At 41.8% G+C, this 144,179-nt stretch overlaps 3 protein-coding genes across 10 annotated transcripts; 2 read left to right on the top strand and 1 right to left on the bottom strand.

Annotated features, from left to right (window-relative positions):
• Positions 1–1,247: 1,247 nt before the first annotated feature.
• Positions 1,248–23,940, top strand: LOC139422966 (rho guanine nucleotide exchange factor 9-like). Of its 5 annotated transcripts, none has more exons than XM_071174489.1 (11): positions 1,248–1,517; positions 6,733–6,912; positions 7,319–7,408; positions 14,070–14,294; positions 18,107–18,286; positions 18,577–18,809; positions 19,141–19,270; positions 19,989–20,120; positions 21,520–21,763; positions 21,843–21,911; positions 22,015–23,940. In XM_071174489.1, the coding sequence occupies exons 1-11, from the start codon at positions 1,248–1,250 to the stop codon at positions 22,182–22,184; spliced, it is 1,923 nt and encodes a 640-aa protein (XP_071030590.1). In that variant the 3' UTR covers positions 22,185–23,940. The 5 variants fall into 5 exon arrangements, with proteins under 5 accessions (XP_071030590.1, XP_071030591.1, XP_071030594.1 ...); XM_071174490.1 differs by having other exon boundaries at positions 1,299–1,500; XM_071174491.1 differs by lacking the exon at positions 1,248–1,517 and adding an exon at positions 1,829–1,923.
• Positions 23,941–27,061: 3,121 nt separating this feature from the next.
• LOC139422967 (GRB2-associated-binding protein 3-like) lies at positions 27,062–61,703 on the bottom strand. Of its 4 annotated transcripts, none has more exons than XM_071174497.1 (10): positions 61,351–61,703; positions 50,232–50,541; positions 43,248–43,449; positions 41,563–42,050; positions 39,599–39,654; positions 39,139–39,388; positions 38,685–38,775; positions 38,512–38,569; positions 38,006–38,125; positions 27,062–28,885 (listed from the first exon to the last, which is right to left on the bottom strand). In XM_071174497.1, the coding sequence occupies exons 1-10, from the start codon at positions 61,420–61,422 to the stop codon at positions 28,769–28,771; spliced, it is 1,764 nt and encodes a 587-aa protein (XP_071030598.1). In that variant the 5' UTR covers positions 61,423–61,703; the 3' UTR covers positions 27,062–28,768. The 4 variants fall into 4 exon arrangements, with proteins under 4 accessions (XP_071030598.1, XP_071030599.1, XP_071030596.1 ...); XM_071174498.1 differs by lacking the exon at positions 61,351–61,703 and adding an exon at positions 60,246–60,558; XM_071174495.1 differs by lacking the exon at positions 27,062–28,885 and adding an exon at positions 31,136–31,581.
• A 1,146-nt stretch (positions 61,704–62,849) lies between these two features.
• On the top strand, positions 62,850–78,487 carry LOC139422965 (SWI/SNF-related matrix-associated actin-dependent regulator of chromatin subfamily A member 5). The gene is made up of 24 exons (XM_071174488.1): positions 62,850–63,026; positions 63,856–63,924; positions 64,278–64,444; positions 64,646–64,746; positions 65,233–65,333; positions 66,022–66,201; positions 66,328–66,483; positions 66,617–66,748; positions 67,297–67,365; positions 69,534–69,643; positions 69,778–70,004; positions 70,500–70,621; positions 71,075–71,227; positions 71,436–71,568; positions 71,984–72,129; positions 72,216–72,344; positions 72,642–72,752; positions 73,015–73,128; positions 73,715–73,837; positions 74,011–74,143; positions 74,312–74,430; positions 74,939–75,151; positions 77,477–77,587; positions 77,843–78,487. The coding sequence occupies exons 1-24, from the start codon at positions 62,970–62,972 to the stop codon at positions 77,909–77,911; spliced, it is 3,045 nt and encodes a 1,014-aa protein (XP_071030589.1). The 5' UTR covers positions 62,850–62,969; the 3' UTR covers positions 77,912–78,487.
• Positions 78,488–144,179: the final 65,692 nt, after the last annotated feature.

The following is a 144,179-nucleotide window of genomic DNA, read 5'->3' on the forward strand; positions in this document are numbered from 1 at the left end:
GAGCCTCAGTGAAGTGAATGTATCAGTTTCCAGATAATGAGATTCTCTCGTTTGAAAGGTACAGGCACATTGTCATCTGAGGGCAGCGGAGACTCCTCTGATTCTAATATGAAACGTTTCCTATCCTCAGATGAGCCGCAAAGATAGACAGCAGCCTAGCATTGAGGTCAAAACAACATGATGCTTTTCCCCTTGCTTTCAAGTAGCTGCCAACAAAAAGCTGTTGACTGCCAGTGTCAGAGAGGTCTTGTCTGTGGACTTAACTTTGTTTGTGTGGACTAAATACTTGTATATCTGAGCTTTTCTTAAAGCCAGCCCATGTCAACCTTTTCCTCATCTCTCCACACAAGCTCCCAGTTATTGTTGGCTTCAGATTCAAAGCCATTGTGCTTGCCTTTGAGGCAGTGAGGGTAACCACTCCTCTCTACCTGCTGGCAATGATAAGACCACACAACCGGCCAGGCCAGTGCTTTGTTACCTCTGGTCTCCCGGAATCTCCCCCATGAGGACTCAGTGTATGGTCCACCTGGTTTTGTTATGACCCCTCAAAATCATCTGTATGGGTGCTGGAACAGCAGAGGTGCTACTTATCCTCATCCACTTGTGCTATTAGCCCAAAGCATGTTTTCTCCTCATCCTGTGTTGTGTTGCTTTCATATGTTTTATTTGAATTATTGTTCAATTCTATTCTTCTTTATCCTTATGAGTTCTGTGAGTTTTTCCCCCTGAAGTTTGTGTTGGTGGAAGTCTGAGACCCAAGGCTGATAGTGCAACTATGCACTTCTCTCATCATGCTTGTGAGAGAGCTACAGGAGTGACAGCGATGGGGCCAGTGAACAATCGAGCTCAGAGTGCATGGGGATTTGGAGTGACAGGTGCACAGGAGCCAAGAGGAGAGATTAATCTCTACTGAGATAAATTACAAAGTAGTTATCCTACTGTTAAGACCTCTGTTACTTTTTGATTTGTGTAGAATGGTCCACGTGGGTGGATGTATTTCTCTTTACAAAAACCTGCCTGTTTTTATTACTATTATCAATGATTACAGTTGCCTAGGCATATAATGAAATTACGACATTTGTATTGCCAACTGGCACAGGCCAATATAACCCCCATACAGTGTCTATGTTCCTCTTATTATGATTTAATATTTCTGGTCCGTGATTTTAACTATATTTTGATGAGCAAGCATCACGAGGTTAGGACTCCCAGTTTGAAGCATAGATAGGAACCATAATGAGCCCCCAATGAGTGCCTGTGGTTTGTTCCTCTATGCACGAAGCACCGCCCAGGTTTTTGCTCCCCGCTACGCAGAGAGAGTTGCAGCAGTAGCGTTCTACAGTGCCTACGTTACCATCACAATTTTAGTGCATGCAAAGACCCCTACTCCTAATGAAAAACGGCATTCAAGTCGGCAAATCAGGAAACTAGCGTACTACGGGTGTCAGAGTGGAAGGGGAACTAACGGTGCAGACTCTGATGATGATGAGGATGATGATGGTGAGGATGATGATTCTGTAAGAGAGTTATACGTATGAATACAATATTATGTGAAAGAGGAGGTAGCTAGAGATTATACCAGAAATACTTCCTTGCGTTTGGATAGAATTATGAACAGTCACAAAATGTTGGTGTACAGCAATATGCACCTTAACCGATTAAATGTTGCAGAGCTCATGCTCTACATTATGACCTTGGATACGAAAATGATAATTTGCATGGTCGTAATTATCGTATGCGATGCTTTTGTTTGTGTGGTTGGTGGTTGCTCATACTGTGCCTCAGTGCGCGTATGGATAATCACAGCCCGCACTAAAGTACGCACGGCGTGCAGTGGAGGCGAGGAAGTGGGAGTGAATGCGTGTTCTTATGGAAGTACACACAGGGCTTCAACATGGCCTCATCACGATATGAATGGCGCTGGTATATTCTATATTACCATATCTTGTTTGTGGTTTACATTTTATTTAGCATGTCGGCCATCAGTGGCATATGGCAGTCGCGGGCGCCAGATCGGTGTTATAAGATTGTTAGGAATTGTTCCTTTTCTCGGCGTTCTCTCGTTGTAAATGTATTTTATTGGCATGTTGTAAAACACATCTATGCATGCGATGTGGGAGAGGCAATGTTTTTCAGTAAAATCCTGTTCTGTTGATTACTTGGCGTTGGCAATATGGTGCTCGTTTGAAATAAATATAGTCTTATCACATAATCTTCTTGATCTGGTAGGATTGAAAAGATGCGACTCACATGCGCTAAAATAATATAATTAAATAGAATAACTGTATTCTCCAGGCTGTAGATTGCGTTTTGTAAACTACTGACCATGCCATTTGGGTCTCAGAGCTACTGGGCACAATGCAAAAACAGCATCACCTAGCCTACTGTAAACGAGCTATCCAGTAGCCTAATAATATAATGTATTATCGAATGTAGTGTTTAGTGTTTAAATATTGACCCGTTTTGTAATGGTTTTACATTGATATTAAAGTGTTTTTTATGTATATACTTCCATGCTTCTACTGTAGGCCTACCTCACAGTAGGCCCCATGGTGCCTCATAATGTTGTATTTTATGACGTAGCCTATAGGATATCTCGAAACATTGCTTTTAGTTTATGCGAATTGGTAGGACTAAATAGTATGACGAATGGTTATGTGGATATTCTTTTTTTTATGTAGAACTAATATAATACAGTTTGCGTTTTCATAGTGACAATTCTACAGATGCTATGAATGTAACAGCATGTTTTTGTTGTGTGTGTGTATGTGTGTTTGTTTGCAACTTAATGCAAAGACCTCCCTGTTGTATTGACTGCTTACAGTGCTGTTCATATCACAGGATCCTAGTTAAATAAATGGTGATGCATCGAGTCTCACAGAAGATTAAAAAAGCTGTATTGCAAAAGGGGAATGCTCTGCTCTAGTGTAATAACAGTATTACTGTCAGTACGCCTATGCAGACATTATTTTAAAAAGACAGGGTTATTCATTAATTGTATTATGAGGAAGCCAAATACAAGTTGTCATATCAAAACGGGTGTGCATATTTAATGCAGGCAGGGGTGCATTCACATGGAGATGCATGTGGAGCTAAAAATACCCCTTTCTGTTCTTGAGCATGTGAGTTATAGTGGAGAGCGAGCTCTCTTGACACTTATCAGGGGACATGTTGACTTGTTAATTAGTATATAACTGTGAGGGATTAATGTCTGTTTTCAAACTGTTGTATCTCTCATAGTTTGAGATATCACCTTTTTTTCATTCACTCATGTTATTAGGATTGCAGGTGGAGCTCAGGCAGGGCACCTGTGGTCTATTCCATAAATCTTTGTTTAAAGAAATGTTAATTATGTTCATACATAAAGTCATTTGGCCTGGAATAGATAATGACATTAAAGTGTGAATGGAGGGTAGGTCAATTAGAGTTTTTCTCTACATAATATATTAGAGAAACGCTGTTGAGTAAAAGATAAATTATGCCAAAGTTTGTTTTGGATTATGAGAAAAACAGTCCAAACAGAGCGGATATGATTTAGGGATTTATCGGCCAGCCGATCGTGCAGCTCAGCTGTGTAATCTGTGTCACGGCACCAATGTAGCATCTACCAATCTGCACCCTGTTTCAGTATGGTGCTCCTGATCCCTATAGCCTCCACCACACTCCAGCCAACTACATACACAAAGCTCTTTAGAGCAATAGGTTAGCAATAGTTTATGTTCATATTCAGGTTTTTACACTTTAATGTAAAATGTTAAATGTTGAGTCAAGAAAATATTTGGAAGAAGATGGTATATTACTCCTTTTGGCCTTATTTAACTGCTTTTTGTAGTAGTGTGACTGAACAAAGTGCTACTGATCATCTTATGTAACATTGACTTTTACACAGAGGAAAAGTGTTTTATGTACAGTAAATCTGTTTTAGACATAATAAGGCCAATTACAGATTTTGCCCACAAATCTAGGGCCATTTCGTGAGAGGGAGGACTTGACAAAAAGTGGCAAAAGTGTAATATTTAAATCCCTGTGGGTGATGCAATTAATAGGGTTGTCAAACTGTGAATTTATTTTGTTTGACCTGGCTTTTACAATGTTAATACAGATGGGAAAATATAAATGCAATCATTCCTCTTCATGAGACTTCATTTATTTTTTTGGACAGTTTTAGTTTTCCCTACTTTAATGTCTAAACCCCAGATTGAGATTAAGAGGTAGAAGGAGGTATTCTCTGAGGGTGAGCAGACAGACTAGCATCACTACTCTGGACGGTTCTGACTTAGAGTATTGGGACAACTACAAATACCTAGGTGTCTGGCTAGACTGTAAACTCTCCTTCCAGACTCATATTAAGCATCTCCAATCCCTAATTTATTCTAGAATCGGCATCCTATTTCGTAACAAAGCCTCCTTCACTCACGCTGGTAAACATACCCTTGTAAAACTGACTATCCTACCGATCCTCAACTTCGGCGATGTCATTTACAAAACAGCCTCCAACACTCTACTCAGCAAACTGGATGACGGCCTAGGAACAGTGGGTTAACTGCCAGAACGACAGATTTGTACCTAGCTCAGGGGTTTGAACTTGCAACCTTCCAGTTACTAGTCCAACTCTCTAACCACTAGGCTATCCTGCCGCCCCACAGTGCCACCCGTCTATCACAGTGCCATCCGTTTTGTCACCAAAGCCCCATATACCACCCACCACTGCGACCTGTATGCTATCGTCGGCTGGCCCTCGCTACATATTAGTCTCCAGACCCACTGGCTCCAGGTCATCTGTAAGTCTTTGCTAGGTAAAGCTCTGCCTTATCTCAGCTCACTGGTCACCATAACAACACCCACCCGTAGCACGCGCTCCAGTAGGTATATCTCACTGGTCATCCCCAAAGCCAACACCCACTTTGGCCAGCTTTCTTCCCAGTTCTCTGCTGCCAATGACTGGAACGAATTTCAAAAATCGCTGAAGTTGGAGACTTATATCTCCCTCACTAACTTTAAGCATCATCAATCTGAGCAGTTTACCGATTGCTGCAGCTGTACATAACCCATCTGTAAATAGCCCACCCAACTACCTACCTCATCTCCATAGAGTATTTCTACTTGCACATCATCATCTGCACATCTATCACTTCAGTGTTCATTTGCTAAATTGTAATTACTTCACTACTATGGCCTATTTATTGCCTTACCTCCTTACTCCATTTGCACAAACTATATAGATTTTTCTATTGTGTTGTACTTTTGTTTATACTATGTGTAACTCTGTGTTGTTTTTTGTCGCAGTGTTTTGCTTTATCTTGGCCAGGTCGCAGTTGTAAATGAGAACTTGTTCTCAACTGGCCTACCTGGTTAAATAAAGGGGAAATAAAAAATAAATAAAAAATAGGCATGTGTCTGTTAGGGTATCATCCTTGAGTCATCTCTACCCACTACTGGATGTTATACTTAATCATATTTTAGAGACCAGTGTCCATTTATGGTATGAGGTCTTTGAGGGATCGAAACTGGGGTGTCTACATGGGATGGCAGGTAGCCTAGTGGTTAGAGCATTGGGCCAGTTACCTAAAAGGTTGCTGGATTGAATCCCTGAGCTGATGTAGTAAAAATCTGTCGGTCTACCCCTGAGCAAGGCAGTTGTCATCCAAATGTATTTATATAGCCCTTCGTACATCAGCTGATATCTCAAAGTGCTGTACAGAAACCCAGCCTAAAACCCCAAACAGCAAGCAATGCAGGTGTAGAAGCACGGTGGCTAGGAAAAACTCCCTAGAAAGGCCAGAACCTAGGAAGAAACCTAGAGAGGAACCAGGCTATGTGGGGTGGCCAGTCCTCTTCTTGCTGTGCCGGGTGGAGATTATAACAGAACATGGCCAAGGTGTTCATAAATGACCTGCATGGTCAAATAATAATAATCACATCCAGAACAGTTGAAACTGGAGCAGCAGCACGGCCAGGTGGACTGGGGACAGCAAGGAGTCATCATTCCAGGTAGTCCTGAGGCATGGTCCTAGGGCTCAGGTCCTCCGAGAGAGAGAGAAAGAAAGAGAGAAAAAGAGAATTAGAGAGAGCATACTTAAATTCACACAGGACACCGGATAAGACAGGAGAAGTACTCCAGATATAACAAACTGACCTTAGCCCCCCGACACATAAACTACTGCAGCATAAATACTGGAGGCTGAGACAGGAGGGGTCAGGAGACACTGTGGCCCCATTTGATGATACCCCCGGACAGGGCCAAACAGGAAGGATATAACCCCACCCACTTTGCCAAAGCACAGCCCCCACACCACCATTGCTTATCACTTTGGCATTGATTATAACACCTCATGTGTTAGAGTCATTTCACTGAATCGAAGATGTGTAACTCTTTATAATACTTGTCATTTGTATAAAATATATATATATATATATATATATTTAAAAAAATGTATAATAATAATACTTAAAAGAAAGGAATAAGTAGATAAATTGGTTTGAAACTCAGATATTGTCACCAAGACTTGACAGTGCCCTCCTGCCCTTGTAAAAGTACTAATGAGCCCTTACCGTCCTCTCTTCTTTCCCTCACCACTACTCCTCTCACTCCCTTCCTTCACCTTTTCCCTCTACCCACTCTCACCCCTCACCCCAATCCCCCATTTCCCCTCTTCTCTTCTCTTCTCTCTCACTTCCCTTCTCTCCTCTCCCCTACCTCAACCCCTCTCTCCCCTCACCCCTCACCCACAGTTGATCAGTGGAGGATCCATCGTCAGCGCTGAGGCAGTATGGGATCATGTCACCATGGCCGACAGGGAGTTGGCATTTAAGGCAGGGGATGTCATCAAGGTCCTCGATGCATCAAATAAGGACTGGTGGTGGGGACAGATTGATGATGAAGAAGGATGGTTCCCAGCCAGCTTTGTGAGGGTGAGTGGAGCCATCAAAGATTTTCTCATTCTCTGCTGCACCGTGTCTTGCCCCTCAACAAGTACACTAGGGTTTACCACCTATTCTCAATGCTCCGATGGATTATCCTTTGCCATTGCCTTATCATTGATAATTATCGTTGATTCACTGCCCTGTTTTGAGGGCAGATATTTTAGGCTTGGGTGATGATGATGATATTTTGATATAGATCAAAATATGATTATGCCATGCTAATCCCACAGGAACTAAAAATATTTACTAGTCTCCAATTGAAATACTGTGAAAACAAGAAGACTTCAGAAAAGTGAGGAGTTATTACATTGCGGGGTTATCACTACTAGCCTTCTCCATCTGCCAACTGTAAAAATGAGTCTGAACGAGGTATGTCATGTTTTTCTCTCCAAAGGTTGAACCCCACCCACCACAACCTCAAACAAAACAGGTTTTCTATATCAACCCTATAGCAGCTCCAAGGTTCCAAAACACAACTACCAAGGTGCGTTTAATAGTTTCAGCAAGTATTTCAAAGCATCTGTTTTAACTAGCATCTCACTGCACATTGGACCACCCCATATCTAACATCCTGTCGCTTTATACTACTGCTTCCATTTGCAGACATCACCATGCTTCAAGTGTCAAGCTTGTAATAGCATTACGGTCAAACTATAGTATCTCAAACAACACTCTCTTTCTCACTCTCACTTACTCTCTTTTTCTCACTCTCTGCACTCTCACTCAACTGAAAAGCGAGCAATGAGGCACTGATTCATCTCAGATCTGAATGATGAAACATGTATGACCAACCTTTTAGCAGAGGACAGGGCATATCAAACAGGTGGATAAAACGAACAAGGCTTGATGAGTGACTCAAATAAAAGCTATTTAATGGTTATTTTATGTTACCGGATTTGTTGTCATGTTGGAAGTTATTTTCAGGAACATACATTTTCTAAAATCTTAAGAGCATTTCTGGATTATTGTGCCCATCCTATGAATTGACCATGCAGCTTTTGTCCACTGGTCCAAGGAAACAGAGAGAGTGGGCTCTAAATAGACACCTGTGGACAATGTACTCAGGCTGAGATATACTGTGTACACAGAACCATCAAGCACTGAGACCTGATGTCTGGAAAAGATTACTTACAGCACAGGCCATATGTGAATTCTGTATGGCCACATGCATATTTAAAATCAATCTCAGAAGGGTCCCATGACTCTATGTATGTTATGGTTAGGTCTAGTGTTTGTAATATAGATATAGGTTTAATGACCACAACTACCTCATATTTGCAAACAAACAGTCAGATACAGTAGGGTCCAAAATGATTGACACCCTTGATCAAGATAAGCAATAATGACTGTATGAAATAAATAATTCAAATATTGAGCTATACTAATACAATTATTCAGATAAATATATTTTGTTTAACAAGTATTGTTTTTTCTCAAAAAGGTAGGGGTAAGAATTATTGACACCCCTAAAGATTCTTATAAATAATGTAGTCAAACGTTTAGTATTTGGTCCCATATTCCTAGCACACAATGATTACATCAAGCTTGTGACTCTACAACTTATTAGATGCATTTGCAGTTTGTTTTGGTTGTGTTTCAGATTATTTTGTGTCCAATCAAAATTAATGATTAATAATGTAATGTGTCATTTTGGAGTCAGTTTTACTGTAAATAATAATATAATATTACATGACCAAAAGTATGTGGACACCTGCTCATCAAACATCTCGTTCCAAAATCATGGGCATTAATATGGAGTTGGTCCCCCCTTTACTGCTATAACAGCCTCCACCCTTAACAGCTTTCCACTAGATGTTGGAACATTGCTGCAGGGACTTGCTTCCATTCAGCTACAAGAGCATTACTGAGGTCGAGCACTGATGTTGGGCAATTAGGCTTGGCTCGCAGTCGGTGTTCCACTTCGTCCCAAAGGTGTTTGATGGGGTTCAGGTCAGGGCTCTGTGGAGGTCAGTCAAGTTCTTCCACACCGATCTCAACAAACCATTTCTGTATGGAAAAAGCTTTGTGTACCGGGGCATTGTCATGCTGAAGCAGGAAAGGGCATTCCCCAAACTGTTGCCACAAAGTTGGAAGCATAGAATTGTCTAGAATGTCATTGTATGCTGTAGCATTACGATTTCCCTTCACAAGATTTCCCTTCATTCCTCCTCCACCAAACTTGACAGTTGGCACTATGTATTGGGGCAGGTAGTGTTCTCTTGGCATCCACCGTACCCAGATTCCTCTGTCGGACTGCCAGATGGTGAAGTGTGATTAATCACTCCAGAGAGAGTGTTTCCAATGGCGGTGAGCTTTACACCACTCCAGCTGATGCTTGGCATTGCGCATGGTGATCTTAGGCTTGTATGCGGTTGCTTTGCCATGGAAACCCATTTTGTTAAGCTCCAGACGAACAGTTCTTGTGCTGACGTTGCTTCCAGAGGCAGTTGGGAACTCTGTAGTGAGTGTTGCAATTGAGGACAGACAATTTTCACACACTACTCAGCACTTGGTGGTCCCGTTCTGTGAGCTTGTGTGGCCTACCACTTCGCAGCTAAGCCGTTGTTGATCCTAGACGTTTCCACTTCACAATAACAGCACCTACAGTTGACTGGGGCAGCTCTAGCAGTGCAGACATTTGACGAACTGACTTGTTGGAAAGGTGGCATCCTATGACAGTGCCACTTTGAAAGTCACTGAGCTCTTCAGTAAGGTCATTCTAATGCCTATTATTGTCTATGGAGATTGTATGGCTGTGTGCTCGATTTTATAATCCTGTTAGCAACAGGTGTGCCTGAAATAGCCGAATCCACTCATTTAAAGGGGTGTCCACATACTTTTGTATATGTAGTTTTCCTCCAAGACATGGTAACCTCTCACAATTACCAATAACTCGGGTTTTTACCATGTCTTGGGGGTATGATCTTTCTCTGAGCAATTGTATTTGTATAAAATAATATCATTTCCCAATTCTATTAACATACAATATTTGAATTATTTATTTTATACAGTCATGATTGCTCATCTTTATCAAGGGTGTCAATAATTTCGGACCCCACTATCTGTCATTACGATTGAGCTAAACTCTAAGTAAATGAGTAAATGCTTCAACCTCATCTTTTTTTTATTTGACTGAATCTACTAACTGATCTCATCTTACTCAGTGATTGCTAGAGTTTGTGTTTGATTTTATTTATGTGACAAGAAATTATAAGCTAATTCTATGGGAAAATAGTACCTTCATATCCTAGAGGGAAATGTGCCCATTAACAATACAGTTGCATCATGGCTGGCTTTGTAATGTGTATTTTTCCTGAAAAACATCATGATTGTGTAGATGTTTATTAGGAGTCAGCTACCTACCCCGTGTCCTCTGGCAAGGTTGCTAAAATTAGTTCCCTTTGAGGATTACACAAAGTGACAGTTCATTCCTTGAGATGCCTTCAAGCAACCAATGCACTAATGCGCTCACAACTCCTCCAACTCCCTCAACTAGGAGGTATCAGATTTTAATCAAACAATGAATACTGCGTAGAAGGACATCATGTTCATTGTTTCATGGTTTTATCCCTTTTGTAATACAATGTTATTTCTTGACCGTTTGTATATTATAATGTGGGGAGGTCAAAACAATGAAAAACGATCTACCAAATCTATTAATTTTAAAATGTTGATTACTTCTCCTTGCCATTATCATTCACCTGATAAGACAAAATATGTGAACAAAAATCGTATGATGGGGGTCCCAGGGTCACCTGTTCTAGTGGCTCCTGATATTGGGGTTCGATGTGAATATAAGCAAACTGTTCATGTACAGAACTATATGGTATATATTTATCGGGTTCATACTTGCGAACATTAGAAAAAGTAGAAGTTCTCAAAATGCCCATCAACCAATTGAAATTGTTGACGTAGTTGCATGGGATACAACGCTACATGTTAGCTTTTCCCATAGGATAACCTGCCAGACATACATGCTAACCACACCACCTGTTGCAAAATAAATGTGCACATACATGTTATTCAATCATTGCACCCATACTGCTTGAGCGCGCGTCAACGAGAGTATGCGTAGCCAGGCGCTAACATGCTGACCAGACTGAGATGGGAGAGGCAGGACTTGCAGTGCATCAAGCGTCACAAATAGAACCCGTGTGGATGCAATGATTGAATAATATGTACCGTACCAGTCAAGAGTTTAGACACACCTACTCATTCCGGGGTTTATTTTTACTATTTTTTAAAACTATTTTCTACATTGTAGATGAATAATAGTGAAGACATTAAAACTAAAAAATAACACAATAACACTCATGTAGTAACCAAAAAAGTGTTACAAAAATGAAAATATATTTTTTATTTGACATTCATCAAAATTGCCACCCTTTGCCTTGATGACAGCTTTGCACACTCTTGGCATTCTCTCAACCAGCTTCATGAGGTTTTCACCTGGAATGCATTTCAATTAACAGGTGTGCCTTGTTAAAAGTTAAGTTGTGGAATTTATTTCCTTCTTAATGCGTTTGTGCCAATCAGTTGTCTTGTGACAAGGTTGGGGTGGTATACAGAAGAAAACCCTATTTGGTAAAATACCAAGTCCATATTATGACAAGAAGAGCTCAAGTAAGCAAAGAGAAACAACAGTCCATCATTACTTTAAGGCATGAAAGTCAAAATTCAAGAACTTTGAATGTTTATTCAAGTGCAGTCGCAAAAACCATCAAGCGCTATGATGAACCTGGCTCTCATGAGGACCGCCACAGGAAAGGAAGACCCAGAGTTAGGAAAGGTGGATACCTAGTCAGTTGTACAACTGAATGCCTTCAACTGAAATGTGTCTTCCGCGTTTAACCCAACCCCTCTGAATCAGAGAGGTGCGGAGGCTGCCTTAATCAACATCTTCAGGGAATAGTGGGCTAACTGCTTTGTTCAGGGGCAGAACAACAGATTTCCGCCTTGTCAGCTCAGGGATTCGATCCAGCAACGTTTCAGGTTACTGGCCCAACACTCTAACCACTAGGATAGTTACTTCTGCTGCAGAGGATAAGTTCATTAGAGTTAACTGCACCTTAGGTTGCAGCCCAAAAAAACGATTCACAGAGTTCAAGTAACAGACACATCTCAACATCAACTGTTCAGAGGATACTGGATGAATCAGGCCTTCATGGTCAAATTGCTGTAAAGGACACCAATAAGAATAAGAGACTTTCTTTTGCCAAGAAACACGAGCAACGGACATTAGACCAGTGGAAATCTGGTCTGATGAGTCCACATTTGAGATTTTTTGTTCCAACCGCTGCGTCTTTGTGAGACACAAGGGGGCCTCAAACCCACTGTTACCGTATCCTGCAGATTCACAGTTCACTGGTATATGCTACCTGGCAGCAATAATAATAGAGGTACATGACAGCTATTTGACAAGACCACAAGGCTCTTCAAATGTAAAAAAAAGTTGTATGTTAAACGTAAATGTTGTATAGACCTCCTTTATCTTTTTCCCGTAAAAGCACATGGATGTGCGTGAAAAACATGACATTTTGTCATATAGCGGAAAATCAGCACCATGCAATATTGGCACACTACAAATGTGACATACTAAGTGGAACATAAGTAAACCTTGAATTTGGAGGTTTAAAATATCCCCCTGGTGGCCAAGTTGACCTATTTTAAGAAATGCCATTGGTTGGTGGATATAAAGTATAATATCTTTGATAGGCTGATGCAGAATTTGTTACAGGAAATAATCACTGGCCTGCTGGTCAGGTTAGCATCGTGCTAAATGTGGCAGGTTATGTTATGGGAACAGCTATACATTTAGCATTGTATCAAGTGCAAACACGTAGATTATTTTAATTGGCTACTGCTCATTTTGAGACTGAGAAGTTTAAACTTGTGTGGACCCATATTGTTCATTATATTAAGTTATAGCATGTTAAGGTTTTATCCCTATCAATTTGCAGTGTTGGGGAAGCTACTCTGAAAATATAGTTTACCAAGCTACCAATAAACACAAAAACTCTGTTTCAAGTGAGAATTAGGCAGGTCTGATGCTGAAAAAGAAAGGAAATTATTGTCTACTTCACCCTTATTTTTTTGGTTAGAAAAAAAATGTTGTGTTGTTCCAGTAGTTTTCTACACCGTTACATGACAAAAAAGTAATTAACTACTGAAAACACTACCGAGATTTGTATTGAGTTCAACTGCCACCAAGATACTGCAAAATGTAGGTAAATTACTAATTGAACTACATGTAATTCACTACTCCCCAACACTGTCAATTTGAACATTGCTGGAAACAGAGCCACAGTTGAAACACAGGGATTGTGCAGTGCAGTCTATCAACTGTCCCATTTATTAGTAGCAAAGCTCTGTTTTAAATTCCCTGTGTCACTGCCTTACATCTTGTGAGCGCTCATGCTTAAAGCTCTATTGTGCAGTCACAGTGATGTACTCAGCCTAATCTGCAATTTCATGCTTGTTTATTTTTCTAGTTTTGATGCATACTGTTGCTTTAGCTCAACCTATTCCATCGATACAGTTACATATCGCAATATTATTTTTTACAATATATCATATCGTTTTGACAATATTGCAATATTACTTTTGCGCTAGTTGGCTGTACCTGCATCAAACTCCAGTATTTTTCCTTCATAGCTTGTTCTCCATCTTCTTTTTAAATAGGGAGCTAATTTGTCTTCAGCACTTTTATTGCCATAATTAAAACTCGTTATCGTGGCTCTCTCTTGTCCCTCTACAGCAGACCTATAGTGAGGTCCCTGGCAATTCCCAACCCAACTCTTCAATGTAAAGGCATCGTTAGAATTCAAGATAAATTACAATGTTTTTTGAACAGGTACCTATTTTACGGGTGCATCAGAGGAATGAAGGCCTGATATGGATATTTCTATACTTTTTTAACGCGTTTTTGACAAATCTAATTATGATACACATTGTTCAATTTAAACTGAAGAAGTGGCATTGGAAATGAATTTGAATAGGGAGAAAAGGCCCCATGGCTTTGGAATTAAAATGGTGTTGTTGTTTTGTATTTTTAAAATATTTTAGATCACTTACAACCTGAACCCTGATTGTTGATGCTACTGTTTATTTTTCCAGGCTGACATGTTGTGTTCTGCTGTCCTCAGCTGTGGGTGAACCAGGAGGAGAGCACGACGGTAGAGACAGTTGAGGGGGCTAGCCCCAGCCCCAGTGAGGTCCAGAACGGGCATGCGGAGGCCAGCCCCAGCAGCAGCGACTGTCTTTGCCTGGGCCAAACCGTCCAGAACAGAGACCAGATGAGGGCCAATGTAATCAACGAGATCATGAGCACAGAGCGTCACTACATCAAACACCTGAAGGACATATGTGAGGTAGGCTTGGCTGGCTAGAGATCTTCCAAAGACAGAAGGGCATATGTGAAGCAGAAGTTATAGACTATGGATGGGCGTGGGTTGGGGGCCACAAAAAATCTGAAAATGTCATGAGGGGCCACAGTGGGTCACGGGTCTACGTATCCATATAACCTAGTGTTGGGCTAGTAAATGAAAGGGCGCTCGCTGATTCGAATACCCGAGCCAACAAGGTGAAAAATCTGTTGATGTTCCTTTGATTAAGGCACGTAACCCTAATTTGCTCCAGGGGTGCCGTACTACTATGGCTCACCCTGTAAAACAACACACTTCACTGCACTTCTCCGGTGTATGTAACAATAAAACATCTTACACGCAATCAGTGCCAGCCCTAGTCTTTTGGGGCCCCTAAGTGACATTTTGTTGGGGGCAAAATATTTTAGACATTTTTGTTTGTTTTGGTCTTCGGCAAGGGTTTTACGCCCCTTCAACAGTTTTCTTGAGTTATCTTAGATTAATTCCGGATATTTTGAGGTGTGTATACTGGCTATGGCATCTCAAGAGGGACAAACAGTCCTATTGCCATTTTTTTCTTTTCAAGCGTTCTTTTATGGGAATATGCGAGGCACAGACGTTCACTTCACCTAGTTGAGTTCTGCTAGGAGCAAACTGAACTTAGTATGCAGACACCTTTATGCACTATGCTTTTCCGCACGCTTACTATACAACAGATCAATATAGTCTACCAGTCAACTGTCTATCCTGCCCTCTATCGATAGTGACAATAGTGGTTGTTGGATCGTTTGTCCAGATCTGCAATAGGTTAACTATCAATCAGACCACACATAAAATTATTTAAATCTATCTGCACCAATTTTCCATATCAATCAACAAGATGGAGGAATAGCTGATAGGCAGTGGGGAGGCCAGGTGCGTCACTAGGCATTAAAGAACAGTGAAGACAAGCAGCTTTAAAAAAAAACAATTGATCTTGTTTAGGGGCAATAAAATCTAGTCTAGCCTACAACATCACAATCCAATGTACTCACTTGTTTTCAAGTTTTCAAAATAGAATGCCCCACCCCACATCACACCCTGGCCTAACCAAATAGAGAAATAAAATGGCTCTCTAAGGTCAGGGCGTGTCAGGGGCACTATAAAATCAGAGATTTTTTTCCCCCGAATGCTGTTTTATATTTTCCAAAATTCTGTTTTCTCAGTTTTATTGTTCCTGGTTTTAGATATTCTTTTTTTTTACTCTTAAAACTACAATTGTTCATAGATAAACAATGAAATTGGATGTTCTGAGTCCATATCAATGCTTACATCACATCAGAAGACCATTTATTTTAGGTCTGTAAGGAAATTAACAAGTAGATTTTTGAGTGTAATTCCCCTTTAATTGTGCATCTGGCCCTTTAATTGTGCATATGGTGAGCGCGGAATGTGCTCATGGCAAACTTTGCAAATAACAAATAATATATACAAATGATTTACTTCCTCATGATACACTTCTGCCAGGTAAGCCTACTTTGCAGTTAACATTTAATTTAGAAGGTTTTGGGGGAAGTATTTCTGTTAAACCACAAGACAGTTATCATATCAACTGGCTACACACGGAGTGATACACATAAACACACACAACACAGACAGGGCATTATTGCTGGAAATTAATTGGCAAATATTGTGTTAGGTTTGTCTTTTTAAGCTATTAGTAGCTAACCAATGGTGGGATAATGTTGCACTGATTAGATAGTAGCAAGGAGCTTGCAGTGTCTGATACTTGGGAGGTGTTGACAACGCAAACCATGATGATAAGCGTTCCAAGTCGGTATGCGGTTATGCGTTGCTTATTGGTTGTGTGTGGTGCATTGGCACAGAAACCTGTTGGTGGAAAATTCGTTGCATCTATTTTATATAATTTATAAATATCATAAAATGTTAAACGAATTTCCCCCTAGCTGATCATTGTCTGCAGCCAATTCTGATCGTAGTGTAACGAGAGTCATTTTTGTTGTTGTCTATTTTTCGGTCGTTGTCTGCGAACCCTTAACCTTCTGGAGCGTTGCCTTGACAATAAACTGACTGTGCTACAAAACCATGCGAAAGTGGTAAAGTCGATAACTTCATGTATAAATACAACGGTTGCTACAGTTATGGTTATTTATGGTGGTAATCATAATTGTTGAGTACATTTTGAGGGGGGAGGATGTGCAACATTTTTTACAGTACAAAGGCAGGGTCATGTGAAGAAAAATAATGTGTTGGGGAGGGGAGTGCAGTTTTTTTAATGACGTCTCGAGTTGTCTATCTCTGTTTTAGACAATTACCTTGTTTTAGGCCATTACCCAACCACTATTCATAGCAAGATAAGACAGATTATTAGTGATTATCCAATATGAAATATTAAATGGGCATGAAAAAAAGTGTATTTATCTAAGTACCCAATAAACTGTATATCCAATATTTCCACAGTGCTATAACAGCTCTTGTGCAGATTTAGATTATGCAGTACAGTGCTTTCCATGGACTAGGAACAAAATGTGTCTAAAGGCAAACTTCAGTCAATTCTGTTCTAAAGAGTAGTGACATGCTACAGTGTTTTAGTGAGAGATTAGAAGCGATGGCTGACCCGTAAGTGCTGGTTGTGGGCTCAGAAATAGCATCCCTCCCATCCCACACCACTCTTCCCCAGCATATATAGAAACAAGCACTCCATCTCTTCACGCACCACCTGTCTCCGTCAAACAACACACCCAGGAGAGGACATGAAAAAGTACTCAAAAAGCTGTTACCCAATCAGACGTTTTTCATCAGTTTTCCCTCTGTTCCCACATAAATATTACATAATCACAATGTGCTTCGAAACCCCCAAAATGACGCAGAGAAAACATAAATTGTGTAAGCAACATCACATGGCAAATCGTAATGTCTAGGTGACTGGGAATGCCTATTGAAGCGTGATGGGTCCCTTAAGTGTGAAACTATATGATTTTTCATGAATGACTTGAAATGTTATTGGAGAAATGAGCTCCCACAGAGGGGATGAGTTACATAACTGAGACTCTTGCTTATAGAGCTGTAGCCATCTTCCCTGCCTTTTATTTCCCTCTAGATCTAATCTGGGAAAAATGTGGTTAGAAAAATAAATTCGATGGGAAATTAAACAGGGACTAAACAATGATTATGATTCAGTCATTGGCACTGATGCCTTTTTTAAACTCAGACAAAACGGTTTGAATGCCCTGTGTCATGTACAAATATTCCCAGTGTGAAATAGTTCCCAGTTCAATAATTGCACGTGCAGATCTTTATGTGGATGGCTGAGCTCGTGCAGATGTTTCTCTCACCCTGTCTTGACCTCGAAAAACTGTTCTGTGAGAATGCGCATTTGCTTCACACATCTGCCATTCAATGGTGGCCAGGAGTATTGACACTGACCAATCAGAAGCTTGTTGAGGCGTGAGGTCGGCATATATACACCCAGACTCACGCGTCTAAGTGCTGAATGTTGATGTGAGGAGAGATATGTTGCCAGTGTAAAGACTTGGGCGCTACGGCGGGGGGCGAAAGAAATATCCGCCTAGCTCCTGCCATCCACATAAAGAGACGCACGTGCAATAATTGAACTGTGAATATTTTCACGTTGGGAGAAATTTTACATGACGTTACAATCACAACAATTGGGAACTATTTCATGCTGGGAAGATTTTTACATGACACCCTGCAGTAAAGAAAAAATCATATGAGATGCCATGCAACATCAATGAAATACTATCATTTGAAATGCATAATATTGGATCAAAACCATTTGTTTTTCTTTGTTGCCTCAGGGTTACTTCCGGCAATGTAAAAAAAGAAGAGACATGTTCAATGATGACCAGTTGAGGGTCATATTTGGGAACATTGAAGATATCTACAGGTTTCAAATGGGCTTTGTCAGAGACCTGGAGAAGCAGTACAATACAGAAGAACCTCATCTCAGTGAAATAGGTCCCTGCTTCCTAGAACATGTAAGCATTTTTGTATCTCTCAGGATTTCAAGTGTTTTTTAAATGTAATCCCTCAATAGGTTTGAGTAAACCTTGTGTATCATATCTACATGGCCATTGGATTCTCATCATTTTTCATACTTCTGAGAACCTTGATGATGGGGCATTTCAGAGTTCCCTTTGGTTATTAATTTCAATGGTAACTTAAGGCAGTAGTGCACCCTCACTATTTTGTTAACTCCAAAAAAGAAAAGAAAATTCAGCTCGTTTCAGCATTTCAAACATACTGTGTACACGTTTATCTGTTGCAGCAAGATGGCTTTTGGATCTACTCAGAGTACTGCAACAACCACGTGGATGCCTGCATGGAGCTCTCTCGGCTGATGAAGGATGGCCGCTATCAGCATTTCTTTGAGGCATGTCGCCTGGTGCAGCAGATGATTGACATCGCCATTGATGGCTTCCTGCTCACGCCTGTCCAGAAGATCTGCAAGTACCCTCTGCAGCTGGCAGAGCTTCTCAAGTACACTGTCCAGGAGCACAGGTACCTGTCCCTTAGTCTCAATGTCACATCAAATATTTACATTCACCTCTGTGTCATGATGAAGCATTGTTTCTACTGATAAAGATCCTGCTGGAATGATTGGTATTTTTTGCTCTCAGGTTAATTGGCCAGTATGAGACTTGAGGATCTTTCATTAATATGTGAGGATCCTAGACGTGGATGCTAAACTTAAAGTATTGTTGTTTTGTGCAGTGAAGCTGTGATAGAGATGTGGCACGGTATGCATGCCTGACTATACAGTTCTTTTGTTGACCTATTCCTCCTACTTGGTCACCCCCACTATAACATTGTGTCTCCTCCCCTCTCGTAGTGACTACCGTTACGTCGCTGCAGCGCTGGCTGTCATGCGGAACGTCACTCAGCAGATTAACGAGAGGAAGCGTCGCCTGGAAAACATTGACAAGATAGCACAGTGGCAGGCGTCTGTGCTGGACTGGGAGGTAGGACTGAGACAGGGTGACATGGCTGAGGAACTAACAAGTACTGTGGGACACACATACAACAAGCCGTTTTTAGTTAATGATTTGGCTCTGTCAACTCACTCCTTTGCTACTAGCTTGTTTTGGTCAGAGTTTGAAACACAATGTATTTTACAATGCAAATATTTTGATAAGCTGTCACGTAGACCTTCTATGAAGGTTTAGAGGCAAGAAGTTGTTTCTTCCAAAGGAAAATATATCAATTGCTCCTTTTGGAGTATGTACTCTTTTGATAAAATAAGAAAACAAGACTGTCAGATGCGGTGCATTTTGAAGCACTCCGTTTCATCGGGATGAAGTTAATCAGGAGTGAGAAAAGGAAGTGTAAGGATCTGTGTTGCTAGACTCGAGCCTGTATTCGATGTGAGAGAGCTAGCATTAGCAGGCCACTGACCTAGTTGAAGAGTTTTTCCAGAGTTGCACAATCACTGAGGTACTGTAATTATGTCAAGTAAAAGAAAAAATCAAACCCACCAGAGTTCTACTTTGTCACCATCTATGTATTTGAGGAAGCGGAAGCCTGTCTTAAACAGAGGAAGCCTGTCTTACTAGTCAGTATCTTATCAGTCACTTTTCTAATGTCATAAGCATAAAAGGATTCAGTTTTCTTGACTATGTATCACAGACTGTGTTATTGATCCTGTTTAAAGATCTGACAATCTTGTATTTCTCTGTGCAGGGGGATGATATTCTAGACAGGAGTACAGAGCTGGTCTACACTGGGGAGATGTCATGGATCTACCAGCCATATGGGCGGAGTCAGACCAGGGTCTTCTTCCTGTTCGACCATCAGATGGTTCTGTGTAAAAAGGTAAGGTGGCCACATCTGGGTCACAAATGCTATTTAATTGATCGGAACCAATCTTGACACTCCCAGGTGTACATATTGCCTATGTAACCCCTCTCTTTTGCAGACAGAGTTGGCATGAATTTGTTTAGAATGTGATCAACCGGTCAGTTTGTTTGTGAATAAAACATGGCAACAAAATCAGTACGTGTGTTTGTACCCTTAGTTACACTCCCAGGTTCAAGGCAAATGAAGGTCACTGCTTGAAAGAGTCAAGTCACCAGATTAATGTACCTAAGGAGTAATGATTTATTGTGTGAAACAGAAAGTCACAGGCTTGTATGAGAAAATGCTTAGCCTCACCACTGTGGTGACAAAGACACAGCTTAGGACATTATAACTGCCGTTTTTATGGCCGAACAGGCTTGTTTGATAGTAGTTTTTATGACAGCAATTCCTCTTTACTCCCCAATTCTGACAAAACTTGAGTCATATACACAAAACTTAAACTGTTAAAAAAAATATGCATCTCAAGAAAAAAATAGAAATTTACGAAGTTCTGAAATGCATCCAATAGCTCAACATGTGTTGAGAGATTCTCAAAGGTCATGCTAAGAAACTCTCAAATCATGAAGTGTTTAGCTCTTAAACCCACAATCAATCCCATGAATTAGGCCGATTAGTATGAGTCATTCAAATGTGGTGGGTAGCTCACAAACATCACAGTGAGGGAAATGCTGTGTGATATATTGTCACCGTGCAATTTGTAGTTTGAAATTAAAATGGTCAGGAACACATCTTTAATTCAGCTCCTGAAAATGGACCCTGTGGTACTTGTTGTAACAGAACTGGATGGAGATTCGTTCCTGCTTGTCTGTGAGGTCTTACCTTTTATCTCCATCCCCTCAGCACTGTGATTGATTCCTGCTCCTGAGGTGGATGACAACAGTGTTGTAACATAAGGCCGTCATGTCCAAAGGGGAGCTAGAGGAAGCTGACAGGCTTACAGTACAGTACACAGGGCTGTTGTGTCTCTGAGTTTACTGCTACCGCTGGGACATGTGTGACACAAGCTCTCTGAGGGGACAGGAATATATAGTACGCAGCAGAAACATCACTAATGGGGATGGGACACCTGGAATCAGGAGCAGCTGTTTACAGCAAAGTGCATTATTCATCAGGGTGATTGCATGGAACCCTGTCTATCACAGGGAAATTGATAGGCTGCAATTAGTAAAAATGTACTTATTTCTTCCTGGCTGCCAGGAATTCAATCCTTTTCATTTCCTATCTGTCTGTCACCTGGGTTTCGCAGTGCCTCACTATTGTTCAAAGCACTGGTGTAGATAATTCAAAGTAAATTAGAATCCACTCTCTACTATATTTTTCCCTTCCACTCCTCACTCCCTTACTTTTCCCTCAGGACTTAATACGACGAGACATCCTGTACTACAAGGGCCGCATGGATATGGACAGGTACAATTTAGTTGATGCTGTGGATGGGCGAGATGATGACTTCAATGTGAGTGTGAAGAATGCGTTCAAGCTGAGTAATAAGGACTCCGACGAGATCCACATCTTCCTGGCCAAGAAGCTGGAGGAGAAACTTCGCTGGCTAAAAGCTTTTCACGAGGAACGCAAGATGGTGCAAGAGGATGAAAAAATAGGTGTGTATGTGAAAGAAATGTTCATTTGTACAACAAATTAAAATGGTGAATGAATATAACAATTATTTATATTTTTCAGGGTTTGAGATATCAGAGTATCAGAAGCGACAAGCAGCGATGACAGTGCGAAGAATGACCAAACAAAAAGGTAAATGCACACTTTTCCAAATTGGTTAACTAACAGTTTTTGTTTTTAGTCCATGTATAGTGCATCTCTCTCCTCCTTAATATATCTCTCCTCCCATGTGTAGGCCATAGATCTGTGCCCCCTGGATACCCCCCTCCTATGGACCCCATGAATCCAGGACAGTACTTGGTAGGAGACGGCATGGAACAATCAGAATTTGAATTCCCTGAACCTGAAAGGTGCAAGTCTCCCTTCTGGCAGAGCTTCAGCAGGTTAACTCCCTTTAGGAAATAGAGAAGAGATATATTTTAGAAAGACCACCTTATTTTTTTGAGAAGCACCATTGTATTTCAATTGTGACTCTTAAGGGAAAGCTGAACACGAGTATTTGGATTGTCAAACATTTAGCTTGTGAGCATCTCATTGATGACTGTACTGTTGTAATCACTTTACCTGTATGACTGCAATGACAACTACCAACACAACTACCACAGCGAATGACCACACCTTTGGAACCTGAGAGAAACCAAAACACCTTCCTATCTCTTGATCTGTGAGAATATTTTTGTGACCTCTACTAATCCTTGGACAATGGAAAAGGGAACCGTGAGTTTCAAGGAAAAACTAACAGAACATTTGTGTCCACATTTAAAACTGAGGAAGCACTAGTCATACATTGATCTTTATGCCAAATCTGGTTGTGTCCTACAGTTCACTGTGACCTTAATGGGCATTTTATGAGTTTTTTTTTTTTTTTTCAAGTAAAATGCTGGCCAGATTCATCAGTCTTGTATTGTTTTCGAGTATTTATTTCCATTTTATTTTTGCTAATTTAAAATGCATGATGAAGTCCATTGTAGGTATTTATTGTGCAATTATATTCTTACGGGTCAAAGGGAAAAGAGAATCCGCATCATCAACTTCAGTGTGACTCATTCCAATACATCTTATATTGTTGACAGGGTATATATGTTGTATATATTTTTATTACATGTAGGTACTTAAGTCTGATAGGAATATCATCTCGTGGTGTTCTCTTAAATAGTCATTCACACTGATTTTCCATAACCAGGATGGTAGTTTGAGACATGATATTACAGTAGGCTATATTCAGCTATCATTGCATAGTGCTTTCTTTACCACCGGGCACCTCAGTCATTGTAGAATAATATGTGGTTATAGTTGCACTTACCTAAGATCCATCTGTGATTTCATCAGGTAGAAGAGTCTGCACGAATGCCTTTCAACCACCCAAGTCATTTAACGAAGATTGTGATCGCATAAGTTTCAGAAATAAAAAGGCCTACCATAAAATTATTTGACGATAGTTCCATAAATGACCATGGTTAAACCCCTATTCATTGGCTTTATTTTCATGTGATATTCATTCTTGATAGTGAAAGAATACCACTTTAAGGTAGCCAAACTACAGTTAAAACATCTTGGTAGTCTTTTTCCTGTGGTGGCTTTCATAGTGCCAGCACAATGTTATGACATGACTGATTTTACGCCTGTCATTGCAGGTTAAATCCTTTGCTTGCTCTGCCACCAGGCTTAGATGAAGCAGAAGATGGGGAACATTTCAGGGGGATTCCAGTGTGGTTTTTTTAGGCATTATGATGGCTACTTCAACAACAAAGTTATACCAGAATTTCACGTGAAAAATGCAAAGGAAATGCTGGTGGTCAAGCTTGTTATCTATATTTGTATTCAAAGGGTGAAAACAATTTTTAAAAGGATATTTATTTATATGCCTAAAAAATCAACTAGGATTTAATACATTGCATTAGATACAGTATAAAAGCGCAATATGAAAGTGTGCAGTAATATTGAAGGAAAAAAACACTTTAAATATTAAGGCATTTTCTCTTGATGAACTGATATGGAACATTCATACATTTATTTTAAAAAGTGCATTTTCTAATGAAAACAAATGCTTAAATATCTGAATTGATAAGTTGTTTAATTTCATTTTTGGTTTTATTGATAATTATGGATGATTTATCATTAATTTTGTGACTATGGCTTGGAATAAATCAAAATGCGTTAACATGATTGTTTCCTTCTTAATAATTTAAGTTGTGCAGTACCCTGTTAGGTGTTAATAGATGTGCATTAACAAATTCTAATGAGATGGATAACCACCAAGATTATCTAAATTCATTTCTCTCTGCCAGGTGTTTGTTTACTTTTTCCTCAAATAATCACCATATCTCCTTATCTTTCCTTCTTAATGTACCAAAAGACAGTCTAATGAAGCACACCAACCTGTAAGAGAAGTCATGTATAAGATCTACTATTAAAGAATTACCATTAATGTGTAAAGAAATCAATTTATTGTCTATTGCAGATACAGTGCCTTCGGAAAGTATTCAGACCCCTTGACTTTTTCCACATTTTGTTACGTTACAGCCTTATTCTAAATGTATTAAATTTAATAAAAATCCTCTACAGTCTACACACAATACCCCATAATGACAAAGCGAAGATTTTAGAAATGTTTACAAATGTATTTATTAAAAACAAAACGGAAAATACCTTATTTACATACAGTGGGGCAAAAAAAGTATTTAGTCAGCCACCAATTGTGCAAGTTCTCCCACTTAAAAAGATGAGAGAGGCCTTAATTTATCATAGGTACACTTCAACTATGACAGACAAAATGAGAAAAAAAAATCCAGAAAATCACATTGTAGGATTTTTAATGAATTTATTTGCAAATTATGGTGGAAAATAAGTATTTGGTCAATAACAAAAGTTTATCTCAATACTTTGTTATATACTCTTCACAAGGTTTTCACACACTGTTGCTGGTATTTTGGCCCATTCCTCCATGCAGATCTCCTCTAGAGCAGTGATGTTTTGGGGCTGTTGCTGGGCAACACGGACTTTCAACTCCCTCCAAAGATTTTCTATGGGGTTGAGATCTGGAGACTGGCTAGGCCACTCCAGGACCTTGAAATGCTTCTTACGAAGCCACTCCTTCGTTGCCCGGGCGTTGTGTTTGGGATCATTGTCATGCTTAAAGACCCAGCCGCATTTCATCTTCAATACCCTTGCTGATGGAAGGAGGTTTTCACTCAAAATCTCACGATAAATGGCCCCATTCATTCTTTCCTTTACACGGATCAGTCGCCCTGGTCCCTTTGCAGAAAAACAGCCCCAAAGCATGATGTTTCCACCCCCATGCTTCACAGTAGGTATGGTGTTCTTTGGATGCAACTCAGCATTCTTTGTCCTCCAAACACGACGAGTTGAGTTTTTACCAAAAAGTTTTATATTTTGGTTTCATCTGACCATATGACATTCTCCCAATCTTCTTCTGGATCATCCAAATGCTCTCTAGCAAACTTCAGACGGGCCTGGACATGTACTGGCTTAAGCAGGGGGACATGTCTGGCACTGCAGGATTTGAGTCCCTAGCGGCGTAGTGTGTTACTGATGGTAGGCTTTGTTACTTTGGTCCCAGCTCTCTGCAGGTCATTCACTAGGTCCCCCCGTGTGGTTCTGGGATTTTTGCTCACCGTTCTTGGGATCATTTTGACCCCACGCGGTGAGGTCTTGCGTGGAGCCCCAGATCGAGGGAGATTATCAGTGGTCTTGTATGTCTTCCATTTCCTAATAATTGCTCCCACAGTTGATTTCTTCAAACCAAGCTGCTTACCTATTGCAGATTCAGTCTTCCCAGCCTGGTGCAGGTCTACAATTTTGTTTCTGGTGTCCTTTGACAGCTCTTTGGTCTTGGCCATAGTGGAGTTTGGAGTGTGACTGTTTGAGGTTGTGGACAGGTGTCTTTTATACTGATAACAAGTTCAAACAGGTGCCATTAATACAGGTAACGAGTGGAGGACAGAGGAGCCTATTAAAGAAGAAGTTACAGGTCTGAGAGCCAGAAATCTTGCTTGTTTGTAGGTGACCAAATACTTATTTTCCACCATAATTTGCATATAAATTAATTAAAAATCCTACAATGTAATTTTCTGGATTTTTTTCCCTCATTTTGTCTGTCATAGTTGAAGTGTGCCTATGATAAATTAAGGCCTCTCTCATCTTTTTAAGTGGGAGAACATGCACAATTGGTGGCTGACTAAATACTTTTTTGCCCCACTGTAAGTATTCAGACCTTTTGCTATGAGACTCGAAACTGAGCTCAGGTGCATCCTGTTTCCATTGATCATCCTTGAGATGTTTCTACAACTTGGGAGTCCACCTGTGGTAAATTCAATTGATTGGACATGATTTGGAAAGGCACACATCTGTCTATATAAGGTACTGCAGTTGAAAGTGTATGTCAGAGCAAAAACCAAGCTATGAGGTCAAAGGAATTGTCTGTAGAGCGCCGAGATAGGATTATGTGGAGGCACAGGTCTGGGGAAGGGTACCAAAAAATGTCTATCATTGAAGGTCCCCAAGAACACCGTGGTCTCCATCATTCTTAAACTGAAGAAGTTTGGAAACACCAAGACTCTTCCTAGAGTTGGCCACTCTGCCAAACTGAGCTCACGGGGGAGAAGGGCCTTGGTCAGGGAGGTGACCAAGAACCCAATAGTCACTCTGACAGTGCTCTAGAGTTCTAGAAGGACAACCATCTCTGCAGCACTCCACCAATAAGGTATTTATGATAAGAGTGGCAAGACTAAAGCCACTCCTCAGTAAAAGTCACATAACAGCCTGCTTGGAGTTTGCCAAAAGGCGCCTAAAGACTCTTAGACATGAGAAACAAGATCCTCTGCTCTGATGAAACGAAGATTGAACTCTTTTGCCTGAAGCCAAGCATCACGTCTGGAGGAAACCTGGCACCATCCCTATGCTGAAGCATGGTGGTGGCAGAATCATGCTGTGGGGATGTTTTTCAGCGGCAGGGACTGGGAGACTAATGAAGGATGAGGGAAAGATGAACGGAGCAAAGTATAGAGAGATCCTTGATGAAAACCTGCTCCAGAGCGCTCAGGACCTCAGACTGGAGCAAAGGTTCACCTTCCAACAGGACAATGACCCTAAGCACACAGCCAACACAACGCAGGAGTGGCATTGGAACAAGTGTGTGTATGTCCTTGAGTGGCCCAGCCAGAGTCCGGACATGATGTGCACCCTATCGAACTTCTCTGGAGAGACCTGAAAATAGTTGTGCAGCGACGCTCCCCAACTACTTAATAAAGAAAACAAATGTATTTCAGGTAAAAGTGATTTATTAAAGCATGAAAACATTATTAGATGTGCATCTTTGCATACATTACATGGACACGTTAAAGCATACATTATAACAAAACACAACCTGAAGCTGGTACCGCTTATGCTAAAATAATGTAGAAATAATCTGTAGAAACATCTAGTTAAGACTGCGGCTTTCCCAACATTTGTGTGCCGACCGTTCATTGTAAGGTAGTTAGTTATTCACCCTCACCAAGTTTAGGATAGGCACACTGAGTGATTTGTGCTTTCTGCTGTAGATTGACCTATCAAGATGGTGTGGATATTGTGGTTTGAGTCATCGGTACCATCTGGCTTTATTTATACCTGGCGCTAACATACGTCCTTTTTCCTGATCTTGTCCACATTCTTATTGTGCCCACATGTTCGGAAATATGTCTACACATGGTATTAAAATGTGTCTCATATCCATTCACTGTGTCCACATTGTGACCAGATTTCCTGGTCCCTCCCTGTATGCAAATTATTTGACAGCCATTCTTTCACAATAAGATTTATTTGAAGACATATTGATCCTGGCAGCATACCACCCTGCATCCCACTGCTGGCTTACCTCTGAAGCTAAGCAGGGTTGGTCCCTGGATGGGAGACCATATGGTGTTGGAGGGCCAGTAGGAGGCACAATTTCCTCTGGTCTTAAAAATATATCCTAGGGCAGTGATTGGGGACTTTGCCCTGTGTAGAGTGCTGTCTTTTGGATGGGATGTTCAAAAGGTGTCCTGAGACTCCGGTCAATAAAGAGCCTGTGGACTTATTGTACGAGTAGGAGTGTTAACCCTGGTTTCCTGGCTGAATTCCCAATCTGGAAATCATACCATCATGGCCACCCAATCATCCCAAGCTTCCAATTGTCTCATTCTTCTTCTGAAAATGTGGGCACAATAAGAATGTGGACAAGGTCGGGACAAAGGATGTATGTTACACGCATGCATAAATCTGCCTTCTGCTAAACAGTAACAACACAGTACTGTTTTCATCCTGTTGATACTGTATGAGTTATTTGAATGATAGATACTACTCCATTCACTCCCTATGTGCATGACTACAGATTGCATGGCTCTATTCCTGCTGGCTGCCAATCGAAGGCATATCAGAACTTAAAAAACAACAACAAATGCAATATGCTGGGCAGAAGCATTAATGCATGTTTGTCTTTAGGATTCCATGGCTAACACTTAGACACGTGTTCATTTGGTTTAAGATGATCTCAAACTCAGACCATTGTTCATATAAAAACATAATCCCTGAATTCCTGTGTATTAAGAATCCATACAATCTGTTACAGCAAAATAATGAGCAATGAGCAATGTCCTTTTCATTGCATAACATTTGATACAAAAACAGCATTGTGACACAGTGCATGGTAAGGTAACATTCACAGTGTAACTTTGATGTGATATTTGTACAGTGAATGTTGATGCCCCAAACTACAAACCAGTAATTTAAACCTTTTTTGACAACACCGTCTACTTTCTTCTCTCATAGATGTTTATATCTGATCAATTTCAAAGTGCTTTTATTTTGTACATGAAAGAAGAATTGCTCTCTTTGAGATAAGCTACCATCTGTTATGACATATATTTAATGTGATGTTGCATTTGCTCCACTTGTTATGTGAAATGGAAAGTATTTGTGTTTTATCCCATCTTACTTTTTCTCCGTCTGATTTACACTTTAGACTGCCGGACATCCTTCCATTCCATCTTAGTGTTCTGCAGGGCCTGAGTCTTTTTCTCATCCACCTGCACATAGTCCACCCTGTGTTCATCAGTAAGTAAGGGCTTCTGGAAGACATCACATCAGAGTTGGTGTACAGTAAACTACGGTAAGGACATTATTCAATCCAAACCTGTATCCAGAATAGAACTATCAGTCGTATATACTCATGACACTTCCCACCTTTCCATAACGTGAAAAACAATTTTAAATTGATGCTGTTTTGTCAGTTATTCAGTGGTTATAATGCAGTCTTATTGTTCATGACATATGTCCTCTATGGTCCAGCCTGTATTCCAGCCATTAGTATTCCTTTCACTATGTCTTTTTGCTGTGAATCACCAAAACAATGAGTCAAATTCATTACCATGGAAATAGGCACAACTACACCTTGCAAGTGCTATTTGAGCCAATTCCACAATGTACTGTATTGTTTACTTCTGGGCTATTGAAATCAGATGGAAGTTGGACCAATAAAACCAAACAAATTAGATGATACATGCAATATATGTATGTTGTTCACTGTTTTAAGGTATGACCAGTACGTATGGTTTCAAGTACTATTGAAATTAAAACCTATTCTGCACCCCTGCTCAGATGGTGAAACAGACCAATAATTTGACTCGATTTCTAACATATGAGTCAATGCAAAAGTGAGACTTAAAGAAAATGTCACATACAGAACACAATACTTTGTACTTATTTGTCCTATTTTACATGTATATTAATATTCATGTGTGAATTGGAAATGTGTTTTTTGCATGTCCCACACTCCCAGAGAGTGGGGTCACGACCAGCTATTATCAACGATGACCTTGGATTAACTAGGGTTGAGTGCCTTGCTCAAAGGCACATCGGATGATTTTTCACCTTGCTCGATCGGGATTCGAACTAGTGATCTTTCCGTTACTGGCTCAACGCTCTAACCGCTAGTTTACCTGCCGCCCTATGCTTTCTACATTACCCATCAAAAGTTTGGACACACCTACTCATTCAAGGGTTTTTCTTTTTTTATTATTACTATATTGTAGAATAATAGTGAAGACATCAAAGCTATGAAATGACACATATGGAATCATGTAGTAACCAAAAAAAGTGTTAAACAAATCAACATTTATTTGCAATACTTCAATGTAGCCACCCTTTGCCTTGATGACAGCTTTGCATTCTCTCAACCAACTTCATGAGGTAGTCACCTGGAATGCATTTCAATTAACAGGTGTGCCTTGTTAAAAGTTTAATTTGCTGAATTTCTTTCCTTCTTAATGAGTTTAAGCCAATCAATTTTGTTGTGACAAGGTAGGGGTGGTATACAGAAGATAGACATATTTGGTAAAATACCAAGTTCATATGTTAAGAACAGCTCAAATAAGCAAAGAGAAATGACAGTCCATCATTACTTTAAGACATGAAGGTCAGTCAATCCGGAAAATTTCAAGAACTTTGAAAGTTTCTTCAATTGCAGTTGCAAAAACCATCAAACGCTATGATGAACTGGCTCTCATGAGGACCGCCACAGGTCCTCTGCTGCAGAGGATAAGTTCATTAGAGTTAACTGCTCCTCAGATTGCAACCCAAATAAATTCTTCACAGAGTTCAAGTAAAGGACACATCAATATCAACTGTTCAGAGGAAACTGCGTGAATCAGGCCTTCATGGTTGAATTGCTGCAAAGAAACCACTACTAAGGGACACCAATAATAAGAAGAGACTTGTTTGGGCTAAGGAACACGAGCAATGGACATTCGACCAGTGGAAATCTGTCCTTTGGTCTGATGTGTCCACATTTGAGATTTTTTGTTGCAACCGCTGAGTCTTTGAGACGCAGAGTAGGTGAACAGATTATTTCCACATGTGTAGTTCCCACCGTGAAGTATGGAGGAGGAGGTGGGATGGTGCTTTGCATGTGACACTGTCAGTGATTTATTTAGAATTCAAGGCACACTTAACTAGCCGGGTTAACTACCACAGCATTCTGTAGTGATACGCCATCCTATCTGGTTTGCGCTTACTGGGACGATCATTTGTTTTTCAACAGGACAATGACCCAACACACCTTCAGGCTGTGTAAGGGATATTTGACCAAGAAGGAGAGTGATGGAGTGCTGCATCAGGTGACCTGGCCTCCATAATCACCCAACCTATCAAGGCACAAGGCGAGACCCAGATGCAGACACAGGAGGCAGATGGTTGGAGTCTTACAATGTTTATTAATCCAAAGGTGTAGGCAAGAGAATGGTCGTGGACAGGCAAAAAGCTCAAAACCAGATCAGAGTTCAATAGGTACCGAAAGGCAGGCGGGAAAGTAGTCCAGAGTCAGGCAGGGGTCAGAACTGGGAGGACTATAAAAAGAGGATAGAAAAGGAGTACGGGAAAAACACACTGGTTGACTTGACTAAACATACAAGGTGAAGAGAGACAGGAAACACAGGGATAAATACACTGGGGAACATAAGTGACACCTGGAGGGGGTGGAGACAATCGATGGGACAGGTGAAACAGATCAGGGCGTGACAGTACCCGCAGGGACGCCACCTGGAGTCCTACCTGGGCGCATACCTGGCTGACCGGGGTGTTGGCGGTGGAAATCGGCGATGAGGGCCGGGTCCAAGATGTCTTTAGCAGGGACCCAGCACCTCTCCTCCGGGCCATAACCCTCCCAGTCAACCAGGTACTGGAAACCCCTGCCCTGTGGTCGAACCTTCAGGAGGCGTCTCACCGTATACGCTGGCTGGCCATCAATAACCCAGGGGGAGGAATGGGCCTGGAGACAGAAGACAAAGGACAGTGAGACACAGGCTTAATTATGGACACATGGAAAGTAGGGTGAATACGGAGAGTACGGGGTAACACAAGACAGACAGCAGTGGAACTAAGGACTCTAGAAATGGGAAAAGGACCAATGAAGTGGGGAGACAACTCTACCCAAAGGGGCAGGTCGCGAGTGGAAAGCCATCCCCTCTGCCCAATGCGATAGCGGGGAGCTGGAGTTCGGCAACGGTCTGCCTGCCGACAATACCTGGAGTTGGACTTGAGAATGGCTATCCGAGCTCTTCTCCAGGTACTTTGAACGCGGCGGACAAACATCTTGGCCGAGGGTACGCTGACCTCTTGCTCCGAGAAGAGTGGAGGTTGATATGGAGAGAGTCCCGTGGCTGAACAGGGAAGGGTATTCCGGGCATACTCTACCCAGACCAGTTGTTGGCTCCAGGTAGTGGGATTGGTTGAGACCAGGCATCTCAGTGTTGTTTCCAGGTCTTGGTTGGCTCGCTCTGACTGACCATTGGTTTGGGGATGGAATCTGGATGACAGGCTGGCTGACGACCCAATAAGGGTGCAGAATGCCTTCCAGAACTGAGACAAGAACTGAGGACCCCGATCAGAGACCATGTCTACTGGGAGTCCATGGATCTGGAAGACATGTTGCACCATAAGTTGGCCGTCTCCTTGGCAGAATTTAGTTTGAGGAGAGGGATGAAATGGGCGGCCTTGGAGAACCGGTTGACTACCGTCAGAATGATAGTCTTGCCATCAGACGGAGGAAGCCTAGGGACAAAGTCCAGAGATATGAGACCAGGGACGATGAGGGACTGCAGGAGGCCAGAAGGAGGTTGCCATGGAGTCTTGTTTTGAGCACACACTGGGCATGCGGTGACAAAGGCAGAGACGTCAGGAACCATTGTGGGCCACCAGAAGCGTTGTCGAAGGAAGGCTAGTGTACGACGGGACCCTGGAAACAGGCTGGAGGAATGAGCTCATTCCAGGACCCGGGACCGGACTGGATTAGGGAAAACAGCCAGTTAGCAGGGCCCTCTTCAGGTCCAGGCTGGGAGCATTGTGCCTCGCGGACTAGGTTCTCAATACCCCAATCCACAGTGGCAGCAAGGCATGAGGTAGGGAGAATGGTTTCAGAGGTCGAGGGTGTGGCAGAGGAATTGTGTAGGCGGGAGAGGGCGTCAGGCTTCACATTCTTTGACCCTGGGCAGTAGGAAATGGTGAAGTTAAATCTGGTGAACAGGAGGGCCCACCGGTCCTGCCTGGACTTGAGGCGCTTGGCTGTACAGAGATATTCCAGGTTTTTATGGTCGGCCCAGACCAGGAATGGCTGTTCTGCTTCTTCCAGCCAATGCCTCCACTCTTCCAATGCCATCTTCACCGCCAGGAGTTCTCGGTTGCCAACATCGTAGTTCCTTTCAGCAGGATTGAGACAATGGGACAGGAAAGTACAGGGATGAAGCCTCTGGTCCTGGGCAGATTGCTGGGACAGGATGGCCCCCACTCCAACATCCGAAGCATCCACTTCCACCACAAGTTGACACGAGGGATCCGGATTGATGAGAATGAATGCTGTTGTGAACCTGTTGTGAACCTTGGGGGAGGTGAGTGTCGAGAGGGGGGCTGCCAGGGTGCTGTGGTCCCTAATGAAACGGCGATAGAAACCAAGAAACCATTGTAACTGCACCCTGGACTTTGGTTGAGGCCAATCCACCACTGCTTTCACCTTTCCAGGACCCATCTGAACATTTCCCTCAGCAATGACATATCCCAGAAAGGTGACTGTAGAGCGAGGAAACTCACACTTCGGCTTTCACGAACAGTTGGTTCTCCAGGAGGCACTGAAGGGCCTGTCTGACATGAAGAACATGTTCTTGTGCAGATCGGGGAAAAAACAGGATGTTGTCAAGTGGTCCAATCAATCATCGGATTGTGCTTTTGAAGCCAGGAATATCCCAAAACAACCGGAACATGGGGAGATGCAATGAGGAGGAACTGTATTGTCTCACTGTGATTCCCATCAACCCGTAATTGAACGGGCACAGTACTATGGGTGACTTCCCCTATAGAGTGGCCGTCCAGTGCCCTAGCATCCATGGGCACAGAGAGAGGCTGAGTGGGAATACCAAGCTCCGAAGCCATTGTGGCATCTGTATGATATTCATCAGCCCCAGTGTCAATGAGCACTCGGACAGACTTAGATTGGTCTCCCCACAGCACAAGCACAAAAAGGGGTGTGCGGGTGATGGGAATTAGGGAACTCCCAGTCTGACTCACAATAGTACTGGTACCCACTAGAGACAAGGGCTTCCTAATAGGGCAGGTAGCTATAAAATGTCCTGCCCCTCCAAAGTACAGACAACAGTTATTACTCATCCTTTGTGAGCGTTCTCCAACTGATAACCTAGTTCTTCCCAACTGCATAGGCTCAAGAGGATCCAACTCACCTGTCGTAGATTCCCGATAGGGCTCGGGTGTCTTCGAATCCTCTTGGAAGAGCTGTCTTCAGAAACTTCTGGATTCTCTTGGAGGTGAATGCGCCATAGCGGGTGCACGAGTGTGCCGAGACCAGGCTTCCTCTCACGTTCCCTTAGGCATCCATCAATTTTAATGGTTAGGGCGATAAAGGAGTCGAGATCCATCAGCAATTCCCGAGCAGCTAGCTCATCCTTTACCTCCTCAGAAAATTAGTGCAAAATAGTATCGAAAAGAGACTCCGGATTCCAGGCACTCTCGGCAGCCAACATGTGAAAATCAACCGCGTAGTCTGTCACACTATAGGAATTTTGACTAAGTCAAGCAGTTTACGGGACGACTTTCTCCCGGAAACCGGAGACTCAAATACCTTTCTCACTTCTGCCATGAATTCCGCCAGATGACCACAAATGGCAGATTGTTGCTCCCAAACTTCCGTAGCCCAGGATTGCACCCTTCCCGACATTAGCGTAATAATATAAGCTATCTTTGATCGGTCTGAAGGAAACGAAAGATGGCTGTAGTTCAAAAATAAGCGAGCACTGAGAAAGAAAACCCTGGCAGGTACCAAGATTTCCCGAATATTGCTCCGGAGGTGGTTCTCGGGGAACCGGGGTAGGATGTACAAACTCACCACAGAAAGCGGGACAATTACTGGGTGATTGGGGTTTTTCAGAGGTGGCAGACAACCTCTGAGCTAACTCCCTGACTTGTTCCATAATAGCCTTTAACCCATGCTCGTGGTGTTCCATCAAGGAACTAAACCCTTCCAAAAGGCTCTGTAACAACTCCTCATGTCTCCCAATGGTGGCTCCCTGCAGGGAGACAGCGTGGTGGTGCAGGTCCAAGTCTGCTGGGTCTGTCATGGCCAGTTTGTACTATCAAGGCACAAGGCGAGACCCAGATGCAGACACAGGAGGCAGATGGTTGCAGTCTTACAATGTTTATTAATCCAAAGGGGTAGGCAAGAGAATGGTCATGGACAGGCAAAAAGGTCAAAACCAGATCAGAGTTCAATAGGTACAGAAGGGCAGGCAGATTTAAGGTCAGGGCAGGAAGGATGATCAGGCAGGCAGGAAAGTAGTCCAGAGTCAGGCAGGGGTCAGAACCGGGGTGACTATAAAAAGATAATTGAAAAGGAGTACGGGAAAACCACGCTAGTTGACTTGACTAAACATACAAGACGAACTGGCACAGAGAGACAGGAAACATAGGGATAAATACACTGGGTATAAAATAAGCGACACCTGGAGAGGGTGGCGACAATCACAGGAACAGATGAAACAGATCAGGCCGTGACACAACCTCAACCCAATTGAGATGGTTTTTGATGAGTTGGACCGTAGAGTGAAGGAAAAGCAGCCAACAAGTGCTCAGCATATGTGGGAACACCTTCAAGACTGTTGGAAAAGCATTCCAGGTGAAGCTGGTTGAGAGAATGCCAAGAGTGTGCAAAGCTGTCATCAAGGCAAAGCGTGGCTACTTTGAAGAATATAAAATCTAAAATATATTTTGATTTGTTTAACACTTTTAGCGACTCCATATATACAGTACCAGTCAAAAGTTTGGACACACCTATTCGTTCAACGGTTTTTCTTTATTTTTACTATTTTCTAGGTTGTAGAATAATACTGAAGACATCAAAACTACGAAATAACACACATGGAATCATGTAGTTACCAAAAAATATGTTTCCTCGATATAGGCGCATTGAACATTCAATTGCAGATTAAACAATAAGAGTGAGCATAGTGCCAATAATGAAAATGTGACACCAATCTGTTAACTGTCATGTGTATCAATTAAGCATGCAGAGACAAAGTGATATTACTATAGATGAATAAGTTCTTGATATGCCCACACACAATAGAATGAACATAGGGAATTGCAGTGGATGATGACGGTAATTTGAGGTCCTTTAAAACTGCCAGTGGCAGTTCAAAGTAAAAGACAGGCACTTTTAACACTGTTAAATGGTTGAATTGATTCAATGAGAGGACCAGAATGAGAGGACCACAATGGAAACAAGTTTTTTGACTTTTTTGTGTATCTTTTCCTAGGTAATTCTGGTACAGTTGAAGTCGGAAGTTTACATACACGTTAGCCAAATACATTTAAACTCAGTTTGTCACAATTCCTGACATTTAATCCTAGTAAAAAATCCCTGTTTTAGGTCAGTTAGGATCACCACTTTATTTCAAGAATGTGAAATGTTTGAATAATAGTAGAGAGAATGATTTATGTCAGCTTTTCTTTCTTTCATCACATTCCCAGTGGGCCAGAAGTTTACATACACTCCATTAGTATTTGGTAGCATTGCATTTAAATTGTTTAACTTGGGTCAAACGCTTCGGGTAGCCTTCCACAAGCTTCCCACAATAAGTTGGGTGAATTTTGGCCTATTCCTCCTGACAGAGCTGGTGTAACTGAGTCAGGATTGTAGGCCTCCTTGCTCGCACACGCTTTTTCAGTTCTGCCCACAAATGTTCTGTAGGATTGAGGTCAGGGCTTTGTGATGGCCATTCCAATACCTTGACTTTGTTGTCCTGAAGCAATTTTGCCACAACTTTGGAAGTATGCTTGGAAGTATGCTTTGGAAGTATACAATGACCCATTGTCCATTTGGAAGACCCATTTGCAACCAAGCTTTAACTTCCTGACTGATGTCTTGAGATGTTGCTTCAATATATCCACATCATTTTCCCTCCTCATGTTGTCATCTATTTTGTGAAGTGCACCAGTGCCTCCTGCAGCAAAGCACCCCCACAACATGATGCTGCCACCCCCGTGCTTCACGGTTGGGATGGTGTTCTTTGGCTCGCAAGCCTCCCCCTTTTTCCTCCAAACACAACGATGGTCATTATGGCCAAACAGTTGGTTATCAGACCAGAGGACATTTCTCCAAAAAGTACAATCTTTGTCCCCATGTCCAGTTGCAAACCGTAGTCTGGCATTTTTATGGCGGTTTTGGAGCAATGGCTTCTTCCTTGCTGAGCGCCCTTTCAGGTTATGTCGATATAAGACTTGTTTTACTGTGGATATGGATACATTTGTACCTGTTTCCTCCAGCATCTTCACAAGGTCATTTGCTGTTGTTCTGGAATGTATTCACACTTTTTGCACCAAAGTACGTTCATCTCTAAGCGGTATGATGGCTGCGTGGTCCCATGGTGTTTATACTTGCGTACTATTGTTTGTACAGATGAATGTGGTACCTTCAGGCGTTTGGAAATTGCTCCCAAGGATAAACCAGACTTGTGGAGGTCTCCAATTCTTTTTTCTGAGGTCTTGGCTGATTTATTTAGATTTTCCGATGATGTCAAGGAAAGAGTCACTGAGTTTGAAGGTAGGCCTTGAAATACATCCACAGGTACACCTCCAATGGACTCCAATTATGTCAATTAGCCTATCAGAAGTTTCTAAAGCCATGACATAATTTTCTGGAATTTTCCAAGCTGTTTAAAGGCACACTCATCTTAGTGTATGTAAACTTCTGACCCACTGGAATTGTGATACAATGAATTATAAGTGAAATAATCTGTCTGTAAACAATTGTTGGAAAAATGACTTGTGTCATGCACAAAGTCGATGTCCTGACCGACTTGCCAAAACTATAGTTTGTTAACAAGACATTTGTGGAGTGGTTGAAAAACAAGTTTTAATGACTCCAACCTAAGTGTATGTAAACTTCTGACTTCAACTGTATGTCTCTAGGAGACAGAATGTGTCTCCTTCTTGAGCGGTATGACGGCTGCATGGTCCCATGGTGTTTATACTTGCGTACTATTGTTTGGACAGATGAATGTGGTACCTTCAGGCGTGTAAAATTGGTGGTGTAAAGTTTTTATGTTTTTAAAATGGTCAAATCAAATCAATGTCTTGCTTTGGAAACAAACCCGTTCCTACCATTTGACCTCTGTCTATTCAATCAAGTTTACCTTTTGCACAGGAGAGGGGGATGCGGAATTGAAATCCAGTGAAAGGTAGTCAAGGTTTGATCTCCTAAGCCACGGCTGGGAGGCGCCCTCGTTTGTAGTGGAGAACTGTTGCCTTGACTCCTGAAATGAAAAGAATCCCAGTTACAATGAGTCTCACCTCACATTCATACATATTTTGATCTCGGAATATGTTATGTCATATGGTTCACTAATACAGAACATTTTTCATTTTGTATCGCTAGTTTCAGGTGAATATCAATTGTAATATTTTAAGCCTTTCTTAGTACCCCAAACATAAATAAATATTCATGATGCTCAAAGCTTTATTCCCCTGCTTTAGGCAGTTTGGAACTCAGAGTTTAGACACAACAGCTGAATTATTCATGGTAGGGGAGGGAAGTAGTCTGTCTATGAACTGACTTGGGTACTTTTCTTCTCGCTGATGATTGCGGAAACAGAAGTGTATGTATAACTATTTATAATGTCAATATAGAAGGTAACTTTACTACTGGAATGCTGGCTTCTTGGTCTCCTTTAATTCCCAGTTTTCCTTGCAGTGAACTTCTGGGAACAACATAAACAAACACACACAAATAAATCCAGCTTTTTTTTCATTTTAGAATTTGGACAGAAAGAGAGCTGAGAGTTCAGGATGAAGAGAGTAAAATTTCGGACTCACCCTGGCTCTGTCATGGTTCTGATCAAAGGCATATGAGTCGGACATTCTCTGATAGTGGACAGACCCCTCAGGTCCAGTGGTGGAGGCCGTGCTGCAAACCAGAGAAACAATATGGTGAGGTGAGGCAAGCAACCCTCAAATTCTCCATCGGACAATAATGATCAGCTGTACTTTTCCCCCAACAAAGGACATTTGCGTTGAAACAGCAATTTTTCAAATAGAGCCATGCTGCAAATGTTGACTCAGGAAATACTGTCCTGAAAGGAGACTATCACAGGGAGTCACAAGATTCAATAGAATGTGAAAACCTTTTTCATTTTGCTTTTCCTCAAAATACATGCTTATGAAAGCATGTTTTATGCTTCCTCTACTTAGTACCCACTGCTGGAATGAGGATTAAATACATTATGAAGCCCTTTTATACATGTTTTTTAACTTCCTTTTTGTTCATTACCTCTCCTGCGTGGTTTGAGATCCCTGTTGATTGGAGGTGGTTCTAGATCCCCAGGTAGATCTGCAATGGGAAGGGGGGTGGGAGCGAGAGGGGCCTCTGTTTTGCCATTAGCCTTGAGGAAGCTGATTGGAGTGGGGCTCATAGGGATGTAGCCGTCCGATACATCTTCACCAACGCAGACACCCGGAGAGGCCATGGACACGTAAGAGTCCTCATGGCAGTTTGGACATTGAGTGGCAATGAAATGTGGCTACAAGACAACAAGACTAGACCGACTTAGGAATTTGTACTACAGCATGGCCTAGAATGATGTAATAAGTCACTTACAAATCCTATATTGTTGTTTGAGATTCAAAAAGGAAACAATGACAGTTAAGAATTATTCCCTGCTGTGAACTATCTGACAAAATTATGTGCAAAACATTCAGTTCTCATCCGTTGTAGGTACATGTTTTCTCACCAAATTGAGACTAAGCCTTTTGTTCCTGCTCCTCAATGCACTCCCCTCAATGTCTCCTAGATAAGACAGAAATATCACTAATGAAGGTGGTTATCATGTTATATAACAGAAACAATGACACCAGGCATACTATGTGGTTGGAAACATGTTAGGTCAGAATAAATACACGTGCTGACTATATTGATTACATATACCACATTGATGAGCATACAGTATGTGGCGGCAGGTATAAAGGGCCTAGACCAGAAATCATCAACTACATTCAGCTGCGGGCCGATTTTTTCTTGAGTGAATGGTTGTGGGGCCAAAACAGTATGTGGACACCCCTTCAAATGATTGGATTCGGCTATTTCAGCCACACCGTTCCTGACATGTGTATAAAATCGAGCAAACATCCATGCAATTTCCATAGACAAACATTGGTAGTAGAATGGCCCGTACTGAAGAGCTCAGTGACTTTCAACGTGGCACCGTTATAGGATGCCACCTTTCCAAGAAGTTAGTTTGTCACATTTCTGCTCTGCTAGAGCTGCCCCGGTCAATTGTAAGTGCTGTTATTGTGAAGTGGAAACTTCTAGGAGAAACAACGGCTCAGCCGCAAAGTGGTACGTCACACAATCTCACAGAACGGGACCGTCGAGTGTTAAAATGCGCAGCGCGTAAAAATCGTCTGTCCTCGGTGGCAAAACTCACTACCGAGTTCCAAACTGCTTCTGGAAGCAACGTCAGCACAAGAACTGTTTGTCGGAAACGTCATGAAATGGGTTTCCATGGCCGAGCAAGCCTAAGATCACCATGCGCAATGACAAGCGTTGGCTGGAGTGGTGTAAAGCGTGCCGCCATTGCACTCTGGAGCAGTGGAAATGCGTTCTCTGGAGTGATGAATCATGCTTCATCAGTCTGACGGACTAATCTGGGTTTGCCAGGAAAACGCTACCTGCCTCAATGCATAGTGGCAACTGTAAAGTTTGCTGGAGGAGGAATAATGGTCTGGGGATGTTTTTCCTGGTTCGGTCTAGGCCCATTAGTTCCAGTGAAGGGAAATTTTAACTCTGCCGCATACAATGACATTGTAGACGATTCTGTGCTTCAACTTTGTGGCAATAGTTTGGGGAAGGCCCTTTCCTGTTTCAGCATGACAATGCCCTTGTGCACAAAGCGAGGGCCGTACAGAAAGGGTTTGTTGAGATCGGTGTGGAAGAACCTGACTGGCCTGCACAAAGCCCGGACCTCAACCCCATCAAACCCCTTTGGAATTGAATTGGAACTGCGAGCCAGGCCTAATCGCCCAACATCATTGCCTGACCACAATAATGCTTTTGTGGCTGAAAGGAAGCAAGTCGCCGCAGCAATGTTCCGACATTTTTTTATATTTTTTATTTAACCTTTGTTTAACTAGGCAAGTCAGTTAAGAACAAATTCTTATTTACAATGACGGCCTACACTGGCCAAACCTGGACGACGCTGGGCCAATTGTGCGCCGCCCTTTGGGACTCCCAATCAGGGCCGGTTGTGATACAGCCTGGATGGAAAGCCTTCTCTTCTCAGAAGAGTGGAGACTGTTATAGCAACAAAGTGGGGACCAACTCCATATTAATGCCCATGATTTTGGAATGAGATGTTCGACGAGCCAGTGTCCAGATACTTTTAGTGTAATTATACAATTGGAGACTGCAAATTGACCGCAAGAAGCTAGAAGCAGATATATTTGACGAAAACATAATAATTTCAAACCTTGCTTACATTATAATACAATCACATACATACCTCTATTTTGTTTAGGAATACTTTGGATCAGATTTCCAAATTTAAAATCACTTGGAACTGATTTCCTGGTGTTTTTGGAGTCTTAAGTCCAACAATAAAAAATACATTAAAAATGCAGAAAACTTGGGGGGCAAAATAAAATCACAGTTGGGGAACCCTGGCCTAGACTGAAGGACTCTGCTGGTTATATACTGTACCTCTTCTGAAGTGGTCTGGCAGGCCTGACAGAGAGATCCTCCGGGGGATGAGTGCAGGTTGGCCTGTGAGCTGCTGCCTAATTCCTGCCAGAGGCCCGTGGGAGCCGTCATCTCTGAGGTGCTCTGAGAGGTGGACAGGCTTGGGGGGTAGAGGAGGGGGAGTTAGTCCATCACTAGTTGCCTCCAATATGGCAGAAGAGTATGGCTTGTCAAACTGGAAGACATCTGGTGTACGATGGAGTGTTCGAGGAGAGGATGAGGTTGACGTGGGGCCACATGGTGCGCTGAAAGGGGGGTCATGCGTCCTAATGTGGGGAAAGGGAGACTTAGATGGTCCAGTGTGAGGGAAGGGGGACGGAAATGGGCCAGTATGGGGAAAGGGAGACGGAGAAGGATCAGTGCCGAGGGGTGAAGAGAAGACATCTTCAGTAGTAGTGTCTGATGAATTTTGTTCCAGAGATCTCTCCGAATTTGAAAAGCTGTCGCATCTATAAAATAAATAAAAATTAAAATACAGTGTTTATCGTTTATCATCATTTAACCTAAACATCAAAATATGTGATGACGTCTGTAAACAATCCAATGAGGTGCAGAAGTTGGTATGATGTATCAATTGGGGGAGGGATCGTCTTCAGGAAGCAGAGCGACGTGAGCGCATGGTGTGAGCGAAGGTTAAGAAATATTTCAGACTTTTGCATGTTTAAATAGAGATTACTTGACAAATCTCTAAATAAGCATATTTATTAGGTTTTTAACATATTTAGTTTTTCTGAATACATTTTTAAAATGTAGTTTTCTTTTTGTTGCCTCAGGGCAACGGTGAGCAGTTATGCTACTTTTCAGGGCAATATCATACTCAATGAAAGACATGTAGTTTGATTGAAATGATGGCTTTGGTCAATGTTTTTGCCAACATATCCACTGACATTCACAGGCAATTGACACAGGGAAATTCTATGGGCAAAATTAGCCTAATTGAGCAGTTAGGATCATAGCCTCTGATAGTGAGGACAGTGATCTTGAGGACAGTGAGGAAGAATGAACCCCAGAAACAGGTTTGAGAGGCAGTGAAATACTATATGCCCAATACTATATGCCTTGGTGTTTTAGTACCCTTATGACACAGAGTTGCCCTGAGGCAAAACATTCTAATCTGGGTGATGGGGGGTAAAAGTCATTTTTTTGTTGTTGAAATTATTGATACATTATCAGAAAGCCTAAATCTTCCAAGAATAGAATGGATATTTTTTGGGGGGATGCAATATGTAACTTTTTGAAATGTGAGTTATAGTTCTGTCATTCTCATTGAAAGCAAGTCTAATAAGTGGTAGATATGTTCTACGTGCACTATTTTTATGCTTTATGTTCTTAAGTTTCATTTTTGCGTCTTTTACTTTCGGTTTTGTACACCAGCTTCAAACAGCTGAAAATACAATATTTTGGTTATTGAAAATATATTTCACAGCGGTTTGGATGGTACAATGATTCTTTACACGATGCTTGGTTGTTTTGTCACATAAACTGAAATTAGGCGAACTGTTCGAATTTTTGCAACCAGGAAATGGCGGAGCGATTTCTGCATACTGCACTTTTTTTAAACGAAAAAATTAAATGTGTGCAGTAGAGTGTTAAACAACGTGTGGTGTTGATATGGTGTCCAGCTTGATGTTTGAGAGGCTATTTACCTAGAGAGGCTGAACCTCCCTGTCTCACACTGTGAGAGGAATAGGTAATCCAGTGGATGGTTGGGTTCCATCTGGCTCGGCATCTCCACTCTGCTGTTGCCATTGGCCACAAAGTCATGGTTGGAAATGAATGACATACTTCGGGAGAGAGCTGGTGAAACCTGCTGGGGGTTTGGGGTGTGAGAGAAAACTTCCTCAGATTCTGAAAGACAGAGAGATGGGGAGAGAGCGAGGGAGAGAAAAAGAACAGGGGGATTAGAGAGAATAGAGAGAAGAAATCCATAGTTTCTACATTAGTTCTGGACTGGCTCAGGATAATGTTACACAGACATTGGGCCAGAGTCAGACAGGAATCCTGATCTCGTGATCTCTGAAACGTAGTTGTCAGTACTCTCCAGCAGGTGGCAGTGCAATGAATTTGTAGTGCTTTTAATGTTTTTGCGCTTGTCCATGTCCCCCTTACTGTAAACGAATCCCCCACCATGTAACTATTCAGACTGAGTAACCCCTTTTCTAATAAAAAGTCCACTATGGTACAGTATAACCACAACACATGTGTAGGTATAAACATGTTATACACTGAGCATAACAAACATTAGGAACACCCCCCCACCCACCACCCCCCTTTTGCCCTCAGAACAGTCAGAGCAAGATGTTGAAAGCGGTCCACAGGGATGCTGGCCCATGTTGACTCCAATGTTTCCCACAGTTGTGTCAAGTTGGATGGATGTCCTTTGGCTGGTGGACCATTCTTGATACACAGGGAAACTGTTGAGCGTGAAATACCCAGCAGCATTGCAGTTCTTCACACACAAATGTTTTGTATTGCCCATTCACCCTCTGAATGACACACATACACAATCCATGTCTCAAGTGTCTCAAAGTTTTAAGATCCTTCTTTAACCTGTCTCCTCCCCTTCATCTACACTGATTGAAGTGGATTTAACAAGTGACATCAATAAGGGATCATAGATGTCACCTGGATTCACCTGGTCAGTCTATGTCATGGAAAGTGCAGGTGTTCTTAATGTTTTGTATACTCATTCTATTTTGTGTAAATATGTGACATGTAGAATAAACATTATTTGACCAGCACCATAAAACATAAGAATGAGAAAAAAAAGACCAGGCAGTGTAATTATTGAAAAATGTATTATTTCTTTACTTTTCCAAACCATATACTGTACATACTGTAGTTTGTGACTGTGTGCTGTGCATGCATAGTTATGTGTTTGACTTTTCTATTGAAAATATTTTAGGCGAGGTGCTAACTAGTAGCTACATAGCTATAACTATTCATTTTCTGTTAAAATTATTTTAGTTGAGTGGTGAGAACATGCAGACAGGAGCCTGGGATTTATATATGAGGAAACATCAATGTTCTTATCATTCACTCATTGCTTATAGATTGTCGTTACTTCATTACTGGCAACCATCTCTGCTGGGCTTTCAGTAACTGAGGTCATTATAAACTGAACAAAAATATAAATGCAACATGTAAAGTGTTGGTCCCATGTTTCATGAGCTGAAATATAATATCCCAGAAATGTTCCATGCTCCAAAAAGCTTATTTCTCTAAAATGCTGTGCAAACATTTTTTACATCTCTGTTAGTGTGCATTTCTCCTTTGCAAAGATAATTCATCCACCTGACAGGTGTGGCATTCAAGAAGCTGATTTAACATCATGATCATAACACAGGTGCGCATTGTGCTGGGGACTATAAAAGGCCACTCTAAAATGTGCAGTTTTGTCACACAACACAATGCCACAGATGTCTCAAGTTTTGAGGGAGCGTGCAATGGGCATGCTAACTGCAGGAATGTCCACCAGAGCTGTTGCCAGAGAATTGAATGTTAACTTCTCTACCATAAGCCGTCTCCAACGTTGGTTAAGGGAGCGTGCAATGGACATGCTGACTGCAGGAATGTCCGCCAGAGCTGTTGCCAGAGAATTGAATGTTAATTTCTCTACCATAAGTCGTCTCCAACGTCGTTTTACAGAATTTGGCAGTATGTCCAACCGGCCTCACAACCGCAGACCACGTGTATGGCGTTGTGTGGGTGAGCGGTTTGCTGATGTCAATGTTGTGAACAGAGTGCCCCATGGTGGCAGTGGGATTTTGGTATGGGCAGGCATAAACTACCGACAATGGACAACAATTGCATTTTATTGATGGCAATTTGAATGCACAGAGATACCGTGATGAGATCCTGAGGCCCATTGTTGTGTCATTCATCCGCCGCCATCACCTCGTGTTTCAGGATGACAATGCATGGCCCCATATCACAAGGATCTGTACAAAATTTCTGGGACATGGATATATCCCAGTTCTTCCATGGCCTGCATACTCAGACATATCACCCATTGGGCATGTTTGGGATGCTCTGGATTGACGTGTACAACAGCGTGTTCCAGTTTCTGCCCATATCCAGCAACTTCGCACACAGCCATTGAATTGGAGTGTCACAACATGCCATAGACCAATCAACAGCCTATCAACTCTTTGCGAAGGAGATGTGTCGTGCGCTGCATGAGGCAAATGGTGGTCACACCTGATACTGACTGGTTTTCTGATCAAAGTCCCTACTTTTTTTAAAGGTATCTATGACCAACAGATACATATGTGTATTCCCAGTCGTGAAATCCATAGATTTAGGGCCTAATGAATTTATTTAAATTGACTGATTTCCTTATATGAACTGTAATTGTAACTGTGTCACAGGTGTTGAAGGAACTGGACCAAGGTGCAGCGTGGTGAGCGTACATATTATTTTTATTAGGAAAAGACGCCGAACAAAACAATAAACACTACAAAACAAACCGTGAAGCTACAGGCTATGTGCCATAAACAAAAGTCAACTTCGCACAAAGAAAGGAGGGAAAACGGGCTACCTAAGTATGGTTCCCAATCAGAGACAACGATAGACAGCTGTCCCTGATTGAGAACCAGACCCGGCCAAACCATAGAAATACAAAAATCATAGATAACAAAACATAGAATGCCCACCCCAAATCACACCCTGACCAAAACAAATAGAGACATAAAAAGGCTCTCTAAGGTCTGGGTGTGACAGTACCCCCCCCCCCCCCCCCAAAGGTGTGGACTCCTGCCGCAAAACCTGAACCTATAGGGGAGGGTCTGGGTGGGCATCTATCCGTGGTGGCGGCTCAGGTGCGGGACGCAGACCCCGCTCCACCTCTGGCTCACCCCGCTTTGGTGATGCCTCTGGTGTGGGGAACCTCGCCGCCGCACCCGGACTCGGCACCCTCGCTGCTGCGGGCCCCGGACTGGGCACCCTCGCTGCTGCGGGCCCAGGACTGGGCACCCTCGCTGCTGCGGGCCCAGGACTGGGCACCCTCGCTGCTGCGGGCCCCGGACTGGGCACCCTCGCTGCTGCGGGCCCCGGACTGGAGGCCGTCTCTGCGGGCCCCGGACTGGAGGGCGTCGCTGGAGGCTCCGGACAGGAGGCCCTCGTTGGAGGCTTCGATTGGAGGCCCTCTTTGGAGGCTTCGTGCCATGTCTCACCACTGGAGGCTTCGTGCCATGGATCATCACTGGAGGCTTCGTGCCATGGATCATCACTGGAGGCTTCGTGCCATGGATCATCACTGGAGGCTTCGTGCCATGGATCATCACTGGAGGCTTCGTGCCATGGATCATCACTGGAGGCTTCGTGCCATGGATCATCACTGGAGGCTTCGTGCCATGGATCATCACTGGAGGCTTCTTGCCATGGACCATCACTGGAGGGAGGAGACGTATGGGCAGTCTGGTATGTGGAGCTGCCACAGGGCTCACCAGGCTGGGGAGACATGCAAGAGGATTAGTTCTGGGCGCAGGCACAGGACTCACCAGGCTGGAGAGACATATAGGAGGCCCGGTCCTAGACAGAGGCACCGGATTCACTGGGCTGTGGAGGCGCACTAGAGGTCTCGATTAGCTCTGCACAATCCGTCCTGGCTGTATGGTGACGTTGTCCCGGCACGTGCGGGGCGCAGGCACAGGATGCACTGGGCTGTGCAGACGCACTGGAGACAGTGCGCAGAGCTGGCGCAGGATATCCTGGGCCGTAGAGACGTACTGGAGGTCTGGAGAGCAGGGCTGGCACAATCCTTCCTGGCTGAATTCTCACCCTAGCCCGGCATATGCGGGGAGCTGGGATGTAGCGCACCGGGCTAAGAACACGTACTGGAGAAAACGTGCGCTCCACCGCATAACACGGTGCCTGACCAGTACAACGCCCGCCACGGTAAGCACGAGAAGTTGGCTCAGGTCTCCAACCTGACTCTGCCACACTCCCCGTGTGCCCCCCAAAATTAATTGTGGGGGCTGCCTCTCGGGCTTCCTTGCCAGCCTTGCTCCCTCATAACGCTGCCTCTCAGCTTTAGCTGTCTCCAGTTCCTCCCGTGGACGGCGATACTCCCCAGCCTGCCTTCAGGGTCCTTTCCGGTCCAGGATTTCCTCCCATGTCCAGGAGTCCATTACACGCTGCTCGGTCCTTTGGTGTTGGAAAGTTCTGTCACGGCTGTTGAAGGAACAGCGTCGTGAGCGTACATATTCTTTTTTTTAGGAATAGACGCCGAACAAAACAATAAACACTACAAAACAAACCGTGAAGCTACAGGCTTTATGCCATAAACAAAAGTCAACTTCCCACAAAGAAAGGAGGGAAAATGGACTACCTAAGTATGGTTCCCAATCAGAGACAACGATAGACAGCTGTCCCTGATTGAGAACCATACCTGGCCAAAACATAGAAATACAAAAATCCTAGATAACAAACCATAGAATGCCCACCCCAAATCACACCCTGACCAAACCAAATAGAGACATAAAAAGGCTCTCTAAGGTTAGGGCGTGAAAAACTGTAACTCAGTAAAATCTTTGAAATTGTTTAATGTTGTGTTTATATTTTTGTTCAGTATAGTTATAAAGACCAAAGTATGAGTGTGAGTATCACCATGTGGTAGAGTATAATAGCTTGGTCTATCAACGCTTTGTGTATTCACATTTCTGGAGACAATGAGATACACTGTAACTACTATTTGAAAATGATTTAAATGCTGTAAGTACCTTAGGCATATTGTAAAGCCTAAAGGTATTTATTCAGCACATGAATCTGCAGAAAATAATGAAATTGTGGCATTATCTGTTGTATTTTTTCACACAATGGATTTACGACAGTGTGTGTTGGAAAGATTTTTGTGTGTGTACTGAATAGTAAACTAGTTCAGGATTTCATTGACTGAATGTCTGACATTGTGTTATCATTCCCAGTAATGTGTAAACCTGGGGTTTACCACTGTTCCTCTGGGCTATAATCTCTTCTCTTTGTCTGGAGATCATGTAGTCGGCTCTATCTGCTCCAAACAGAACAATGTTTAACTAAATGTTCCAACTGACAGCTCTTATCCACAGCTCTCCCCCTGGTTTGGAGTTAATAAGACATGAAGACAAGAGAGCTTGGTGTCTAACTGTTCAAGCATCATTCTAGCTGAACTTGCATGCCTGTGGAGAGTTGTAATATCTATGGCACTATGAGTTTCACAGAAAAAGATAACTTGTAACTGAATTGGGTAAAATAAATCACATTTTACTTCAGCACTGTTCAGTGATTTACTGTTTGTAATCAGAAGCTGTCTGCCAAATGGTTCTGATTTGATTATTGCTACAACATTGAAGTAGGTGTATGCATGGGTGCGTGTGTGCATGCTTACATGTGTGCTTGTGTGTGTGTGTCTGCATACGCGTGTGTGTCTATCATTTTAGTGTGCACTTTTCTGATTGTACATGTACGTCAGGGGCCCTTTTGCGAAAAAGATTTCTAACCTCAACCTAATACTCCAAAAATAGTTAATATACTACAATATGTCATTGAGGGACATCAGTACATTTCTTGAGCCCAGGGACTTTAACAGCCAAGAAGAGGCAAAGTATCATACTTGGCTTGGAGCATTAATGAGAATAAACACATTTAATTCAAACGTCTCCTTTAAATGCAATGCAAAACGACACATGACAAATTAATATTCACATCTTCAAATAATATATTATTTTTGCGGGCTTCTCTGAGACGGTCCTTGATTTACCAGTCATGTCCTCAAGACATTTTTAAGAAGCTCATAACACAGAGAAATCATCAGACACCTAAATGGGTTGTTATCTCATATGTACATACTGTATTTTATACCATCTATTGCATCTTGCCTATGCCGCTCTGTCATTGCTCATCCATATATTTATATGTATATATTCTTATTCCATTCCTTTACTTAGATTTGTGTGTATTAGGTAGTTGTTGTCGAATTGTTAGATTACATGTTAGATATTGCTGCACTGTCGGAACTAGAAGCACAAGCATTTCGCTACACTCGCAATGACATCTGCTAACCATGTATATGTGGCCAATAAAATTGGATTTGATTTATCTCAGTCTTGAATATAGACAACCTTTCCTAAACATGGCTACTCTACCCACACACAAACACATGTGCACACATTCTTACTGTAGGTCACTGGACAAAAGCCTCCAACAAGAGTTGAATACCAAATAGTGTTTCTCTATATTCTTTGTAGAAATTGAACATATGAATGTGATTTTGTAACTAATTATAATTAAAAAAAATATATTTAATTGAACCTTTATTTAACTAGGCAAGTCAGTTAATAACATATTCTTATTTACAATGATGGCCTACACTGGCCAAATCCGGCCGACGCTGGGCCAATTGTGCACCGCCCTATGGGACTCCCAATCACGGCCGGTTGTGATACAGCCTGGATTCGAGCCAGTGTGTCTGTAGTGACGCCTCTAGCACTGAGATTCAGTGCCTTAGACCTCTGCACCACTCGGGAGCCCCTAAACTGGTTACCAACGTACTTAGAGCAGTCTAATTAATTTAATTTGTAATGCGCATTTCTAATACCCAAGGCGTTTAAACTGTGACCGTATTGAACTGTGTCTCTGTGCCAGGTCCTTACCTGTCCCATCATCCAGACTCAGAGGTCCAAAGTGACAGATTTCCCTGATCTGGCTGACCCAACTGTTCATCTCCTCCTCAGTCTTGGCCACCAGGTAGAAAATGCGAGACGACGTCTTGATAACGAAGAGGTGCTGGTTCTGGAACTCCCTCTTGACCAGGCGTTGCTCCGTCTGCATCTGAACCTCACACTCTCTCAGGTCGATGGTGCGGATGGGCTTCTTTGAGGTTGTGTTTCGGTAGTACTCCAACACATCTGGATTCCCACTCATACGTCCTCTTCGAAGAACAAACCATCGTCTCCTCCATGCCTAGGGGACAGGGAGCCAGACAGATCAACATACTGTACTGTTGCATGTACTAATAGACTTAAGCAATAAGGCCCGAGGTGGTGTGGAATATGGCCAATATACCACGGCTAAGGGCTGTTCTTATGCACAACACAACGCGGAGCCCTTAGCCATGGTGTATTGACCATATATCACAAACCCCCAAGGTGCCTTATTGCTATTAAAAACTGGTTACCAACGTAATTAGAGCAGTAAAAATAAATGTCATACCCTTGGTATACCACGGCTGTCAGCCAATCAGCATTTAGGGCTCGAACCACCCAGTTTATAATGTCTGATATACATCGGCTGTCAGCCAATCATCACTCAGGGCTCATACCACCCAGTTTCTAAAAATATATATACACGGAATAAAAATATAAATGCAACATGCAACAATTTCAAAGACTTTACTAAATTACAGTTCATATAAGGAAATCAGTCATTTAAAAAAAATGCATTAGGGCCAGATCTATGGATTTCACATGACTGGGAGTACAGATAAGTATGTTTCTGTTGGTCAAAGATAGCTTTAAAAAAGGTAGTGGCGGATCAGAAAACCAGAAAACCAGTCAGTATCTGGTGTGACCACCATTTGCCTCATGCAGCGCGACACATCTCCTTAGCTTAAAATCAAATCAAATCAAATCAAATCAAATCAAATTTTATTTGTCACATACACATGGTTAGCAGATGTTAATGCGAGTGTAGCGAAATGCTTGTGCTTCTAGTTCCGACAATGCAGTAATAACCAACAAGTCATCTAACTAACAATTCCAAAACTACTGTCTTGTACACAGTGTAAGGGGATAAAGAATATGTACATAAGGATATATGAATGAGTGATGGTACAGAGCAGCATAGGCAAGATACAGTAGATGGTATCGAGTACAGTATATACATATGAGATGAGTATGTAAACAAAGTGGCATAGTTAAAGTGGCTAGTGATACATGTATTACATAAGGATACAGTCGATGATATAGAGTACAGTATATACGTATGCATATGAGATGAATAATGTAGGGTAAGTAACATTATATAAGGTAGCATTGTTTAAAGTGGCTAGTGATATATTTACATCATTTCCCATCAATTCCCATTATTAAAGTGGCTGGAGTTGAGTCAGTGTCAGTGTGTTGGCAGCAGCCACTCAATGTTAGTGGTGGCTGTTTAACAGTCTGATGGCCTTGAGATAGAAGCTGTTTTTCAGTCTCTCGGTCCCAGCTTTGATGCACCTGTACTGACCTCGCCTTCTGGATGATAGCAGGGTGAACAGGCAGTGGCTCGGGTGGTTGATGTCCTTGATGATCTTTATGGCCTTCCTGTGACATCGGGTGGTGTAGGTGTCCTGGAGGGCAGGTAGTTTGCCCCCGGTGATGCGTTGTGCAGACCTCACTACCCTCTGGAGAGCCTTACGGTTGAGGGCGGAGCAGTTGCCGTACCAGGCGGTGATACAGCCCGCCAGGATGCTCTCGATTGTGCATCTGTAGAAGTTTGTGAGTGCTTTTGGTGACAAGCCGAATTTCTTCAGCCTCCTGAGGTTGAAGAGGCGCTGCTGCGCCTTCTTCACAATGCTGTCTGTGTGAGTGGACCAATTCAGTTTGTCTGTGATGTGTATGCCGAGGAACTTAAAACTTGCTACCCTCTCCACTACTGTTCCATCTATGTGGATAGGGGGGTGTTCCCTCTGCTGTTTCCTGAAGTCCACAATCATCTCCTTAGTTTTGTTGACGTTGAGTGTGAGGTTATTTTCCTGACACCACACTCCGAGGGCCCTCACCTCCTCCCTGTAGGCCGTCTCGTCGTTGTTGGTAATCAAGCCTACCACTGTTGTGTCGTCCGCAAACTTGATGATTGAGTTGGAGGCGTGCGTGGCCACGCAGTCGTGGGTGAACAGGGAGTACAGGAGAGGGCTCAGAACGCACCCTTGTGGGGCCCCAGTGTTGAGGATCAGCGGGGAGGAGATGTTGTTGCCTACCCTCACCACCTGGGGGCGGCCAGTCAGGAAGTCCAGTACTCAGTTGCACAGGGCGGGGTCGAGACCCAGGGTCTCGAGCTTGATGACGAGCTTGGAGGGTACTATGGTGTTGAATGCCGAGCTGTAGTCAATGAACAGCATTCTCACATAGGTATTCCTCTTGTCCAGATGGGTTAGGGCAGTGTGCAGTGTGGTTGAGATTGCATCGTCTGTGGACCTATTTGGGCGGTAAGCAAATTGGAGTGGGTCTAGGGTGTCAGGTAGGGTGGAGGTGATATGGTCCTTGACTAGTCTCTCAAAGCACTTCATGATGACGGAAGTGAGTGCTACGGGGCGGTAGTCGTTTAGCTCAGTTACCTTAGCTTTCTTGGGAACAGGAACAATGGTGGCCCTCTTGAAGCATGTGGGAACAGCAGACTGGTATAGGGATTGATTGAATATGTCCGTAAACACACCGGCCAGCTGGTCTGCGCATGCTCTGAGGGCTCGGCTGGGGATGCCGTCTGGGCCTGCAGCCTTGCGAGGGTTAACACGTTTAAATGTCTTACTCACCTCGGCTGCAGTGAAGGAGAGACCGCATGTTTTCGTTGCAGGCCGTGTCAGTGGCACTGTATTGTCCTCAAAGCGGGCAAAAAAGTTATTTAGTCTGCCTGGGAGCAGGACATCCTGATCCGTGACTGGGCTGGATTTCTTCCTGTAGTCCGTGATTGACTGTAGACCCTGCCACATGCCTCTTGTGTCTGAGCCGTTGAATTGAGATTCTACTTTGTCTCTGTACTGACGCTTAGCTTGTTTGATAGCCTTGCGGAGGGAATAGCTGCACTGTTTGTATTCGGTCATGTTACCAGACACCTTGCCCTGATTAAAAGCAGTGGTTCGCGCTTTCAGTTTCACGCGAATGCTGCCATCAATCCACGGTTTCTGGTTAGGGAATGTTTTAATCGTTGCTATGGGGACGACATCTTCAACGCACGTTCTAATGAACTCGCACACCGAATCAGCGTATTCGTCAATGTTGTTGTCTGACGCAATACGAAACATGTCCCAGTCCACGTGATGGAAGCAGTCTTGGAGTGTGGAGTCAGCTTGGTCGGACCAGCGTTGGACAGACCTCAGCGTGGGAGCCTCTTGTTTTAGTTTCTGTCTGTAGGCAGGGATCAACAAAATGGAGTCGTGGTCAGCTTTTCCGAAAGGGGGGCGGGGCAGGGCCTTATATGCATCGCGGAAGTTAGAGTAACAATGATCCAAGGTCTTTCCACCCCTGGTTGCGCAATCGATATGCTGATAAAATTTAGGGAGTCTTGTTTTCAGATTAGCCTTGTTAAAATAGAGTTGATCAGGCTGTTGATTGTGGCCTGCTGAATATTGGCAGGAACTGGAACACTCTGTCGTACACATCAATGCAGAGCATCCCAAACATGCTCAAATGGGTGACATATCTAGTGAGTATGCGGGCCATGGAAGAACTGGGACATACAATTAAAATGCAATTGTGTTCATTGTCTGTAGTTTATGCCTGCCCATACCATAACCCCACCGCCACCATCGGGCACTCTGTTCACAACTTTGACATCAGCAAACCGCTCTCCCACACAACGCCATACGTCTGCCCGGTACAGTTGAAACCAGGATTCATCCGTGTAGAGCACACTTCTCCAGCATTTCAGTGGTCATCGAATATGAGCATTTGCCCACTGAAGTTGGTTGCGACGCCGAACTGCAGTCAGGTCAAGACCCTAGTAAAGACGACGAGCACGCAGATGAGCTTCCCTGAGATGGTTTCTGACAATTTGTGCAGAAATACTTTGGTTGTGCAAACCCACAGTTTCATCAGCTGTCCGGGTGGCTGGTCTCAGACAATCCCGCAGGTGAAGAAACCGGATCTGGAGGTCCTGGGCTAGTGTGGTTACACGTGGTCTGTGGTTGTGAGGCCGGTTGGACGTACTGTCAAATTCTCCTAAAAACGAGGTTGGAGGCAGTGAAATTAACATTCTCTGGCAACAGCAACGGTGGACATTCCTGCAGTCGGCATGCCAATTGTGACAAAACTGCACATTTTAGAGTGGCCTTTTGTTGTCCCCGGCACAAGGTGCACCTGTGTAATGATCATGCTGTTTAATCAGCTTCTTGATATGCCACATCTGTCAGGTGGAGGGATTATCTTGGCAAAGGAGAAATGTTCACTAACAGGGATATAAACAAATTTGTGCACAAAATTTGAGAGAAATAAGCTTTTTGTGCATATAGAACATTTCTGGGATCTTTTATTTCAGCTCATGAAACAGCTTACATGTTGTGTTTATATTTTTGCTCAGTCTATTACAATTATTCTGCATGCATACAGTATGTAGACTAGTTGCCTTAGTTGGTTAGTAACCTTAGAGGTATTTGGTTGGTTATTATGTTTGATGCAATTTGATGTGAATTTAGTTTCAACCAAGGCCTCAGCAATAGAATGTCAGTATATCTATGTCTATTTTATAGGTCATCAACAGAACCGTCAGTGAAAAATCTGAACATGGTACTGTAGCTCAATACAGAATTGCTTTTAATATTTTTATGTCCCCTGACTGTGGCTAAAGATGATTTGTACAGATCAATGTTTTATATCCTCATGTAGTCTCCAGCGTTGTGACCTGTGTCAATCAGTTTTTCACACACAATTAAAAGAAAGATATATCACTGCTCTTCTTAACACCTTCACTGGGAAGTTTAGCTACAAAACCTTAATTTAACTATAGACAACACCCTTTTTCTTGCTTTTGGTACTGGAACTGACAACAAGAAGAGGAAGTTAATTATATGTAAAAGAGAATGTCTGACACAAACAAAAAGCTATTTGTACTGCAGTGGTTCACTAACTAACTGGGGAAGATTAAAAAGGCAACCTCTTTTTCTGCTGAGATTCGTTTTTTCATGTCAGTATGGTTACTGATTGGTATAGGAGCAGTTTTGTTTTCTTTAATGCTATGGGAATTTGATGCTTAGCTGGCTCTCTTAATTTTGATACGGAGTAAGTAGGCCTAACTGAAGTATTGTTAACGTTTTGATCTTGACCGTGATGACCTCATGGTCACTCACATGGGCTATAAGTCATAGGTTCATCTATATTCTAAAAGTCAAATATTCATGACTGACCTCCATACTATGTCTGTTTCAAACTTCACCCATGTATTATTTAAAGCCATTTCCAATTCCACCTTTTTAGCAGGAGTTGTATATTTTTATACAGTTGCCTCATAAATGCAGCATTCAGGTGATTCATGCATTATTCAATTAGTCAGAAGTCTGTTGGCATGGAACACTACATGACTTGAAATGAAATCAGCTGTTTTTGAGCTTTGAGAGTACATTTGGTGAAACAACCTATCAGAAAGAAGATGTGATTTGTTTTGAAGAGTCAGAGGCATTAGCCATACTGGAAACAACACATTTTGTAGTTGTCTGTGTTACGCTGTTTTTCCTATTTCAGTTGACAAAGTAAGTGTGTGCTATAACCCACCAGCCACCAATTTGGGAGTACATTGTATCACTTTGTGATGATCTATCTAGAGAGTTATGAAAATACTCAGACTGTTTGTTCGTTTGTTTGAAACCAAAACCCTAGCTTGGTGTGCCCTCACTCATATTCAAATCAACTATAAACAGTGGACGAGTTGTAAATCCTAATTTGCATCACACAGTGCTAGTATAGAGCAGAGAGACAGAGAGCAGGGAAGCTCATGTCCCTCCTCAGTGGTAAATTTTCAGTAAGTCAAAGCACGTTTAAAATACATAATGTGAGAATAATCAACCTGCTAACAGGAAATATACTCACGCTCTAGAAACCTCTATAGAATCATGTATGAAAACACTTCCTTGTTGTGGGTGATAACTGTCTTATTGAGCGTGAGTTCAACTATGCTAGAAACTAAACTTTGCCTACTCTATTGAGAATTATGTTTCAAGTTTCTAAATCATAATATTTTTGTTTCCCCATGATATTCTTTATAACACTATTATAATTTATATAAGAAAATATCAAAACATTACTAATTTACATTTTGTTGTAACCCTTTTTTAAAACAGCATGGGCCTCTAGCAATGGTAGCTGTGACCTCCCTGTGTCGGAGAATTTAAACTGTCTTGAAGTCGGAATTCTACATACACTTAGGTTGGAGTCATTAAAACTTGTTTTTCAACCACTCCACAAATGTCTTGTTAACAAACTATAGTTTTGGCAAGTCGGTTAGGACATCTACTTTGTGCATGACACAAGTCATTTTTCCAACAATTGTTTACAGACAGATTATTTCACTTATAATTCACTGTATCACAATTCCAGTGGGTCAGAAGTTAACATACACTAAGATGAGTATGCCTTTAAACAGCTTGGAATATTCCAGAAAATGATCTCATGGCTTTAGAAACTTCTGATAGGCTAATTGACATAATTTGAGTCAATTGGAGGTGTACTTGTGGATGTATTTCAAGGCCTACCTTCAAACTCAGTGCCTCTTTCCTTGCCATCATCGGAAAATCAAAATAAATCAGCCAAGACTTTTTTGTAGACCTCCACATGTCTGGTTCATCCTTGGGAGCAATTTCCAAATGTCTGAAGGTACCACGTTCATCTGTACAAACAATAGTATGCAAGTATAAACACCATGGGACCACGCAGCCGCCATACCGCTCAGGAAGGAGACGCGTTCTGTCTCCTAGAGATGAACGTATTTTGATGCGAAAAGTGCAAATAAATCCCAGAACAACAGCAAAGGACCTTGTGAAGATGCTGGAAGAAACAGGTAAAAAAGTATCTATATCTACATTAAAATGAGTCCTACATTGACATAATCTGAAAGGGCGCTCAGCAAGGAAGAAGCCACTGCTCCAAAACCGCCATAAAAAAGCCAGACCAAGGTTTGCAACTGGACATGGGGACAGAGATTGTACTTTTTGGAGAAATGTCCTCTGGTCTGATGAAACTGTTTGGCCATAATGACCATCGTTGTGTTTGGAGGAAAAAGGGGGAGGCTTGCAAGCTGAAGAACACCATCCCAACCATGAAGCACGGGGGTGGCAGCATCATGTTGTGGGGATGCTTTGCTGCAGGAGGCACTGGTGCACTTCACAAAATAGATGGCTTCATGAGGGAGGAAAATTATGTGGATATATTGAAGTAACATCTCAAGACATCAGTCAGGAAGTTGAAGCTTGGTCGCAAATGGGTCTTCCAAATGGACGATGACCCCAAGCATACTTCCAAAGTTATAGCAAAATGGCTTACAAACAACAAAGTCAAGGTATTGGAGTGGCCATCACAAAGCCCTGACCTAAATCCTATAGAAAATATGTGGGCAGAAGTGAAAAAGCATGTGCGAGCAAGGAGGCCTACAAACCTGACTCAGTTACACCAGCTCTGTCAGGAGGAATGGGCCAAAATTCACCCAACTTATTGTGGGAAGCTTGTGGAAGGCTACCCGAAACGCTTGACCCAAGTTAAACAATTTAAAGGCAATGCTACCAAATACTAATTGAGTGTATGTAAACCTCTGACCCACTGGGAATGTGATGAAAGAAAGAAAAGCTGAAATAAATCATTCTCTCTACTATTATTTCACATTCTTAAAATAAAGTGGTGATCCTAAATGACCTAAAACAGGGAATTTTTACTAGGATTAAATGTCAGGAAATGTGACAAGCTGAGTTTAAATGTATTTGGCTAACGTGTATGTAAACTTCCGACTTCAAATGTAAACTCTGATTGTCTGAGTCTGATCATCAGTGTTTCTAAGAGCTAGCTGCTCTGGGCCTTCACTTGGTGTGTGTAAGGAGCAGGGTTGGGGAGTAACGGATTACATGTAAAGAATTAGAAAAAATGCTGTAACTGTATTCCGTTACGTTACCAGCAAAAATATTGTAATGGGATTACAAATACTTTTGAAAAACTAGATGATTACTTCAAGGATTACTTTTCAATTCAGAAAGGATGTTTCTGTGTTTTCTCAATTACATTCTAATCAGCATTTTATGATTTATTTATCCGTCATTTTACCAGGTAAGTTGACTGAGAACACGTTCTCATTTGCAGCAACGACCTAGGGAATAGTTACAGGGGAGAGGAGGGGGATGAATGAGCCAATTGTAAACTGGGGATTATTAGGTGACCGTGATGGTTTGAGGGCCAGATTGGGAATTTAGACTGGACACCGGGGTTAACACTCCTACTCTTACGATAAGTGCCATGGGATCTTTAATGACCTCAGAGAGTAAGGACACCCGTTTAACGTCCCATCCGAAAGACGGCACCCTACACAGCATGGAATGCTCCAGATACTCAACTAGTCTAAAGAAGGCTAGTTTTATTGCTTCTTAAAACAGGACAACAGTTTTCAGCTGTGCTAACATAATTGCAAAAGGGTTTTCTAATGATCAATTAGCCTTTTAAAATTATAAACTTGGATTAGCTAACACATCTTGACATTGGAACACAGGAGTGATGGTTGCTGATAATGGGCCTGTACGCCTATGTAGGTATTCCATTAAAAACCAACTGTTTCCAGCTACAATAGTAATTTTCAACATTAACAATGTCTACCCTTTATTTCTGATACATTTTATATTATCTTAATGGACAAAAAAAATTGCTTTTCTTTCAAAAACAAGGGTATTTCTAAGTGACCCCAAACTTTTGAACGGTAGTGTATGTACCCATTGATTCTTGAAGAATTTAACTTATAAATGCCTCATGAGCTTAGTTCAACTAACACGCTCCATGACAACCCAAAATATAAGTTTGTTTTTCTCCAATGTTTGTAAACATCGCAAATGTAAACAAACACTGCTTAGCCTCATAACAGGGTTAAAACAATCATTTTGATATCATGAATCCTTGCATCCTTAGCTCTGTCTATTAATCTGAGAGTGGTTACATTTCTCCAGGCCCATCCCTCAGCTTTTTACCGAAACAAAAGTGGGCGGCCATTTTGTTATTGTTTCATCTGTGGATTTGTCCTTTAAACAGATGCATATTATCAAGATATCAAAGTGTCACCAACAAAATGGTAAACAATAGGCCTATAGCAAATGCAGCATATGGCATTCATTTTTAACATGCAAATAGCACTTTTCAGTAGTGCTCAAAGCATGCCATTCCATGAGGTTAGCAGTTAGGGTTAGGGTTTCAACTCGAATCAATGAGCCCAACAAGTTTTCCATGACAACAAAATCATAAACAACAGGGCTGGCTAATAGGTCTTTAGTTTTGGGGTTATGCTCAGGCAAAACAATTTGGCTAATCTATTCTTCCATATTTCCAAGTCCTATTTTTGAAGATCAAGGGGTATAACATTTATTGGAATGACTGGAATTCTGATAGACTTAGGTTTTTAATGTAAAGATGTAATTAAATTGTATTATTATATGTAGTAGAAAGCGATGGGTTAGAAGAAGCCTAAATAACCAACCCATAAAGTAACATTTAACATCCATATATAGCCAGCTACGTAAACTTTAACATTGATTTATCCTGCAAAAGATGTTGTTCAATTGGTAACATATATGTTTGTATTCTTCTAATGTATCTTAAGGGGAAAGTAATCTAAAAGTAACTGAATGTAATCAGATTACGTTACTGAGTTTGGGTAATCCAACAGTTACATTAATGATTACAATTTTGGATAGGTAACTGGTAACTGTAACGGATTACATTTAGAAAGTAACCTACCCAACCCTGGTGAGGAGTGATGTCCAACGCATGCCCACACACATTGCTATTGTGTATGGTTAGTCTGGTTCTTGCAATGGAAAACCATGTCCTTCCTGTTTGTCTGTGTCCTCCACAAAGCCCTTGAACTATTTCCCACCAAAGAGCGTCTCTTAAGTGACTCTCCCTCCAGTGAATTACCACTGTCCCCCTTTCTCTGTGCTAGTTTTCAGAAAAGCCCTCGTCCTCTCTCCTCTGGAGAGAGGAAGTGCAAACAGCCATCATAAAGCCTGGTCATTTCTGCCTGTCGGGTCATTTTGTATTGCTTGGCAGTGACAGTACTTCCCATGTTTTGCATAACATCCCCAATTTTCACAGAATGAGAGACCAACAGTCTCAACACACATCCCAGAATGGGTAGCCTCCCCCTTTCCTCTTTACACAACAACACTCTCACATGACCCCTACAGAAACACTGCAGATTTCCATGCAAGGCACTTGTCCCATTTCACTTCTGGTCAAACACGCTCATCCAGACATGTTAGCATTAGAATATACTGCACTTGAATATTTAATAAAAGGCAACCCCAAATTATGAAATTCTTAACAAAGGTCAAAATGGTAAACATAATGGTTTATAAGCAGTTTGTATGTTTAAAATTAATTTGCGTTTGCTGAGGGGCATCAACATTTTATTTTCACAGTGCATTGATGATGCACATCAGCATGAACAGTATGTCATACAGTATGTCATTAATGGCCACTACTATAAAAATGAGGAGGAAGACACAGGTGAGGTTGCATGAAAACACTATTTACAAAAAGGCATGTAATGGTCATGATTCTACATGCCTCTGCAAGCTTCATTTGGGAAAATAAACCAACAGTATCTTGTGAACTAACGGCATTGCAGTGCAGTTGTGTTGATGGCTGAGAATCCCACACACACACACACACACACACACACACACACACACACACACACACACACACACACACACACACACACACACACACACACACACACACAAACACAAACAGCAGGAACTAGTACTACTACTGCTTGGGTAAAATGTATCACAATAGCACAGATCCAGCCACCTGCACAGCCTGATCTTCTACTCACATATCTCTTTAGTTTCTTCTCAGGGGGGGATTTGATGAGCCAGCCGGTGCAGACCACATCCCCTGCACTCATCTTGACTGCAGAGGGAATCCGGCGTGTTTTCTAGATATAATTGTCTTCAAGCAATGCTGGCTGCTGCTGCTGTGAAACTGAGAGCAGCACCACGCGAATCCTGCGTTCTTGTATACAGCCTACAGCCATACCAAAAAGAGGAAGTCAAGCCATTGATCACACTGACAGACAAGGGAGAGGGAGAGAGAGAGAAAGGCAGAGAGAGAGAGAGAGAGAGAGAGAGAGAGAGAGAGGAAGGGAGAAAGGGGGTGGTGTCTGTATGCTTGAGTCTGTAGATGTGTGTGGGTCTGACAGAGTGAGAGAGAGATCAAGATAGAGAGAGAGAGAGGACCATGTATGTGAATTTGTAAATGTGTGTGCATGTGTGTGCATCATTAAAACCTAGAGCAAGCTGTCACATAAACCATCCCAATTGTCTTTGTCTTAGTCAGAATAACAGTATGCACCAAAATAACAACCTTGTGCAAGTTAAATACACTAATAGAGAAAACACATAACACACTTTGGGGATGCATTTCAATTGTACAAAAACCTATATATAGTGGCTTTGAAACCTAAAACGCTTTGTACAGTAGGCTAGTTGTAGGGGGAAATGAAGAAACTAGAGCATAAATGTATTGATAAAGGTTAATTTTGCAAAGAGATATCTTGCTGTAATTTAGAATCCCCCCAAAAAGGTTCTGTTGGTCTAAGGCCATGTGATTTATGGCTGAAGAATATTATTTTGAAAATATATAAATTAAATGGTCTAGCTTGCCTAGCTTGCCTACGGCTGGTGAACAAGACAGTTATAAATGCTTGTCCCTGATCGCCATCTTGTGGTAGATATGCAGCAGGCCTCCTTTCAACAAATGAAATACACCACTTGATTTTGAAGAATATGGCTTATAAACTGTAATGAGGTTTTACAATAACAACCCGAGAAAGAAAGAAAAGCAGGTCCTTTTACTTAATTGTTTATGTTTTTGTTACCATAGGATTGCTTACTTATAAACAAATAAATGTTTTGTCATACCCGTCAGCATTCAGGGATCAAACCACCAAGTTTATAAATTACATTATAAACTGGGTGGTTAGAGCCCTGAATGCAGATTGGCTGACAGCCGTGGTATATCAGACGTTGTACTACGGGTATGACAAAACAGGTATTTTTACTGCTCTAATTACGTTGATAACGAGTTTATAATGGCAATAAGTCACCTCTGGGGTTTGTGGTATATGGCCAATATACCATGGCTAAGGGCTGTATTTATGCACTCTGGGTTGCATCGTGCATAAGAACAGCGCTTAGCCGTGGTATATTGGCCATGTACCCCCCTCATGCCTTATTGCTGAAATTAAACAGGGCTACCAATATTATTTCGAACGTTCTAGTGGCGTACATGGTGTTATCGCGGTATTTCAATGATATATACTCGCGAGATATTATGAAGGGGGCGTATGCTCACAATGTACAGTCTATCTAATGACGTAGCTAGCCTTTTTTGCCATGTATAACTTACACAGTCTGGTCTAAAATAACTCATGATAAAAACCGAGTCCACAGAATGTCAGATGAAGAGATTCCTTCAACTTCCAGAGAGCCTGTACCCGAAGAAGAAGAGGTGAGCATTTAAAAGCAGACATCTTCTTTTCCAGAAATATGAGATACACTGTACTGTTAGGTTGCTAGAAGTTTGCAGTTTTGTTCAATTGGGGGGAACATGGCGGGAAGGAGGCTTGCACATCTGCATAGCTCTCTTACAGATGTTAGGTAGCTACCAGGTCAGACGCTGGGCTGGCCAGCAAACATAACAATGGGTTTCGTCGTGCAGTTCATAGACATTTAGCCAATATTCCCGTAGACTTCTATAAATGCTGCCAATTTGTAACCAGTGTGACAAGCTTCGTAGTCCCAGACCGAGCCTCTGACTGTATAGTAGTAGCTTGTTGTGTATCTCACTCAGCCCAGGCAGCACAACACACGCAGCACGAGCAGTCTCAAGCAAATCAGCTGTCAATTTCAACACTGGCTGTTGTGCTTTGTGGACTGTCGAGTTGGCTATAGCTAGCTACAGTAGCTATGTAATATGTTTTATGAAGAGTAGCCTAACATTAAAGGTGAAGCTAAATGCTTGAACTTCAGAAGGCATAACTTTTTGCACATTTTATAATACATTTTGAGCACACAATATGTGAACGTGCACAAAATTGATTGCACAAGCGTCACATGAAGCCAACTTGCAACCAAAGCCATAATCATTCAATATGTAGAATAATTTTGCATGAATTCAGAGGAAATTCTATACAATACACAACAAATTCCCTTAATAAGGCCAACTGAAATAGAACATTTAATTGTTTTAAATTGCACATTACATTGATTGAATGTTACCAAATCATAAATATGTACAGTACGTTGAGAATGTAATAAAGTAGTCTACTGTGTTTCAGCTGAAGCCACCTCTGAAGGCTGTGCCCAAGGCGGATGGGGAGTTGGATCCAGAGTATGAGGAGAAAAGGGTGAGACAAATTGCTTTCTCACAAACATTCTTTATAGATATCTAAATAGGATTAATTTGCGATTTTAAGATTCATTTGCAAGACATATTACTCTAGGGATTATCACGTCACACAAGAGTAGTCACATCTTGGTTGAATTCTGTGCCAGATATTTGATATGTTTATTTTTCATCATTTATTTTTCTCCAACTTTTGCAATGGGCTCCCCACTGTGGTAAATGTTTGGAATTGCAGTGTATAGGGAAAGTGAATGGCAAAATTACAGTTTAGCATAACATTGATCTCATATCCTTACTAGTAAAACAGAACCTGTTGGTTTAACTTTTTATTTTCTCCCTGTCTTTTAATCATAGAAAACAGATAGAGCGAACCGGTTTGAGTTTCTGCTCAAGCAAACAGAACTCTTTGCCCACTTCATCCAGCCTGCATCTCAGAAGTCTCCTACTTCACCCCTGAAAGTAAAACCTGGAAGACCTCGCGTTAAACAGGATGAGAAACAAAATCTCCTCTCTGTTGGAGAGTATGTGACTGCTGACTTGTTTTAAGAGTCCTGACATTATTTGTATGTTTTTGAATTGACAGGTCTGTTATTTTAAATAAACAAGCTATTTTGGTCAATAAACCATGAAATAATAAACTATACAATCTGTTTACCATTGTACCAATACCAGATATCATTATTTTTGACAAACTATTTGTCTGCCTCCTGTGTTTTTTACAGTAACCGCCACCGACGCACGGAACAAGAAGAAGATGAGGAGTTGTTATCTGAGAGCAGGAAGGCAGCTAACGTCTTGGTTCGCTTTGAAGAGTCCCCATCCTGTACGATGTTTTCATATAGCTTAAATGCTAATGTTAACGCTCTCTGTGTAAATGAACAGTAGCAGGTGTAACTCAGTGTTGTATTCTATCCGGTCTATACCTATAATCCTAATTAGCTCCCATTTGAGAATAGCTGACGATGGATACGAATATAATTTCAATTTTTTTTCATTAACTTTTTACCGCAGTGGGCTAAATCATGGTTATACAGAGTGATTCTTGGTAGTCTTAAACAAATCTTCTTTGATACAAAAATATACACCTCACACACATTGATGGTTGTGGGTACCATGTCAGATATAGAGTTGAAATGTATTCCATTTTGAATTTGCATCCCAATATTACACTTTATATACATCACAGAAGACTGAAATATAACAAAACTGTTTGACATAGAAACACCGGATCTTCATTGTATTTTTAGAGGGCGCTTTTGGTCATTGACTGCAGGAAAGGGCTACTGACATAACCTATTTTATTTTCCAGATGTGAAAAATGGAGAGCTGAGAGATTATCAAGTCAGAGGTCTCAACTGGATGATCTCCCTTTATGAAAATGGCATTAATGGAATTCTGGCTGACGAAATGGTAACGACTGTACCTTAAACATGCAATTAACAATAGTTTATGTTTAAGTGCCAGAGCCTTATATTGAGATAAATATGTATATTATATCTATATCCAAATGTAAGTAAGTGCCACTAGTTGTGAGTCAAGCTGTGTATGACAGGTTGTTTATTTAAGCAATAAGGCCCGAGGGGGTGTGATATATGGCCAATATACCACGACTAAGGGAGATGCAACACTGAGTGCTGGATACTGCCCTTAGTCGTGGTATATTGACCATATATCACAAACCCCTGAGGTGCCTTATTGCTATTTTAAACTGGTTACCAATGTAATTAGAAGACTAAAAATAAATGTTTCGTCATACCTGTGATATATGGTCTGATATACCTCGGCTGTCAGCCAAATCAGCATTCAGGGCTCGAACCACCCACTTTTTAATTAAGCAATAAGGCACGATGGGGTGTGGTATATGGCCAAGGGCTGTTCTTAAGCACGACGAAACGAGGAGTGACTGGATACAACCCTTAGTCGTGGTATATTGGCCATATACCACAAACCCCTGGGGTGCCTTATTGCCAACGTAATTAGAGCAGTAAAATTAAATGTTTTGTCATACCCGTGGTATACAATCTGATTTAACACGGCTGTCAGCCAATCAGCATTCAGGACTCGAACTACCTACTTTATAATTGTGTGTTGACAACAGGGCTTAGGGAAGACCCTCCAAACCATTGCATTGCTGGGATACCTGAAGCACTACAGGAACATTCCAGGCCCCCACATGGTTCTGGTTCCCAAATCAACGCTACACAACTGGATGAATGAGTTCAAACGCTGGGTACCAACCCTGAAGGCTGTCTGTCTTATTGGGGACAAGGATGCAAGAGTATGTCCTGTTTTTTCTCTTGATTGACACTGATTGAAAATGTGTCCTCTTATAAAGCATTATCAAGTGGGTAGCTAACCAAGACCACAGATGACTCCTTTGACAAATGTTCTCCTTATTGGCTAGGCGGCGTTCATCCGCGATGTCATGATGCCAGGGGAGTGGGATGTTTGTGTCACATCCTATGAGATGGTCATCAGAGAAAAATCGGTCTTCAAGAAGTTCAACTGGAGATACCTTGTCATCGACGAAGCTCACAGGATAAAAAATGAGAAGTCCAAGGTATGTACTCGAATGAAAATAATTGTGGTCTGAACCAAGCTTTTCTTTCTACTTTTCAATTAATTAAACTCTGGCCAATACATTTTTTTTAAATGATATTTATGTAATCTTAACATCTGTCCGGTGTTGTCAGCTCTCAGAGATTGTCCGTGAGTTCAAAACCACCAACCGTCTCCTCCTGACTGGAACACCTCTGCAGAACAATCTCCATGAGCTGTGGTCACTCCTCAACTTCCTGCTGCCTGATGTCTTCAACTCTGCCAATGTGAGTGCTACCTCTGTCTGTTCTCTCCATTTATTTCTCTAGTAGGGATATTCCTCTCCTTTAGATGAATGTGACTGGAATGCTAAATGGAGGAAGAAAATAAAATCATATCGCTCCAGGCAAAATGAACTGCATTATTTTGTTGTTTTGTGTCAAAAGACCCTCCAGCAGTAACTTAATGTTTTTTGTTGTTCCATTTTATACCACCTAGTTTCAATGAGCATCTGTCAATCACAGAAGTCCTCAGCCCCACCTGACATGCTTCTTGTCTTTCCATGATGTGTCAGAGAGGGAAAGGTAGCCCCGAGCACAGGCCTCCCCCTCAGGCACTGCTCTGTTCTGTTGTCAGTTCCTCCAAGTTTGTCTGGGATCCCTCACCCCCACAAGCTGTAGCTTATCATATGTATCCTGTCCTTTCTCTAATACATTCCCCTCTGCAAATGAAGCCAAAGCAGAATCATCTTTACTCTCTCAAAATTATATTTTGCACTTTCATGGAAAATCTTTACTTGTTGAAAACAAAAGGAAAATGTTCCTTATATTCTCAGGACTTTGATTCTTGGTTTGACACCAACAACTGTCTGGGGGACCAGAAGCTGGTGGAGCGTCTGCATGCGGTAAGCTGTGTTTCACATTTCCATTACTCTCAGAGATTACTGCAGAATTCTCCTTATCTGTTATTCTGTTGTGTTAAGAGATGGATAATAAAATGTATTTAGTTAGAAAAGTATTTGCCTTGTTAATGTGCTGTTTGTTATAGAGCCCGACCGATTATATTGGTTCACTGATATTATCATCCGATATTGGCCTTTTAAACGCTATATCGATATCAGCTGATAATTCCACTAATAAACGATATTCAATAAATAGGATGAAAAAAGGGAATGTCGTGCTGATCTGAACACTTCTCATGATGTCATTATTTAACATTTGAAACATATTTGTTGAACAATTGCACTTTTGGATGGCAATTTATGAGAAATCAGAGTAAGGAAATGAAATTTTGCTGCTGTGAAACAGTATATTGGTAGATAAATCGGTATCGGTAAGTTTTAACCCCCCAAAAATCGGAATCGGTATTGGACCCAAATAAACATACATACAGTGCCTTGCGAAAGTATTCGGCCCCCTTGAACTTTGCGACCTTTTGCCACATTTCAGGCTTCAAACATAAAGATATAAAACTGTATTTTTTTGTGAAGAATCAACAACAAGTGGGACACAATCATGAAGTGGAACGACATTTATTGGATATTTCAAACTTTTTTAACAAATCAAAAACTGAAAAATTGGGCGTGCAAAATTATTCAGCCCCTTTACTTTCAGTGCAGCAAACTCTCTCCAGAAGTTCAGTGAGGATCTCTGAATGATCCAATGTTGACCTAAATGACTAATGATGATAAAAAATACAATCCACCTGTGTGTAATCAAGTCTCCGTATAAATGCACCTGCACTGTGATAGTCTCAGAGGTCCGTTAAAAGCGCAGAGAGCATCATGAAGATCAAGGAACACACCAGGCAGGTCCGAGATACTGTTGTGAAGAAGTTTAAAGCCGGATTTGGATACAAAAATATTTCCCAAGCTTTAAACATCCCAAGGAGCACTGTGCAAGCGATAATATTGAAATGGAAGGAGTATCAGACCACTGCAAATCTACCAAGACCTGGCCGTCCCTCTAAACTTTCATGCTCATACAAGGAGAAGACTGATCAGAGATGCAGCCAAGAGGCCCATGATCACTCTGGATGAACTGCAGAGATCTACAGCTGAGGTGGGAGACTCTGTCCATAGGACAACAATCAGTCGTATATTGCACAAATCTGGCCTTTATGGAAGAGTGGCAAGAAGAAAGCCCTTTCTTAAAGATATCCATAAAAAGTGTTGTTTAAAGTTTGCCACAAGCCACCTGGGAGACACATGTGGAAGAAGGTGCTCTGGTCAGATGAAACCAAAATTGAACTTTCTGGCAACAATGCAAAACGTTATGTTTGGCGTAAAAGCAACACAGCTGAACACACCATCCCCACTGTCAAACATGGTGGTGGCAGCATCATGGTTTGGGCCTGCTTTTCTTCAGCAGGGACAGGGAAGATGGTTAAAATTGATGGGAAGATGGATGGAGCCAAATACAGGACCATTCTGGAAGAAAACCTGATGGAGTCTGCAAAAGACCTGAGACTGGGACGGAGATTTGTCTTCCAACAAGACAATGATCCAAAACATAAAGCAAAATCTACAATGGAATGGTTCAAAAATAAACATATCCAGGTGTTAGAATGGCCAAGTCAAAGTCCAGACCTGAATCCAATCGAGAATCTGTGGAAAGAACTGAAAACTGCTGTTCACAAATGCTCTCCATCCAACCTCACTGAGCTCGAGCTGTTTTGCAAGGAGGAATGGGAAAAAATTTCAGTCTCTCGATGTGCAAAACTGATAGAGACATACCCCAAGCGACTTACAGCTGTAATCGCAGCAAAAGGTGGCGCTACAAAGTATTAACTTAAGGGGGCTGAATAATTTTGCACGCCCAATTTTTCAGTTTTTGATTTGTTACAAAAGTTTGAAATATCCAATAAATGTCGTTCCACTTCATGATTGTGTCCCACTTGTTGTTGATTCTTCACAAAAAAATACAGTTTTATATCTTTATGTTTGAAGCCTGAAATGTGGCAAAAGGTCGCAAAGTTCGAGGGGGCCGAATACTTTCGCAAGGCACTGTATATGTCAGGCTCTAGTAGGTTCTGAGGTCTTTCCTTCTTGTGTGTAACGTGATGTTTGTTCAGGTGCTAAGGCCTTTCCTTCTGCGTCGGATAAAAGCTGAAGTGGAGAAAAACCTGCCTCCCAAAAAAGAGGTGAAGATTTACCTCGGACTGAGTAAGATGCAGCGAGAATGGTATGTTTTTGGTTCAAATACTTTGTCCTTCCCAGTGTTGCCCATAGCTTGTGTTGGTTCAACATTTCTACTAATTAAATTATTTCCAAAATAATTTCAAATTAAAAAAGGTTTTGTTGTTCTATTTTTGTTAGGTACACACGAATTCTGATGAAAGACATTGACATCCTCAATTCTTCTGGAAAAACAGACAAGATGCGTCTGTTGAATATCTTGATGCAACTGCGGAAGTGCTGCAACCACCCATACCTGTTTGACGGGGCCGAGCCCGGGCCCCCCTACACTACCGACAGTCACTTGGTCACCAACAGTGGCAAGATGGTGGCCCTGGATAAACTGCTGCCCAAAGTCCAGGAACAAGGTGATACACCCATCATTCAAGGATTTTACTGTAGTTTATCCCATTGATGTATACAGTAGTTTATCCCATCTTCATGTATATTTGATGTGTTTATCTCAAAGAGATCTGTGGTTGTCACTGTACATTTGCAGTTGTAACAGACTATGCAATAGGTTGTCTATGCAAACTCTGATAAATGGAAGAACATAATGGTCTTGAAAAGGCAAGGACAACCTCAGAGGACGCAGGCTCAAAAGATTGCGTACTGTTGAAGGATATCAGGATTCACATGTAGAATTTATCATTTTCTTGCGAAGTTTTCTTGATGAGAAAGGTTCATTTGACTCTCAAATCAGCCATGCTCATTTAGAATGAGATGAAACAAACCTTCCTGCCATGCAAGAAACCCTATGAATAATTTTCTCTCTTTGGAGATTGCATTTGAGCTATGTGACCTGATAGTGTGCTGTTCTGCTCTCTAATGGAATGACTATGTTTTGTCTCATTGGTTGCCAGGGTCTAGAGTCCTCATCTTCAGCCAGATGACCAGGGTCCTTGACATCCTTGAGGACTACTGCATGTGGAGAGGTTATGAGTACTGCCGTCTAGATGGAAACACTCCACACGAAGCCAGACAGGTACGGAGCATGACTTCAGCTGATGAGACCTCATTGGCCACAACACAGGCTCCCATGGAAACCATAAGGAGCTATAGTGGAACAGTATCAAATCAACCATGGACTTTAGTTTAAGCCACTACTTTGTCTACCGTGCTCGTACTGACCCTGCTTGTAAAAATGTTTGCTCTAATGTGTAAAGTGTCTACTTCAACTACATAAAAACTGATATTTTAGACATTGTCTGCCTAATGTTTTATGGCACAGGTGTCAAACTCATTCCACGGAGGGCCGAGTGTCTGCGGGTTTTCGCTCCTGCCTTGTACTTGATTGATTAAATAAGGTCTCTAATTAGTAAGGAACTCCCCTCACCTGGTTGTCTAGGTCTTAATTATGAGGAAAAAATGTAACCTGCAGACACTAGGCCCACCATGGAATGAGTTTGACACCCCTGCTTTATGGCCATGTTTCTAGGACGCCATAGAGGCCTACAATGCTGAAAACAGCAGCAAGTTCATTTTCATGTTGAGCACCAGAGCTGGAGGTCTGGGCATTAACCTGGCAACTGCAGACGTCGTCATCCTGTATGACTCTGACTGGAACCCTCAAGTGGACCTGCAAGCAATGGTGAGAAACATTTCATTTGTGGCTTCCTTGGAAATGTACATCTATATATTAAGTGTTTGGAAAAGTAAGTATTAGTCATTTAGTGTGAAATTCTATGTCATGCATACAAAAATACTAGTAATGTTAATTTATAACACTGGCTTGTATTTCAAAGAAATAGACACCTCATCAACTGAGGCAATTGGTGTGTTTGTTTTTGCTTCTCTAGGACAGGGCTCATAGGATTGGTCAGAAGAAACCAGTGCGTGTGTTCCGCCTCATCACTGATAATACAGTCGAAGAGAGGATTGTAGAAAGAGCTGAGATGAAGTTGAGGCTAGACTCCATAGTTATACAACAAGGTATTCAGCATGTTTTTGATTCCAACTTCATGGTTTGTCATTACATGTTAAGCAATGGTCTTTGGGACAGGTAAGACAGACAGACCTTGGATAGGCTTGGGACAAAATGATACCAAATGCATGCATGTATGCAGATCACACAAGGTTGGTGGCACCTTAACTGGGGAGGACAGGCTTGTGGTAATGCCTGGAGCGGAGTGAGTGAAATGGTATCAAATACAGCAAACACATGGTTTCCATTCACTCCATTCCAGCCATTATTATGAACCATCCTCCTCTCAGTAGCCTCCTGTGATACAGATACTACTATCAGTTTACAGAAGGATCTAGACCCTGAGACATGAATGTAAGAGGCTGCTGCAGGGTACATTCAGTCCCACACCCCAACTACTTCTCACATCTTTCAACTTTCCAGGGAGGCTGATGGAGCAGTCCAACAAACTGGGGAAAGATGAGATGCTGCAGATGATCAGGCATGGGGCCACTCACGTCTTCGCCTCCAAAGACAATGAGCTCACAGATGAAGACATCAACACTATCTTAGAGAGGGGGGCAAAGAAGGTGAGTGAGGGAACAGCACATAGTGTTTGGTTGACAGACTGGCTGTTTGGTTCTCTGTGCTGACCTGTCCTTTTGACCTGTCCTAGACGGCTGAGATGAACGAGCGCATGGAGTCTCTGGGAGAGAGCTCCCTCAGGAACTTCACGGTGGACACAGGAGGAGCAGAGACCAGCCTCTACAACTTTGAAGGGGAGGACTACAGAGAGAAGCAAAAGGTATCACATTACTACATGCTTTGTCATGGCTCTTGACCTGTTAATAGAATCAAAGAGACGCTTGAGATGATACTGTACTTAGATTAGCTCGTTCCCTTGTGCCTCAGGTTTAATTTCATTTCAGTTATTGAACTTAGTGAATACTGTGTGATAGAGGTAGATATGACATACAGAGTATGCTATTCATACATGCTTATGACAAAAACTTTATGAAACCACCATAAAATGAGGTGTGCATCATATACCATATACTGACTTGATTCCCCTTGTGAGTCATGACCTGGCCTTGTTTTGTAGCTGAGTATGATGGAATGGATTGAGCCTCCTAAAAGAGAGAGGAAAGCCAACTATGCGGTGGATGCCTACTTCAGAGAAGCCCTGCGTGTCAGTGAACCTCGAGCCCCCAAGGTAGCGCCCACTCACAGATTAAGCACACAGAAACTTCAAGGGCTGCCGCCTTGCTTTGTATCCCTGCTTATAAACAACATGCTTATTCAAGGGCTGCCCCCATGTTCATGGGTGAGTTGCTAGTCAGTAGTCAATCCTTCATCTTGTTTCCCCATTCTTCCAAATAATGATGGCCAGTCAGGTCAGAAAAATGTCCATGGAAGTGGCGTACATGTTAATCTTGCTCACCAGAACATGATTAATAATGATGAATGTATTTCAGGCCCCACGTCCCCCCAAACAGCCCAACATCCAGGACTTCCAGTTCTTTCCTCCTCGCCTGTTTGAGCTGCTGGAGATGGAGATCCTTTATTACAGGAAGACTATAGGCTACAAGGTAAGAGAGCTGTAGTTAAGTTCGTTGTCTGATAGATAAAGAAAGTGTGCATATGTTATCTTATGTACAGTAGCTTTAAGCTTGGCCGTTTATAGTAATGTATTTTTGTTTCCACGTCTTGCTGGTTCTATTTTACTGAAACAATTTACAAAGTTCAATATTTAAAAAACAACATTTTGAAATCTGTTGGTTTGGGCTTTCACACAGCCAACATGTTACACATGGGAGTCGTGGATAGAGTCCATAGAAGTGTGTCTCAACTCTGACATTTGTGAGCAGCATCCCAAGTGCTTCGCTGTGCCGAGGCACTCACTGCCAGGGCAGGCTGCTGAACTGAGAGATTGGAGCTTGTGCTCCTCCATGGTGCCAGAACCACAGAACACACACACACATTCCCCCTATGCCACCTGATCCCAGGGTACATCTGTTCAGTTAGTCTGGTTCCCCAACAGGCCTGTCTATCGCTTCACCCAGCCTTAGCAGTCTCTTGCCTCGTAGCGAGAGACGGAGCTGTTCAGTGTTATGTCTCATTGGAGCTGTCTCTAATAGGAGCTGTGTGTCTGTTCTCTCCCCTGTGCCGCTGCAGGTCCCCAGGAGCCCTGACATTCCCAACGCTGCCCAGGTGCAGAAGGAGGAGCAGAGGAAGATTGACGAGGCGGGGCCCCTCAGTCCCGAGGAGACTGAGGAGAAGGAGAAACTTCTCACACAGGTACTGCAGGGTGCTAGGCGAGACAACTTTCTAGATTCCTGCATAAATTATTTTAGTAAGTAAGATCCCTATTTGTTTGTCACAAAAAGTGACAAACAAAGTGCACAAAAATTGGACATTCTAAAGCTTTTATCTAAGCAAGTGCTGTGTTTGTGGTGAATGTTTTTTCACAGGGGTTCACAAGTTGGAACAAGCGAGATTTCAATCAGTTCATTAAAGCCAATGAGAAATACGGCCGTGATGACATCGACAGCATTGCTCGGGAAGTCGAGGGGAAAAACCCTGAGGAAGTCATTGAATATTCTGGTAAAATACCGGTCCTCATCAGAATCATCCTCATATTTATTCCATTATAATTGTGTTTCCTTTAGACACATTCTTGTATCTGTTTTAAATAACCATGGTTATTACAGATTATAACTTTTTTATGCGCCACACGAGTCCTTTCACACATGTTCTTGTTTTATTTTCAAGCCATTTTCTGGGAGCGGTGCAATGAACTCCAGGATATTGAAAAGATCATGGCTCAGATGGAGCGTGGCGAAGCCCGTATCCAGAGGAGGATCAGCATTAAGAAGGCACTGGATGCAAAGGTCAACTACTCTACTTTTTACTAATTTCTATTGGGCACCAAAACATCTGAAATACAACCAAAACAAACAGCCAATGCATCCACAATTTGTAGAGTCACAAGCTTAATGTAGTCATTGCGTACTATGAAAATGGGAACAAATACTTAACTTTTACTACTTTAATACACATGTAAGTGAATTTGTCCCAATACATTTACTCCCCTAAAATAGAGGGACTATGTACAAAAAGTGCTGTAATTTGGATGGAAATACCCTCAAATTAATGCTGACAGTCTGCACTTTAACCTCCATAGTCATTGTTTGATTTGAAATCCAAACTTTTGAAGTATAGAGCCAAAAAAATGCTTCACTGTCCCAATAATTACGGAGGGCACTGTATTTCCTATGGTAGATACTCTGGAAATGACATATTTAAATGTACTACTATGAACCTTTTATTTGAGTATGCTCCAAGATGACTTATTATTTTCAAATTGACTAAATGGAAATGTTGTTTTGATCGTTTCAGATTGCGAGATACAAGGCCCCATTCCACCAGTTGAGGATTCAGTATGGCACCAATAAAGGGAAGAACTACACGGAGGAGGAGGACAGGTTCCTGATCTGTATGCTCCACAAGATGGGCTTTGACAAGGAGAATGTTTATGAAGAACTCCGACAGTGTGTCCGGAATGCTCCCCAGTTCAGATTCGACTGGTTCATCAAGTCCCGAACTGCCATGGTACAATATGTCTTGAACAGTTTGACTATCTATGTTACAGAAGTCTTGGGTGAGCAAACATGGAGACACTTACAGTATTTGAGATGACACCTGGGCTGCCTCTGGGATAGTTCATGAACCCAGTTATAGTGTCTTAAGCCCTAGTGCTAACATGCACCTTTTGTCTTGATCATCATTATACCAGCTTTTAAAATATTTTGACATGTAAGCACCATTGACTTATGGCATCTGGAATTTTTTAACAATTTATATTATTTCAAATAGTATGTCAAATAATTTGCATACATGGAGGCGCCAGCTAATCTGGTCACAATGCGGATACAGTGGACGGATAAGAGACACATTTTAGTACAATGTGTTGACGCGACAAACCTTGATCAGATAGTGATTGGATCATATTAATCAGATCAGGAAACGTACATGTTAGTGCAAGGTGTAAATAAGGCTTGGTGTCCTCCTTCGCTGTCTCTGGACCATCATAAAAACTTGTTTTATTACTTTTATTATAGACTTTGCAGTGAGTTCAGAGACAATCTTGTTTGCTTTCCTCTCACATTATCTATAATAGGTATGGTTGAATATAGAATTGTATTTGTTTCAATGTGGCCCTTATTTACAAGTTGAGATGGATGGTAATTCATGGGAGGAAATACTATTGTTCAGGTTCACGCATACATAGACACTTCCTTGCAAACAATAATGAGTCGTTAGGACGTCCCCAGGACATCACAAAATGGTCAGCTGAAGTCATCAGGACGTTGTGTCATGGTCCCCTGGAGGTTTTTGTCTAGTTCCCGGATTTTCCCGGGGACGTTGCCTGATTGTTGCAAAGAAACACCCCCCCCCCCCCTCAAAAAAAAATATAAATAATTACACCACTTGTTACTGTTGCCAAGCCTTCCAAGGCCCTGATTGGTGAACCACTGATACAGTCTCAGCTCTTTGTCTTTTAGCAATGCTAGGGACACCCACACATAAACAGTGCTTTTAACTTACATATTTGACATGCATGATTACATTATGTATATTCATACAATAATTATTATTTAACATGTCCTCACCTGGGCTTTGAACTGACAACCTCTTGGTTCACAGCATTCTACTCTTCCTGCTACGCCATGTCAGTATCAATGACTGGTTTCACTTCGATTTCAAAGTAAATCTCAGCTCTGTTAAAAATACACCAAAGAAAAACTATTATATTGATCATAGGGATTCAGGAGTAACATAAAAACAGAATAATATTCCCCACCAACATCAGACTACTGTGTACTGAAAATCTCAACTCAAATCACTGAAATAAGTCAGTGAAATCAATGAGAGAATAGTCAGATTAACTGATAACTAAAATAGCAGTCGCCTGCTAAATGCAGAGATTTATTATAGGTGATGAATGTGTAGGGGACTTCTGAAATTCTACTGACTTTGCGGCGCAGCAGGAAGATCAGCGTACCCCCAATCCAGAGGTTGAGAGTTCAAATCCCAGGTGGCGTCATATTGAAAAGTTACTAGTGATCATGTCAAATGTAATCATATAATTGTTGATTGAAGATTTTTTACACAATTTTAGCTGAACAGCGTCCCACTTACCTTAAAACCCCCATACCATCATCACGTAACAAAAACCTCCAGAGTGCCTGGACACAACGTCCCATGAATGTCTAGGGAACCTTAAGAGGACGATGACACAACATCCCAAGAATGTCCTAAAAAATTTCTCGGGGACAGTACAAACCAGAACTAGGCAGAACCTCCAGGGAACCGCGACACAATGTCCCAAGAACGTTCAGGTGACCTTCAGGAGACCATAACACAATGTCCCAAGAACATCTTAAAAATATCCCTGGGTCAAACCGGGAACTATAGAATGGTCCCCCAGGGCATGGTCCCTTGGGACCATCACGTAATGTTCTTAGAATGTGCTCGGAACGTCTGTGGGATAACGTCATGCGGAAACCCTTAAGGGACCAAATGCGAACATTGACAAATGTCCTCAGGACGTACCCTCTTTGCTAGGTTACCTCTCTGGGGTTATTGGGAACATCGCCAAATGTCCTCCGGACGTCCCCTGTTTGCTGGGTTACCTCTCTGGGGTTATTTATCATGACTTTGTGTTTTTGACAAAGTGGTATGTTACATGAACTGTTTTGGTTATTAAAATGTCAATATTATGAACAAAAGCTGTAATAACCACACAAGGAGAATAATGAATAAATATTTAAAAAATGTTTGCTTCAAACAGACTGGCTAACCGAGAGGAACATCAGACATCCATTGTACTATCGTTTTGTTTTCTCTACAAACAGTTTCCTCTTCTTCCCCCAGGAACTTCAGCGACGCTGTAACACTCTCATCTCCCTCATCGAAAAAGAAAATATGGAGATTGAGGAAAAGGAACGTGCTGAAAAGAAGAAAAGGACCACAAAAAGCCAGATGGTAATTGATCTTACTGTTTCAAAACAATCATATACAGATTTTAAGGTACAGAACCATAAACACACAACCAGTGGTTTTGTTTTTGGGATAAACATTTTGTAGGAAGAAAATGACATATTGGCTAACCATCTTGAGGATTCCAAACCATGTTACCATGAAAAATGTGTCAATACTCGTGTTAGAATATTAATATTTCAGTGATTACATACATTGTAACATTTACAAGTAGACATGTCATTGATTTGATTCTGTCAGGCTCACAAAAGGAAGGCAGATGCATCATCAGAAGCCACAGGACGTAAAGAGAAGAAAGCCAGAGCCTGAAGACGTCATTGAACTAATGTAGCTCCCATCAGGCCCAATCCTAACTTGAAAGATAAGTAATTCGATAATTTGATTTATGCACACAGATCTCAAATTAGGATTCGGCCCATCATGAACAAACAGCATTAATCACCCACACAAAAAAATACAAACACAACATTCAATAGCTGTAGTAATTTCTGTGGAAGTGAGTGGTTTCTCATTTTTAAGACATTTTGTATTGCTGTTTTTGCAAGTGTTTGATGCACTTTTCAACTCAACATGCTATATACGTATGTACGGATTTGTTTTGATTGTTGTCTCATGTCTTGTGTAATTGGTGGTGAAATAACGATGGCTGTTGTTCAAGCTATGTGTTTGACACATTGTTATTATGCTTCATTAAGTGGTTCCCCTTATGCACTTTATATAACCTATTGCTTTGCACATGTCCTAAGCTCTTTTTATACTGAGTTTAATTTCATCTATCCTTTTAAGCTGTGTTGGTATTTGAACAAAAAGTGATTGTTGTATTTCGCTTTTCTTGTTGTATTTTCTTATGTGTGAGTTCACTTATTAAACAAAATCCAACCTTAATTATATAGTAGTTGACATTTTTTGCACGTAACTATTTTGATAGGTCTCACAAAATCCTCCTACATTATATTAAAATCACTAAACTAATGTAAAGGACGCTGTGAACCCAACAGTAACAGATAGTATTACAAAAGCACTACCTAGTACCAACTTACTGTATGTTGTATTTGGCACTGACTGTGATAACACGTTGGACCCCCATTTTTGTAGGAATAAAATGTGTGTAGTTCCCCTTTTAACAAGTTCTAGAGCATTAATAATCTTCACTGAGCAATGAGGTTGAATTTAAGCTGCTCATGTGTTATTGGGAGGAACTCTCCGTGCCTCCATGGCCCAATTCTTAATAAGGATGAAGTTGCACTGCATGTCCACATGGGGGCATTTTAACGCTGTCCTAGAATAAACGTGGTGTTAAAGCAGTGGACTAGTCTGAGAGTAAGCTATATTCATTGTGTCATTTAAATAACCTGTTAAGAAACCCCTTATATTGCAAACCACCCTGCAGTCATGTTGATCTTTGCCTTGAACCAACTCAACTCGTTTTTAAAATTTGTATTATTGTTTTCAAAAAGCACATACCGTTAATCCAATTTAAATAGAATTGCTGCTTCAGAGAGTGTAAACACTGAGACTGCGTTAACATGATCTGATGGAGACTGCGATATTAGCCCCTGCAATTTAACTAACAAACTTACAAACAACTGTAGGGAAACTGAATGTGAATCTCAGTAGCTTGCATAAGGTGTCTTCTGCCAGAGCTTCAAAAAGTATTTTGTGGAGCTACATGTAGTCTAGTTATAATTAACATATGATGATCACTCAGGTGTGATAAATGTTAACAATGTTACTTCCTTCCTAATGCATGGATTATCTAATTATCAGTTAACAGTGATGTTCTCATTTGTCGTTTCAAAAATGTATTTATTTAAATCCTGCACTAATTAGGAGCTTTAGTTTGTGTCAGTTATTGTAGTTGCTATACACAATTTCAATTGTGACTGGTGACAACAGTAAGCCTATTTTAGCAGACTAAACTACATAAGATGCATTAATGCTGAATAGGAATATTGTAGTTGTGTGTCTTATGTTTGGGTGCATTGTCAATCAATAAAATATTACACTGGGCTACTGTATCATCTGAAAGAAAGACAACCATTGTGTGATACACTGACAATGTGTCAAATAGTCATTTCTTTGTGCTGATGCGTCTGATTCCCTTAGTTAAAAAGTGAGAGTCATTCTGTTGTCCTAGAGAATAGCCCAAGGTGAACTGTTGTCTTATAAATGCTCGGTGAGAGAAGGGAGCCATGATGCATGACAGCCCTCATAAAACTGTCCCAAATCGTAGAGCCAGCCTATCTATAATTAAGAAATAATAAGGCCCTCTGAGATTGCCATCAGAAACAAAGGAGAAAAAACTTTCAAAGAAAGGGAAGCAAAAACAAACTCTTGAATTTCCTGGCTCTTTCACTGTGTTTCCCAGGTGAGACTGGGCTGATGAAACAACTCAAGACAAGTTAGAAAGGTGATGTTTTCAAGTTTACTTAGTTCTTGTCCCTGTAGATTTGTACTCAGAGATAATTCTCAGTCACAAAGAGAATTTGTGTGTTGACAATGATATTATTGACCGTGAGTTTGTAATTGACTTCTCCAAAGATAGTATTCATCTACATTTTTCACAATAGTTGTATCAAAGTGTGAACTTTCATCTGAAATGACACATTTCATACCAATTTAGCGCTATTCAATAGAATAGTAGATTGTGTGAAATGGCTAAATTTGAGTTGGATTTGCCTTGTGGTAGTTTTGGAACGATTTACATTATGGGTGAAGAGATAACATCTTTACCTGGACCGATTGTCAATATTCATACAAAATAGACAGAGATATGTTTATTGATTGTTTGAGCCACAACACTGATGTGAAAAATCCATATGTTTGTAGAAAATGCTAAACTCAATTTTCTCAGTTTATGTATATGTTGGCCAGTCAAAATGGCATCAGCTCTGTCTGTGAGGAGGACACAATGTTGCCCCTCAGACTCTATTTGGCCAACTAAACACCCTGTGAACATGATAATAGCTTCTGTTCTCGCTGTTGGGCCCAGTAATAGAGGGGCCCAAAATTACTTGGCCTGTCTCCAAGTAATTTTCCATCACCTGATGGCTGCCAGTCAGGTTATGAGAGATGACACCCTTTACAGCGCTAACTGCTGTCTGGTGAGAGAGCAATGTTCTACATATGGCAAGATTACTTTATTCTGTTTTACAACCCAATTAGCAATGCTAATGATAGGTGTTTCATGAATTGTCTTCCAGTGTTTTCTGCAGAAACTTTTCAGGACTAAAGTGACCTACTTGGACCAAATCACCTCACCAATCACTAAATGAACAGCAGGATGGAAATCATTACCATTCCCACCCAGTTTTGATGAATATTGTTTATATTTGTATTTATACACCTCATTAGGTTGCTCTGTCCACACAATCGGTATGACCTCCCAGTCTAATATCACTTCAGCATATCGTTTTGATGCATGATAGATGCCAAAGCCCTGGGTAGTGGTTGACAGATTTACAGATTTACATTCACACATGACCCTATCACAATGCCCCAAAGCGACAGGCTGTTTATTCCTTGTAGGGAAAAGGGAACCATTGTGCCCAGCTCTGTAGTCCTACACTATGCAAGTTGCTAGTTGTGGAAAGAACAGTAGGATGTATGGGATGTGCAATGCTAACAAGGGTTGAACAATTCTGGGAACGTTCAATATATTGCCTGGTTTTCCAGAAATCCTGGTTGGAGGATTACGGATTACCTGCTTATTCCCTCCTGATTCCAACTGGGATTTCGAAGAAAAAAAAACAGGGAATTTATTAAAAGTTCCCGAAATTTTGCAACCCTAAATTCTGACTTGATTTCCAAGTTGTTAAATGTTTTTTTTTTTTACATTATGTTGTTTCTATGTATATCACTTTGCCTATCATATAATTCATATAACAGACGACATCAACATGACACCCAGCCATCTGAGCGACATACAGTACAATGAAATAGAGAGTCTCTTTGAAGCCTGTAATTAATTCAGTTTACCATTCCTCCTACTCTTTTAACACTTGACATCCAGTCCTAATATCCCGTGGCCTTCTCTGCTGCTGGCGTGTCTCCCAGAGCCTTGCCACTATGCCTTAGTGTAACTGTTAGTTCTGCTGTCAGAACTGCCTGCTGCTGCCTTTCTATTGTATTGTTTAGCCAACGCCAAGTACTTTTTCATCATCTCCATCTGCTTTCCCACCCACCCATGCGCCGTTCTTCCAAACCCTCCTGCATCTTGTGATTCACTTCTTCCTCGAATTGAAATACCACGTACATCCCGTGGTACAGCCATACTATCTTTTATCTAGCACAGCAAGTCTAACAGTACACCTGTTGACCAGCTCCCAAAATACTTCAATAAGTCCTCCCCCTGTTCCCCATGTGTGCAGGCACATCTGGCCACCGCTGCTGATTAGAAATCGATCTGGCTTTATGAGAGCTGTCAATGTTTCACCTCTCGTACGCTGTTAAAAAGTCAGACATGCTCTGCTGGACCTCCATTTTTTAGATGGGCACAGGGACATGGCAAACAACTGGGTCACCTGTCACTTTATTTAAAAGAGAGAGCCCTGCATCCAATCTCACAGCAGATGTGTTCTGATCTGAGGAAAGGACTACTGTATTAAAGAGCAGCAGCGGAGCTCTGATTTTCTCCAACACCTGTAGAGGTGCTTGAATTAACCTCTGTATTCAGTCACACAGTGATTCCACTTCCCGGGGCAGGACATGGCCTAGATTACTCATTACAATCTAAATTACTCCCAGTCCAAGAGCCAGTATGGCATTCCCACTTTTTCTGCCTGTTAAATGAGCTGGAAATCCAATCTCACAATGTATTTTTGAGGTGGGAGGAAGAATGTATCATAACTCACTGTTCATTTCCTCAGATGTATTCTACAAAGAGAAATGAAATGTATGTCAAAATACGGTAGAAAGAAAATTATTTTGGATTTTTAGTTTTATGTAGATATACAAACCAGTAATTTCTAAGTATCTTATGAATCATGTTTTTTCAGGTGAAATGTTATTTTTGTAACTTTTATCTCTACTACGATGACAGAATAATTAAAACCCAAGTCAACATATTGAGGTTTCTAAATACCTAATGTAGAATATCCAATATTAAAATCTTTCCTATTCCTAACTTGCAATTTATTGTGGACATACATTATAGTAGCCTAGATCTTGTGGAAATACCAAAATGGCTGGCTGGTTGACTTCATCGTGTAACATGGGTGAGGACATAGGGGACGGAACAGATAAATCCATTGCAGAATCAATTTAAATGAAAACTGAAGAGACCTGCCTGGTCAATGGCCACAGATCGATCCAGACCTACAGTAAGTGGTCACTGGTGACGTTGAAACAGTATTTGCACTGTTTGCTTGTAATTATCAGTATTTTGAAGTACAGGATTCAAAATGTTTATTTATGGCCTCTGAAGTGGTTTATCTCAGAGTAGGTGTTGAATACCTACTGGGTGAGTGTGCAACTGTCCTAATCTGTCTTAATTAAAGTGGTTGATCTGCTCATGTCCCAAAACCCCTGGGGAGGTATAGTCATTCTTTTGTTGTCCCACTTTAATATCATGCACATTCCCAGAAATGGATTCCAATTTGATATTCATGTGAAAACGTTTTATATATAATTTTATTTTCAGACTCTATAATGTTGTTCTAATATAGCCTAATAGAAGGAGTATGCTATTGTTTTATCAAAATGTCACTTTTGATTTTAGTTTTCCAATTCTCTTTGTGAATGGTCATTGGCAGATCAAACCCACATCATTGTCTAGCTGTCTTGGTTCTAACAGAAATGTCTAGACTAGAGCTTGAAATTGTTCAGTGGTGCTATTCTTTAAATTTTAAAATAAATATAAATATAGTTTTTTTCTCATTTGTATTTTATTTAATCTACTTGGACACACCATTCATATTTTTGTTTTAAATGTGACGTCCATAATAATCATTGTCATATAAATCAAGATCTGTATGTGGGCTGGTTTCTCTCTGTCAGTCTAGTGTATGCCACATTGGATTTGACAGCAGTAAGTATTCTGGCATGCACTGCTGCAAATTTTGTTTCTTAGCAACAGGCCTCCAATAATACTGTACAAGAGTGATTTGTGATGGCTTGTTTCAGCCAAAGTGATTGAAATAATATTTAAATTGAAAATGCTTAGGGATGAAATTCTTACATTTTCTTATAGAACAATACAAGAATGTTGTTTCATTAAAACAATCTCACCGTTTAAACTCAAAAAGACGAGTTACCCGTCTGACTTCAAATGTTCAGTATCAACTAACATTTACTCAACTTGATCTATATAATTCACAAATCATGTAGCCCTTTCCTGCTGTCAATGACAAAAATCGTTCTCTTTGGCTTAATGGGTGGAATGTTATTCATATTTTTCATAATTTCATAATGCATACATAATTATTTTGTTTTCACTCAGAAAATCCTGTATTCCTATGTCAAACTGTTTTGTTATATTTCAGTCATCTGTGCAACCCTGCGCCTGTGTATCGACTACCGGGGCTTTAATGACATCACGGTTAAGAACCGTTACCCACTACCACTCATCGTCTTGACTTTCAAGCCTCTCCCGGAGGCTACTATCTTCTCAAAGTTGGACCTTCGGAACACCTACCATCTGGTTAGGACACGGGATGGAGACGAGTGGAAGACAGCCTTTAACATGGCTAGCGGGCACTACAAATACCTGGTGATGCCATTCGGACTGACCAATGCTCCTGCAGTGTTCCAGGCCCTGGTTAACGATGTTCTCCGTGACATGTTGAACCAGTTCGTGTTCTTCTACCGCGATGATATCCTCGTCTTTTCCCGCTTACCTCAAGTACATATCCTCCACGTCTGACAGGTCCTCCAGCGTCTCCTGGAAAACCAGATTTTTGTTAAAGCTGATGCGAATTCCATCGCTCCACCATCTCCTTCCCAGGAGACATCATTGCTGCAGGAAATATGCAGATAGATCCTGGCAAGGTGAGAGCGGTGGTGAATTGGCCTCAACCCACATCCAGAGTGCAGCTGCAATGCTTCCTGGGGGTTGATAACTTCTACCGCCGTTTCATCCGGGGTTGTAGCATCCTGGCTTCCCCTCTTTCAGCACTCACCTCTCCCAAGGTCCCGTTCACGTGGTCTCCAGCTGCTGACTGGGCGTTCTCGTACCTCAAGCATCGGTTCACTACACCTCCCATCATAATCCATCCGGATCCATCCCATCAATTCGTGGTGGTGGTTGATGCCTCGGACGTCGGAGTGGGGCCTGTCCTGTCCCAGCGTTCTCCCCACCACCAAAAGATGCATCCCTGCGCTTTCCTTTCCCATCATTTTAACACCACTGGGAGGAATTATGACGTGGGAAATCGAGAACTACTCACGGTGAAGATGGCGTTGAAGGAGTGGAGGCACTGGTTAGAGGGAGCGGAACATCCACTCATAGTGTGGACTGATCACAAGAACCTGGAATATCTCTGCGTCACCAAACGCCTCAACTCTATGCAAGCTCGATGGGCCCTGCTATTCACTCGGTTCAACTTTACCATCTCCGACCACTCGGGGTCCAAGAATGTGAAGCCTGATGGACTCTCACGCCTCTATAGCACCGCTGCTACACCATCGGACCCCGAGACCATCCTCCCTACCTCTTGTCTAGCGGCTGCACTCGTCTGGGGTATAGAGAACCAGGTCCGTGAGGCGCAGCATTCCCTGGGGGCGCCCGGCTAACCGGATGTTTGTCCCGGACTCTGCCCATTCCCCGGTCCTGGAATGGGCTAATACTTTCAGACTTGCCTGACATCCTGGCTCCCATTGGACCCTTGCCTTTGTACGACAATGTTTTTGGTGGCCTGCCATGGTTCCTGACGTCTCTGTGTTTGTTGCCGCCTGCACTGTGTGTGCTCAGAATAAGACCCTGCGGCAAGCTCTGGCTGGCCTCCTTCAACCACTCCCTGTTCCTCACTGCTCCTGGTCATATATATCCCTGGACTTCGTCACTGGTCTCCCTCCATCAGATGGCAACACCACTATCCTTACCGTGGTGGATAGGTTTTCCAAATCCACCCATTTCATTCCCCATCCCAAGTTACTCTCAGCCAAGGAGATGTCGCAGCTGATGGTACAGCACGTCTTCCGGATCCATGGACTTTCGGTGGACATGGTCCCCGATCGCAGTCCTCAGTTCTCGTGCAGGTTCTGGAAGGCGTTCTGCCTGTCCTTCGGTTTTCACCCTCAGTCCAACGGCCAGTCGGAGCAAGCCAATCAGGACCTGGAGAAGGCTCTTCGTTGCCTTGTCTCCGCCAACCCCACCACCTGGAGCCAGCAACTTGTGTGAGTGGAATACGCCTGTAACACCCTTCCCTGCTCGGCGGCTGGTCTCTCGCCTTTCAAGTGTTCCATGGGATATCAGCCCCGGCTCTTCCCTGAGCAAAGGAAGAGTTCAGCATACCCTCGGCCCAGATGTTCATCCGTCACTGTCGCCGTACTTGGAAGAGAGCCCGATCCACTATGCTCAAGACCACCTCCAGGTATAGGCGACAATCGGACCGCCACCGGACCTCTGCTCCCCGTTATCGTCTCTGGCAGAGGGTGTGGCTGTCTCTTCGGGATCTCCCTTATTGACGCTGTCTTGGATTACTAACCTCTGCCTGCCCTGAACCTGCCAATTTCCTGCCCTCTGTGTTGTAATAAACATCTGAGATTCATTACTTTTGAGCAGTGGAAATCTACAATGCACTCAGAAAGTATTCAGACCCCTTGACTTTTTCCACATTTTGTTACGTTACAGCCTTATTCTAAAATTGATTAAATACATAAAATCATCATCAATCTACACACAATACCATATAATGACAAAGTGAAATAGGTTTTTAGACATTTTTGCAAATGTATTAAAATACAAAACTGAAATACCTTATTTATATTCAGACCCTTTGCTATGAGACTTGAAATTTAGCTCAGGTGCATCCTGTTTCCATTGATCATCCTTGAGATGTGTCTACAATTGGATAGGAGTCCACCTGTGGTAAATTCAATTGATTGAACATGATTGGGAAAAGCACACACCAGTTTATATAACGTCCCAAATGTGACAGTGCATGTCAGAGCAAAAACCAAGCCCTGAGTTTTTTTAAACAAAACTGAAATAAGTTATTTACATAAGTATTCAGACCCTTTGCTATGAGACTTGAAATGTATCCCTGAGGTTGAAGGAATTGTCCATAGAGCTCCGGGACACAGTGGCCACCATCATTCTTAAATGGAAAACGTTTGAAACGACCAAGACTTCCTAGAGCTGGCCGCCCGGCCAAACTGAGCAATCGGGAGAGAAGGGCCTTGGTCAAGGAGGTGACTGTGACAGAGCTCCAGAGTTCCTCTGTGAGATGGGAGAACCTTTCAGAAGGACAACCATCTTTGCAGCACTCCACCAATCAAGCCTTTATGGTAAAGTGGCCAGATGGAAGCCACTCCTCAGTAAAAGGCACACGACAGCCCCCTTGGAGTTTGCCAAAAGGCACCTAAAGGACACTCAGACCATGAGAAACAAGATTTTATCTTGTTATTGTTATTTTATTATGTTACTGTTTTTGTTTACTTTATTTAGTTAATATTTTCTTAAACCATTTTTCTTGAAACTGTGTTGTTGGTTAAGGGCTTGTAAGCATTTCATGGTAAGGTCTACACTGGTTTTCTTCGATCTACAGAGAAGAATGGAAGAGACTCCCAAAATATAGGTGTGCCAAGGTGCTTCAACAAAGTACTGAGTAAAGTGTCTGAATACTTGTGTAAATGTGATATTTCAGGTTTTTATAGTTTATAATTGTGTACAATTTCTAAAAACCTGTTTTTGCTTTGTCATTATGGGGTATTGTGTGTAGACTGATGAGATAAAAAAACGATTTAATCAATTTAAGAATTAGGCTGTAACGTAACAACATGTGGAAAAAGTCAAGGGGTCTGAATACTTTCAGAATGCACTGTATATGTCTACCCTTTTTTCCTTCAGATTATTGCAAAGTTCAAATTGCCGTGGAGAGGAATTGCTGTGGCTCATTCTATTAGATTACCCCACTAGTATATCTTTAGCATGCAGGCTGGTCTGTCCTGAAGTGCAGTCAAACTGAACATTTTTGAGAAAATTATCCCAGTTCAACTACTCCAGAACCATTAGTGAGCTGTAACTACTGCACGCGGGAAATACAAGGCCTTAAAGCTAGAATCCTTAGTTGCTACATCCATTTTTTACATAGACTGACCAGGTGAATCCAGGTGAAAACTATGATCCCTCATTGATGTCACTTGTTAAATCCACATCAATCAGTGTAGATTTTTTTTGGCTTGAGACAATTGAGACTGTGTAAGTGGATTGTATGTGTGTGCCATTCATAGGGTGAATGGGCAAGACAAAATATTTAAGTGCCATTGAACAGGGTATGGTAGTAGGTGCCAGGCGCACCGGTTTGAGTGTGTCAAGAACTGCAACGCTGCTGGGTTTTTCATTCTCAACAGTATCCTCTGTGTATCAAGAATGGTCCACCAACCAAGGGACATCCAGCCAAATTGACACAACTGTGGGAAGCATTGGAGTTAACATGGGCCAGTGTCCCTGTGGAAAGCTTTTGACACCTTGTAGAGTCCATGCCCTGACGAATTGAGGCTGTTCTGTGGGCAAAAGAGGGTGCAACTCAATATTAGGAAGGTGTTCCTAATGTTTTGTCCACTCAGTGTACAAGAAGAATATAGAGCTTAGAATAGAGCTTAGTTCAACTGTCCTATCTCATCAGAACCCAAATGATATGCTTGTTTTACTCCAGTGTTCGTAAATAGTGTTAATGTAAACAAACACTGTAAAGCCTCAAAACATGGTTAACACTATAATTTTGATATCATGGATGGCCAATCCTTGCATCCATATTCCATATATATATCTATAAATTTGAGAGTGGTTACATTTCTCCAGGCCCAACCCACAACGTTTTACCAAAACAGAGGTGGGGTGTCCGCTTTGTTACTGTTTCAATTAAGGACTCTAGCTTTAAAAATATGAAGGCAGTGTCATTTCAGGCTCACGGGTATTACCCAAAGTAACACTTTCTCTGCCTCATGGGAGCTGTATGTCTTCTCTGGGTCAATATTTGTCATGGTAGACCTCCAAAATGATACAATGGAATTCATTTAACTATTTATGTCCATCCAGGGATGGGAATTCTTTGACGCCTTCTAGGCTTCTATGTACAGATTGGAAGCAGCCCAAACCAACCACACTTGAGAAGAAATTATTGACACGGTCTGGTAATAAAAGGATGGCCTGTTGTAAATATCAACAGCAATACTTCAGCCATGATAAACGGTGGCCATTGAGGTCTCACAGCAATAGATCATGGTACAATGCACAGTGCTTATTTGGGGAGAAACTTGGAAGTATGGAGGTCCATATTTTCTCCACTGACAATGGTCCTCTACCAAGGGACAATCAGTCACAACAGACACCCTTTAATGCTGTTATGGGCACTTTAAAGCATACTTTCTTTTAAGCCATATTTTGCCGCCATCATTCTGTCCATGATATTTTTAAGGGAACTCTCAATGAAAGATGACCATGCCCCAATTCATACTGAGTAGGATTCCCTATTCCCTATCTGAAATCGATCTATTTTTGCAAAGTTTAAAGTCAGTTAAAGATCAAATCCTTATTTACAATGACAGCGGACGATGCTGGGCCAATTGTGCTCCGCACTATGGGACTCCCAATCACAGCCTGGATTCGAACCAGGGACTGTAATGACACCTCTTGCACTGCCTTAGACCGCTGCACCACTTGGGGGCCCATTACATACGGTATAAGTTGTGTATACAGTATGTAATGTATAGATATACTACATATGGGAAATCATACAGCAATTTATATTCATGCAATAGCTTTAATATTTCATGCTGGAAACCTGTTTCAGAGAATGATACAAATTGTACATGTAAATTCTATGCCATATTAATAATTTAATAAATTAATAAGTATTTCTTTCTGCAAAAGTGACAATGTCAAAGTCACCCTGGGGTTAATAGCGTTGAGTGGACATTGATGTAACATGGGAGATGAAATTCATTTATTATTTTTATTTTGGGGCTGTGCCTATTGTACTTCATCTAATATCTGACATGGTAGTGTGTCTCACCATGTGTCTCACCATATGATCTTAGGAGATTACTTTGGCAGATATATATTTTACCCATAATCATGGTGAGCAGCAGGAAATGTAATTTCAATGGTAACACATCATGTGGGTAAATAAAACACTTGGTGGTATATTGCTGTCATTGTGTACTTTTTACTTCATCCTCAGAGCTTCATGCCCCATAAAATATGAAATATGTCCCTGTCAACATTTATATGCAAATGAAACCCCGATTCCTTACATTTTCCAAATGTAGACAGGGTTGGTGGCTGAAGATACTAATTGGCAGTAACCTGGCATGGGGCGTGTTTAAAGATCTTTCTTCAGCTCTCTCTCCCAAAAGTGAAGGCCTTTGAATTTGTCTTTATTAGGATTCTGCCCGGATGATGGATTCAGGGTGTCAGGTCTCTACCTGCCAGTCGAAAATGAATGTCTTTAGGATTGATTTGCTAACTTCCTTTTTTCTCAGCGCGTAGACTTGACAAAGGGTCAGCAAAGACCCTGGCAGAAGAGAGAGTAATCTGTCCATACAAGATGGAAACGGAGATAAAAATCTTTAGAGAGCCATAGAGACATTCAGTGTGTCCCTTACTCTGCTTTTCAACATTGCAGGGTTGTTGATTTGTGGTTGGCTGACTATGAGCTAGTACATAGTCCTGCCAGTGACAGTAGATTTGAACCATCCATTGTGGACACACAATTATAAAAAAATATATATACAAAGAATACTTTTTTTGTTTCTTCACATAATAATGAAGTTAAGATGTGATTTTAATGTAGTTATTATGTGATTTTAATGAAGTTAAGATGTGATTTTAATTCCGTCCTTATTCAAGGTTAAAGGTTGACTATATTACACAAATATGAATATCACTGTACGCAAAACTATTATTATTGCATTTCAAAGATTGTAATTAGGCTATGTTGCCAGTTTGATTCCAAATGACAACAAATATGGCACAATCTTTTGTCTATTAATTTGGTGAAGTCTTCATCAGGATAGTGTTGCTGAGAATCATTGAGACTCTTGAACCCCTAACCTGAATTCAAAAGTGAATTGCTGAATAAATATGGGATCACTTCAACTGTCTAGTACCTCAACAGGAAGATCTGACATTTCTCAAATGAGCTTCAGACTTCTCAGGCTTTGCCTTTAAAGGAACAGCTCATCAAGGTTACCTTTATGTATGCTTTACAAGGCATCAGGAAAAGTAAATCTCTTTCATCCCTTGTGAACATAAGTTTGAAATCAACTACAAAGAGATCCACACTTTGAATTTTTAAAAACGTATGAAAGGTAAAGGCCCGGAGTTGAAAGGAAATCGGACTTATTTTCAAGTGTCATACGTTTTTAAGAAATAAAACATTTATTTTTTTGCAAGAATGTGACTAAAGCATGCAATACAGTTATATTTAATTTCCCACACATAAACTTTTCTTCCTGTTCAGTCTCCTACCTCCAGGTACTTTATGTAGCTAAAGTAAAGGGTATAATAATATGGTTAATAAAGTTACATTTTTGTATTTTTTATTTAACCTTTGTATAACTAGGCAAGTCAGTTAAGAACAATTTCTCATTTACAATGACGGCCTACCCCTGAAGCAGGGAGGAGTCACTAACTAAGCCTCTAGGAAATAAGATTCATACATCCATAAAATCAACGGTCTTTGAAAACTAATTACACTTCAAGTTTTACTGTATGCAAAATCAAACATTTTCCAGCCAACTATGCTCATGTTAAAATAGCGCATTAGGAATGGGCAAAGTGGCATTCACAGAGCATTTCGCTTATGGATTTCTGTTTCGTCAGATTTGACCCTTATCTTAATGTGAATGGATTTATTATATTCACTGACTTATTTTGTTGGCTACAATGTATGTTGCTGGTTATGAAAGACTAATTTCAAGGCTTGACCTTATAATGTAGATTGAATTAGCACTACTCTCGATAATTTGAGCACAAACGTGCACTCACATAATGCTGATGCAAAAAAATGCAACCTTGTTCAAGTATTAGCTCGATAAAAGGAGAAAGGCCAGAAAGACAATGTCTAATCTAGTTATTTGTGTGCCTATCTTTTCAATTTAAATTATATTGAGGCAAATAGCTGGATATACAAAATAGATACCACAAGACATGGAATCATCTCGACATAAGAACAATTTTGAAGTCTAAAAACATCTGACAAACATTGATTTTAGAGTGAACTATCACTTTAAATGGCAATTGCACCAGAGATTTATATTTACTTTATATTTGTCAAGTAAATCTACACATACCCGGAGTTTGACTTAGTGGATAGTAATTATAAATAATTTAAAATGAGGTGCTCATGTCAGTAGCCGAGTCTTGATAATCATTTAAGTAGAGATAGTTAATTATATAGTATTTCTACATAGTATACCTAATGATTACATGGTGAATAAGCACAGTAAAAAGAAGCATGACTTGAAGGGGGCAGAGTGTCTTGTGATTTATATTTTATTATTGGAAATAAACAGGAGACAGCTTGTTAAGATATTGGTGATTCCAAAGGCCAACTACACAGATCTCAGTTCAGTGGCTGTGGGCAGCTGTGTTATACAACATTTATCTGACCCAGAAGGCCTTTAGATCTAACTATTACAGGTCTCTTCTATACATCAGATCAGACCTGTAGCACTAACTGACCCAATTGCAATTAACAGTCTCTGGGTTTAACAGGTTTCACCCCGGCAGTTTACCCACTCACTTACAGCTCCCTCAGGGGACCATGTTTTATTTTCTAACATCAAAATGTTTATGAGGATAAAAGCCAGTGACAGGTTTGCATTAGGGACTGAAATATAGTAGCTAGGGTGATGATTCATACTGAAATGTCAAGATAAACCAATAGCAATGATGTCCAATTAAATGGGGGAATTGCTCAGATAGACATTGAGATATAAATTTCCTTTGATACTTTAGCAGGAAAACCATTTATATTGTAGGGGACAGGTCGACTTAAACAACCTCAATATTCATGGTGTTGTATAAAGAAATGCCATCAGGAGCCCAAGGATAGATCCAGCAAGCACACAGTGACCTTAAAAGAGCAATAGAAAGCAACCTTGTGAGGCTGCCAGAGAAATGCCATTGCAAAACACACTACTGTTCTCCGGCCTTCTATGACCCATTCTTCCACAAGTCCACTTTTATATCATGGGGTCAGATGCAGGTCATCTGTTTTTGGACTCAGCAGATAACGGAATCCAAAATTGAATTAAATATTCTTGGTACAAATGTGACAGAAACATTCTCTGGGGGAATGGCTGAAAAAACGCTTTATATAGCTACAAAATGTGTTCTGTACTTGCACTGTAACCTCATGAGTCAACTGAAAGCTTGAGACTTGCACTCAGTATAAACAACCTTTACCTACAGACCTCTTCTCAGATAGACTATTAATTAATCATGATAGCATTGTGGTCTACCCATTTAAGGCATTTATAAAGGTATACGTTTTTGCAATACGAACAGAAATAGCACAAAATATGCAAATAAGGGAATCCAAAAGCCCTGCCTCATTTTAATTCTTACTTTAATGCAGGAGTTTCCTAACAGGATGCGGTATTGGTTTTCTTAATCTATTTAAGCATTCGATGTGGTTCAAGAATAATCTTTCTAAGCCTTGGACGTGATATGGCAGAATATCAGCCTCATTTGTATTGGGGGATTAGGGCATGCATTTCCTGACTGCATGACACTGAATATGCCACTGACTTGGCTATTTGGGCACAATGCTTGGCAACACATTCACCCTATAAACGAAAAGTCACATTTTCCTTTAATTACATTTTTTCTCAACAATGCCATTAAATACACATTTGTTGTGTGGTCAAGACTATTACTATTTTCCAGCCTGTACAAATCTTCTATAACACCCTTCATCCCTCTGATTTCCTCTGTTTGAAGCTAAGCAGGTGGAGCCTTTTCTATACCTGGAAGGGACATTATAAGACTCTGGAAGGCGTGTTGGAAGACCAGTAGGGGACATGCCTCCCTCTGAGACCCCAATGTCAGGACAGTGTTTGGGGAGACTAGGAAGCTGCGAATAGGAAGCTTAACAGATGTTGTGACTCTCAATGGTCATTCAAAGATCCCATAGCACTTGTCATAAGACAATGGCTTCTAACCCCAGTGTCCTGTATAAATTCTTAACCTGACTGCCCATGCTACCATGGCCACCTGAACACCCCAGTCTCAGGTTGGCTCATTCAACCCTTGACCTCTCCTCTGCAACTCTTCCCTGGGTCATTGCTGAAAAAGTGAATGTGCTCTCTTCTCCTTCAACTTACCTGGTCAAATAAAGCTAACTAAATAATGTTCATTTTAAATTAAATGTATGTATAAGATCAACAAATATTTCCAACTGTGACAAAAGGACCTTATTAAACATGTTATATCCTATGCAAAGAGGTGGACTGGTCATCCATCAGCCTCATGTCCATAGATATGTTTAGATTAGCTTTAAATGCTAATCTAAGTGTTGGAATAATTATTGGTTGGTGGTAATCCTGAAGGGATTCATAAAGATCCTTTGTTTGTCTTCTTGAGGGCAGAGAGGTCTTTGGAGACAAACTGGGGAAAGCGTGGATTACTGTGGCAGTAAGGTCTGCATACAGATATACGCATATAGACTCTTTTAATAGCAAGAGCAAACCTACAATGCTTATGAGGTCAAAGAGTTAACTTTGAAAGTCATTCCCATCAAAAGCTGTAAACACTTGTAACATTATACTTGACAGGAAAGTAAAAAAGAGAACATCTGTATAAATTCAGGCAAAATTCAAACCTTCCATATTTTTATGTTATATCAACTTTGTACGGGAGATAGAGGCTGGTTCTCAAATATATCATCTATATTACTCAGCAATTTTAAACATAAACAACAAGACATGACATTTTTTATTTTGGTCGTGAAAAACACTCCAGGATTTTTGTTATGAGCACTGTGACAACAACCAACCAGTGTGAAAAACAGCTGCACTCTCCTCTAGTGCTAGGTGGTGGCTCGCTCTTCAAGGCTCTGTATAAATTATTTTTCATTTTATGATTGCCACATCATCTTACAATGTAGTACCATTTTCAGTTCTGTGACTGAACCTGACTGATGACCAGAGCTGCAGGTAAATGTCAACCAAATACAATTCTTGCAGTGCAACTTTCCCTGGTAACGCATTACAACTGTATGTTGAGAGTAGCCTACAGACACAAAGTGACAGAATATCACCCTACCTTTTTAAACACCTCCACTCGTTTGACACTCCTAATTAGAAGTATCCAGAGTGAATTTACCTCCAGCTGGGGTGACATGGCTTAGTAAGAGTTTTACAACCACCTTCATTGATTTGCAGATTATCTCACACTGCAGTCTGTCCTCCCTTCGGGACAATTAGGGTATTGAAACAAGTGTGGGAAAGAGGCTGGAAATATCCCTGTCCTCTCCAGGGTGTGAGAGATCAAGAATGAGAAGTAAGTAGACTGGAGCCAGCCCCTGACTCTTCTCTTCGTTACTCTCTTAACCCTTTGCTGTTCTGTCTTCCACAGTGTTTCTCTACACATTATGATACCTTAAGGAGATCCACTGGAGAACATCTGAAGTCACAATACAACCACATCCTATCATGTTTTGACCCGGCTTTAAAATAATTCAAATAGAGGTAGTATGTAATATGATTATTGGACCATTGCAAGCATGCAAGGGGAATGAATTCCTCTTGGATTTTGGTCTTCCCTTAAAAGATTGATGCAGCTATTCCAGTATTTCATACCAATGAATTCTGAGTCTGAACCTGTGTGTTCAGTCAAACATTGGGACAGAGATCTTTATCTTCATTTACTTTTCTGACACACAACTGGGTAACACTTTATTTTTGTTTTCACCGTTCAAGGGATTTCTGTCAACAGAGGAAATCTTGAATCTGGGAACAATGTGAGACAGAGGTAAAAATCTATTTGCCGATAGCTAATCTTTATCATTCACATGCCTCACCACTTTCTGCCTGGTCTTTAGGGGCTGATCCATCCCCTGCCTGCTACTGAGCTGGTCAGAAAATCCAATAAACCTGGGATTCGTTCTTCAAGTTCAACCCCGTCCTGCCCTCACCTCCCTCCTCTGCACAGGCTTCTCTGGGCTGCTGTATTGGTAATGCGTCCCCTTTAGGATCCCCTTTAAGCTTAGTTCTTATTTTCATCTCAAATCCCACATAAACTTTGCCCATTGGGCAATCTATCCTGGAGCTTCTCCTCAGTTAGATTCTTGTACTCACAGCAGGACAGTTGTTAACTGTAGTGTAGGGATCCGCAGCCCATCAAAGATTTGTTACGTCATGCCAACTCTATTGTCCAATTGGACTCTCAAAGAACTGCTTCAACAGGAGGTTAGTCACATTGTAATGGTGTGAAAACCTCTGTATTTACCAAACGTCGACTGTGAATTTAATTGTAAATAGTAGGTATGGAAAATGTTATTTTTTAGCATGCTTTACCAAGCACTCTCTTTCTCTACATCTCTTTCTCATGTCAATAAAACTAACAATGATTTGACAGAGCGCAGCAGAGAGTATCCCCAGTTGAAATTCAAGAGATAGATGCTAACGACTAATGTGCTTGACTGTGTGCCCCTTGATTAGCTCTCCTTTAGACAAGCCAGCTTTGATTGTGTCAAGATAGTCTTTCTGGGGGGATTACTTTGAGTACACTCCTGAACCACACTGACATGCGGAGGATTTCAAGTATGTCAGGAAAAGCATTAATTGGCATAGAAGTACAGATAGAAGGGATCTTGAGTTACTTTTGCAGGTGCTCTGGAAACTTTCAGGATGATGTAAATGAACAAGGCAAGATGAGTGAATATAGCTATACTGTATCTGACTTTAAAAACTCCCTATCGTGGGAGTTTGGTTATGCTTTCGCATGTCAAAAATGTAACACCAAAGATAGCTTTCTTGCTATACATGGATGTATTCACATATGGTTAGATTGTTTTTGGTGTTGTATTTACATTGTCTTCACTTCACCACACTTCAATATAAAATCATTGACATTTTGATTCAGGTCAAAATAAGGATTCGGTCAGTGCTAGACGTGTCACTACAGACCTGGGTTTGATCCCGGGCTGTATCGCAGCCGGCCTCTACCGGGAGACTCATGAGGCGGCGCACAATTGGCCCAGTGTCGTTCGGGCTAGGGGAGGGATTGGCCGGCCGGGATGTCCTTGTCCAATCGCGCTCTAGCGACTCCTTGTGGCGGGCCCGGGTGCATGCACGCTGACTTCGGTCGCCAGCTGTACGGTGTTTCCTCCGACACATTGGTGCAGCTGGCTTTTGGGTTAAGAGAGCAGCGTGTCAGGAAGCAGTGCGGTAAAAAGTAAAAAAAAATATATAGACATATATAAAAAAATGCATGGATTTGCCTGGAAATTCAAGTAACGTGTGCAAATCGAATTTGACCCTTTGGGACAAGAAATGTAAGCCATTGCATGTTTTCTCTTTTTATCGTCTACACACTACTACCCTGTCAACTTTGGTACCAGGCTATTTAGACACTTTTCAGATTACATAGGTCCAATGAAAATTATGATTGAAATGCGAAGTGTCCAACATTTCATTTGTCAATCAGATTAGTAAAGCTTCACTGTGATTGATAATTCATCATCTTTTTCATAGGAAGCACTTGCTCTGAAACTTTAAAAACATTTAGTTAATTAGACACTCAGAATATCTGGTTCTGCTTTATTTGTCTGTAGCTTTTTGACCGGTGGTGGACCCACAAACATAACAGTCATCCTGCATGTGTTGATCGTCTGCTGGGAGTGAATTTGATAGTCAGCTTAGGTGGACACAAAATAACTGCAAATAAGTTGCAACCAGTGAGCAGACCACTGAGGAGCAATCATATACTGTATCTGCTCCAGGTTTATAAATTTAGATTTCACCCTGGAGGGTGTAACTGATGAATGTGACCTTGAATGAGTCATTAATTAGATTAATTTCTCTCCAATCATGTCCTTTTGCAGGCAGGACTGGTACAAGCAGCCTAGGAGTCAGGCCTCTCCGCTCCGCTCGGCTGCTACACTACTTTCCTGTGGGGACAGGATGTGGGGAGTAAGAAAACACTACACAGCTAATTTCAGAGAGCAATCCTAGGCCTTGGAGGAATGCCAAATTGTTTTAGTACAAACCTACAGTAATAATGTGATCTAATGTGCTGAGACAGATGAGATCACCACCAATCTGCTGAGATTTACTAATAGATCTTGAAGCAGAGTACATTTACATGCACAGTAATAATTCGCTATTAAACTGATTATGGTAGTAGGCAAATTATGCAACAGTCATGTAAACACCTTACTCTGCTTATCTTAATTGGCGTAAGGTCAAAATCGAAGTAAGCATACGCTGATTAAAACACCTTGTTTTCTGAGCAATCTGTAGAATTATTAGGACATGTAAACAGCTTAATCGGTGTTCCAGTGGTGTATTTGATCTGTGCATGTGCAAGCACCAGCCGAGCAAGCCTCACTCTTTTTAGCACGAGTGAAGTAGGTTCGCCTCAACTGAATGTATGCGTCTTTAGAAGTAGTTTTCAAATACAAACTGATTTCAGATGTGTCCATAGAAACATGATAATTAGTGAAATTGTTTTTCTTGCAAAGCATTTAAATGTTTTAATCAAACGATCAAACTATCCACAATAGTTGAATTATTGTGTGCATGTAACTGTACGAGATATGAAAATGGTTAAGACATGCATTAATACACAACTTGACAATGGATCTCAAAATATCGTGTTTTCTTAGTAATTTTTAATGTCTATGTCACCCGATCGGTATTGTATAAATATAGCCTCCTTGTGTAACAATACCCATGGTCACAGGTTCTTGGTACATTATGTATCCTGTTTGTACAAAGCCTTACATCACTTACTGGGTGCCTCAAACACGTCTTACCTTTTTGTAGTTAATAAATCCAATGTGAAACTTGATAACTGTAGTAGCATTAACTAGCCTACAAAACTAGCTGTCAGGCAGACACTGGAAGGACACGTTTCTGAGTGACAGAGTGAGTGCTTTGCAGCCATAGATGCCATCCATGACGGCATTTTTTGTTGGACTGAATTTTTTACATTGAAGTTATTAAAACAAATTCCCATGCTTTTAAAATAATGGTTATGTTCCACACCACTAGAGATCACTTTCCTTTCCTTGAAACATTTAGTTATTTTTCAGTTCTGTTCTCTGAACAGGTTCCAACAATGACTGTATATCTGGATGGACAAAGCCATTGAGCTCTTGACAACATTCATTCCTATGTGAGACTCAATAGCACATTTAAGCCAAACGAAGTCAGTTAAGATGGCATCTCTTGGAGACATAACCATTTGAGCTACTCCAGGAAGTGACGTTGCAGGCTTGCTCATTGCTGCACCCTCTCATTGAGTAACTCAAGTTGAAGGCTGACTGGGGTACTGCAGGCTGCCTTTAGCAACTAAATTATTCTTATAACTTCTTCTGTGTACGATTTTAAAATAATCAGTTCAAGAACGTACATCTGGTCTATTAGAAGCAAGTATTGGTAAAGTGCCTTGCAAAAGTATTCATCCCCCTTGGCGTTTTTCCTATTTTGTTGCATTACAACCTGTAATTTAAGTTGATTTTTATTTGGATTTCACAAAATAGTCCAAACTGGTAAAGTGTAATGAAAAAAATTACTTTAATTATAATATATACATATTATTTTTAAACGGAAAAGTGTTGCGTGCATATGTATTCAACCCCTTTACTATGAAGCCCCTAAATAAGATCTGGTGCAACCAATTACCTTCAGAAGTCACATAATTAGTTAAATAAAGTCCACCTGTGTGCAATCTAAGTGCCACATGATCTGTCACATGATATCAGTATATTACACCTGTTCTGAAAGGCCCAAGAGTCTGCAGCACAACTAAGCAAGGGGCACCATGAAGACCAAGGAGCTCTCCAAACAAGTCAGGGACAAAGCTGTAGAGTAGTACAGATCAGGGTTGGGTTATAAACAAATATCCAAAACTTTGAACATATATAAAAATGTAAAGATATATGGCACCACAACAAACCCACCAAGAGAGGGCCGCCATCCAAAACTCACAGACCAGGCAAGGAGGGCATTAATCAGAGAGGCAACAAAGAGACCAAAGATAACCCTGAAGGTGCTTCAAAGCTCAACAGCGGACACTGGAGTATCTGTCCATAGGACCACTTTAAGCCATACACTCCACTGAGCTGGGCTTTACGGAAGAATGGCCAGAAAAAAACATTGCTTAAAGAAAAAAATAAGCAAACAAGTTTGGTGTTCGCCAAAAGGAATGTGGGAGACTCCCAAAACATATGGAAGAAGGTACTCTGGTCAAATGAGACTAAAATGTAGGTTTTTGGCCATCAAGGAAAATGCTATGTCTGGCGCAGTCTTCTTGTTTCAGTCTTCCAGAGATTTGAGACTGGGACGGAGGTTCACCTTCCAGCAGGAAGATGACCCGAAACATACTGCTAAAGCAACACTTGAGTGGTTTAGGGGGAAACATTTAAATGTCATGGAACGGCCTAGTCAAAGCCCAGACCTCAATCCAATTGAGAATCTGTGGAATTACTTAAAGATTGCTGTACACCAGCAGATCCCATCCAACTTGAAGGATCTGGAGCAATTTTGCCTTGAAGAATGGGCAAAAATCCCAGTGCCAAGCTTATAGAGACATACCCCAAGAGACTTGCAGCTGTAATTGCTGCAAAAGGTGGCTCTACAATGTTTTTGGGGGGTGAATAGTTATGCACGCTCAAGTTTTCATTTTTTTTTTGTCTTATTTCTTGTTTGTTTCAGAAGAAAAAATTATTAGCATCTTCAAAGTGGTAGGTATGTTGTGTCAATTAAATTATTTTTAAAAATCATTTTAATTCCAGGTTGTAAGGCAACAAAATAAGAAAATAGCCAAGGGGGTGAATACTTTCGCAACCCACTGTACCATGATTGTCTTCCATTTTTTTCTTTTTTTACATGAATATCGACCACAAAGATGGCAATTTTTTCATTCACTATAATGGGGATCCTGTTTTTGATAACAATGCCTGCAGTACTGCGGTTGGCCTTGAACTTCCATGGTTTCAATGAGAGAGGGGAAGTCATTCTGCCCTTGTTCCAACCTTGCTACATGCAAATGTGCATGCCTTTGCCTCGTGGCCCCAGTGTGGTTGTGCACTCAGCCATTTAACTCTACTATTTTGTGTCTATTGTAGCTGTTATTTCCTGTAACTGCACCCTGTTATTATTTCACTAATCATTCATCATCATTGTAGTGCATGGATTGTGTATTAGTATACAGTATGTACATATGTAAGCCAGTGTATTTGTATTACAGGCCATACTGTTTTTGCATGTCATTGTACACTATACTATGAGTTACTCATTACTTTATATATTTGATTTATCCTGTAGAACCCCACCATTTACATCATTTCCATTAAACATAATGTATTGCAGACATCTTTTTAATAGAAGATTAAGGCCAGCATTGTACAACCATCAAAACAGTTTAAAGTCCAGGTAGCAGATTATGGATCCTAACAGATAAGTATGTAGTTGGTTTCTAACTTGAATTTTTTTATGAAGACTGCCGGAAAGCCCCGAACGCAAGATCATCATTTCCATGACTCACACGGTGGAAGAACATATTGCCTGTAGCCTACTGTACTGAAGTTAGAGCTCATTTGGAGAAAATCTCAAACCCAACTTTTAGAACAACATTATAATATTAAAACCATTGATTTAAGAGTTTGTCATTTGGGAATGTTTTCTTGCTGTGCTCTAAGTCAGTGGTTCCCAAAATGTGGTGCAGTTTGGAGTTGGCAGTCCCCCAACTTTTTTGAAGGAACTCAGACCAGCTTTCAATTTACTCTGAATAGTTGTAATAGTAGAATGCACAAGGTGCAATTTTGAAATTGGGTAGTGCATCATTAGTTTTCCTCTTGTCATGTCAGCCATTGCATACCTTAGAGAACTTGTCAGAAATGTCCAGATCGACTAGCCCATGTCAGCTAGGTTTTTTAGCCCATAGATTTTGTTGTAATGTTTGAGTCACGCAAATATCACATGAATACACAATAGATATGACAAAATGTATAGAATTTCAAGGAAATTTGCTTAAAACACTGTAAACTGTTCTATCCACCCAATGACAAAATGTGTAGAACTGCAGGAAATAAGCTTTAAACCTTCAAAATGGTGGAGGGGGGGCTGAGTGAAAAAGTTGTGAACCTCTGCTATTATATGCGTTTCTGGCATTGAGAAATAAGTGCTACACTGCCTTTAATAATTAACACTGTTACATGATAGCCCTGTGAATTACATGCCATGTCATTACATAAGAAATAAATGCTCTCTTGGGGTAGACATTGGGGTGACACTTGTAGAATACAATGGGAGGTTATGATGGTAAAACTTTGAAAAGATTTTAATGAAAAATATTACTTATGCACTATGCTGTCAGATACAGTAATATAAAGCATTGCTCACAACAGGGTACTAACAGTGCTAAAAATCATGTTTCATTTAGCTGAAGCACAACTATTGTCTGTTGATTGACAGCTGTCATCTGTGCTGAATATTCCAAAGTGATAAGCCTCCTGAAGACCAAATGTCTTTGGTCTCCTTGGAGACGGTGTTCAAAAGTGCTGTCTCCTTGAAGGCAATTAAACATTTGTGCTTGATTTCCCATGTCACTTTACAATCTGGGGATCCAGATGTTGGGCAGAGTCTCTACTGCAAAGTCAGACTCTAAATAAATATTTGCCATATCTAAACCAGTGCAGATGATGCCACATGTTAAAATGACTGCAAGCTGGTGCAAAGTATGGGGGTGTGGTATAGTATTCTGTGTAGAACTTGCCTTGACCTCATCTGAGATTCACCTTTCTTACAACATGGTAGATCATGTTGTTTACATTGGCATTTACAATGTAGATCTGTCCATTGCTTAAGCAATTGTTTCAACAATGCAAGATTGCATAAGTTGTCTCAGCTCTGCTTATCACGCTCTCCCTCCTCTGTATCACCCTTCTTTTATCCTTGGCTTGGATCTTTTTATCCTCAGTCTCTGTACCTCCCAGCAGAGGTAAATCGACCATCATACTGCATGCACAGGTATAGGTTATTCCATTCATCAAAATGTCACCGCCGATGGTATGTTAAATTATCCATGCATTTTCTTCTCTGGACCTTTTGTTAACAAAGCTACCTGAAGGGGAAGCCAATGTTTCTGAGGTTGACTCGATGCAGCCACCCTAGGGAGCTCATGTTGTAAGACCTCGTGTTGAGTTATTGTATCACATAACATAACTGAGTCTGATACATGTGAATGAAATCATATATACCAGAGGCTTTGTTGGGTACACGTAGAATGTTGGCTAAGTATGTGTTACGACACAGTATAAGGGTTATAAATTGGCTGGATAAATTCATGATTCAATTAGAGCTTGAACCGTAAAAATTAAACACAAAATGGTAACCTTATATGTAAAACAAATGCTTGGGACCAGTTCTGTTGTTGCAAATTGTTTTACTTGAAACTTAAGTGGTGGAGGGTCAAAGGAAACAGTTATTTTGTTTAATTAAGTCAGTTCTCACGATAAATTGACTGGATGACTGACAGGCTGGGGCTACCTGGCTACAGGCAAAAGTAATTAGAGGTGAGAGGTACAAAGAAATGCTTTTTAAACGTGTGTCATTATAAATTCAGATCAAACACAGCTACTGGATATGCACATATTGATTAGCAGATGTTGACTGTGCACTCCTAATTCAATGAATTTGCAGATTTGTGTACAATTTACCCTATCACAACTTGCAGTACAGAAACTAGACAACATTGGACTATAGCAGCAGCTTTAGTTGGAATTATGTTATCCAATGTTAGTATCATGCTCATTAACAACACTATTTCACACCATGTTTTATTTAAATGCACGTGCTATACAAGTCACTGTATGGTACACAATACACTATGTTGATGTAGCCATTATGCATGAATGTGCCTGCCAGGTACTGTAGGTTTACAGTTGTCTTTTTAGCTGAAGAACACCACCAGATAGAAATTCATAGGTTTCATAACTGAATAATACTTTGGTCTATAGGTTAGGATTTTAAAAAGTAACTTCATGCCAAACATCGTAATGATATAATACGACAGAAAAATGTAATACTCTATGTAAGTCTACTGCATTATTTTCTGAAGACAAACCACAGTCCATTTTAAAACTTTTTTCATCCAAGAATATTCATGTCTTTGTATTTTAGGACGGAGATTATTTAGAATAATTTAGATCAAAAAGAATATAACATCAATATATACAAAGATTTAAAATATGCAATGTGCATAAAATCTTGACAGCTGGATGATTTTAATATTAATTGAAATATACTTGAGAAAGGTCAATACAGTATGTTTATAATATTCATGGCCATTCAACCCCAGAAACAGAGAATAGTTATTGTGCTATTCATAATATTTCACATTACAATCACAATATTACACGGTAAATGCATGGTAATAACATATGTAATTCTCTTATATCAGGCAAATAAAAGTAATTATGTCATATTATCCACAATATATTCCCCTTAAATACTTACAAATGGCAGCATAACCGTACACAATCGTATATGTACGTTCTAGTTTGTTACATTGTAGTTACTCTGGTATAAGCGCTGTGTAATGTAGCGTGTGGCCATGTTCTTGATTCTGGTCTGTGAGCCAGTTGGAAGTGGCCAGGGACTTGGCTGAGTGCTGTGACCACATGGAGGACTGGAGTGTATTGGACTTGCCCACCTGTGTCTCTGAGGCAGCCATGTCATCTTCACTGTACAGCCAACCGATGCAACATATCGATTAAGGCCTTCAAACCGTCTCATACCTCTGCCTTTTATGATTGCATCGCTGCAAGATTTCAATCTTTAAGCACTCTCTCTTCAAAAGCAGCGATACCTTTTTTGTCTACATATCATCGTGAGAGGCTGGATCTCAGCATGTTAGTGGTGGACTGGAGTGTTTTATACTCACAGCTGTAAATTAGGACTGTGTCTAAGCAGTAGGCCACTGTTAAAAAAGCTCAGGCTGTCCTTATTCTGTTACTCATGAGAGATGTGGTCCAATAGTCCAGGTCTCAGGTTTTAAAAGCTTTTTCAGGATCAATCAATCTAATATTAAAAACACAAAAAGTAATAGTATCAAAAGTGTATGTTTTTCAATATTAATTTCAAAACTTGGACGCAATCATTATTATTATTTTCAACTAAACCGTGTGGATACTCAATCTCATTATGAAATACTATTAGTTGCAGCACGTTTTGGCGTACTGTAATTGTCACTGAGTATTTAAGCAATATGGCCATCCATCTACATGCCATCCAAGAAAAGGATTTTCACTGAACATTTAAATGACTCATCAATGGCTTCATAGTAGGACTAATTAATATAATTGGCACAACAAGGTGCACATCACACGGCCATCCATCTACTAGGAGACGGCAACAGTAGAACTCCTTCTATGTTGTCAAAATGATGTTGTCCACAAAAACACAATTGAAAGTGAATTTCTGCTTACAATACAGTATCACGGCAGCAACTGTGCAACACACAGACTGTAAAAAGCGGTTGATTTTGTATCAAAAAATAAATCAATAATTTAATAAACAACTGTTTATATATTTGAATCACACAAAGTATTGATGTAGAGGAGTCCACTATGTCAGTTCTTTACTAGTCACAAAACATTGATAGCATTGATTTCTGAGAGCAGAGCTACTTTATGCCCGAATGTGATGTAAATAACTCAGCTCACCTGTTAAATCTGTTTGGATGCACGTTTATTGACTATTGAGAGACGACTACTAAGAAGTTATCACAAATACATTTGTCCCCAAACACCTGATCTAAACCAGTGCCTCTCTCAGCTCATCCCTATGCTTGTTAGCCAATAAGAAGCACATAATCATGATATCATAGCCCTCCCTTGCCCTGAGATAAATACCTTTATAACAAAATATGTACTAATGGCTGAAAAGATCTACTGAGAGAATTGTTCAGAGTTGTTAGTATTTCATTGTCTTCTGAATGTTCCCACAGAGTTCCAGCCGGTGTATACGATAGGCATTTTGACCAGGCTGACATCCTGGTGGTGGGAGGAAATGAAAAGTTACTTCAAAGTTTCCATGGAGCCGCAGACTCTACCATCCATCTGCTGGTTTTGTTGAAAGCTTTTCCAAAATACCCTAATTGCCACATTTCAAAATGAAAGTCTGTTGATCTTGACCGTCTCCAATCTGGTAGGGTACATCACCCTGAGAATGTATGTAAGAGAGCATGCTCCTGCTCTCTTTTGACAAATACATTGTACACAAGCAATTATTTAGATCTACAGTCAGCAGGATACATATGATCTAATAATTCCACCTTTTTGACAATATATTTATGTCCGTTTCAGTTTGCATAAATGACAAAACAATACAATAGTTTACAGTACCTCTTATTCCTTCAACAGTTGTCTTTGGATGAGCCTTGTTTGCTTCATTGAATAGACTCCAACCCTTCCTAATCTGTCAAAAAGCTCATGCTGTTACAAGTGCTCTGTTTCTATGACAACTGTCCATGCACAAATGCCATCCACAAATGCACCAATGTCAATGCTCAATTCCAACTGTATCGTCCCTGCTCTCTGTCAGTGTGATGTCTCACCAAAGGGCTGAAAACACTCAAATGGTTATCTCACACATGTTGACTGTTATCCCATGGTGTGGTTCACAACATTCTAGAGACAAAGCTACTTCTTTATCACTACTTTTCCATCAAATGGCACAGCTGGCAACTGCAAAACACTGGGACTGTTGAAGAAGAGGATTGGGAATTTGCTTCATGTTCAAACTGTTAGAAAAATAATAAACTTAAGATGTGTCAGGAGAGAAAATATTAAAGACAAACACATACCAATGGAGGGTTTCCAAATAGTTACAGAGATTGATATTTCCTACAGTTGTTGTACACATAAAAATGGCCTGATTCTTACCATCATCATCAAGGGATTACTTAGTCTGACGATGCCAAATGTATTACCCCTGTGACTGAGTAATACAACCCTCACACTGATGTAGAGCCATTATAATTATACAGCTCCTGTTAAATGGAAATGAAGGTATTTAGTTTCATTGTGTGATGTACAAGAGATGAAGATTGGATGATGCAGCCAAGTATATGATGGCTAAGAATTGAACACTAAAAAATATTATATTAATTGTCATGATTAAAGACTATTTTCCTTAACACTTTCCAGGTGTTTAAAGCAGCGGTGCACTGGTTTCTCTCCCAATGGTATTTATGAGTTGCACATTGTTATGAAAATGATCTTGAGCACTGCACCGACTGAACATTCTACTTAAAGGTAGACTCTTGGAATATGACATAGATGCACAAAGTTAACAGCATAGTGGGTCAATTTCCTCAACACCTAAGAGCATTGAAGGCATAACTTCTCTGTTGTTTTGGTCCCGTGGATACCACATTATAATAGTACCACATTATAATAGCGTGAAGTGAAACCGTGCACATGCTCTGATACTCTGTGAGTGTGTGAGCGAAGTCTTACATTTAGCTCATCGCAATATCTGAGGTGCCGCTTGTGTCAACGTCATTTCGCCTAGTCTACCTTTAATGCAGTCTCAATTGGCATTGATGAAAATGTAGTAGAACATGCATTACAGTGCCTTGGAAAGATGATTACATTTCAAAAGGAGGCACATAATTAGTAGGAAAATCTTTTGTCATCATTGTGATGTTGCCAGATTGACTTTAGATGCAGTATAACCTTAGCTAGCTAAAATGAGTGGACAGTACCAGATTGTAGCTAGCTAACGTTAGCATTGATACCTGTTTACAAGCTAATAGTGCCATCTCTGAAGTAAATTCGACCACATCATAATGGTAGCAAAGTTGTTTCTTAGTACAGTGGGTTGCGAAAGTATTCATCCCAGTCTCAAATCTCTGGAAGACTGAAACAGGTTTCCATCAAGAATTTCCCTGTATTTAACGCCATCCATCATTCCTTCAATTCTGACCAGTTCCCCAGTTCCAACTGATGAAAAACATCCCCACAGCATGATGCTGCCACCACCATGCTTCACTGTGGGGATGGTAGTCTCGGGGTGATAAGAGGTGTTGAGTTTGCGCCAGACATAGCATTGTCCTTGATGGCCAAAAACCTACATTTTAGTCTCATCTGACCAGAGTACCTTCTTCCATATGTTTGGGGAGTCTCCCACATGTATTTTGGCGAACACCAAACGTGTTCGCTTATTTTTTTCTTTAAGCAATGTTTTTTTTCTGGCCACTCTTCCGTAAAGCCCAGCTCAGTGGAGTGTATGGCTTAAAGTGGTCCTATGAACAGATACTCCAATGTCCGCTGTGGAGCTTTGCAGCTCCTTCAGGGTTATCTTTGGTCTCTTTGTTGTCTCTCTGATTAATGCCTTGTCTGGTCTGTGAGATTTGGTGGGCGGCCCTCTCTTGGCTGGTTTGTTGTTGTGCCATATTCTTTCCATTTTTTATACATGTTCAAAGTTTTGGATATTTGTTTATAACCCAACCCTGATCTGTACTTCTCCACAACTTTGTCCCTGACCTGTTTGGAGAGCGCCTTGGTCTGCATGGTGCCGCTTGCTTGGTGGTGCCCATAGTTTAGTTGTGTAGTAGACTCTGGGGCCTTTCAGAACAGGTGTATATATACTGAGATCATGTGACAGATCATGTGACACTTAGATTTCAACAGGTGCACTTTATTTAACTAATTATGTGACTTCTGAAGGTAATTGGTTGCCTCAGATCTTATTTCGGGGCTTCATAGTAAAGAGGGTGAATACATCTTCACACTTTTCCGTTTTTCTTTTTTTTTGAATTTTTTGAAACAATTCATTTCACTTTACCGATTTTGACTATTTTGTGTATGTCCATTACATGAAATCCAAATAAAGATCAATTTAAATTACAGTTTGTAATGCAACAAAATAGGAAAAATTCCTAGGGGGATGAATACTTTTGCAAGGCACTATATTTATTTCCCTACTCTAGCAATGTCATCGTATTCCCAGGGATAGTTTGGAATTTTGGCAATGAAGCCCTTTATCTATTTCTCCAGAGACGTGGATACCAGTTTTATGTCTCTGCGTCCAGTATGATGGAAGTAAGAGGTAGTTTTGCAAGCCAATACTAACTAGCTTAGCGCAAAGACTGGAAGTCTTTGAGTACAAAACCCGAAGAAAACCCCAGAAGACTTACAGTCTTTGCGCTTAGAAAGCTCTACAGCTAGGTAGCTTTGGCTTGCAGAACTAGCTTTAATTTCTTTCATACTGGACACAGAGACATTAAAATGGTATCCATGAGTTCATCTGATTCTGGGGAAGTAGATAAAGTAGCAATGTGCATGCCCTGCCCACCTGTGGATCTGTCATTCAGCTATCTATTTCCTGTGTTTGAGGGGTGCAAAATCCACTTGTCAGTTAAATCTCATTGGATTGATTGATTTAATTTTACTCCTGTAACTCTTTCATACTCTTGCCTGTGCCCGTTATTTTATCCCATTTCACATCCAAGAAAATGTTTGTAATGATCTGTCATACACACCCCGGTAATGGCTGAAATGTGCTGGAATACATTGTCTTTCCATTGCATCTACAATGAATGCTTAAGCTTAGTCTGGGATTTGACGCATTGTCTCGACTCTTACATCACAAGAAAGATAAAATAACTTTATTTTAATGGCTGTAATAATTTTGTACATTTGAAAAGTTTTCAAATGAGATGTGCTGAAATTAAAGCATTTTCCAAAAATGAACACTCAGATTATAGTGATATTATAGCTGATCTTGCAAACAATGTAAAGTATGTATAGATAGGTGTAATCTAGAGCTAAGCGTGTTGATTTTTTATCCAAGGGTATCCTGCTATTGACACTTGGTGAATTATGCAACAGAACATGACAACAGCAGTAATTAATGAGGCAGTCTAGAGAGCTCAGGTGAGTGCAGGTAGGCCTAGATAGAGCAAGATTTTGGTAGTTGCAGGCAGCCTTGCTCCACCCCTTTGTTAATTCATTCATATATGCACATACACCCAGTCTATTTCTGCAAATGAGGCACATATAATTGTCTTTATTTTAACACAAAATATTTTTCAAATACATGATACCACTAGAAAATTGACATATGAGTGCATTCTAAGAATATAAAGTGATATTTGGCAATAAATTGAATATCTGAATTCTCACCAAAATCTCTGCACTCCATTCATTATCTGTCTGTGCCAGTAAAATGTTTTATGTGCTATAATTCATTCAACATCTGATCGGTTTTTGTTTATTAAAAAGGTTTGGAGTATCTTCATCAGTTGTCCAACTGTTGCATTTCTTTGTTTTAATAACCACTGCTAGATAAAGGGCTTCTTTGCCAAAATCCCAAACTATCCCTTTAAACGAAACAGTCATTAGCCCCTGTTCAGAATAATTGGGCACCACTTGACTTTCGGGCACAATTAGCTGAGACGTCTTTAGAGCGTTCATAACAATGGCGTGATGCGACCAAGTGACGGAGGTGCAACCAATAAATACAATTAATCAGGATATGACAGCTATTTTATCATAGTTTTGATTATCAAAATAATGATATATGTAGCCTCAGCCTTTCTGTTGTTAGTACAATCAATTAAGCTAGAACACAAGCATATGCTGGTTTGGTTTTATAGAATTACAGAATTACAGTATATCTATGGAGTATATACTTGATTTATTGATCAGCTCAGTAGAAAGGATTGGTTGTTGGAATCAGAATTTGTTTTTGGTTTCATTTTTGTATTTGTATTTGTATTGTATTTGAACCTGAAGTTTGGAGTAGTCATGTGGGAGAGGCCTCTTACTGACTTCTACAGATACTATTGTGATACACAAAAATGTATGATAGCCAAGTTATATTGCTATTTTCTACTGTAATACTGTAAGTACTCAGACATATTCAATAATGGACCACAATGTACCCAAGTCAAAGGACCGTATGTGCAGTGGGTTTAGTCTCTATGGTACACTGTCATAGTATGGAGATGTCACCATGTCACTGCTTAATCTGAGTGATCTCAGAACATCTTCCAATAAGGACCACTCTTTATATAGCAACCAATTGTATGATACAAACTTACAGGTATGCACACTAGTGACAATATTTAAATGCCTGTCCAGCTAGTGAGATTTAGCCATGACCCAACGCTTCAAAATCCTTCAGTGTAGAACACATCAGACTAACAGAGATGTGGATCTACTGTAGGACATGTAATACAGGTCCATTTGTATTCAAAACAAAGCATATGTGTTCGCAGGCTGCACATATATATTAAGCTGTGCGGTGTGTGGGAGCATTTTGGAGTCCTGGGAGCTGTGAAACATAATGACTGTGTTGCCATTTGAGTTGGCCAAGAATACCAATGAATACAAATTAAATGATCTCCTCCTCACAAGATGGGAGAAAATCTCCCTAAAATTCTAAAATATTTTCACTTTCTTTCCCCATGTATAGTGTACTGTAGGTACAAATAATTGTGTTTTCCTCTGAACCTGCTGACCACCTCTAATGACATTCTGTCAGTTCTTCTCTAAAATAATTTAAATGACATCATTTGTTATCCTTCAAAGGCAAATTATGAGTCTAATTATCTTATTTGCTTGTTAGTTTATTAATCTTACTATTCCTCTATCACACAGGTTAGGTAAGCTCCAGAGGAAACATTTAAACAGGGATTTACAGTAAAGGTTTCACAATCCCACTTCACAGTCAGAATCCTCTTTGATTTGACATTTCACAATCACTACTGTATATGGGAAAACAACAGAAAATTGTGGTGTTTGAAATCAAATATACACATTCTGACAATGCCAACCAAAAAGTCTGTGAATACGTGTTCTGATGCTGAGTGAAAACGAGCACTCGTCAAGGGAAAATTAGCCTCCTCCAAAACAGTCAGGTGTGAGGGCGTCTTTGAAGATAGAGCCTCTTCCCCTGACAATTATCAACAGTGAACCCCCCCCCCCCTCCCCCCGGGTGTCACCAAAAATGATCTGAGTCTATACACACCACCTCTGAATCTTATGGGAGGAATGCAGAGGAAATGCGTGGGCCTGTGATGAAACAGCATCCTGACTAACTGTAACACAAAGACGGGAGATCTCAAATAGAGATGTATATAGGCCTACAATAACACGAAAAGACCTGCATGGTTTGTTAACATACAGTAGCTCTCTTCTAAAGGTTGTCTCCAAAATATAAATTAGGTTCATTCTTAACTGTAATAACTTAAAGAGTTCTGACCCTCATCAGCACCCAGCTGAACCAAGGCTGAAGTGTAAAGAAAATCACATCTTTTTTTATTTATTTAACCTTTATTTTAACAGGGAAGACAAATTGAGACCTAGGTCTCTATTCTACAGTGGGGCAAAAAAATATTTAGTCAGCCACAAATTGTGCAAGTTCTCCCACTTAAAAAGATGAGAGAGGCCTGTAATTTTCATCATAGGTACACTTCAACTATGACAGACAAAATTTGAAAAAAAATCCAGAAAATCACATCACTTCTTTAAGAGGTTCATCTGTCCTCCACTCGTTACCTGCATTAATGGCACCTGTTTGAACACAACCTCAAACAGTCACACTCCAAACTCCACTATGGCCAAGACCAAAAAGCTGTCAAATGACACCAGAAACAAAATTGTAGACCTGCACCAGGCTGAGAAGACTGAATCTGCAATAGGTAAGCAGCTTGGTTTGAAGAAATCAACTGTGGGAGCAATTATTAGGAAATGGAAGACATACAAGACCACTGATAATCTCTCTCGATCTGGGGCTCCACGCAAGATCTCACCCCGTGGGGTCAAAATGATCAGAAGAACGGTGAGCAAAAATCCCAGAACCTCACGGGGGGACCTAGTGAATGACCTGCAGAGAGCTGGGGCCAAAGTAACAAAGCCTACCATCAGTAACACACTATGCCGCCAGGGACTCAAATCCTGCAGTGTCAGACGTGTCCCCCTGCTTTAGCCAGTACTTGTCCAGGCCCGTCTGAAGTTTGCTAGAGAGCATTTGGATGATCCAGAAGAAGATTGGGAGAATGTCATATGGTCAGATGAAACCAAAATATAACTTTTTGGTAAAAACTAAACTCGTCATGTTTGGAGGACAAAGAATGCTGAGTTGCATCCAAAGAACACCATACCTACTGTGAAGCATGGGGTGGAAACATCATGCTTTGGGGCTGTTTTTCTGCAAAGGGACCAGGACGACTGTAAAGGAAAGAATGAATGGGGCCATGTATCGTGAGATTTTGAGTGAAAACCTCCTTCCATCAGCAAGGGCATTGAAGATGAAACGTGGCTGGGTCTTTCAGCATGACAATGATCCCAAACACAACGCCCGGAGAACGAAGGAGTGGCTTCGTAAGAAGCATTTCAAGGTCCTGGAGTGGCCTAGCCAGTCTCCAGATCTCAACCCCATAGAAAATCTTTGGAGGGAGTTGAAAGTCTGTGTTGCCCAGCAACAGCCCCAAAACATCTGCATTGTGCAATGGGCCAAAATACCAGCAACTGTGTGTGAAAGTAAACTGCCTGTTACTCAGGCCCAGACAATAGCATATGCATATAATTGGTAGATTTGGATAGAAAACACTCTAAAGTTTCTAAAACTGTTAGAATTATGTCTGTGAGTGTAACAGAACTGATATGGCAGGCAAAACCCTTCAGCCTACCACTGTTTTCAATGGCTGTCACTTTTATTATAAGGTGAAATCCTACCAGATCGCAGTTCCTTTGGCTTCCACTAGATGTCAACCGTCTTTAGAAAGAGTTTCATGCTGGTTTTTGGAAAAATGGAAAAATTACCCAGAAATTGTAGTTTTTCTAGGTGGCTCGCATTTTGGCTGTAGTGTTTCCAAGTGCGTGGAAGAGAGCGCGTTCTTTGGTATTTTTCTCCGGTAAAGACAATAACGATTCTCCGTCTTAAATTGTATCATTTATTTACATATTAGGGTACCTAAGGTTTGATTATAAACGTTGTTTGACTTGTTTGGAAAAGTTTATTAGTAACGTTTGGGATTCAACTGAGCGTGTTATTTCTGGTCACAACTTGCAGACTTGTTTGCGTGTTGCTGTGCGTTTTGTTGCCAACCTTACCTTGCTACCTGACAACTTTACGGTTTTAACTTTTTAATTACCGTTTATATTTTTAGTTTTTCCCTCACTTAACTTTTTTTCATAATTTTTTTTCACTCCGGACTCTTTATCTGGACATGGTTCGTCAGGACTTCCAACAGCCGAAGCTAAGTAGTAACATTAACATGATGCTTTCTAATTGCAGACGCTGTACTCATAATATACAGGAGAATGATCGCCTTACAGCGAGGATAGCTGTGCTGCAAGCCCAGCTTCAGACGCAATCGATAGGCAAGGGCAATTTCAGTGTAGGAAAGGATTAAACAGCGTCTGTGCCAGCAGTAAGTACAGATAGTAACGTTAGTACAAATCCCCTTGCACGGTCCCCGCAGCCGGACACTTTTCTCATGGCTTCTGGATGGAAATCCTGTAGGAATGCTCAACCGGTGTTGCTCATTCAGCTGACAGAAACTTTCAACCGGTTTTCCCCATTAAGCAGCGAGTCGGAGTCTGAGGCCGAGCCTTCTCTGGTCTCTACTCCTCCTGTTACGGGGCCTGAGACACCGAAGCTTCCCACCATTAGCTCTGACAAATTGAAAACCCTAGTCATTGGCGACTCCATTACCCGCAGTATTAGATTTAAAACAAATCATCCAGCGATCATACACTGTTTACCAGGGGACAGGGCTACCGACGTTAACTTCTTGGTGACAGGGGGCAGTATTTTCACATCCGGATGAAATGCATACCCAATTCATCCCCAGAATATAAGATATGCATATTATTAGATTTGGATAGAAAGTGAGTATAACAGAACTTATTTAGCAGGCGAAACCCCGAGGACAAACCATTCAGATTTTTTTTGAGGTCACTCTCTTTTCAATGGGTTGTCATTGGAAATCCAATGACAGTCTTTAGAAATTGGTTGAGGTTCTTCCTTTGTGTAATGAAGAAGTAGCACTGTTCAGAACGAGGGTAACTTGAAGTGTACTGTTAGATAGAGGCGCGTGACCAGAAAGCTAGGAACAGTTTGTTTTCCTCCTGTATTGAACACAGATCATCCTGTCTTCAATTTGATCAATTATTTACGTTGAAAATACCTAAAGTAGTGTTACAAAAGTAGTTTGAAATGTTTTGGCAAAGTTTACAGGTAACTTTTGAGATATTATGTAGTCACCGGTGTTTTTCATGATCAAACGCGCCAAATAAATGGACATTTTGGATATATATTGACGGAATTAATCAAACAAAAGGACCATTTGTGATGTTTATCGGACATATTGGAGTGCCAACAAAAGAAGCCCGTCAAAGGTAAGGCATGGATTATATTTTTATTTCTGCGTTTTGTGTCGTGCCCGCAGGGTTGAAATATGCTTCTCTCTCTTTGTTTACTGGGGTGCTATCCTCAGATAATAGCCTTTTTGAAATCTCACATGTTGTCTGGATTCACAACAAGTGTAGCTTTAATTTGCTATCTTGCATGTTTGATTTAATGAAAGTTATTTTAGTAATTTATTTTAATTTGGCGCTCTGTATTTTCCCTGGCTATCCCAGAGAGGTTAAGGTTAATCTGAAGATGGTGCTGGCTAAAGCTAAAACTGACGAGTGTAGAGAGTATAGAGATATTGTTATCCACGTCGGCACCAACGATGTTAGGATGAAACAGTCAGAGGTCACCAAGCGCAACATAGCTTCAGCCTGTAAATCAGCTTGAAAGATGTGTCGGCATCGAGTAATTGTCTCTGGCCCCCTCCCAGTTAGGGGGAGTGATGAGCTCTACAGCAGTCTCACAACTCAATCGCTGGTTGAAACCTGTTTTCTGCCCCTCCCAAAAGATAGAATTTGTAGATAATTGGCCCTCTTTCTGGGACTCACCCACAAACAGGACCAAGCCTGGCCTGTTGAGGAGTGATGGACTCGATACTAGCTGGAGGGGTGCTCTCATCTTATCTACCAACATAGACAGGGCTCTAACTCCTCTAGCTCCACAATGAAATAGGGTGCTGGCCAGGCAACAGGCTGTTAGCCAGCCTGCCAGCTTAGTGGAGTCTGCCACTAGCACAGTCAGTGTAGTCAGCTGAGCTATCCCCATTGAGACCGTGTCTGTGCCTCGACCTAGGTTGGGCAAAACTAAATATGGCGGTGTTCGCCATAGCAATCGCACTAGAATAAAGACCTCCTCCATTCCTGACATTATTGAAAGAGATCGTGATACCTCACATCTTAAAATAGGGCTACTTAATGTTAAATCCCTCACTTCAAAGGCAGTTATAGTCAATGAACAATTCACTGATCATAATCTTGATGTGATTGGCATGACTGAAACATGGCTTAAGCCTGAGGAATTTACTGTGTTAAATGAGGCCTCACCTCCTGGTTACATTAGTGACCATATCCCCCATGCAACCCGCAAAGGTGGAGGTGTTGCTAACATTTACGATAGCAAATTTCAATTTACAAAACCCCCCCGGATGTTTTCATCTTTTGAGCTTCTAGTCATGAAATCTATGCAGCCTACTCAATCACTTTTTATAGCTACTGTTTACAGGCCTCCTGGGCCATATACAGCATTCCTCACTAAGTTCCATGAATTCCTATCGGACCTTGTAGTCGTAGCAGATAATATTCTAATTTTTGGTGATTTTAATATTCACATTGTAAAGTCCACAGACCCACTCCAAAAGGTTTTCGGAGCCATCATTGACTCAGTGGGTTTTGTCCAACATGTCTCTGGACCTACTCACTCTCACAGTCATACTAGTTTTGTCCCATGGAATAAATGTTGTGGATCTTAACGTTTTTCCTCATAATCCTGGACTATCGGACCACCATTTTATTATGTTTGCAATCGCAACAAATAATCTACTCAGACCCCAATCAAGGAGCATCAAAAGTCATGCTATAAATTCTCAGACAACCCAAAGATTCAGCTTTTTTCCATCTACGTAACATTGAGAAAATCAGAAACTTTCTGTCCAAAAATGCAGAAAAATGTATCCATGCTTTTGTTACTTCTAGGTTAGACTACTGGAATGCTCTACTTTCCGGCTACCAGGATAAAGCACAAAATAAACTTCAGTTAGTGTTAAATACGGCTGCTGGAATCCTGACTAGAACCAAAAAACGTGATAATATTACTCCAGTGTTAGCCTCCCTACACTGGCTTCCTGTTAAGGCAAGGGCTGATTTCAAGGTTTTACTGCTAACCTACAAAGCATTACATGGGCTTGCTCCTACCTATCTTTCCGATTTGGTCCTGCCGTACATACCTACCCCACAAGACGCAGGCCTCCTAATTGTCCCTAGAATTTCTAAGCAAACAGCTGGAATCAGGGCTTTCTCCTATAGAGCTCAATTTTTATGGAATGGTCTGCCTACCCATGTGAGAGACGCAGACTCGGTCTCAAACTTTAAGTCTTTACTGAAGACTCATCTCTTCAGTAGGTCATATGATTGAGTGTAGTCTGGCCCAGGAGTGTGAAGGTGAACGGAAAGGCTCTGGAGCAACGAACCGCCCTTGCTGTCTCTGCCTGGCCAGTTCCCCTCTCTCCACTGGGATTCTCTGCCTCTAACCCTATTACAGGGGCTGAGTCACTGGCTTACTGGTGCTCTTCCATGCCGTCCCTGGAGGGGTGCGTCACTTGAGTGGGTTGAGTCACTGATGTGATCTTCCTGTCTGGGTTGGTGCCCCCCCTTGGGTTGTGCCGTGGCGGAGATCTTTGTGGGCTATACTCGGCCTTGTCTCAGGATGGTAAGTTGGTGGTTGAAGATATCCCTTAGTGGTGTGGGGGCTGTGCTTTGGCAAAGTGGGTGGGGTTATCTCCTGTCTGTTTGGCCCTGGGGTATCATCGGATGGGGCCACAGTGTCTCCTGACCCCTCCTCTCAGCCTCTAGTATTTATGCTGCAGTAGTTTATGTGTCGGGGGGCTAGGGTAAGTCTGTTATATCTGGAGTACTTCTCCTGTCTTATCGGGTGTCCTGTGTGAATTTAAGTATGCTCTCTCTAATTCTCTCTTTCTCTCTTTCGTTCTCTCTCTCAGAGGACCTGAGCCCTAGGACCATGCCTCAGGACTACCTGTCATGATGACTCCTTGCTGTCCCCAGTCCACCTGGCCGTGCTGCTGCTCCAGTTTCAACTGTTCTGCCTGCGGCTATGAAACCTGTTCACCGGACGTGCTGCCTGTCCCAGACCTGCTGTTTTCAACTCTCTAGAGACAGCAGGAGCGGTGGAGATACTCTTAATGATCAGCTATGAAAAGCCAACTGACATTTACTCCTGAGGTGCTGACTTGTTGCACCCTCGACAACTACTGTGATTATTACACTGCTCAAAAAAATAAAGGGAACACTTAAACAACACAATGTAACTCCAAGTCAATCACACTTCTGTGAAATCAAACTGTCCACTTAGGAAGCAACACTGATTGACAATACATTTCACATGCTTTTGTGCAAATGGAATTGACAACAGGTGGAAATTATAGGCAATTAGCAAGACACCCCCAATAAAGGAGTGGTTCTGCAGGTGATAACCACAGACCACTTCTCAGTTCCTATGCTTCCTGGCTGATGTTTTGGTCACTTTTGAATGCTGGCGGTGCTTTCACTCTAGTGGTAGCATGAGACGGAGTCTACAACCCACACAAATGGCTCAGGTAGTGCAGCTCATCCAGGATGGCACATCAATGCGAGCTGTGGCAAGAAGGTTTGCTGTGTCTGTCAGCGTAGTGTCCAGAGCATGGAGGCGCTACCAGGAGACAGGCCAGTACATCAGGAGACGTGGAGGAGGCCGTAGGAGGGCAACAACCCAGCAGCAGGACCGCTACCTCCGCCTTTGTGCAAGGAGGAGCAGGAGGAGCACTGCCAGAGCCCTGCAAAATGACCTCCAGCAGGCCACAAATGTGCATGTGTCTGCTCAAACGGTCAGAAGACGTCGTGGAGAACGTTTTGCTGCCTGCAACATCCTCCAGCATGACCGGTTTGGCGGTGGGTCAGTCATGGTGTGGGGTGGCATTTCTTTGGGGGGCCGCACAGCCCTCCATGTGCTCGCCAGAGGTAGCCTGACTGCCATCAGGTACCGAGATGAGATCATCAGACCCCTTGTGAGACCATATGCTGGTGCGGTTGGTCCTGGGTTCCTCCTAATGCAAGACAATGCTAGACCTCATGTGGCTGGAGTGTGTCAGCAGTTCCTGCAAGAGGAAGGCATTGATGCTATGGACTGGCCCGCCCGTTCCCCAGACCTGAATCCAATTGAGCACATCTGGGACATCATGTCTCGCTCCATCCACCAACGCCACATTGCACCACAGACTGTCCAGGAGTTGGCGGATGCTTTAGTCCAGGTCTGGGAGGAGATCCCTCAGGAGACCATCCGCCACCTCATCAGGAGCATGCCCAGGGGGTGTATGGAGGTCATACAGGCACGTGGGGGCCACACACACTACTGAGCTTCATTTTGACTTGTTTTGAGGACATTACATCAAAGTTGGATCAGCCTGTAGTGTGGTTTTCCACTTTAATTTTGAGTGTGACTCCAAATCCAGACCTCCATGGGTTGATAAATTTGATTTCCATTGATCATTTTTGTTTGATTTTGTATTTAATAAAAATTATTTAATAAGAATATTTCATTCATTCAGATCTAGGATGTGTTATTTTAGTGTTTCCTTTATTTTTTTGAGCAGTGTATTATTTGATCATGCTGGTCATTTATGAACATTTGAACATCTTGGCCATGTTCTGTTATACTCTCCACCCGGCCTAGCCAGAAGAGGACTGGCCACCCCTCATAGCCTGGTTCCTCTCTAGGTTTCTTCCTAGGTTCTGGCCTTTCTAGGGAGTTTTTCCTAACCACCGTGCTTCTACACCTGAATTGCTTGCTGTTTGGGGTTTTAGGCTGGGTTTCTGTACAGCACTTTGAGATATCAGCTGATGTAAGAAGGGCTATAAAAATAAATTTGATTTGATGGAGGGGAACTGGGTGGATTATTAACTGAAGCACGCCAGCTAAACTGAGTTTTTATGGATATAAAGAAGGACATTATCAAACAAAAGGACCATTTGTGATGTAGCTGGGACCTTTTGGAGTGCCAACAGAAGAAGATCATCAAAGGTAAGGCATTTATTATATCGCTATTTCTGACTTTTGTGGCGCCTGGTTGAAATATGTTTTTTATGCTTTTGTATGCGGGGCGCTGTCCTCAGATAATCGCATGGTGTGCTTTTTCCATAAAGCCTTTTTGAATTCTGACACAGTGGCTGGATTAACAAGAAGTTAAGCTTTTTTTTATGTATTACACTTGTGATTTTATGAAAGTTAAATATTTATAATTCTGTAGATTGAATTTCGCACTCTGCAATTTCACCGGATGTTGGCCAGGTGGGACACTACTTTCCCACCTGCCCATAAGAAGATAATCCTAAACCATGAATAGGCTTCAGATCTCAGGCCTATTGAGTACAACTTATAAAATAGCATGATCAACAGTATCAAAGCTCTTGACTGGTCCACTAACAAAGCAGCACATTTCATTTTAGTGTCTAAACCATTGACAAGATCATTAAAAACTAAAGTGGTTGCTGTAATATTGCAATGTCCAGGCCTAAACCCTGATTGGTTTACATTAAAACATCTTAGCTAGACAAGGAATCCTTGAAATGGGGCGATAATCATTAAGATCACTACTATCCCTGCTCTTATGGAGTGGCAGCACAAGAGCTGATTTCCATACTTTTTAAATATTTTCTGATAACAATGTTAAACAAAAACTGTAGGTTGTTGAGACAACAATGCTGGGTGCTGCACACTTAAGCAGACCAGAATCCAATTGGTCAGCCCCTTTGGATTTCTTGTTGTCTATTGCTAACAAAGCATCCAGGACTTATTTTTCTGTAGATAGTCTAAAAGAAAATCTTTGACTATAATTTCTCTGATCATTCAGCAAGTGTCCCCTATCAGCATCCAGTCCAATATCATTGTGAATTGGCTTAGAAGTTATTTCAAAGAGATAGCCCGCTGAAATAAACTGGTGATTAAATGGATCAATGATGGCATTTTTTTCTGTAATGATGCCAGTTTCTGAATTAATTTGTTGTGGCAGAGAGTAGGAAGTAGTACCCTTCAGGGATTTTACAATTTTCCAGAATTTAGCCAGTTTCCATTACAATCCGAAAGAGCGGTTACATAATAATCAGATTTAGCCTCTCAGATTTTTCTTACACAATGATTCCTCCAGTTTCTTAAAAGCTTACCAGTCCGGGACTAAGCCTGTGTTCCTGGCCTCAAATCTAAATCAGGTTCATGGATAGCTGAAATACAATCAAGGATACTAAAATAAAGATGACGTTTTTAAAGTTCCCCTTTGTGATGACACGAGGCTTAGATTTGTATATTTTCACACCTCTAACATAAACAACTGGGCAGTGGTCACTAATGTCTTGGGGCGAAGACGTCAGTGGAAACACATTTCTCGGCTGTATTTGTTTTAGTAAGATCAATCAGAGTTGACTTTGAAGGATCTTTAGGGTTGGGCCGTGTAGGCTTACCATCTGGGTTAGGTTTAGACCATTACAAATCTCTTTTATATTGTCTGAAGCCTGCATTTCCCAATCATAATTTAGGTCACCCAGGATAATAACTTCTGATTTATATAGTACAAGAAGACATCAAACTAGTTAACTCCTCGAGAGCACGGTAGACCACTATGACAGTTATGGATACATGTTTCCCCAGACAAATGCTTTCAGTTATTTATTTTTTTAAATGACCAATCCACCGTCTCTACCCTGCCTGTCAGCTCTGAACACATTATAACGATCAACACTAATATTAGGGTCCAGAATGTCTCCAGAGATCTAATTTTCAGTCAATACCAGAATGTCCGGATTCATCTACCTTGCCCAGTGTCATGCCTGCTCCCGCTCTTCCTCCCCCTGGCGCTCGAGGGCTCGAGGGCCAGGATCCCCAGCAATACGCACTCAAGCAACCATCAGTACGCATACCTGCCTTCCCCGCGTCACGCGCATCTGCGATCATTGGACTCATGTGGACTCAATTACTTTTATCATTACCTTCCCTTCATCTGTCTGTTCCCAAGCTCTGTTCCCTGCTTCGGGATTGATTGTCATATGTCCGTATTACCCGTGTTCTGACGATGTTCCTGTCTTGTTCTATGTCTGTTCCCTATTAAATGTTTGACTCCCCGTACCTGCTTCTCCTCTCCAGCATCACTCTTTACACCCAGATCTTGATGTAATCCAGTTTAGGACTTAAACTCCTAATGTTAAGATGCATCAAACCAAGTCCTTTACCATTTTTAAAGTCACAAATTCATTCAAGCTACGTTCAATAGGCCGTTGCAGGCCCTGTCTGATGGTTGATATTGATATAGTTGGTATGGCTATAATATTGCATAGAACTGCACCATTTGGTCTATCCCTATTAGTAATTGAGGAATGAGTAGAAATTGGAATTACTTTTCCAAGGTTAGCCACATAGGCTGAGGCTGTAGCCAATGGCAATATGAGAAACTTTTAGAGTAACCAATGATGGAATGTTATAAACTGCATTTCATGGGCTTCGGTTGCTATTGTGCAACAGCCCAAGCCTTCTACATGTGAACAAATCAGTGTAACCACAGTTTATATAAGCACATCGGGTCCTCTCAATATTGTGGGTCTGTATTACAGTCAATAAACAGTTTATTGTCCTCTGTACTAACAGGACAATGTAGTCTAAACCTTTTCATCACCTGTCTGGTCAAGAAAGTCCACCTTCGACTTTTTCTTTCTCTATACACACATCCCAGACAGTCTACATGTCAAATATGTATGAATCAGGGTCAGTTCACTTGTGGCTGAAATACTTCAATCAGTAAACCACAGCAATGCAATAGCTGGAAAAGTAGTCAGGAAAAGTCTGACAAAACGCATTCAAGGTATGAAAGGCCCTCAGAACAAATTGTATCACCTCATTCTTCAGACAGCTAAAATGCTTTAACTATTTTCAATGACTTGTATCATACACACATCCAAAGAAGAACCTACAGCTCTGGGAAAAATTGATCAGTATATCTGCAAAATTATCAGTTTATCTGGTTTTACTATCTATAGGTATGTGTTTGGGTAAAATTAAATGTTTTGATTTATTCTATAAACTACTGACAATATTTCTTCCAAATTCCAAATAAAATATTGTCATTTAGAGCATTTGTTTGCAGAAAATGACAACTGGTCAAAATAACAAAAAATATGCAGTGTTGTCAGACCTCGAATAATGCAAAGAAAATAAATTCATATTCATTTTTAAACAACACAATACTAATGTTTTAACTTAGGAAAAGTTCAGAAATCAATATTTAGGACAAGTATTATAAATTGAATACAGTCATCAAGGCAGGACTCACACATTTCCTTCATGCTGACAAATAAGAAATTCCCCTGTCAACAGGGCCATCAGCCTGTTAAACAGCCATCACCAGAAAGAGGCTGCTGCCTACATACAGACTTGAAATCATTGGCCACTCTAACAAATGAATCACAAGTCACTTTATTAATGCCACATTAATAATGATGTTTACACATCTTGCATTACTCATCCCACATGTATATACTGTATGTTATACCATCTATTGCATCTAGCCTATGCTGCTCCATTATTGCTCATCCATATATTTATATGTACATATTATTATTCCATCCCTTTTCTTAGATTTGTGTATATTAGGTAGATGTTGTGAAATTGTTAGATTACTTGTTAGATATTTCTGCACTGTCGGAACTAGAAGCACAAGCATTTTGCTACACTCGCAATAACATCTGCTAACCATGTGTATGTGGCTGTCACGACTTCCGCCGAAGTTGGCTCCCCTGCCTGTTCGGGCGGTGCTCGGCGGTCGTCGTCACCGTCCTACTAGCCACCATCGATCCCTTTTTCGTTTGTCTGTTGGTTTTGTCTTATTAGTTTCACCTGTGTGTATTTTAGTTTATTGACGTCCTTATTTATAGTAGGTTGTCCCGCCCTTGTTTCGTGCGGGATTGTTTTGGTTTCATGTATTTTAGTGATTACGTATTGTGCTATTTGCTCCGATATATCTTAATCCTGTGTTGGATTATTTCACCCTGTTTTCGGGTTTTCAGTGTTTGTTCCGGAGAATAAACTATCGACTCACTGCACCTGCTCTCTGCGCTTGATTCCACCTACCTTGTTAATACGTGACAGAATCCCGCACCACCCATGGAATCAGCAGGAGCAGCCGCGTCTCCTCTCCCATCGATGGAGGAGAGAGTCCTCCACCACACCAGCGTGCTCCATCGGATTGGTTCTGCCATGGACCAAATGATGGAGAGGATGGATCGATGAGAGAGGAGTGGTCTTCCCACATCATCGCTAGCACCCCCTTCTCCAGCACCTCCTGTTCCTGTGACCACATCTGGCTCCGGGGCTCTGCGGTTGACACTCCCACGGGAGTATGACGGAACGGCGGCTGGGTGCCAGGGTTTCCTCCTTCAACTGGAGCTATACCTGGCTACCGTGCGTCCTGCTCCCTCTGGAGACGAGGAGCGCTCAGGACTTTGCTCTGGAGTTCAGGACCCTGGCCGCAGGAGCAGGATGGAACGACAGGGCCTTGGTCGACCATTTCAGATGCAGTCTCAGGGAGGACGTCCGCAGGGAGCTGGCATGTCGGGACACCACCTGCACACTGGATGAGCTCATTGACTTGGCTATCCGTCTCGACAATCTGCTGGCTGCTCGCGGGCGTTCGGATCAGGCCCTGTCGTTTCCACTTCCCAGCCCTCCTGCCCCTATCCCTATGGAATTAGGAGGGGCAGCTTCGAGGGAGACCGGAGGAGGAGTGTCCTCCTGCACCAGTTGTGGTCGACGAGGGCACACGTCAGACCGGTGCTGGAGGAACTCGTCTGGGAGTCGGGATGGCAGGCGGAGCACTGCTCGATCACCCCAGGTGAGTAAGCACCAGACTCACCCAGAGCCTCCTGTCGGTCATGTGTATGTTTTGATTTCTTTCCCTGGGTTTTTTCCCTCTCTACAGCATAAGGCGCTAGTCGATTCAGGCGCAGCTGGGAATTTCATGGATCGTGGGCTTGCGTTAAGGCTAGGGATTCCCCTGGTGTCGGTAGATCAACCTTTCCCCGTGCACTCATTAGATAGCCGACCATTAGGGTCAGGAGTGATTAGGGAGGCTACGGTGCCACTGGACATGGTAACGCAGGGGGATCATAAGGAGCAGATTAGTCTGTTCCTTATAGATTCACCTGCGTTTCCGGTGGTGTTGGGGGTTCCCTGGTTAGCTCAACACAACCCGGTGATTTCCTGGCGACAGGGGGCTCTTAAGGGGTGGTCAGAGGAGTGTTCAGGTAGGTGTAGAGGAGTTGCCGTTGGTGCGACTACGGTGGAGAGTCCAGACCAAGTTTCCACCGTGCGCATTCCCTCTGAATATGCCGATTTGGCTATCGCCTTCAGTAAAAAGAAGGCGACCCAATTACCACCTCATCGTCGAGAGGACTGCGTGATAAACCTTCTGGAGAACGCTGCACTTCCTAGGAGTCACGTGTATCCATTGTCCCAGGAGGAGACGGTAGCGATGGAAACATACGTTACTGAATCACTGAGACAGGGGTACATTCGGCCCTCCGCATCACCCGTCTCCTCGAGCTTCTTTTTTGTGAAGAAGAAGGATGGAGGTCTGCGTCCGTGCATTGATTATAGAGGTCTAAATTCCATCACAGTGGGGTTTAGTTACCCACTACCTCTCATCGCCACGGCGGTGGAATCATTTCACGGGGCGCGCTTCTTCACAAAACTGGACCTGAGGAGCGCGTATAATCTGGTGCGTATCCGGGGAGGGGATGAGTGGAAAACTGCATTCAGTACTACATCTGGTCATTATGAGTACCGCGTCATGCCATACGGGTTGAAGAATGCTCCAGCCGTTTTCCAATCCTTCGTAGACGAGATTCTCCGAGACCTGCTCGGGCAGGGAGTGGTAGTGTACATCGATGACATCTTGATCTATTCTGCCACACGCGCGGCGCATGTGTCTCTGGTGCGTAAGGTAATTGGGCGACTGCTGGAGCATGATCTGTATTGCAAGGTGGAGAAATGTGAGTTTTTCAAACAGTCCGTTTCCTTCCTGGGATATCGTATTTCCACCTCTGGGGTGGTGATGGAGGATGACCGCGTTACAGCCGTGCGTAATTGGCCGACTCCGACCACGGTGAAAGAGGTGCAGCGGTTTTTAGGGTTTGCCAATTACTACCGGAGGTTTATCCGGGGTTTTGGTCAGGTAGCTGCTCCCATCACCTCGCTGCTGAAGGGAGGACCGGTGCGCTTGCGCTGGTCAGCAGAGGCGGGCAGAGCATTCACTCGTTTGAAGGAGCTGTTCACCAATGCACCCGTGTTGGCGCATCCGGACCCCTCTTTAGCGTTCATAGTGGAGGTGGATGCGTCCGAGGCTGGGGTCGGAGCCGTGCTGTCCCAACGCTCGGGCGTGCCACCCAAACTTCGCCCTTGTGCTTTTTTTTCGAGCAAGCTCAGCCCAGCGGAGCGAAACTATGATGTGGGGGACCGGGAGTTGTTAGCTGTAGTCAAGGCTCTGAAGGTGTGGAGACATTGGCTTGAGGGGGCTAAACACCCCTTTCTCATCTGGACTGACCATCGTAATCTCGAGTATATCCGGGCAGCGAAGAGAATGAATCCACGTCAGGCTAGATGGGCCATGTTTTTTACCAGATTCCGGTTTACCCTCTCATACCGGCCCGGCTCCAAAAACACCAAGGCCGACGCGCTGTCCCGCCTCTATGATACCGAGGAGCGGCCCGTTGAGCTAACTCCCATCATTTCACCGTCATGTCTCGTGGCACCGGTGGTATGGGAGGTGGACGCAGAGATAGAGGGGGCCTCACGGTCAGAGCCGGCCCCCCCCAACTGTCCAGTAGGAACCCAGTACGTACCGAGGGGGGTCCGGGACAAGCTGATTCGGTGGGCTCATACTCTCCCCTCCTCGGGTCATCCGGGCATCGAGAGGACAGTGCGGAGTCTGAGAGGGAGATACTGGTGGCCCACGCTAGCTAAAGACGTGAGATTTTATGTCTCCTCCTGCTCCGTGTGTGCTCAGAGCAAGGCTCCTCGGCACTTGCCTAGAGGGAAATTACAACCCCTCCCCGTTCCACAACGGCCGTGGACACACTTATCGGTGGACTTTCTTACCGACCTTCCCCCGTCCCAGGGAAGTACTACAATCCTGGTCGTTGTGGATCGGTTTTCTAAGTCCTGTCGTCTCATCCCGTTGCCCGGTCTCCCTAAGGCCCTGCAGACTGCTGAGGCCTTGTTTACCCATGTCTTCCGGCACTATGGGGTGCCTGAGGACATCGTTTCTGATCGGGGTCCCCAATTCACGTCCAGAGTATGGAGGGCGTTTATGGAGAGACTGGGGGTCTCGGTCAGCTTAACCTCAGGTTTTCACCCCGAGAGTAATGGGCAGGTGGAGCGCGTAAATCAAGAGGTGGGCAGGTTTCTGCGGTCCTATTGCCGGGACCGGCCTGGTGAGTGGGCAAGGTATGTTCCCTGGGCTGAACTAGCTCAGAACTCCCTACGCCACTCCTCAACTAACTTGTCTCCTTTTGAGTGTGTGCTAGGTTACCAGCCGGTCCTGGCTCCATGGCATCAGAGCCAGACCGAGGCTCCTGCGGTGGAGGAATGGGTACAGCGCTCCAAGGACACATGGAAAGCCGTTCAGGACTCACTACGGTTAGCGGGCGAACGGCAGAAGAGGAGCGCTGACCAACACCGCAGTGAGGCCCCCGTGTTTGCACCGGGGGACAGGGTCTGGCTCTCGACCCGGAACCTGCCCCTCCGCCTGCCCTGTCGGAAGCTGGGGCCGCAGTGTGTGGGGCCGTTTAAAGTCCTGAGGAGAATAAACGAGGTGTGTTACAGGTTACAACTTCCTAGGTATTACCGTATTAACCCCTCGTTTCATGTGTCTCTCCTCAGGCCGGTGGTGGCTGGTCCCCTGCAAGAAGGTGAGGTGCCTGAGGTCCCTCCGCCCCCCCTGGACATCGAGGGGTCCCCGGCGTACACAGTTCGGGGCATTCTGGATTCGAGACGCCGGGTGGGGGGCCTACAGTACCTCGTGGACTGGGAGGGGTACGGTCCGGAGGAGAGATGCTGGGTTCCGGTGAGGGACATTTTGGACCCTTCTCTCCTGAGTGATTTCCACCGCCTCCACCCGGATCGCCCAGCACCTCGTCCTCCGGGTCGTCCTCGAGGACGGTGGCGGCGCGCTGCGGGGGCCGCGCGTCAGGGGGGGGGTACTGTCACGACTTCCGCCGAAGTTGGCTCCCCTGCCTGTTCGGGCGGTGCTCGGCGGTCGTCGTCACCGTCCTACTAGCCACCATCGATCCCTTTTTCGTTTGTCTGTTGGTTTTGTCTTATTAGTTTCACCTGTGTGTATTTTAGTTTATTGACGTCCTTATTTATAGTAGGTTGTCCCGCCCTTGTTTCGTGCGGGATTGTTTTGGTTTCATGTATTTTAGTGATTACGTATTGTGCTATTTGCTCCGATATATCTTAATCCTGTGTTGGATTATTTCACCCTGTTTTCGGGTTTTCAGTGTTTGTTCCGGAGAATAAACTATCGACTCACTGCACCTGCTCTCTGCGCTTGATTCCACCTACCTTGTTAATACGTGACAGTGGCCAATAAAATGTTATTTCATTTAGTTGGAGTAGGATGCAGAACACCCTGCTGCCTTTATCCTTCTCCTTGGAAAGCCAAGTTAATAAACAGATCTAAGCAGAACTAAACAGGACTAAGCACACAACCCTGAGCGGCCCCTGTGTTGATGATCAGTATGGCGGATGTGCAATCCGGTTTCCGAGCTGGTCACGGGTGCACCTCAGCCACACTCAAGGTACTAAACGATATCATAACCGCCATCGATAAAAGACAGTACTGTGCAGCCGTCTTCATCGACCTGGCCAAGGCTTTTGACTCTGTCAATCACCGCATTCTTATCGGCATACTCAACAGCCTTGGTTACTCAAATGACTGCCTCGCCTGGTTCACCAACTACTTCTCAGATAGAGTTCAGTGTGTCAAATCGGAGGGCCTGTTGTCCGGACCTCTGGAAGTCTCTATGGGTGTACCACAGGGTTCAATTCTCGGGCCGACTCTTTTCTCTGTGTATATCAACAATGTTGCTCTTGCTGCGGGTGATTCCCTGATCCTCCTCTACGCAGACGACACCATTCTGTATACATCTGGCCCTTCTTTGGACACTGTGTTAACAAACCTCCAAACGAGCTTCAATGCCATACAACACTCCTTCCGTGGCCTCCAACTGCTCTTAAACGGTAGTAAAACTAAATGCATGCTTTTTAACCATTCGCTGCTCGCACCCACCCGCCCGACTAGCATCACTACTCTGGACGGTCCTGACTTAGAATATGTGGACAACTACAAATACCTAGGTGTCTGGCTAGACTGTAAACACTCCTTCCAGACTCATATTAAACAGCTCCAATCCAAAATTAAATCTAGAATCGGTTTTCTATTTCACAGCCTCCGCCACTCACGCCACCAAACATACCTCGTAAAGCTGACCATCCTACCGATCCTCGACTTTGGCGATGTAATTTACAAAATAGCCTCCAACACTCTACTCAGTAAACTGTATGCAGTCTATCACAGTGCTATCCGTTTTGTAACCAAAGCCCCATATACCACCCACCACTGCAACCTGTATGCTCTCATCGGCTGGCCCTCGCTACATATTCGTCGCCAGACCCCTGGCTCCAGGTCATCTATAAGTCTTTGTTAGGTAAAGCTCCGCCTTATCTCAGCTCACTGGTCACCATAACAACACCCAACCGTAGCACGCGCTCCAGCAGGTATATCTCACTGGTCATCCCCAAAGCCAAGCTCTTTGGCCGCCTTTCCTTCCAGTTCTCTGCTGCCAATGACTGGAACAAATTGCAAAAATCGCTGAAGTTGGAGACTTATATTTCCCTCACTAACTTTAAACATCAGCTATCTGATGCAGTTAGCTGTAGCTGTACATAGCCCATCTGTAAATAGCCCATCCAATATACCTACCTCATCCCCATATTGTTTTTATTTACTTTTCTAATCTTTTGCACACCAGTATTTCTACTTGCACATCATCATCTGAAAATCTATCCCTCCAGTGTTAATTTGCTAAATTATAATTACTTCGTCACTATGGCCTATTTATTGCCTTACCTCCTCACGCCATTTGCACACACTGTATATGGACTTTTTTTCTATTGTGTTATTGACTGTACGCTTGTTCATTCCATGTGTAACTCTGTGTTGTTGTTTGTGTCGCACTGCTTTGCTTTATCTTGCCAGGTCGCAGTTGTAAATGAGAACTTGTTCTCAACTGGCCTACCTGGTTAAATAAAAATTTAAATAAATAAATAAATACAATTTTATTAAAAAAAACACTGCCAGATCTCTGACCTCCTCCCTATAGACTGATTAATCCTGTACACTGATTAGTCGTCAGCAAACTTGATGATGGGGTTGGAGTTCAGCGCATCCATGCAGTCGTGGGTGAACAGGGAGTTCAGGAGGGGACTAAGCACACAACCCTGAGCAGCCCCTGTGTTGATGATCAGTATGGCGGATGTGTTGCTGCCTACACTTACCGTCTGGGGGTGGCCCGACAGAAAATCCAGGAAACAGTTGCAGAGGGAGGTGTTCAGTCCCAGGGTCCTGAGTTTGGTAATGAGCTTGGAGGGGATTATGGTGTTGAATGCTGAGCTGAATTCAATGAACAGGTATTATTTTTGTCCTGGTATTATTTCAGTCTTTGGGAGCTAGCCATTATGTTCCTCTTTATCACACACACACAAGTTTTCACGTGAGCCATGCTTAACACCCCAGCCATCCTACAATCTAAACTTGATGCCCTCAATCTCACACAAATTATCAATGAACCTACCAGGTACCTCCCCAAAGCCTTAAACACGGGCACCCTCATAGATATCATCCTAACCAACTTCCCCTCTAAATACACCTCTGCTGTCTTCAACCAAGATCTCAGCGATCACTGCCTCATTGCCTGCATCCGTAATGGGTCAGCGGTCAAACGACCTCCTCTCATCACTGTAAAACGCTCCCTGAAACACTTCAGCGAGCAGGCCTTTCTAATCGACCTGGCCGGGGTATCCTGGAAGGATATTGACCTAATCCCGTCAGTAAAGGATGCCTGGATATTTTTTTTAAATGCCTTCCTAACCATCTTAAATAAACATGCCCCATTCAAGAAATTTAGAACCAGGAACAGATATGGTTCTCCCCAGACCTGACTGCCCTTAACCAACACAAAAACATCCTATGGCGTTCTGCATTAGCATCGAACAGCCCCCGTGATATGCAGCTGTTCAGGGAAGCTAGAAACCATTATACACAGGCAGTTAGAAAAGCCAAGGCTAGCTTTTTCAAGCAGAAATTTGCTTCTTGCAACACTAACTCAAAAAAGTTCTGGGACACTGTAAAGTCCATGGAGAATAAGAACACCTCCTCCCAGCTGCCCACTGCACTGAAGATAGGAAACACTGTCAGCACTGATAAATCCACCATAATTGAGAATTTCAATAAGCATTTTTCTACGGCTGGCCATGCTTTCCACCTGGCTACTCCTACCCCTGTCAATAGCACTGCACCCCCAACAGCAACTCGCCCAAGCCTTCCCCATTTCTCCTTCTCCCAAATCCATTCAGCTGATGTTTTGAAAGAGCTGCAAAATCTGGACCCCTACAAATCAGCCGGGCTAGACAATCTGGACCCTTTCTTTCTAAAATTATCTGCCTAAATTGTTGCCACCCCTATTACTAGCCTGTTCAACCTCTCTTTCGTGTCGTCTGAGATTCCCAAATATTGGAAAGCAGCTGCGGTCATCCCCCTCTTCAAAGGGAGGGACACTCTTGACCCAAACTGCTACAGACCTATATCTATCCTACCATGCCTTTCTAAGGTCTTCGAAAGCCAAGTCAACAAACAGATTACCGACCATTTAGAATCTCACCATACCTTCTCTGCTATGCAATCTGGTTTCAGAGCTGGTCATGGGTGCACCTCAGCCACGCTCAAGGTCCTAAACGATATCTTAACCGCCATCGATAAGAAACATTACTGTGCAGCCGTATTCATTGATCTGGCCAAGGCTTTCGACTCTGTCAATCACCACATCCTCATCGGCAGACTCAACAGCCTTGGTTTCTCAAATGATTGCCTCGCCTGGTTCACCAACTACTTCTCTGATAGAGTTCAGTGTGTCAAATCGGAGGGTTTGTTGTCCGGACCTCTGGCAGTCTCTATGGGGGTGCCACAGGGTTCAATTCTTGGACCGACTCTCTTCTCTGTATACATCAATGAGGTCGCTCTTGCTGCTGGTGAGTCTCTGATCCACCTCTACGCAGACGACACCATTCTGTATACTTCCAGCCCTTCTTTGGACACTGTGTTAACAACCCTCCAGGCAAGCTTCAATGCCATACAACTCTCCTTCCGTGGCCTCCAATTGCTCTTAAATACAAGTAAAACTAAATGCATGCTCTTCAACCGATCGCTACCTGCACCTACCCGCCTGTCCAACATCACTACTCTGGACGGCTCTGACTTAGAATACGTGGACAACTACAAATACTTAGGTGTCTGGTTAGACTGTAAACTCTCCTTCCAGACCCATATCAAACATCTCCAATCCAAAGTTAAATCTAGAATTGGCTTCCTATTTCGCAACAAAGCATCCTTCACTCATGCTGCCAAACATACCCTTGTAAAACTGACCATCCTACCAATCCTCGACTTTGGCGATGTCATTTACAAAATAGCCTCCAATACCCTACTCAACAAATTGGATGCAGTCTATCACAGTGCAATCCGTTTTGTCACCAAAGACCCATATACTACCCACCATTGCGACCTGTACGCTCTCGTTGGCTGGCCCTCGCTTCATACACGTCGCCAAACCCACTGGCTCCATGTCATCTACAAGACCCTGCTAGGTAAAGTCCCCCCTTATCTCAGCTCGCTGGTCACCATAGCATCTCCCACATGAAGCACACGCCCCAGCAGGTATATCTCTCTAGTCACCCCCAAAACCAATTCTTTCTTTGGCCGCCTCTCTTTCCAGTTCTCTGCTGCCAATGACTGGAACGAACTACAAAAATCTCTGAAACTGGAAACACTTATCTCCCTCACTAGCTTTAAGCACCAACTGTCAGAGCAGCTCACAGATTACTGCACCTGTACATAGCCCACCTATAATTTAGCCCAAACAACTACCTCTTCCCAACTGTATTTAATTTATTTATTTATTTTGCTCCTTTGCACCCCATTATTTTTATTTCTACTTTGCACATTCTTCCATTGCAAAACTACCATTCCAGTGTTTTACTTGCTATATTGTATTTACCTTGCCACCATGGCCTTTTTTTGCCTTTACCTCCCTTCTCACCTCATTTGCTCACATTGTATATAGACTTGTTTATACTGTATTATTGACTGTATGTTTGTTTTACTCCATGTGTAACTCTGTGTCGTTGTATCTGTCGAACTGCTTTGCTTTATCTTGGCCAGGTCGCAATTGTAAATGAGAACTTGTTCTCAACTTGCCTACCTGGTTAAATAAAGGTAAAATAAAAATAAATAAATAAATAAATGTTTACATCTTAGATAGAAGCAGGCCATTGGCTGCCTGATTGGTTCCAAGTTTAGCAGTTCGACAAATATGCCTGAGCAGACAGTGTTAAAATTGTAATTTTATGAAAAAATGTGCAATAATTGAAGGCGCCAACAAATGTTATAGTCATCATATTCAATATTTTACTGTCATATAGAAAATGTCAGCTCTTCCCTTGACGGGGCTTGATCAACTTCATGTTTTTCTGCTTCGGCCCACTACCTCACCCCTTGATGATTCAATTTTGCTAGCAAACAATTATTGACTTAACATAGTGAAAATACTTCAGATTATGCTGATTTGTCTACTTTTTAGCAAAGTAATTATCTTTGTAGAGGTGCCATGCTGGCGCAATAATGAATTCCCCTGCAGCTTCATCTGATTTGAGAGGCAAGCCAATTAGGCAATCACAGTGACAGGTTGGAACAGTATTTCTGCAGTCTTGCACATCGCCTTTGCTGTGTCTGATACAGTTAGAGCTGCTCAACTATACTGAATCTGTAAACACTATGAGGACACCAACTAGGCATTGGGATATATCTCCTAAGCTATCAACTTGCATTGCATTATGATGTCTAATAGTAGTGTACTGTTTCATAAAAATAAAAATACATCTTTGTTGCAGCTGTAAGACAACCAAGAACATGTAAAGTGTGCTAAAGTCGTGCCAAAGACTTAAAACTGCAATATATAACTTTTTGGGTGACCTGATCAAATTCGCATAGAAATGAAAGTTATAGAGCTGTCATTCTCATTGAAAGCAAGTCTAAGAAGTAGTAGATCTGGTCTATGTGCACTATTTATATTCTTCCCATGCTTAAGTTTAGTTTTGGAGTATTTTAGTTTTAGTTTTGTACACCAGCTCCAAACTGTTGAAAATACAATAGTTTTGATTATGGAAAATCTGTTTCACAGCGGTTTAGATCATACAATAATTCTACACACTATTCATGCTTGTTTTGTCACATAAACTGAAATTAGGCAAACTATTAGAATTTGAGCAACCAGGAAATGGAGGAGCGATTTCTGCATTAAGTTTCTTTCAATTATATTTTTTTAGTCCTGTCCCTACTGGTAACTGTCTAATATCACCCTCATGTCACACTGATGAAGAAATCAACCATGTTCAACAAGTCCACTTTTGTTCAACAAACATTAAGTACTTTCACTTATCATTGTCTTTGCATTAAAGTAAAGGTATGCACTCATCTATGTTTACTGAACCAACAGTAGGACATTTACATTTGTTTATTGGGCTCCTTTGTGGCGCAGCGGTCTCAGTGCTAGAGGCGTCACTACAGACCCTGGTTCAATTCCAGGCTGTATCACAACCGGCTGTGATTGGGAATCCAATAGGGCAGCGCACAGTTGGCTCCGCGTTGTCCGGATTAGGGTTTGGCCGGGGTAGGCCATCATTGTAAATAAGAATTTGTTCTTAACTGACTTGCCAAGTTAAATAAAGGTTAAATAAAAAATATATTTATTGCATAAATTAAACTGTAGGTTTCACGTGACAACATTTAGCCTGTAATTTAACATTTAGTCCAGGGTTTGTCCCTCTGAGAGACCTCAAAAGCCTTTTAAGCAGTGTTAAAAGTATAAATTATGAAGTGAGCTAATGGGGCATTCTATGTAATTGGCCTCTGCTCTCCTTAGGCAAGTCACTAAGTCACAAAGAACACTGAAATGTTAAGGGAGGTGGGAAGGTACCTGCTTACAGGCCCACTTAAGATTATGGAAATAATGACTTCACACATCTTATATTCCCGATGACATTACGGTCATTAAATTCATGCATTTAATAGTGAGATATTTCAGAGAGTTACTAGAGCAAAACTGCAATTATTCAGGTGAAATAATCTCCCTATAATCAGACCTGATTAGTGGGATTGTCATGCTGAGAAATCTGACAAACAACTCAAAGGCAAGCAGACAGGATCCACGCCTACGCCAAAATAAAAATGTAAGTAATGAAAATCCTATACATTTGTCTAAGCCGGAAAGAAGGTTAGAACTATTACTATGAGTTGTCACATGGTCACTCTGCCTTTAGAAAAGATTGGTTAGAGACATTGGCCAGCAATTGAAGCGGCAAAACCTTAATATCCCCAGAGCTTCTCTAACCAAGTGGTCATGTGATCCTCTGGTCATTGAGCAGTAATTATAAGCTGACTGCACATTCTGTAATCACTAGCGATGATGGTCAGATAATGGTCACATGGATTAGAAGATGAAGACTTAGCATAGTGTTGTCAGCACTTCTAAAAGTCCCCAACTGGTAAAATCGGTCACCAAGCATGGTCCTACCATTGACAGCATTGTGAGGAAGAGACAAAGATGTCAATGAAGTGCACATCCCTACATCATATGTGCACACTTTTGAGTACCTATCCATTTCGGGGATGAGACCTGAAGGGGATGAAGTAGTGATATCTCCTGGACCCTTAAAAAACTCAAGATAAATAAAAGATAACATAAAAAAAACATATTCATAAAGAAGTACAGCATGGATCAACGCATGGCATAGCTTCGACACACATTGATTGAACTCTTTACAACAAGGGTAGGCAACCAGATTCAACCGTTGGCCAATTTCTGTCAGAGTGGATGGTCGCGGGCCAGAACATAAATATTGTCATTTGTACACTGCAAATGATCACAATTAAGCCCAAAAAGAGATTCTATTGGAAAATAACGATCATTTCATTACTTGATTACATTGAGACACGATCACATACAATATGTCTCTTTTCTTTTTAGTAAAGAATTAGATCCTGTGCCTCCACAAGAGGAGAAACTCCCACACCGCTGCTCTACAGGCTGAGCCACCTGTGACGTGAACATTTGAGAACAATGTTTACAATATTCAGCTCATTGGTACTTAAATCTGTTTACAGCACACATAGTATTGACCACGGACTGTATAATATTGGTCATATTAGCGTAAAGGGGCAATCTACAGTTGCTACGTCAATTTTTCAACGTATAAATGAATGATACGTAGCCATTAATTCTTGAAGAATATCAATTATTAATGCCTCATGAGATTAGTTCAACTGTCATACGACATCAGAAGCCTAAAAATAAGCCTTTTTTATTCCAATGCTTGTAAACACATAAATGTAAAGAAACACTATGTAGCCTCAAAACAAGGGTTTAAACTATAGTTTGACATCATGGATGGTCAGTCCTTGCATCCATAGCTTTGTATATGAATTTGAGAGTGGTTACATTTCTCCAGCCTTTTTGGCAAAACGGGCAGGGAAAACAATTTGTTATTGCTTCAACTGCGAATTGCCTCTTTAAGTAACCATATGTATAAAATTGTAGTAAAATAGAAACATAATAGAACACTCCAATCAACAGTTCCTGTGTTGTTGAAAGGGAATATATGTGGTAAACTCGCAAACACCATGTACAGTATATCATTAATTCATGGAAAATGTAATTGATTAAATGACCTTGAGAGCGAGAAGGAGAGAGAGATAAGAGAGAGGGGAAAGAAAGAGAGTGAGAGAGAGTGAGTGAGAGAGAGAAAGAGAGAAAAAGAGAGAAAAAGAGAGAGAGAAAGAGAGAGACAGGGGAGTGTGAAGAGACAATTCTCACAGGCCAGACAGGGAGAGAGCTATACACAATAGCCTGAGAGGCAGAGGTGGTCACCATGGAAACAGCACTGAGAGTTTCAACAGCGAAGGTTGCAATATCAAAACTAATGGCACTGCAAATAATGGCACTGCAGCAGTTCGTTAAGGCCATTGCTGAATATCTCATAATTGGGAAGTTAACCATTACAGTAGATAATAGAGAGAATGTCAACAAAGTAAAATAAAAAAGTGCAGAATTCAAAGTAGATAAAGAGATATGGAGCATAAGTGTGAATATCAGCATGTTATTTTGATGTATAGGCAGGGCTCCAGACTGCGACCATTTAGTTGCATTTTACGACCCTTGACTTGGATGTGTAAGTTACATTTTTTATTGATCGCATCATACAAGGTCACCTCACTCAAAACATCCTATTTTTTAGGAGTCTAAAACATGATTTGGTCAAACAGTGAAGTGTATTATCCTCATGATTCCTGTAATGAAAGTGTTTGCCCAGACGGTGTGCCTGTTTCACTGGTGCCTGCTGCTGTGAAGAGAAAGCCACTCTCAATGCCTCTCTCACTGCACTCCGAGATACATTTTTTTTTCCTGATTGTATAATATTTCAATATCCAATTGCGGGAAAAACACAGCTATCCTGTGTAATACTTGTTGTTGTAGTTGAAAAGAGTAGGTTCTCAGCTTTCTGTAGGTATACTTTGTATTTCTCTACTCTAAATGTTTTGTTCTAAAGCAACTATTTTACAACCAAGATATTTGATATGGCTTTGAGATACATATCGAGCAAAATGCGTATTGTCCATTGCGAGTGCATGGGCCTCATTGGGTAGTAGGCTACGACTGCAAAGTTTTTTAGGACATAACATGTACTGTTAGATTAGTACATGGCTACTACCAGTGGTTATAATATTTTGAATTAGCGATCTAGCCAATGAGTTTTGTGTTTCCACTTTGTCAGGTGATGAATTAGCACCAAATAAATTAGCCTATGACATTAGTGCACATAAAGATGTAGGCAAATTCATCTCTTTTGATTCTTGTTTTGTTGAAAATTCCTATTTTAACAGTAAAATATAACAACAATAGCCCAAATGTCAACCCAAAATGATTGACAATCACTGGGTTAGGTTGCACCTCAAAATAACTTGGATTCCTGCTTAATCATGTTCGATGAAGCAACGTATTTCTTGAATAACATATCAGTAATTTATAACTTTTTTTTAAAATAAAGCACTGTGAATTACAATTATAGGATAATTAAAATCATGGACTGGTGACACCAACTGAAGAAGTTAGTGGCTCCAGTGTCATCAGGGTAAAAATGTTAGTCTGGAGTTAGTCTGTGTATAGGCTACAGTACAATACATTTCTGACTCATTACACTAATAAGTTAGTCTATTACTTTTCTCAAGGTTGTCAGCTTCCTATATTGCTAATCAGTTGCACAGATCATTATACTTCTAGCTTGTAGGTAACATCTGGCCACAGGTTCCCAAATGGAGGTTTGTTGACCACTGGTGATACATGAGATGCCCCTCAAGAGGCTTTGAATTTACTGTAATGAAAATTGTATTAGCCTACAACACAAAATCATATTTTTTTATGATCTACAGTGATAACATTATCACCAAGGCTGTCATAAAAGTACAAAGGTAGTGAGACAACTGGAAGCTACGTCATATCAAATAAAGGGAATTGAGGAATGAGGATTTGAATAAAATGGCACAACAGGTGTTCCCCAACATATCTGTTTTCAAACAACAATATTTATAATGCCGGGATCACTTTTAGATTTGGGTATGTCATTTTAGGTGAAAATTGAAAAAAGGGGGCAGATCCTTAAGGGAGGAAATTGCCCTTTGCCAAATGGGAATGGTTCATACACCACTGGTTCCTGGGTCTCCTGCCAGTCCCCAAGGTCCCCCGTCTGTTTCTAATCAAAAACCTCTCAAACAACACAATCACTTGTATCCTTGACAAGCCTATCAATGCTCACTGTATTTTTTTAAGTTGTCGTGCCCACAGAGACATTTACTATCTAGGCCACATCATGTCTAACTCCTCATGAATCTCTCACAATGTTACTGAATGTCAAGATCTTTTAGCTGTTTAGGTTAAAGAAGTGAGATATGTATTGCAGGGTATAGTTCACGAAGCATGTGTGACATTAAATGTGTAACTGTTCTGATATCGATGAAAACAAACCGATTGAAAGAGTTAAAGAGAGTTCCCTTTCTCCTGGATTGTGTTAAGCTACAGTCTTTTCTACTCTCTTTGACACATGCTGAGTGCTTTGAGCTGCAAAGCCAATATGATTACACCCACTGTGCTCTGTAGAAAAAGCAATTGTACGCTAGTAAAGTATTTGCTTAATGAAAGAGGAGGCATACAAACCAAGAGCCTGTCTATTTAAAATAAAAAGTGGCTGTCTCCTGAGCTTCGGAAGTGGGACCTATAGGATTTTAGTATGCATAGGGGAGCACAGCCAATCCTCACACATCTTGTTTGATAGTGTGTGTTCCAGACACAAGGTGTCAGCTCATGTTAAAGCGAGAAGGACACCAAGCGCATGGGAGAGCCGCCTCTCTATCTCTCTGTCCACCTTACGCTTACCTCTAAAAACATCACTTGGGGTTACTGAGTGACACTACATCTCCTCTTTTGTGACAAACATAATTATTTGGTAAAACGGTCTCCTTTTTATCTGTAATTCAGTTGTCTGTCAAAGTGATGTGATGCCTGTCGGTTTCTGTATAAGCACATTGTGACATCTGCTGATGTAAAAAGGGCTTTATAAATCTATTTGATTTAATTTCATTTGACCTTGTCAAGGGTAGCCCCAGGTAGCCGCTGGTGTCTGATTAAGGTCTGAATTATACAAACAAATCAAGTATTCCTCTGACTCTAAGGTAGTAAACTGTTAATAATTTAATTTTATTGGAAGTACACCCTGATGCAACAGAATGCAAAGAGTAAGATCAAAGTTGCAGGTCTTTATTTCAGTATTATGCGAGGTTCTGTCACACCCTGACCATAGAGAGCCCTTGGGGTTCTCTATGGTGCAATAGGTCAGAGCGTGACTAGGGGATGTTCTAGTCTTGTATTTCTATGTTGGTGTGAGTATGGTTCCCAATTGGAGGCAGCTGATGATCGTTGCCTCTAATGGGGGATCACAATTAATCTTATCCCCTGTGTTTGTGGGATATTGTTTCGTTTTGGTTAAGTGCTATGTGCGTTACAAACTTCATGTTCGTATATTCTTTGCTGTTTTTTGAAGGTTTACTTGAATAAATATGTGGAACTCTACTCACGCTGTGCCTTGGTCCGCGCATTATGTGTACGATGAACGTGACAGAATATCCCACCACTACAGGACCAAGCAGCGTACCATGGAGGTAAAGGAGAGCTGGACATGGGAGGAAATAATGGGTGGATGCGAGACCCTTCCTTGACGGGAGTCGCCAAGGAGTTTAGGAGGACAGCGACGACGCGGCCACAGAAACCCCAAGATTTATTTTTGGGGTGGGACAAGGTGCTGTCGGTCGAGCCGAGGAGAGAGCCAGAGACCGTCGGGGAGTCACTGGAGCTACTGGAGGAGGGAGATCGGAGAGAAATGTTGGTTAGCTGTATTTTGCACGGCATTCGCCCTGAAGAGAGTGTCATTAGTCCGGTGCCACCTGTGCCGGCTCCACGCACCAGGCCTCCCGTGGCACCTCCCCAGCCCTTTACGTCCTGTGCCGGCGCCCTGCACTCGTCCACCAGTGTGTGTGTACAGTCCAGAGCTTCCAGCGATGGTTCACAGTCCAGTGCTTCCAGCGATGGTTCACAGTCCAGAGCTTCCAGTGACGGTTCACAGTCCAGAGCTTCCAGCGATGGTTCACAGTCCAGAGCTTCCAGCGATGGTTCACAGTCCAGAGCTTCCAGCGATGGTTCACAGTCCAGAGCTTCCAGCGACGGTTCACAGTCCGGAGCCTCCAGAGACGGTCAACGGTTCGGAGCCTACAGAGACGGTCAACGGTTCGGAGCCTCCAGAGACGGTCAACGGTTCGGAGCCTCCAGAGACGGTCGAAGGTCCGGAGCGTCCAGAGACGGTCAACGGTCCGGAGCTTCCAGAGACGGTCAACGGTTCGGAGCCTTATGGGGCGGGCAATGGTATGGAACATCCGGGGGCGGTCAACGGTCCGGAACATCCAGTGACGGTCAACGGCCCGGAGCTTCCAGTGACGGTCCACGGCTCAGAGCTTCCAGCGCCGGTGCCATGGCTGGAGCCTTCCTCTGCGCCGGTGCCCAGTCCAGGCACGTGGTCCAGTCCTGCACCATGGCTGGAGCCTTCCTGTGCGCCGGTGCCCAGTCCAGGCACGGCGTCCAGTCCCGCTCCATGGCCGGAGCCTTCCGCTGCTCCGGTGCCCAGTCCGGGCACGGCGTTCAGCCCGGCTTCAGGGTCAGATCCGCGGTCTGAGCGGGGGCTTCGTCCCGCACCGGAGCCGCAACCAACGCTAGTTGCGCACCTTAATCCTCCCTTTTTCCCACCTGCGTTTGTGGGATATTGTTTCATTTTGGTTTAGTGCTATGTGTGCTATGAACTTTACATTTGTTTATTCTTTGTTGTTTTTTGAAGGTTCACTTTAATAAATATGTGGAACTCTACTCACGCTGAGCCTTGGTCCGCTCATTATGTATACGACGAACGTGACAGGTTCTGAATGTGCAATCCCTAACACTCCCAATGCTTAAAAACATAGATACTTTTGCGGAGACTTTTCAATGATTATTACATGACTTACGAGTCATTGGAAGTCTTTTGGAGTGTACGGCAAGATCCAAAATAATACCACAGTTATTCCTGTGAGTGAAACATGTAATATCTACTAAATGTAGCCTATTACTATTTAAAATGGAGTTTTCTGTAATCAGAGCCAGCCATCCCTGTGTGCCCACGAGCAAAAAAAGTTGAGATTGACCCATCTTTCAAGAATCCATGAGCTTCTAAACAGCAACCCTTTCTTTCGGCCTATTGGCAGAATGTGTAAAGTGGCATGGGCATCATATCATCTAAATGAGACCTTCTGGTCTGTGGTGTCCATGTTTCTGTCAGAGTGCCAGCTAACTGCCCACGTATTGTCTCTTTGTCAATAAGCCTGTGTCCCCCGTGATAGCACACTGATTGAATTGTTGCCTGGACTCGGCATGTGTCAGACATTCAGTGTTTAGAGAACGCACAGGTTCTTGCACCAAAGTTGACACTGCTGATCAAGCAGGGGTGCCTTTATCGTGGGATAACTATGACGATTAGAACAGATAGACGCTGGCTAAGATTTCTAGTTCTTTGTGTGAGGGCAAACTGAGCAAACAAAGAGTATGCTTACACCTTACAGCTGATAATTCAAACACAGATGTTGCCAATACAGCGTATGGTATGCAGTAATATTTAAACAGGAGAAATAACAGATATTACACAAATAACTGGGATGTGTATTTTCCAAAAAGGCATATTCGATTCAATCAGTGCTCAGAAACACTAAAAACACAGATACATACGATATACACTGAGTATGCAAAACATTAAGAACACCTGCTCTTTCCATGACATAGACTGACCAGCTATGATCCCTTATTGTTTGTTAAATCCATTTCATATCAGTGTAGACTAAAGGGAGGAGACAGGTTCAAGAAAAAAATGTAAGCTTTGAAACAATTGAGACATGCATGTGTGCCATTCAGAGGGTGAATGGTAGGCCGTCATTGTAAGGTAGGCCGTCATTGTTAATAAGAATTTGTTCTTAAATGACTTAAATGACCTATATAAATAAATGTTAAATAAAAATAAAATAAATGAATAAATGTACAAGGCAAAAGATTTAAGTGCCTTTGAACGGGGTGTGGTAGCAGGTGCCAGGCACACCAGTTAGAGTGTGTCAAGAACTGCAATGCTGCTAGGTGTTTCACGCTCAACAGTTTCCAGTGTGTATCAAGATGCACCTTTCACCCTCAGAACAGCCTCAATTCGTCAGGGTATGGACTCTAAAAGGTATGGACCATTCTTGATACACACGGGAAACTGTTGAGTGTGAAAAACCCAACAGCAATAAGGGACCATAGCTTTCACCTGGTCAGTCTATGTCATGGAAAGAGCAAGTGTTCCTAATGTTTTGTACACTCAGTGTACAGCGTAATTCATTGTGTATTTCATTCCTCTTGTGTTACTATTTTTATTTTATTTTAACTCTGCATCATTGGGAAAGGCTCATAAGTAAGCATTTGAAGGTGAAGTCTACACCTGTTGTATTCGGCACGTGACAAATACAATTTGATTTGATATGATCTGGCTGGTGAGCTGCAAGAGTACAGTCAGAGAAACAGCCACCAGGAATGTTCATGTTGTGGATGTGATTATTTTTATTTGGTGCAAATGAAATTCCTCATCTAATAAAGAGGCTCAAAGCAGATGAGCACGGTTTAGCATAATTGCCGTAGCAATCGTTAAGCAAAATAACTCTCAGTTTCCTGGTCAGATGGCAGTGGCGAATGGGGAGTTCATTATTTGCCAACGTATGCCTGACCTGCCAACCTTTTGAAATGCACCATTTATCTTACATGCATTTTAAACTGTACTTTTACAAATAATTTGCATTCCAAGATATTTTGACTTCTGCCATGTTACAGTTTGGAGAATCAATCAAGGTAACTCCACCAGGTGGGATGAGTGGAGTTCTCTCATCCCTGGGTAATCTATACAGACACGGTGAGCCCTGCCTGCCTCTCTCTCTGCCCAGCCTACATAGCCTGCCAATAAA

Source organism: Oncorhynchus clarkii, chromosome 12, assembly GCF_045791955.1.
Source record: "Oncorhynchus clarkii lewisi isolate Uvic-CL-2024 chromosome 12, UVic_Ocla_1.0, whole genome shotgun sequence".
NCBI classification, from domain to species: Eukaryota; Metazoa; Chordata; class Actinopteri; order Salmoniformes; family Salmonidae; genus Oncorhynchus; species Oncorhynchus clarkii.

Coding starts and splice junctions, on each gene's coding strand:
- LOC139422966 (XM_071174489.1), top strand. CDS start 1,248: ATGAGTGCCTGTGGTTTGTTCCTCTATGCACGAAGCACCGCCCAGGTT. Junction 19,271..19,988: donor CGTCTGTGCTGGACTGGGAG/GTAGGACTGAGA, acceptor TTCTCTGTGCAG/GGGGATGATATTCTAGACAG. Junction 21,912..22,014: donor AAGAATGACCAAACAAAAAG/GTAAATGCACAC, acceptor TCCCATGTGTAG/GCCATAGATCTGTGCCCCCT.
- LOC139422967 (XM_071174495.1), bottom strand. CDS start 61,422: ATGAGTGCAGGGGATGTGGTCTGCACCGGCTGGCTCATCAAATCCCCC. Junction 39,655..41,562: donor GCCAGACCACTTCAGAAGAG/GTACAGTATATA, acceptor TGTCTTATCTAG/GAGACATTGAGGGGAGTGCA. Junction 38,570..38,684: donor AGAACCATGACAGAGCCAGG/GTGAGTCCGAAA, acceptor TGTTGTTCCCAG/AAGTTCACTGCAAGGAAAAC.
- LOC139422965 (XM_071174488.1), top strand. CDS start 62,970: ATGTCAGATGAAGAGATTCCTTCAACTTCCAGAGAGCCTGTACCCGAA. Junction 70,005..70,499: donor GCCCAAAGTCCAGGAACAAG/GTGATACACCCA, acceptor ATTGGTTGCCAG/GGTCTAGAGTCCTCATCTTC. Junction 74,431..74,938: donor AGAAGGCACTGGATGCAAAG/GTCAACTACTCT, acceptor TGATCGTTTCAG/ATTGCGAGATACAAGGCCCC.